The sequence below is a fragment of the Ustilaginoidea virens genome, chromosome 2, assembly GCF_000687475.1.
Source record: "Ustilaginoidea virens chromosome 2, complete sequence".
Lineage (NCBI taxonomy): Eukaryota > Fungi > Ascomycota > Sordariomycetes > Hypocreales > Clavicipitaceae > Ustilaginoidea > Ustilaginoidea virens.
The window spans coordinates 6,294,092-6,438,270 of NC_057317.1; the positions used below are offsets into that span (position 1 = coordinate 6,294,092).

At 44.2% G+C, this 144,179-nt stretch overlaps 13 protein-coding genes across 13 annotated transcripts; 8 read left to right on the forward strand and 5 right to left on the reverse strand.

The window, feature by feature from the left end:
- Positions 1 to 18,966: 18,966 nt before the first annotated feature.
- On the forward strand, positions 18,967 to 20,637 carry UV8b_03312 (uncharacterized protein; the record flags this gene model as incomplete). Its single annotated transcript, XM_043140810.1, has 2 exons — positions 18,967 to 19,384; positions 19,469 to 20,637. 2 exons carry the CDS (start codon positions 18,967 to 18,969, stop codon positions 20,635 to 20,637), a joined length of 1,587 nt encoding a protein of 528 aa, XP_042996744.1.
- Positions 20,638 to 20,744: 107 nt separating this feature from the next.
- On the reverse strand, positions 20,745 to 22,235 carry UV8b_03313 (uncharacterized protein; the record flags this gene model as incomplete). The annotated part of the gene is made up of 1 exon (XM_043140811.1): positions 20,745 to 22,235. One exon carries the CDS (start codon positions 22,233 to 22,235, stop codon positions 20,745 to 20,747), a length of 1,491 nt encoding a protein of 496 aa, XP_042996745.1.
- Positions 22,236 to 24,634: 2,399 nt separating this feature from the next.
- UV8b_03314 (uncharacterized protein) lies at positions 24,635 to 25,732 on the reverse strand (the record flags this gene model as incomplete). Its single annotated transcript, XM_043140812.1, has 2 exons — positions 24,635 to 24,952; positions 25,004 to 25,732. The coding sequence occupies 2 exons, from the start codon at positions 25,730 to 25,732 to the stop codon at positions 24,635 to 24,637; spliced, it is 1,047 nt and encodes a 348-aa protein (XP_042996746.1).
- A 2,817-nt stretch (positions 25,733 to 28,549) lies between these two features.
- Positions 28,550 to 29,928, forward strand: UV8b_03315 (uncharacterized protein; the record flags this gene model as incomplete). The annotated part of the gene is made up of 2 exons (XM_043140813.1): positions 28,550 to 29,057; positions 29,123 to 29,928. 2 exons carry the CDS (start codon positions 28,550 to 28,552, stop codon positions 29,926 to 29,928), a joined length of 1,314 nt encoding a protein of 437 aa, XP_042996747.1.
- Positions 29,929 to 30,938: 1,010 nt separating this feature from the next.
- UV8b_03316 (uncharacterized protein) lies at positions 30,939 to 31,977 on the forward strand (the record flags this gene model as incomplete). The annotated part of the gene is made up of 4 exons (XM_043140814.1): positions 30,939 to 30,963; positions 31,009 to 31,398; positions 31,454 to 31,735; positions 31,793 to 31,977. 4 exons carry the CDS (start codon positions 30,939 to 30,941, stop codon positions 31,975 to 31,977), a joined length of 882 nt encoding a protein of 293 aa, XP_042996748.1.
- Positions 31,978 to 32,507: 530 nt separating this feature from the next.
- UV8b_03317 (uncharacterized protein) lies at positions 32,508 to 33,247 on the reverse strand (the record flags this gene model as incomplete). Its single annotated transcript, XM_043140815.1, has 2 exons — positions 32,508 to 32,800; positions 33,136 to 33,247. The coding sequence occupies 2 exons, from the start codon at positions 33,245 to 33,247 to the stop codon at positions 32,508 to 32,510; spliced, it is 405 nt and encodes a 134-aa protein (XP_042996749.1).
- Positions 33,248 to 33,765: 518 nt separating this feature from the next.
- Positions 33,766 to 35,174, forward strand: UV8b_03318 (uncharacterized protein; the record flags this gene model as incomplete). Its single annotated transcript, XM_043140816.1, has 2 exons — positions 33,766 to 33,925; positions 33,988 to 35,174. The coding sequence occupies 2 exons, from the start codon at positions 33,766 to 33,768 to the stop codon at positions 35,172 to 35,174; spliced, it is 1,347 nt and encodes a 448-aa protein (XP_042996750.1).
- A 1,930-nt stretch (positions 35,175 to 37,104) lies between these two features.
- UV8b_03319 (uncharacterized protein) lies at positions 37,105 to 38,873 on the reverse strand (the record flags this gene model as incomplete). Its single annotated transcript, XM_043140817.1, has 4 exons — positions 37,105 to 38,006; positions 38,070 to 38,376; positions 38,439 to 38,474; positions 38,538 to 38,873. 4 exons carry the CDS (start codon positions 38,871 to 38,873, stop codon positions 37,105 to 37,107), a joined length of 1,581 nt encoding a protein of 526 aa, XP_042996751.1.
- Positions 38,874 to 39,587: 714 nt separating this feature from the next.
- Positions 39,588 to 41,943, forward strand: UV8b_03320 (uncharacterized protein; the record flags this gene model as incomplete). The annotated part of the gene is made up of 4 exons (XM_043140818.1): positions 39,588 to 39,641; positions 39,939 to 40,834; positions 40,892 to 41,263; positions 41,373 to 41,943. The coding sequence occupies 4 exons, from the start codon at positions 39,588 to 39,590 to the stop codon at positions 41,941 to 41,943; spliced, it is 1,893 nt and encodes a 630-aa protein (XP_042996752.1).
- A 1,523-nt stretch (positions 41,944 to 43,466) lies between these two features.
- UV8b_03321 (uncharacterized protein) lies at positions 43,467 to 51,057 on the reverse strand (the record flags this gene model as incomplete). The annotated part of the gene is made up of 6 exons (XM_043140819.1): positions 43,467 to 44,309; positions 44,426 to 50,135; positions 50,183 to 50,516; positions 50,588 to 50,645; positions 50,707 to 50,793; positions 50,848 to 51,057. 6 exons carry the CDS (start codon positions 51,055 to 51,057, stop codon positions 43,467 to 43,469), a joined length of 7,242 nt encoding a protein of 2,413 aa, XP_042996753.1.
- A 1,332-nt stretch (positions 51,058 to 52,389) lies between these two features.
- Positions 52,390 to 60,447, forward strand: UV8b_03322 (uncharacterized protein; the record flags this gene model as incomplete). Its single annotated transcript, XM_043140820.1, has 3 exons — positions 52,390 to 53,052; positions 53,127 to 57,331; positions 57,390 to 60,447. 3 exons carry the CDS (start codon positions 52,390 to 52,392, stop codon positions 60,445 to 60,447), a joined length of 7,926 nt encoding a protein of 2,641 aa, XP_042996754.1.
- Positions 60,448 to 62,368: 1,921 nt separating this feature from the next.
- On the forward strand, positions 62,369 to 64,733 carry UV8b_03323 (uncharacterized protein; the record flags this gene model as incomplete). Its single annotated transcript, XM_043140821.1, has 5 exons — positions 62,369 to 62,564; positions 62,694 to 63,084; positions 63,214 to 63,832; positions 63,923 to 64,450; positions 64,515 to 64,733. The coding sequence occupies 5 exons, from the start codon at positions 62,369 to 62,371 to the stop codon at positions 64,731 to 64,733; spliced, it is 1,953 nt and encodes a 650-aa protein (XP_042996755.1).
- Positions 64,734 to 129,658: 64,925 nt separating this feature from the next.
- Positions 129,659 to 131,937, forward strand: UV8b_03324 (uncharacterized protein; the record flags this gene model as incomplete). The annotated part of the gene is made up of 2 exons (XM_043140822.1): positions 129,659 to 129,785; positions 129,947 to 131,937. The coding sequence occupies 2 exons, from the start codon at positions 129,659 to 129,661 to the stop codon at positions 131,935 to 131,937; spliced, it is 2,118 nt and encodes a 705-aa protein (XP_042996756.1).
- Between the last annotated feature and the right edge of the window lie 12,242 nt (positions 131,938 to 144,179).

Sequence of the window (144,179 nt, forward strand, 5' to 3'; positions counted from 1 at the left end):
AAAGCCCCTACTTATTCTCCCGTAAGACTTTAATTAGCTATATAAGGAATATAAGGTTAAGGCGATACTAGCGGCAAAAAATACTTAGGGTTAAGGTAGGAACTATAATATACTAGTCAAATAGAAAGGGTATAACTTACCTATATAGGAACCCTTAGAAAACTTTAAAGATTTAGTAGTATAAGAGGTATTTAAAACTAAATAGGGTGATATTCATATATATAATAGGCCCTCTAGGCTATCGAAATAAGGTCTACTAGACCTATATACGATGCCTAAACGCCTACTTATAAAAAAAAAAAAAAAAAAAAACCCTTAAAATATTAAAAAAAAAAAAAACTATTAAGCTTATATGCCTCTCTTTTAGGCTAGTACTATCCTCCCCCCTCTCCTACGTTATAACCACTATACTTATCGTTATATAGGCCCTCTTCGGCACTATTAGGATTAATATACCCCTATGGTGGCTGCTGCTGTAGGGGCAGTAATGGCAGGGGTAGCTGTATATAACCCTTATAGTGGTATCTATAGGGGGTTAGGCATGCATACGGCGAGTAGGCCTAGCATAGATAGTTGCCCATATGACTTTAATATAACGGCATTCTAGGGGATATACTATACGGGGAATATAGGGGGGGCTATAATAGGGCTTAATAAAGATGCTATAGGGTCTATAGCGGTGGCGGCAGGGGATACAGTAGTGCTGGCTAAGGCTGCTACAATACTAGGGCATTCTGCAGCAGGTAGTACAGCTAGGCCTTTAGGGGAACTTATGCACCCTACTTATAGGTAGGCGGTTCCCTAGTATAATAGGTTAGTAAGGGGCGGGCTAAAGGGGGGGCTAGATAGGGCCAGGTAGGAGCCGCTAAATACTACTCTATCTAGGCATAGTGCTCCTAGGCCTCTCGCTATATATCCTATATTATATTTAATATAGGGGCCAGATTGATAACTAATCCAGCTTAGCGGCAGGAGGGAGTTATAGCCTAAGAGACATTAGTTAACGCCTTATTAGCAGCATTATAGGGACTAAAAGCAAGATATAGGATATAGGGAGTCATTTAGTTAGCGGCTATAGCATACTACTACTAGTTATTAAGGGCCCAAAAAGAAGGCAAAAGGATAATAGCCTAAGCCTTAATTGTCTTAATTGTAAGATGCATAGATTTAATAATAGTAGTGCCGTCCTTATAAGCCTAGATCTACGCCCAGTAGATCTACTAGAGTCTAGGATTGCCAGCAAGCTTAAAGTCAAGCTATACGCATAAGCTATATGCATTTTAGCAGTAAGAGCAGCCCTTATTCTTGCCTTTTTGTATGCAGATAGGGAGAATACTAATCGCCTGCATTTTTTAGTTATATCGCTTACATAAAAACTCTTTATTATGGGCGCATTTATGCTTCTTATTAGAGGAATCACCCTCTAATAAATAGTTGCCTATAGTATACTATGGCTTGCATTTACGCTTAGAAGGGCTAGGGCGCTTAGCAGATAGGGTAGTTAGACCGCTCGTAGGTTGTGGGATTTCTATGATATTAGGATCTATAGGGGCTATTGCGCTGCCTATAGCTTAGCCGCCACTAGGGTTCAATTCAGATATATTTAGGGTCCTACTATAGTCAATTAGGGGAATATAAAATCGCATTAGGCTTAAACTAATATATACGTTAAATACAGATAGAGATAGGGCATAGCCTAAGAGATATTAACTTTTAGAGGAGAAGGATAGGCTTATAGGGGGTTGCATATATAGGTTCGGGAATATATAAGTAACTAGTCTATTAATATTAGCATCTATTATAACCCTAGGCAGGGGGGATAATACTTACAGTAAGACGCTAATAATAATCAAATCGGCTATAGGAAGAAAAAAGGTAATAAAAAGGGCGCAAGAGAAAATATATCTTTACCTAAGGGGATTACCTATCGATAGCTAGCGAAAAAGTTTTTATAATACTAACGGCTGCTATAGATAGCTTCCAACTGGCGATATAATGCTAGCCTTCTATATGCTTCTACTATACCACTATCGAATTGGCTACTTTATAATACCCCCTACTTATATGAACTGGACCCGACGAATAGACTCAAGGTTATCGCGATAAAAACCTAGGCGACCTGATTAGGCCTACGCAAAAAAGGGGCGGGTTTTTAAATATAATTAATTCGATTGTAAGGCAGAAGAGGGGGATATATTATAGGCTTGGGCTACGCCTGCGCCATAATATAGCTAGGACTCAGGCTATGCCTATGCCTAGCCTAGGTAGGGTTATATAAGTTAGCGGTATAGGGTCACAGGACTACGCTAGGACCCCGACCTATGCTAACGTATGGGTAAATAGACTATTAAGAGGCCTCTATTCGGGTCCTCTCTCTTTTCTCTCTCTTTCCTCTTTAGTCTATTTAATATATTCATTCGACGCCTATTTGCAGTAGCCCTAGGGCCAGTCCTTTACACTTAGGCCTTTACCGTTTACCTTCCGGATTTTCAGTGGATTAGTACTGTATACTAAATAAAGTAGGCCTTTATCGGGCCTTATTTTTTGGTAAGGCTTAATATGACGTATCAGGCCTTATTTTTAAATATATGGTAAGGCGGCATATGACGTACCGGGCCTGATTTAAAAGATATCTGGTAAGGCCGGATATTATGCGGCACACCGGGCCTTATTTAAAAATATTTAATACGGCCGGAAATTATGTGGGCACACCGGGCCTTATTTAAAAAATATTTAATACGGCCGGATATTACGTGGGCACACTAGGCCTTATTTTAAAAATATTTAATACGGCCGGATATTACGTGGGCACACCGGGCCTTATTTTAAAAATATTTAATACGGCCGGATATTACGTGGACACACCGGGCCTTATTTAAAAGATATTTAATACGGCCGGATATTACGTGGCACACCGGGCATTATTTAAAAATATTTAATACGGCCGGATATTACGTGGCACACCGGGCATTATTTAAAAATATTTAATACGGCTGGATATTATGTGGCACACCGGGCATTATTTGGTAAGGCTTGATATGACGTATCAGACCTTATTTTTAAATATATGGTAAGGCTGGATATAACGTGGTATAATGGGTATTACGAGGAGCTCTCTTACTGGCTACCTTGGATGGCTGGGCCTACCCTCTCTCTTAGATATATTTAGGATAGCTTTTCCCCTTCTTTCTAGATAGTAGATGGGTAGCACAATCGAACTTGTTAATGCACTACATGCCTCTTGACTCTTTTCACCTTTCCTGCGTTTCTGGTTATTTATATCTGTCTTGCCTTATACCGGCTTCACTTTATATTTACCCTCAGAATTGTAACAGTATTAATATATAAAAGACGAAGAGTTTTTATATAATAGATATTCTAAGCGTATATAATTGACCGGAGAGTTACTTATATATAAGCATTATAGAAAAGCAAAAGGGTATACGAGCTGCGCTAATGCCTATACATCCTGCATATAGCTTAATTAATATCTTATAGGGAACCCCACACTACGATATATCTTATCCAACCAGATCAAGGCAGTAAAGGAGGGGAGGGCTATTATAGAGCCCGCTTATCCTAAAATGGATATATAGAAAGCGTATGCCGCTATCCTAACCTTTGAGTTTTAAGCTTTAAATAATTAATAGCATTATGCTTTTACTGTCGAGTAGGTGGCCCCCTGCGCCCTATATTTAGTATTCGGGCTAAGAGATGCCTTTAGTATAGTTTCTACTACATCTATAGTATTAACGCCCTCCCGGCGCTAGGTTAGATCTATTGTGGATTTCGCCCCTATCTTAAATATTATAAGAGAGTCGTAAGTAGAAGCTTAGGAGTATTATACCTAGATAGAGCATTACTAGGTTAGAGCTTAATATCCCTGGCTGCCCCCGCCCCTATCTCGTCCCACCCTCCCTGCGTATTACGCAGGGGGAGAACTATTATATAACTAGGGCGGCTAGTATTATATAGAGGCTCTGCCGCCGCTAATATAAGATTATCTAATATAGCCGCTATAGTAATAGGCGGACCCTATTCTATAGCCCCCTATACTTTTGCTGTCTTTATTGCAGCCGCCGCCGTAGATACCGCATTATCTACCCTTATCTCATTAAGGGGTCTTATCGTCCCCTTCTGCGCCCCTACTATATTCGCCTTATAGTGGCCTATAGACCCTATTATACTATAGACGCATAAGGAACTATCTCTACCTAATATATAGCCTGTATATACGCCCTACCCTGCCAGGACCCCCCCTTGCTACTAGCCTATATACTACTATAAGACTAGGAGGAGGCTTAGGGAGATAGAGAATAGCCCTAAGAGGGGGCATATTAGGGGTAAGCCTATATCGGCCCCGGTTTAGTTTATTATATATTTTTTTTAAAGTATTTTTATTATTTTATATTTTGCTTATAATAGTAGGCATTCGGCATCGTTTATTAGTCTAATAAACCTTATTTTAGGACCTAGCTAGGCCTATCGTAAGTCTTAATATCCCCCTATTTAGCCTTAAATATTTCTTATATAATAATATCTTTAAAGTTTTCTAAGGGTTCCTATATCGGTAAGTTATACCCTTTCTACTTTATAAGTATATTATATCTCTAGCCCTAACCTTATGCATTCTTTACTATAAGTATCTCTTTAACTTTATACTCTTTACATAGGTTTATAGAGTCTTAGGGGAGGATAAATAAAGGCCTAAGTCGTATATTAGTTATTACCTATTTAGGTAATAAATTAAAAGCAGCTCTTTCGATTAAATTAATATAGAAAACTAAATAAATACCTTATAAGATATTAAGCTAGATATTAAGCGGCAATAGGACGGTAATAATAGTATATTTAGTAGAGACCTAATTGAGCTTCTTATATAGGCGGTTTATTTTAATATTCTAGAGGTTTACTTATATTTAGTTGCCAACCTAAAAGCGCTCGGTCGGGTATTATAAACGGTTAATAGTATCTTACTATTATTATTATATAAAGGCAATAGTAGCTTAAGCTAATTCCTATCCCTCTTTAAGGTTGCTAAGAAAGAAAGCTATTTGCCCCTTTAAGGTAATTAAGCTTAAGGTTACCTTTAGAGGTAGGGTAATGATCGGAATATTATACCTATTAAGAAGCCGGTTTAGGCTAAACCTAATAATAGATAATATCTAGTTATTTAACGCAAGTTAATATACCGCTAGATAGTATAGCTAATCGTATTAATTAAAGGAAATTATAATATAGAAGACTACCTATACCTTTTGGTTTATTCGCTTTATACCGCTATTAGTTTAAAAGTAGTATGCTATTAAAAGAAGTTGCTTAGTCCTAGCTGATTTATATAGTATAGACTAAAATTAGCCTACTTAATCTGAATCTTAATTGCTAATAATCTCCTTAGGGAAACTATAAAAGTGCTATTAGCACTATTAGAACCGCTTTATATAGTCTTCTGCTTTTATTAAGTATATAGCCTCTAGCTAGATATACTTTAATAGGCGGTCTATAATTACTATAAGGAATCGCGGGTCGGAGGTATTATAGGCAGAAAGATCGGTTATAAAATCGACTGATATCTACAACTAAAAATATTCCGCAATTAGTAGTAGTTATAGCAAGCCTTAGCGTAATTAATAGCTCTTATATACCCTATAGTATTAGTAATTCCGAATGTATTTCGCTACCTTAGACAATATATTATTAAAATAATAATCCTATTGCAATAGTTAGAAGATAGTGTTTTTCCCTAGGTGGCCTATAATAGGCGAGTTATAGCAATATTAGATTACCGTAGTAATTAAAGGCTTAAACGATAGGAGCTATACCTATGCCTAGTAAAGGAGTATACCGTATGCATTTAGGGTATAATTAGTAATTTATTCTTATATTGCCGCCTCTACTAGAAATTATTATTCCCTATTTACGACTACTATCTATTAGGCCTAATATATACTATCTTTAGATATCGCTTAATCCTAGATAACTTATTGGTAAAAATCAGTAAAAATATATAGGCTATAAGGTAGGGTGGTCTTTAGGGCTAAGGTTAGTATCTTCTCGCTTTCTATTTTATCCATATTAAGTGCTAAAATAGATAGCGGTTTTAAGATCTAGCTAATTTATAGCTCTACCCTATCTGCCTTTTACTCCTATTAAGAAAGCGTATTAAAGTGTTAGGCTTATAACCCTAGCCTATACTAAAGATAAAAATCAAAAAGCGCTAGAGTCTTAGCCTATTAGGCTTATCGCTTAGATATTTCTTATAATTAAGTAAAATACTTTAGGTTCTTATAGTCGATAAAGATAGTAAAAGGGGAGGCTATTAAATAGAATTCTGCTAATTATATATTAAGGCAAAAGATAATAACGAGGAGTTCCTTATTATATATAGTATAGTTCTATTCCATATCTAATAAGCGGGCAGAATAGTATATAATAGGGTAAAGTATATTATCCTCCCTAACTTACGATAGATAGCTACTAAGGGCTATACTAGAACTATTTGCCTTAAAGACTGTTTCCTTATTAAGGTCCTATTAGGTAAAAACCAAAGACAATATAAAGTACTACTTAAGCGCTTTAAATGCTGCTTCTTTTTTATCTAACTATTAGAATAAGACCCCTTTCTTTATTAATCTAATTAAGGGGTCGATAAAGCAAAAAAAATCTAGGATAAAGTCGCGATAGAAATTAATAAAGCCGAGAAAACTATAAACGCCTCTTAATTTCGTAAGTGCTTTTTAGTTCTAAATGGCTTTAATCTTTTTAGGGTCTAGATAGATCTCCTTTCTAGCTATTATAATATATCCTAGATACTAGACCTTCTTTACTATAGAGTCGCACTTATTAAAATCTAAATTTAAGCCGGCCTTTTATAATCGTTAAAAAACTTCTTTAATACGCCCTATATAATCCTCCTTTAATCCCCTAGTATAAATTAAAATATTATTAAGATAAGCGGTTATAAAATCTCCTAGTATATTCCCTAAAGCCCTATTAATATATCTTTAAAAGGTCGTAAAGGCCCTAATTAGGCTAAATAGTATAATAAGTTATTTAAATAGTCCGAATTATATGCAGAATGCAGTTAAGTATTTATCGCCCTCTGCGATATATATTTTATAGAATGCTATGCGTATATTAACTTTAGTAAACTATTTCGCCTAAGATAGGGATGATAAGGTCTCTTTAATTAAAGGAAGGGGGTATTAATTTTAGGTTATAACCTTATTAAGGGCCCGATAGTTAATATAAAAACGCTACCTACTATTCCCCTTTCTAGCTAATAGTATAGGTACTATAGCCAATAAGGAGTTTATATAGATCTATCTTTTATCTATAAGGTTAGTTATTTATCTTCGAACCTTAAGTAACTAGTCCTATAGTATATTATATAATAGACCCTAAGGTAGGTCTAACTGGCTCCCATCTATAGTCTTTTTAAGCCAGATATAGTAGTCTAATATACCTAGTATAGGGGGAGGCCAGAGGCCTTCTCCTTATTAAAGAGGTTAGCGAATTCCTATAATTCCACTAGGAGTACCTATAGCTCTTACGATTATAAGATAAAGTCTTAATATAGTAGAAGCATAATGCAAAAAATATATATTATCTCCTATAAGCTTATTGCAATAAAGGAGGTTAATTAGTCCCTAGAGCGTTTCGCCTGCTTTAATATATTATAAAAGACTAAGCCGAGGATATTTACCACAGTTAGACCTTATTATTTTTTTATCGATTCTTTAATAATAAAGCTGCCTACTAATCCGATCTTTAATTAGTACTACTTTGCCTATAATATAATATTATAGTGCTCTATCTAAAGTATCCCTAGGATAATATCGTAAGTAAAGCCTAAGATAATATAAAGTATAACTATAGATAGCTATCTATTGATATCGATTGCTATATAGATAATATAGGTAATAGAAGAATATATTACCTTATATTCTCCTAAACGGCTTTAAATCTCTACTACCGTTCCGATTCCCTTATATTATAGTAGGCAGATAGGTTAGAGGCCTAAATATTATACTATCTTTTCGCTTATAGTGCTATAGTAGTTATATCCTAAATTGATTAAAGTATTAATAAAGGTATAAGATTTATATAAAATCGATACTAAAAAGGGGTATCTATCTATTTATTTTGCGATTTCCTCTAATTCCTTTTATAATCGGGCCGGGGTTTATATATATATTTTAAGCCTTCTAATAAGATTAGGTTTAAAGGCTATTCTTTTTCCTAATCTTTATCGCTACTTTCGACCTCTATAATTTATAAGTTAAGCAAGGCTACCTTAGCTATATTAGGCTAGATTGCCGGCAGTAGGTAATATATAAACGTCTAATACTTAGGAGAGTTATACTAAAGATAGAGACCTTTCTTTCTATAATCTTTATATCATTCTTTAGAGACCTATATTACCCTAGGTATATACTAATTACCCTTCGAATCTAGCTTATTAATACCTAATATTTATATATCGCTTTTAGAATCCCAGGTATATATCGGTTAGGGATAGGCCGAGCCCGGTTAGTAATTAATAGTTAAGCTAGTCTTAATATTAATAGCAATTTATTAGTAACGGTCTACCGCCGAGTAGTAATTATAGCAGGAGACCCTAAAGCTAATAATCTTATTAGCTATATGAGTATTAAGCGCTAATTAAAGGTATTTTAGCTTAACTTCCTTAGGCTAACCGAAATTACTAATAAGTATAGGTTTTTCTTTAAATCGAATAAAGAAGGCAGCAAAAGGTTCCTTAGGGCCCTAGCGTAAGGAGTGCTTAAGCTTAATAATAGTGCGATCCTACTAGTATAGGTCCTTAAAGAGACGTTAAAGGTATTTAAAGAACTTTATTATATTATAATTATAAGCTATATTATTCTTAAAAAAGGCCGCGACCTATAATTAGACTATAGATAAAAGGTTCTAGAAGATAAATATCTATTAGGTCTTCTCGTCCCTAATAAAGTCTTTATTGACCTTAAGCTTATATTATATAAAGGTCCGCTAGGCTATAAATATAGCCTTTTTGCCGTTAAAAAGGTCCCCTATTGGGATTAGCTTATATTTTAGCTAAGTAAAGGCTGGATCCTAAACGGTAGGGGGGGGGCATTCTATTATACAATCGGGGCCAATCGGGTGGCGGTTTAAAAGCTATTTAACTAGTTTATAAGAAGGGTTTATAGCGAGACGGCAATAGCCGTAAGGTGTTGCGCATTAGTCTATATCTATGCCTCTATATATTATAACCCTGCCGTAAGCTGCTCTATTTGGGTATATATATTACGTCGGGAATATTATAGTATCGGGGCGTTTAGCCCTATCTCTCCAGGTGTGCTTATCTCGATATCTTATTAAGCAAAGCTGTGCCGAAGGTGCAGCGTGCGCTACGTAAGTGCGTAAAGCGTGCCTTCCAGCTTTGCTTCTTTAATGAGAGGCTAGGGGTGCTAAGCCACCACAATCACTAGCCACATGTCATTCAAGCCAGCGATCTGATTAGTCTAGAGGGCACTAAAACGCCCCTATTGGCTGAAAAACCAGAGCCGGTACGTATCTTTGTGGATCCGGTACGTACTCTTAAGAGGCGTAAATAAGGCTGTTGCTACAGCATTTAGTATTGCAAGAGGTCGGGTCTATACTTAATTATGACAAGGTGGCGGAAAAGAGATGCAGAAAGCTAGCTCTAATAGACTACACAAAACACACACATCGTCGGCTTTATATAATGCTTTCTAAGCAGAGGCCCGCTGCAGGCGGAAGCTCGCCGCAGGCGGCCCCCGGCAGGGCCCCCGGAGGGCCCCCGGAGGGGAATAATAAAAAATGCACTATATTAAAATATTTAAGTAAAAAGAAGGTAGTATAAAGGCGGTAAAAAAAAGGCAGTAAAGGCGGTGAAGTGAGGCAGTAAAAAGGCGGTAAAAAGGGTAGTAAAAACAATAGTAGTAAAAAAGGCAGGATAAAGACGGTAAAATACGGCAGTAAAAGATAGTAAAATAAGGCAATAAACAGGTGGTAAAATAAGGCAGTAAAAAAGGCGGTAAAAAAACGGTAAAAAAGGCAGTAAAAGGCGGTGAAGTGAGGTAGTAAAAAGGCGGTAAAAAGGGTAGTAAAAACAATAGTAGTAAAAAAGGCAGGATAAAGGCGGTAAAATACGGCAGTAAAAGATAGTAAAATAAGGCAATAAACAGGCGGTAAAATAAGGCAGTAAAAAGGCGGTAAAAAGTATAGGTTTCACCAAGGGGTACCCAGTTGTACGTAGGGTTGCGCGCGTAGTATTATATACCGGGTGATCACTAAGTAAAGGATTTATTTACTTTACTAATAACTATCTAAGAAAGGTAGGAAAGGAAGCAAAAGAGGGGGAATTATACGATGTGGCCTTTTTGTGCGTGCCGTAGTCACGTGCATCGGCGCGGTCGGGCCGGGCTGCCCGCGTGCCCTACCGGGCTCAGGGGCACAAGGGCAAAAGTGGCCACATCGTATGCAACGGGTGTGCGCGGCACATCCGTCGCAGTTTGCCCAATTAGGCACCTTGCGACAGCGATTCCGACAAAAAGGGTAGTAAAAATGATAGTAAAATAAGATAGTAGAAAAGGCAGGGCAAAGGCGGTAAAATACGGCAGTAAAAGATGGTAAAATAAGGCAGTAAAAAGGCAGTAAAAAGGCGGTAAAGGTAAAATAAAGTAGTAAAAAAAGCAGTAAAAGTGTTGGTGTCACATCAAGGGGTACCCAGTTGTACATAGGGTTGCGCGCGTGGTATCAAGTACCGTGAGGTCACCGGTTAAAGGTATGATTACTTCTTTAATTATGACTGACTAACTAAAAGGAAAGAAAGGAAGCAAAAGAGTAATTACACGATATGGCCTTTTTGTGCGTGCTGTAGTCACGTGCTTCGGCGCGGTCGGGCCGGACTGCCCGCGTGCCCTACCGGGCTTAGGGGTATAGGGGCAAAAGTGGCCACATCGTGCGTAACGGGTGTGCGTGGCACACTCGTCGCAATGTGCCTAATTGGTGCCCAATTAGGCACCTTGCGATAGCGATTCCGATACTGGCAGCTTCTCTTTTTATAGAAGCAAATATCGGAATCGCTAGGATGTAAGGCGCACACATAGAAAGAAAAGTGCGGCACGGTCTCGGTAGGTTGTGCCGCCGATAACGCTATCGCGCCGCGCGGCCGGCATCATACCGTACAGCCGGTATATTGAATATCGCAGCCAAAATAAGGGGGCAAAAAAGGGGCAGTAGTAAACGCAGTAAAAGCAGTAAATGCAGCATTGAACACAAGGAAATCCACCCACTTGCCACACATAATATCACCAATACCTTCTAAATACAGTCAGACATTAACCGACCTTTTTACCCACCCTTCTATACGTATAATAGCCTTATTTTGGTCGACGAAGGTCTTAAGGGCTTTATTAGGCATTCCCTTAGTTATTATATTAGCGAGATTGTTATTCCTATTAATCTAACGGATCTCATAAATCTCCTAGTGCTCGTATAACTATCGTAGGGCTATAATATCTATTATAAGCCTCTTTTCCTTAGTAGTGCCTAGCTTAATTAGGCATTCGTATAGCAAAAATAAATCTATATATACAACTATAGGGATCTTCGGCAATCCTAGCCTACTAGTAATCATATTAAGGGTTGTGCCTATCGTATATACGATATCGACCCCTTATACCATACTATATAGCTCTAAAGCGAGTGCGCTGCGCATTACCCGCTTACTTTTTATAGAGCTGTAAGTAATAATATTACCGGTCAGCTAGAAGGCGTTATTCGCAGTATCTGCCTTATTCCCTAACACAATCACGTAACCAATCTGGGAGCTTAAATCTTTATTATTGGTAAAGGATCCGTCAATAAATATAAAGATCTTAGCTGTAGTAAGGGCTAAATTGATGTACCGTAAGCCACGATCTTAGTTATCGCGCTGCTATTAAAGGCGCTTATTTAACCTTGCGATATCCTTAGGGTCAGGCTGTTAATATTATGCCGCGATAGATAGGTCGAAAGATACCTTAGGCTAGCAGACCGTAGCTATATAAGTACCGCGAGCGCGTTATTCGATATAATTATACTAGGCTGTAGGCGTATTCTTATCGATGGTTGCGATCTTCTTACTTTAACCTTTTTGGCGCAATATTATACCGTTAGTATTGGCCGTTAGTATATACCTATTAAATATTAGGGGCACGGTTAGTGATAGCTTCGTTTTAGGCTTAGCGTTAAAGTCTGCCTTAGTAAGCTCTAATTCTTCCTATTAGAAGAAGGTATTATTACTCAGGCTAAGAGTATCGTCAGTCTATATACCTATGATACCGAAGCATATGCTAGTATCGCTAGTATAGTTAGGAGCATTAGTACGGTTAGTATGGTTATTACCGGCGGATATTAGTAAATAGGGGTCGTAGGTTAATATAGTTATACCTAATTTCTCGCGATAGTGCCGGAAGTATATCGCCTACCAGTAGGTGCCTGCCTTAGCTATTCCATATAGTGGCTTAACCATTTCTATGATAGTATTATCAGGATATTAGTGGGCTATCTGCTTAGGTAGCTTAGCAATAATCGACCGATTAAAGGTAGTTAATAACTGTATATAAGCCTATATAATGTCCCGTATCTAAAGAAATAGGCCGTAGGAGTGTTGTAATGAAGGGGCTATTAATATGAGTAACCGTTAATTAGCCTATTGGATTATAGGGGATTAAGTCAATATTAATCGCTTTTCATTATTATTATGCCTTTAAATAATAAGCCTAGACTTCTCGTATGGTATATCCGTGCCTTTGCCCTTAATTTCTCGTACTATATATAAGTTAAATAAGCATTGGGCTCTATATTGATCGATATTAAAGGTAATAAATCGGAATATATTACAGGCTTATAATGCTTTAATCTCTATATGGTCTAACTGCTTAAAAGGGTCTCTAGGGGTTATAATCTTGCCTTCCTAGCGTAATTAGCTAGTAAGCTGTAGGTTGGCTTACTCTTTAGCGGTTAAGAAAGAGGCATTAATAATGGTATTAGAAGCGATAGCATTAACGAGAGCCTCTTCTTGGTCCTTATTGATTATAATATTAGATACCACCCTTACTAGTAATACTGGCCTGACTTGATTAGGGCTAGTGGCTGGCGATAGATATATCGCGGCTATAAGTGTTATTGCGGCTGGAGGTGCGGCTATAGCCGGTATCCTGACCTTTAGCCTGCCGGGGCGGGCCGGTCTTTCGGTATAGATAATATCTTTAGGATCGTCTATATTAAGGTTATGGTTATATGGTTTAATAACCATTAACCGGAACTTAACCGGGCTATATAATATCTATACGATATAGGTCTCACTATCGAGGCTGATTAGCCGGTACGGCCTATACTATCTACCCTTTTCTCTCTATACCTATATATCTAACTATAGGGGTAGTCGGTGGATAGGCTGGGTATCCGGGCTATTCTATTAGGCAAAAATATTACGAACCTATCGCTTAGCGAGGCATTTCCTAGCTTTATTAGTAGCCTTTCGTAATATTAAGGCGCATTATAATACTAATAGGCTAGGCGGTAAGTTATCTATAAGTCGAGGATACACTCTAAAGACTAATAATGTAGGTATTAGACTATTAGGTCCAGCGGAATCGTTAATAGCTTTTATAGCGAGCTATAATTTCTATTCCTTTATCATTAGGTCGCCTATTTCGTTATTAATAATGGTATAGGCTTGGCGTAATAGGGCGTGATATCTTTCGACTTTGCTAATACTATTATAGGCTTCTATAGGAATTTCATCTATATTAATAGATAGAAGCCGGGCATTATGGCGGAATTCGGTAGAGGCGAAGTTAGGTCTGGTATTATAAACTATCCAATCCGGCGGGCTAAAGTAAGTATCGATCTAGCATTCCTTAAGGGTATTCTAGATATCTCGGGCCTTCTATCTTTATAGATTAAGGAACCTAGCTGCCTAAAAGCTTATTGCAGCATCTATAATATGTAATACTAGCCGATTGTTAATGTAAAGGATATTAATAATAATTTCGTAGTTAAATTAGTTAGTATCGTCATCCTTAAGGGTGAATTTAAACCGGTTAGGTGCCTTTGCGTTCATCTAGTATTAATAGCATATATAGGTAATACTCTCGATGATATTACGGTTAATATCATTATAATTAGCCCATTAAAGTAATTTAAAGAGCCTATTAATAGAGGGGTGCCTAAATCGACGATATAGCTAACGGATTTCCTATAATAATAGATGGAAGGCTATAGTATCTATGGCATTAAGAGTCTACTATAGATATCCCTATTTCCTGATAATTGGAACCTTAATATCCCCTTAGATTAATAAGTTATTAATATTATTAAGCTTTATACCTATCCGATCTATATCCGTAATAGAATAAAGAAAGGGGGTACTGCTATTAAAAATGTAAAAGGGGATATTGCCGAATATCGTTAGGATATTTAATATACTAGAAGATATAGTAGAGCTAGCGCTAAAGTTTATTATATGCTTCTTATTAGTCGCCTCGATAATTAAGGTCTTTATTAATCTCATTAGGGCCTTTACTTAACCTAGGCCTACTATAGATAGGCCGGAAGCGCTAGTATCCGGTAGGATTCTGCAAAAAGAGTGGTTATTATAGCGTTCTTCTTCTAGAAAAGCAGAATTACGGTCTAATAAGGGCATTCGGAAGGGGTTAATTTATAGGAAGGCATATCGGCATAATTTATCCTATAAGGCTTATAATATCTCGATAGATGAAGAAAATAGCGGTTCTATTTGTATAGGGGCTAAGAAATACTAAATAGCTATAAATTATAGTGCGATAGCATCCTTTATATCCTAATATATAACCCCTGCTATTATAACTTTAATATCTTTAATAATATTATTAAAATCGGCATCTTTAAGGGCTTAATCGGCGGTCCCTTTATATTCCTATAAGAAAACGCGGAATTTCTTATTATTAGGAGTAGTCCGGTTAGAGCGGTTCTTTAGCCATTATGCCTTTAATTCTTATTGCTTTTTATTAGTATGGTTGGATAATTAATATCCTGATTTATTGCAAATAAAGCATCTTCTTTAATGGGGCCTAACTAAAAAGGCGCGATTCTATTATTACCGTTAAGGGGGTCCGTATCGTTAGGGGCATTAATACCAATTATAGGATTAACTATATCTACGATCTATAAATAACGCTATATTATTATCAATATTAGCATCTTTAATATCCTAATATTGCTGAGGCTACTATTATTATTAAAGGAATTAATGCTATTAAGTCATATAGGTAGTCTCATAAATAAAAAGGGATCGCTATAGGTCAGCAGCAAGGCCTTTAAATATAGAGATATAATGATATATAGCCTGGCTACACTTAGGGGTATCCCTGATAGCATTAAGTACTTATCGATAAAGCTCTATATCTACTATAAAGGGGGGAAAAAGACCACGATATAAGCATTAAAGTTCCTCTAGTAGGATATTAAGGCATTTAAGCTTTAACTTATTAGGATATTTCGCGATAGTTAATTGAAGCATTATTCTATTCTAATAGTGCAAATAGAATTACTCTATACTCTTATTCTCGAAATGGCTCTTAACTTTATGCATTATATCGTCGAAAATAAGGATATCATAAATATATTCAATATTATTAAAGTAATACGTCTTAGTATTACCGATTAGTATAATTTAAAAGGCTCTTATAAGTGTATAATTAGGCAATCCTAGAAGGCGGTATTTACTCTTAAAGGATACTACCTTTAGTATAAAGAAGTCATCTATTTTACCGTTATATCTATCCTCTATACGATAGCTATATAAGAGGTTAAATATCTTCTTCGAAATATTATTAAACCCGGCCTCTATATAGGCTCTTTGGGTATAATCTTTTTAGTAGTATTCCGGAGGGTATTCTGGAATGGCTTATTAGTAGCCTTACGGTAGGCTAGCGGGATCTCTAGCTAGGTTATCCTATAACCTAGGTCGGTTTAAGTTTACCGGTCCTCCCGTTAAGATGGTCTATTTATCGGCCTAGGTAGGCCGATAGTGCCAGAAGGGGTCTAATACCGTGCCTATCTTTAGTATTATCGGGTGAGGCATTAGAGCTAGTAGTTAAGGCATCCAGGCCTATAGGTTGTGGCTGCGATACCATAATTCGTGATATCTAGCATTAGGGGCAGTTGTTTTATTAATATTAAGGGCTTGCCCGGTGCCGCTAGTAGTAGTATATCGGGGAATATTGATATTAGTGGCTTAGAGGGTATCGCTAGCAACTTTAAGGGTATTACCATCGGCGCTCTCTATTGATTAAAGTATATTATTAGGGCCTATAACCTGACCTCTGGTCCTTATAGGCATACTATAATTCCAAGGGGCATTAGGATAGCCGCTTCGGCTAGCTCGGCTAGGGGTATAATCCTTAGGATAAAATATTTAGTCGGTCGGGCTATAGTTATCGTCCGTTGAATATTACTATTATCGGGAGCTTTCCCCTATCTCAAATAGCGGCCTATTATAAATAGGCGCTTTCCCTTTCTATTATAGCGGCCGGCCCCTTTCTTCTTCGGTATTAGTAGGAATAAAGGCCTTCTTTAATATAGATAGAGGGATAAAGGGTTATTATGCCGTTAGTATTGCAAAGTCCCTAGGGGTCGAAGGGGCTTATAAAGGTCTTTGTAAGGGTAATCGCAAGGGTATTTATAATAGTAATCGCAAGGGTATCTATAAAGGCATCTATAAGGGTATTCAAATAATTATAGCAAGGAGTAAATTCCTCGAGCTTATAATAGAGGGGGCATTCTAGTTTATTTGCATCTCCCGTTCGGTATAAGCAGTAGGGACTAATTATTCCCTATCTGGATTTAACCGGGATATAAAGGTTTTACGTGTAAATTAAAGATCTATTTCCTCTTAAGGCCACTCAGGCATATGCTTTTATTAGAGATAGTAGGTAAGGGTCTTAACTGCTGATAATCCTATACTTCTAATATATACCCTACGTTCCTATAGGGTTGTTCGGAATTCCTATAAAAGCCGTTTATTAATACGGTTAAATAGCTCCTTAGTCTATTCCTTATAATCATTATAAAATTATTCCTATAGATTATCATCCATCTCATCGCTTATTATATAGTTATTGATGAGGTAGGCAATACGATTATGTAATTATTCGTCCGTAGTATTAGCAGGGTCAATCTGCCCTTTTGAATTAGCCTAGTCCTCTATGATGGTATTAGCGTAAGGCCTAAGCCTTTCGGGTAGTAATCCCTCCATCGTAATATTAATAGGGGTAGGCATATATATTAGAAGGAAGTAATTAATAAAAGAAAGAAGGAAGTAATTAATAAAAAGAAAAAAGGAAGGAAGTAAGGAAGAAGGTTAAGAAGGAAGTAAGGAAGGAAGCAATAGTCGGGCAGGATATTATAGGCGTTCTAGTTGCTTATTTAACTATTAAATATAACGGTAAATAGGCTCTTTACCGTAGATATTATTGCGATTCAGGGTCGCTTGCATAAGAACCCGCGTTTTAGCCTGCTAATTGTATTCACTAGCTGTTACACTATTAGTGTGATATTTAGCGATTATTCTTCGTAATAGACGAGTAGGAAAGGTTAGACACAATCAGTTTATCCCTTAGTTTGTAACATCTGTAGCCATTCCTCTAAATAGGCTAGATCACGTTCCTTATTAGTACGATTTGATTAAACCATCTCTTCTTGCTAGTCCTAGCTAATCTGTAAAGTGAACTTCAACTTCACTGATCAGTATTGGTGTTATATTAAGGGGTACCTAGTTATACGTAGGGTTGCGCGCGTGGTATTAAGTACCGTGAGGTTATTAGTTAAAGGTATGATTACTTCTTTGATTATGATTGACTAACTAAGAGGAAAGAAAGGAAGCAAAAGAGTAATTACACGATATGGCCTTTTTGTGCGTGCTGTAGTCACGTGCTTCGGCGCGGTCGGGCCGGACTGCCCGCGTGCCCTACCGGGCTCAGGGGCATAGGGGCAAAAGTGGCTATATTGTGCGTAACGGGTGTGCGCGGCACACTCGTCGCAATATGCCCAATTGGTGCCCAATTGGGCACCTTGCGACAGCGATTCCGACAAAAAGAGTAGTAAAAAAGGCAGTAAATAAAGCAGTAGCTAAGACGGACTAATATTTACCCGCCTGGCTATTCCGCCTTCCCTATGTCTTTGACACTAAAGAATTCAGCGGCACTTTAGGGCTACCGCAGCTTTGCGCCTCCTACGATGCCGATAAATTCGGCGCGTCGGCCTAGTATAGCCTGCATCATTAGCTCTATAATATAAGGTTATAATAGCAAGGCTGAGAGAGTCTATTTAAATATAAAAGATTAGCCCTAGGGCTATTGCGAATAGGCGTCGAATGAATATATTAAATAAACTAAGGAGGAAAAAGAGAGGACCTGAATAGGGGCCTCTAGATAGTCTATTTATATCTATGCGTAGCACGGGTCGAGGCCTTAGTATAGTCTTATGACCCTATGCCGCTGGCCTATATGGTCCTGCCGAGGCTAGTCGCGGGTGCAGCCCGAGTCCTAGCCACATTGTGGCGCGGGCGTAGCCCGAGCCCGTGACAAAGGATAAGAATAAGGAGGTTACTGTATTATTTACATAATTGCTACCATGTCAGGAAGTAGGGAGAGAAAGCGGTATATTAGAAAGGGTTGACCTGCATTGACTCAATAATACTCAGGTCACTAGCTATTTATAGTGGGCACGGGGGTAGCCCTAAGGGGCTACTGTTCCCTCGGTTACATGTGCCACATTCGTATCCGAATATTCCCGACACATACGAATCCACCGGTATCCCCGCCGACACAAAGGGATACAAAATAACAATCCACTTAGCGTTAACAAAGTACGAAGAGGCACGACGAAAACACCACTATTTACGAATAGCAAGTTACTGCGTCAAACCGAATGTCTAACGCTACGGTCACGCCGCAAGCGCGTGCTCATGGCTGGAATGTCCATTTTTTGGCTGGCACAGATGACTTTGCTGGCCTTTTCCTCCCTCCCGCCTCGGACACGTTGTCCTTTCGCGACATTATCGATGAGCTACGGCTGTGTTTCGAGCTTCCTCACGACCCTAGGACACAAGACTCGACTGATCCTTGGAGAAATATTGCATTTTACCACATCGGGTTTGTCAACGTCGGCCCCGAGCAGTCTTCGCAACCGCCTCCGATATTTGTTTGGGGACATCATCTCGACCTGCCGGTCTCTGCGCCGGCGGGACAACCCTTGTTTACAGTGCAGCCATGGTCCCGCTATCAAGTTGTTCGACATAAAGAGTGTGACCTTGCAAATTCAGAGCTTTTGGAGGCGCACATACAAGGTCCGTATAGATACGCCTCTGCTTCGTGCTTGAAGCTTCGAACGTCATGCGTCGTAGGACACCTAGCTAACCCTTTTATATTAGCTGGCTGCGCGACGCACATCCCTTATCCATCTCTCCGACAGGATAGTCGATACCTTCCCCCAAACAAAGGATCGAGAGATCCAAACTTTGCCCAACTACCATATCGCAAAACAATACGACCCCGAGGATCATCGTCGCCATCAAAGCGTTCCGCTTCGGGATCCGTATCTCCGACGAAAGATGATACGGCAAGCTCGCGAGCTTTCGCTAGTGATGATGACACTACCAGTCTCGCTATCCCCTATATATTGACGGGAATGTCGGCTGAAGTTGTACGCAAAACTATATTAAACTTTCGCACTTCATGTCTTGTCGAGAGCAATACGTGTGCTGTTAGCGGCAAAGGACGCGGATGGTGTGCCAATCCAGCAATCGGGCCAGGCGTGCAAGCATGCCATATCGTCCCTCAGCAACACTACCATATATATCCTCTGCCTGAACCGTTCAGCAGTGAGGGTAGATATAGTCATGGCCGCCTTAGTGAGGCTTGGCGCCGCACATGGTCAGCTAAAAATGGCATATTGCTCTCAAAGACTCTGCATGAGTTGTTCGACCTCCGGCTGTTCTCCATCCATCCGGATACATTGCGAGTCCGCATCTTCGTTCCATACGACATGCTGGAAGAGTATCACGGTCGCCCTGCCCAACTACCACCAAACGTGGATCGTAAAGCCTTGCGCCATCATTACGAAATGTGCTGTATCGAAAACATGGCCGCTGCAATGCCCCTGGAGGAACATTTGCCACCATCTTATACCGGAGCCAATTCAATTGCCTCGGGTTCAGCATCGGTCCTGGGATCTGACTCTCATATCACTAGCATGTCGCCCAAGAGTGCCAGAGGACTGATCGTTGATGCGCATACCGGAGACCCTGTAAAACGGCGGTCGCGGCAAAGGCGGAATAATACAGACAACCCGGGTCTAGTCAACCCTGACTCTGCATCATTTTCAGCAAACGACGCGGATGAACAAGCCATGTCGGAAAGTGGCAAACGACACACAATGGGAGGAAACAGCACCCGTCGCCGAAAACGGCGACGAAATTCAGATCGTGAAAATATGTACTGGGCCAATGCGGCAGACAATGAAATGGTGGATAATAATATAAATACGCACGTTTATACACCTATACCGTTCAGTATTCAAAAGTTTCTTTCTGAGGTATAACGGTGGTGATACATTAGGGGTTATATCATTAAGTAGGAGTTAAGGGTTAAAAAGCAGGTTTTGTATTAAAATTTTTATTTTAAAAAAAGGGATTGGCTACTACGTAGTTATTTACTTAAACTATGGATGCGGCCGAGAAGAAACTGTAGCTGGTGATATGAAGCGGCTGGCGCATCTCTAGACATTTCATGACCGGCTTCAAACACCGTTATAAACGTTAGTCCCCTTTCTGTGAGAGCTGTCCCTTTGACGCTCATACCGCCATGGATGGCCTTCTCAGTCGATTCTCGCTTCTTCCACGGGTTTGATTGCCACTCTTGGCTCGGAACAAGCAGTGGTTCAACAGGACGTGTTTGAAACCCCTTTTGGCCGTTCCAAGTCATGTTTTGTATGGTCGCCAAGGAGCCGTTAGCAAGCAGCAGGTAGTCCAGTAAACCATTTGAAATGAGAGTATTGTTGGTACGCTCGATGACGCTCGGTAATGGACCCTGGGCACTCGGACGAGGGCCCAAGGCGTCTTTGCCCGGAAAACCACTCCACATAAACCCGCCACCGACTTTGTAGTTTGTCGGTGGCACGTTGAGCAGCTTTTGTACATCTGATCGATTGAAGTAGCTGCCTGGGCCGTCGTCCATGACGTTTGAGAGCGTGGGGCAGCGATGCTTTAAATTATAGGGGGTGAAGCACGGATTGACTGCAAAGGAAGCTGTCAAGATGTCGCTCCAAATTCGGCAGTCATTCTGTTCAGGATCCGGAACTGCTGGGAACTGCTTTGGCGGCGGATACGTTAATGCTTTAGACAAAAATTTGGTGTAACCGCATTTCTCAGCCCTCGCGTTCGAACTGGCGATGAATGATTCATTGAGACGAAATTCTTTCCGATGGTAGTTGAGAGCGGCAACCGCTGGCGCCTGCTGAAGGATAGAATAGTCATTTATCACCGAATTAATAATGTTGATTCCCTTGACGTTGAAGTGAGTCCTATCGTTCGTGTCTAGCATCCGCGAAGCAATGTACGGGATCATGTGGCCGGCATAGCTCTCTCCGGTAATATAGACCTTGCGTCCTTGAAGACCAAAAGTCTGCACAAAGTTTTTGAACCAGCAGGTTATTTGCTCTGCGATGTCGGTTACATCTTTAACAGAACCCACGCTTGGTGAGAATCCAGTTCCCACGGGCTGGTCAATGTAGACCATGTTGGTCAACTTGTTCCAAGAATAGGGATTCCGGACGGGCGCGAGAGCTCCTTCCTTCCAGAGGAACGGACCATTGCCTTGCAACAGGCCCTTCATGGAGCTGTCCCCCGGCCCACCGTTGAGCCATATAGTGATCTCATCAGTAGCGCTGGGGTTCTTTGACGGGAAGAACCAGAAGAACAGGCTGGAGTTGGCTGAACAAGGTATTGGCAAAAGGCCTGCATACGACTCGCCAACGTTGAATTTGACTTCTGGGATCGCGCTGCCATCCACAAAAAACTTTTCCGACTTGCGACTCAAATATGGAAACTTGCTGGTCGAATGGGCAGCCTGTTTTGCATTGCCAACTGACCCTAGGCATACAATGGCAGACACCATGAGCAGCGTAAAAGTCGATCGCATTTTGACAAAAGTACTCCGTATGGAGTATTGAAAAATACTCGATTACTGTAGCCTGCAGGGCTTACACAAAGATGTGCAGTGTGCTGGGTGCAGGATCAACGATGTTACGACATCCCGCAGTGCAAGGAAAGTTGCAGACAGAAGGCTTAAGTTTTCGTAGCAGGTGCAATACCAAAAAAAAAAAAAAGAACGAGCTTTGCAAACGCATATGCTGCTAGATGCGCCCGAGGTTTCTTACCTCATCCGGTAGAACTAATCAGCAGCCACGTAGTAATATCACGGAGTGCATGACTCGTGATTACTTCTCTGTATGCGCACTAGACTCGGCGACCACGATAGCACGCAAGTTTCAGCCACCAAGACAAGACATAGTGTTATGTGATCGCTGCAGCACGTAGCATTGTGCTGGCATCGTAGCGCACCAGCTTGAATCATCAACGCAACACAAGAGCCCTGTCGTCGTCGGGACACTCGAGGGTGTGCTGGTCATGATGGCGCAAAGGATTGCGCTATAGTCCGTAACTACAGCACACAAGATTCCGATGGTCAAATATGGTAGCGCCCGGGGTATAGCATACGATAGCCTAGTACGGGCCAGCCATCGCTGTGTGTGTTGTAACCAAATCGGTGGTCCTCTTTCCATCGCGCTGTGTACCTCGAGAGCTTTGCGCTTCAGGCTCCCGGGTCTGGCGGCCGGCGAGCGGCGAGCACCTCAAGGATTGCTGCCATGCCAACTAGCCGGGTGATTCGCTGTTGCGTCGACACTCCATCAGTACCTTTCTGTAGTCCATTCAATGCCAGCGGACTGCATAGGAATCTATACATCCTCCACTCACCAAGCCTTGAGTACGACATGCTTGCCCAAACGCTTGCAGCTCCTGTATCGCGCCAGATGCCAAGGCAAGCATACGACTGCCGTTCGTCTGTGCCACTGTTACCCGTTCCTACGGCTCGCCCTCTGGATCTGTCTCGTTATCCAGACGCAAGTCGATCGGAAGAAAGTCCTCAGCTTATTGACAAGATGTGCAATGACTGATATCCTGTTGCCTATGTCGTTTTGCAGCAAGCATGCCGCGGCAAGCAATGGCGCAACGTCGTCCATTGAGCAGAAGGTGCCATGCCAGCATCCCAATATTATCTCGCGTAGCGGCAAATCGTTTACTTGGGGAAAGCGTCCCTGAGTATACAAGTGTCGCACGATGTTTTCCCGATCTGGTCGGGTTTCAAATCCGTGATTCGGAGGTTTGCTGGTCAAAATCTCAAATATGGCGCAAAGATGTCAGTCTCGACATTTGGGCATGAGCGGTTGTACCAGTTGTAGCCTGCGAGTGCTTCGCCGCCGTCCATGCTGCAACCGCCAAAGTCGATGATTTTCACACAATCTTCTACCAGTACCATGTTCGAACAGCTAAAGTCAGTGTGAACTATTCCATTGCGGTGCATGTGCTGTAGACCTTGGGCAGTATGACCCATTCATCGTAGTTTTTGATCGAGATCGGCCTCGGTTACATGGGTTAAGAGAGGTCGCCCGCGTTCAAGGTGGGCCGAGCCGAGCCAATGCATTACGTTCGACAGCAATTTCCCCAACCATTTCCTTGAGATATTCCTTGAGAACAGTTGCCTCGTTAATGCCATACACGATTGCTGAACCCCCATAGCCGATCAATGTCAGGCGGTTATGTTTAATAAGGTTAGAATGTAGCATTCGACACACGAGTTTTTCTGTCGTTTGTTGCGTTTTCTTTTGTCTTTGTGACTGGAGGTGGCAGGAACAAAAAAAAAAGATGCCGAGTGCCACTAAACCAGCTACGACAGAACGCTGACTAATAATTCAAGTAGTACAGTCGTACATACTCCGTACTCTTGCAGAACTCAAATCGAAAATCAGAAACTCAAAAAATCAAATCCACCCACACTACGTATATCGTAGGCTTTTGTAAAGTTGCGAGCTATAGAGATGTCATCTATATTAAGTTGTCTAGCATGCTGTTATGTGGCGTCTGCTTCGTAGATCTGATGCCAGATTGCACGAAGAAAGGCAGGGTTAGGAGGACGTACCTATACGCTTTTTTCTAAACCAAGGTGCCTATTGTGCTTCATTAAACCACACTTCGAATTACTCCGTACCTTTATAGGCAGTACTATTCTAAGACGTCACTTCACATGAATAGTTATATATAGAAATACTTCATCCTGAAGAGGCTCTATGAATCTCTATCCGCCCCGGTACGTACTCTCGTGATACGTTTGCTGTAGTACCTACCTACCCAAGATATGTGGTGCTGCAAGAGGCAGCTTACCTTTTACTATCACAACAGACATCTATCGCGGAAGGCATCATCCTATCTATCGCCACAGCAGCTTTCCATGGGCAGCTAAATATGCCGAGAGCCTCAACTCTATTCACTGCTTTCATCACTCGATGGCACAAAGTCCAAGTCTTTCACCTCGTCCGCATCCTCTTCTGCGGAACTCAATTCCTCAACGGGACTCGGTGTGCGCTCAATCCGCCTGCGTTTGGCCGGAGGTCGTGTTTCGGCGTACATCTCTCTACGGAACCTCATGCCTTCGGCTCGCACGAGCGCATTATAGAGGCTGCGAAACGGTATCGATAGAACAGACTGTTTAACGTCTTCACCCTCTATGCCAAATTCATCTAACTCGATAAACAAACGCTCGTCTGGGTTCACAAGTGAGCCGTCTTCTGCTCGGAACTTCTACTCGGAGTAAGGAAAAGTTCAGATAGAATTGCATGCTATAAACTATACCTTATAAAATGACTTCTCAACTCGCACATCTTCATCATAGTCTGGATCGTCAGATGGTGTGACTCTAGCACGCCATTCTATGACTGCAGACGGTTTTCCGAGGGGCTTAAGCAAGATGCCGTACACCCTCCCGATCTGACCATCGGACTTAAGTATGTAGTCATAAGCGAGATTTTCGAGACTTTTCTTGGTTTGAGTGAACGCCGCTTCGATGATAACGCGAGGGTATATCTCTGATTGGCGTCGAAACTGTATATCTGGGTCACGGCTTTCTCTACCAGAGTCTAAAAATAGTGTAGTCGATCCGCAAGATAAAATGTTCAGCCATTCGCCGCCTAGCTGAGATTGTTGCAGAGCATATTCGGACTCTAAGGCGCGAATCACTAGTTCGTGAATCGCTGAAGGCATGCGAACGCGAATATATCTCGGATAGCAATCAAAGCGACGGAAGATGCGCTCGAATTCTTCCAGGTGCTGGAGCGGGTCCAGGTGTTTGCTAATCGGAATTTGATAAACTTCCTTTGGGTCGTCTACCTTTGAGTTTTTCCAATCGCTCCAATAACGTTGGCGCAGTTCTTCAACCGAGGTAATCTCTTTTGGCTGTTTTCTCTCGTTGGTTCTTGGGGGGCTAGGCGGCAAGTATTCGTTTGGAGGCGTTCTGTTAAGCATGCTATTCGCGACGTTGAACTTGTTGCTCATCCTATCAGCGTCTGCATAGTCGCTATCCATGATTGGGAACAAGAAAGAAGTTTCAGAGCCTAAGTAATAAGTAGCTACTCTGCAGATTTATGAGAGAAAACTAGCCTGGTTGTTGCTTCGGCAACTCGCGCGGGGCATGAAAATATGAGAGGTCTTGGAGATACCACTGGGACTGGGATGTCAGGAGTGGAGGCTAATAATGCACATTTCTCCCGAAATTAATCCGAAGAAGTACGGCCCACATTGCCAGCAGTTGCCTCTATCGCACCATATCGGTGGCACTACCAACGCTCCACTAGAGCTAGTCCACTCATTTATCCAGGGAAAGCGGAGCTTTGCCTAGAGATTTGCGAAGAAATCGGAAGGCAAGGCAGGAAGGGCGTAGCTCTTTCCCGCTTTCCCTCTTTAAAATACAGTAAGGCCGTCCTATAGAGACATCTCCACTACCTGCTTAGTGATTCGATAAAAAACTTTTTAGAATTCTCAATTCGAGCGGATATTAGTCAATTAAGTCGGCAAAGTACTATAATGTACTGCTTCCCTTGAAAAAAGTGTAAAGAACGTAAAAGTACGGAAATTAGGCGGTGAGGTTCTGCTATGTAAAAGGCGGTGAAAAGCGTAATTCTGCCATGCTTTCTAAGCAGAGTCCCGCTGCAGGTGAAAAAGCCCGCCGCAGGCGGCCCCCGGCAGGGCCCCTGGAGGGCCCCCGGAGGGGAATAATAAAAAATGTATTATTTTAAAATATTTAAGTAAAAAGAAGGTAGCATTAAGGCGGTAAAAAAGGCAATAAAAAGGCGGTAAAAAAGGCAGTAAAAGGCGGTAAAATACGGCAGTAAAATAAGGTAGAATAAAGCAGTAAAAAAGGCAGTAAAAATGTAGTAAATTATGTAAGACTGTAAAAATGGCAGGGAAAAGACGGTTAAAAAGGCAGTAAAAGGCGGTGAAGTGAGGCAGTAAAAATGTTGATATAAACTCGGGGTACCCAGTTATACGTAGGGTTGCGCGCGTGGTATTATGTACCGTGAGGTCACCAAGTAAAGGATTTGATTGCTTTACTAATGACTGACTATCTAAGAGGAAAGAAAGGAAGCAAAAGAGGGTAATTACACGATGTGGCCTTTTGTGCGTGCCGTGGTCACGTGCATCGGCGCAGTCGGGCCGGGCTGCCCGCGTGCCCTACCGGGCTCAGGGGTAAAGGGGCAAAAGTGGCCAAAGTGGCCACATCGTGCGCAACGGGTGTGCGCGGCACATCCGTCGCAATGTGCCCAATTGGGCACCTTGCGACAGCGATTCCGACAAAAAAGGCGGTAAAAAGGGTAGTAAAAACGATAGTAAAATAAGATAGTAAAAAAGGCAGGGTAAAGTTGGTAAAATACGGCAGTAAAAGATGGTAAAATAAGGCAGTAAAAAGGCAGTAAAAAAGCGGTAAAAAGGGTAGTAAAAACGATAGTAAAATAAGATAGTAAAAAAGGCAGGGTAAAGTTGGTAAAATACGGCAGTAAAAGATGGTAAAATAAGGCAGTAAAAAGGCAGTAAAAAAGCGGTAAAATAAGGTAGTAAAAAAAGCAGTAAAAAGAGTAGTAAAAAAGGCAGTAAATAAAGCAGTAGCTAAGCCGGACTAATATTTGCCCGCCTGGCTACTCCGCTTTTCCTATGCCTTTAACACTGAGAAATTCAGCGGCACCCTAGTATCATATATGGCAAGTGGGTGGATTTCCTTACGTTTAATACTGCTTTTTACTGTGCTTACTGTGGCCCCTTTTGCCCCTTCTTTTGGCTGCAATATTCAATATACCGGCTATACGGTATAAGGCTGTACAAGCCGGCCGCGCGGCGCGATAGCGTTATCGGAAGCACAACCTTCCGAGACCGCGCCGCACTTTCTTTTCTATGTGTGCGCCTTACATCCTAGCGATTCCGATGTTTGCTTCTATAAAAAGAGAAGCTGCCAGTGTCAGAATCGCTGTCGCAAGGTGCCCAATTGGGTACACACTGCGACGGATGTGCCGCGTACCGCTGCGCACGATATGGCCACTTTTGCCCCTTTGCCCCTATGCCCGGTAGGGCACGCGGGCAGCCCGGCCCGACCGCGCCGATGCACGTGACTACGGCACGCGCATAAAAGAGGCCATATCGTGTAATTCCTTTCTATTGCCTCCTTTTTCCTCCTTTGATAGATAGTCATTAGCAAAGTAATAGAATACCTTTGCTTGGTGATCACCCGGTACATGATACCACGCGCGCGACCCTACGTACAACTGGGTATACCGAGTTCCTATTATTAGTGACGAATCTAGTATTTATACTAAGATTAAATCACAGGTTGCAGACAGTCTTGTGCCATCTAGCCAGCTAATAAGGCTTTGCTTTATATTAACCTTTCGAATTGCAATAGGAGTATCTTAGACTATATAGCTATATATTTGCAAGTCTGCTATGACTTGCAGCTAGTGCGTAAGGTCTGCGCCCCTGCGCCCTGATGATCTTATGGTCGCTGACCACATGCACCCTTGTGTCCTGTCCCAGGGTTGTGGGGCCTGCCCTGTGTCCCATCCTATGGCCGTAGGGCGGGGCCTTACATCCGCCATATCAGGTGCGAGTCAGCTGGTTATACGAGAGACTGGATAAGAAACTCCGTACTCCGAAGGCTTTCACGGCGCATTACGTTCGCTCAGAGCTAGAAACTCCGTGCGCAGTGCAGCTTCAACCGCATAAAGGACGTGGTGATAAATGAAGCATCGGGCAGCGCTGCTGCCTCCCGGAGATTTTGGATCAAATGAAGGTTCACGTCCACAACGTCCAGCGCCCTCTTCTCTAATCCCCCGCTCCCGGCCCTGCCCCCGCTAAATGACTCGCGACGGTGAAGACGACAGCCGTGCCCCGCTGCAAGTCGCCATCATTGGCGGCGGCATGACGGGCCTGGCGCTGGCTCTTGGCCTGCTCAACCGCGACGTCGACTTCACGGTCTATGAACGCGCAGCCACGTTTGGCGAGCTCGGCGTGGGCATCCACTTCACGCCTAACGCGGAGCGGGCCATGGCAGCGCTGGATCCGCGCGTACTCCAGAGCTACGTCGACGTGGCGACGCCCGCGCAGGGTGGCGTCCTGAATTTCGTCGACGGCTACCGCGAGCGGGGGGAGGATCCCAAGCTCTCGGAGGAGGAGCTGCTGTTCCAGCTGCACGTGGGCAAGGGATACAAGGCCTGTCGGAGGTGCGATTTTATCGAGCAGATTGTGAAGCATGTCCCCGCGGAACGGATCCAGTATGGCAAATGCTTGCTGTCCCTGGACGTCCGGGATACGGGTCGGGTGGCGCTCGCCTTTCGCGACGGAACCACTGCCGAGGCGGATGTCGGTGAGTTTGCACCCCCAGCAAAGTTGGGCAACACAGCCGCTAACTGGTTCGGTCTCGTGTGCAAGTCGTTGGCTGCGATGGCATTCGATCGCGAGTCCGGGAGGCCATCTTCCCCGCGGGACCCTCGAGCCCGCAGGCGCAGTACTCGCACCAGCTCTGTTTCCGCAGCCTGGTGTGCATGAACCAAGCCGTCAAGCTTCTTGGCCCCGACAAGGCGTGCAAGGCCACAGGCCACCTCGGCCCTGGCGCCTTCCTGCTTACCATCCCGCTTGCGGGGATCCACGCCATGCATGTCGAGGCCTTTGTCATGGATCCCCAGCAATGGCCCGGCGAAACCACCGACGCGGCGAGTTTCGTCCTGCCGGCCGACCGGGACGAGGCCAAGCGCGCCTTTGCCGCGTTTGGTCCCACAGTCCAGTCGTTCCTGTCTCTGCTGCCCGACAAGGTGGACAAGTGGGCTGTGTTCGACATGCTAGACACGCCGGCACCGTCGTACGCTCATGGCCCGCTGTGTCTGGCCGGCGATGCGGCGCACGCCTCGTCGCCCAACCAGGGGGGTGGGGCCGGCGCCGGCATGGAGGACGCCCTCGTCCTGGCAGAGGCGTTGGCTGTTTTGGCAGACCGTCCTCGGCGGAGCGTCGATGCGGTGGCGGACGCGCTGGGCGTGTACAGCGAGATGCGCTATGAGCGCACGCAGTGGCTCGTCCGGAGCAGCAGGAGGGTGGCGCAGATTTTCACCTGCAAGGACGTGGACAGAGACGGCATTTACTGCGAGGTGCAGGAGCGGAGTCACAAGCTGTGGAATTACGACACGGACCGCATGATTAGAGACACATTGTCGAGATTGGAGTCCAGGCTTGGCAAAGCATGAGGCTCCCTTCCCTAGTTGAGAAACCCTGGTGAATCTGATGGATGCTGCCATTGGAACGGTGACATGTCCATGTCTTTCATCCCGACAACAACCGCTCATGGCACCAGGTCAGCTAGGTAAAACATGTACACCTCAACATGCAAGGAAGGATTTTCGAGCATGCAATGGTAAATTATCCTGTAGAACACTACTCCAGGTGCCGGACAACGATGAGTGAAACATGTCCGGGATTTAAACCCGACAAAGGTCAGTTGCTGCGCACCTGTTGTTCGATGGTGATGCAGGCTGCTGGTGCCTTGGGGCGTCGACAATTGCCGCATCGTGGGCAAGTAATTTTTTGGCCCCGAATAGCATGTCAGCTTCCATAAATCGATGGACGGACACAGATACTCCTCTTTATATCCGACTCTTGAAGGCCGCTAAATCGGTCGCGGGCTGCAATGTCGGGTTGCAACCGGCTCTGAATGAGCAGACCCGATAAGGCACGCAGGTTGACACCAGCACGCTTTGAAGTTTGGGACCCAAATTCGTCTTGGTGGCTTAAAGCTTTTACCATCTGTCCATGGCTTGCGACTCGATGACTTTGAAGCCTAATGATTGCCGTCCAAAGTATGCAGTTTGGTGTGACCAGCACAACAACGACCGACCATTCCGCAGTTGAAGTATAAGATGGGTTTCATAGTGAATGCAAGAACGCGCTTACTTGCTAATCATCTGACGAGACTCGGTATTGCGTGCCGTTTCGACAAGGGATATCCATGGTCAAGTTTAATTCAACACACGTCATTGTGAGCACCGCAAGTGCCAGTTGCGGAAGTCCACTCACGACAGCAGAATGAAGTCTGGTAGGCATGACGCAGCTATTGTATCATCCGTTCGCCAAATGATTGAACCTCCGAGTCCCCCTTTCACAGCCTGCATCCACCATTAAAAACAGTCTGCTCGCTTCCGCACGACCGAGTGGCACGGGTTCACGAAAGTCAAACAGCTGCAAGTCTTGATCACTCGACATGGCGTCATCGCACTTCAACCGCGGTAAGTGACCGCGCCGACCAACCAAACCACCCGCTAACCGTCAAGGACCAAACATTCCCGTCTCCAAGCAGATATTCCCGGGCAAGGAGCATGAAATCCCAAGCCTGAGAGAAGGGCACCTACCCACAGCCACTGGAGAAAGGACTCCGTATCGCGCAGCAAACAAGCTGCTGGGCAAGCGGGCCATCATCACCGGAGAAGACAGCGGTATTGGCGCAGCCGCCGCACTCTTATTCGCCAAAGAAGGCGCAACCTCGACCATCGCATACCTCCCGGAAGAAGAGGAAGATGCGCAACAGACGAAGAGAGAGATTGAGGAGCTGGGGCAAGCGTGCCATCTAATCCCTATCGACCTTGTCAAGAGGGAAAATTGGGTGGTTGATTTCGCGGTCGAGAAGATGGGCGGTGTTGACATTCTCTTCAACAACGCGGCGTGTAGGTTGGGCGTAGAACTTGTATCGTGGGAAATCTTTCGCTGACGGCCGCTCAGATCAGATGATGGTCGAGGACATTGCCGACCTGGAAGAGGACCAGTGGGTGCACACCTTCAACATAAACATGCACTCGTACTTTTACATGGCCAAGTATTCTCTCCGTCACATGAAAGAGGGCGCTGTCATGATCAACAATGCGTCTATCAATGCGTACATTGGTCGACCCGAGCTCCTCGAATACACGTCCTCCAAGGGTGCGATAGTGTCTTTTACCAGAGGGCTAAGCAACCAGTGCATCTCGAAAGGGATTCGGGTAAACGCAGTGGCGCCAGGACCAGGTGTGTTGTTCCTTCTTCTCTTCCTTTTCGACTCAAGGCGGCTGACTCGAGCCGAAGTTTGGACTCCTCTGATCCCTGCCACCATGAGCGAAAAGGCCCAGAACGAATTTACGAGCCCAATGGGTCGGCCCGCGGAGCCGTCGGAGATTGCGACCTGTGTGGTTTTCCTGGCATCGTTGGACAGCTCCTGCGTCAGCGGGCAAACGATCCATTGCAATGGTGGCGAGGTGGTAAATGGGTAGTTGTCTTTGTAATCATGCTGCGGGCGCCTGGCATGTTTTGGATACAGGCCATTATTTCGAAGTTGAGAGGGTGGAAGCTGGGAAAAAGAATAACCTTTCTGCGATTGCAGGTCCAGCTCCGAGGTTTGCATCGTCATCTCATGATAGAATTTCAAGGACAAGCCCCGAAACCATTTCCACTCTTGTTGGGCTCTTTTCAGTTCCTGCAGGGAAACATGTATGCCAACCGACTTCTCAGCAAGAATTGACACAGCATGTCTCGCCGGAATTTGCTTGCCTAAAGGTACTCCGTGAGTTCCATTTGTTGCCAGACTGTTGCTCAGGATCATGGATAGCCGCAAAGACGATCGCAAGCGCATTCAGCTCATTAGCCTCTACCCCAAGAGTAATGCTTGAAATGCCAAGCGCACCACTTGGAGGTTTTGTCTGCTCCCGGAGCATCTCGTACGTAACTCGCAAGTCCACGCACCAGAATGGAAGGGCCCGGCTGCGTCGAAGGTACTCGAGCAACTGCCACGGCCCATTTCAGCTCATCCCCCGCCTTCCCTGATTCTCCCTCCAGCAAGTGCATCGCCGTACTCGTAGAAAGTGCCGCTCTGTTGCACTTGTCTCTTGACGGCGGCAAAGTCGCTTTCGTTCGACAGCGCGTAAGCCCAGTCGATGATTGTATTTTCGGGATGAAAACCCCAGCGATGCTTGTGCGGTAGCGCCGGGTCGATTTCGGGGTTCGAAGCGATCAGTTCGATGTAGAAGCCGTCTTGGAAGAGGATGAGCTTGTTGGATGTCAGGCCATCCACTAGAGTTCCTCCTGCGTGAACCAAAACTGAAATTTGGTCGCATGTCAAGCTGTGACAGCGTCGAGGCCGAGACGAGAATCACCAGGTGATCCGGAAAAGGGCTGGATCCGTCTCTAGTAGCCTTTCCGTCATGGAATTCGTTGAAAGTGGTGTGACAATGCAGGGAAAACGACGGATATTTTAACTCGGGTAGGACAACAGGAAAGAAAAGAGCCATCTAGATATGGGACTTCTGTCTGATATGTCAGGCTGCAGTTTATATCATATGGGAGTCGCGCTCGGGCAGTTAACAACAGATGACCTACGGAGTAAACATCAGAGCATCGTAGACTAACATATAGAAACTAGGTCGTATTCTCACCGCTCATGGGAATGGCGCTACTGAGTTGGGTTTCGATCTCGAAGGCTTGCCGTATCCGTCTCCGACCGGCGTATCGCGCGTCCCAGCTTCTTTTTCTAAAGACACTTCGCATTCATTGCCCATTGCCCAATCCCGCATCTCTTACCGTTAAATCGACACCACACCGCGAATTTACACGCATTATAACCTGCAGGAAATCCGAAGTCCTCGGAAAGAGCCTAGTCCGACGTTTGAAATCAATGACTGGTCCTTTCGCATTTGCTACTACTGTAGCCGATTCACCTTCCTTTGTGGCGTCCACATAGTCTCCCGCCTAGGCCTGGCATGACGCGGTGGCCGCGCTTGTGGCTTCTAGCCTTCGATCATCAAGCCAAATTAGATGACGATATGATTATGTTTTTCGTGGCATTAGCTTCCCATGCGCATTTGTCCGATCTTCGAGCAAGTGCTCAATTTGGTAACGGTAGTTTGTTGTAGCGGTTGGCTCGTCAGACTTCGAGGCCAAGTAGTAGGCATGTCCCGTTGCAACAGATGGCCTTTCCCGTTTATCTGTCTCCCGTCGAAAAGCAAAATCGGTGGTCACAGAGAAACTTGGCAGGTGGTTAGAGTCATTGCCGCAAGCCCGCCAAGATGGTGCGACTGTCTCTGTTGCTAACTGCTTCTGCTGCGCAATTGTCCCGTCAACTTTCGGTACCTCGCGCCGTCAACAACACCAGTCTGCCCTTATTAAAATTCAGCAGCAAGGGTACCTTACAAATATGCGTCTTCTCAGACATGCACTTCGGGCAGTGTACATTCGTCACCTCCCTAATTGCACCGGTTGAATCAGGTGAACTGACTGCAGCTGCCTAGATGAATCAGGCAAAGGGCCCGAACAGGATCGCAGCACTATCCGCGTTATAAGTGACGTTCTGGATTATGAAAAGCCCGATCTCGTAGTCCTTAACGGGGATCTGACAAATGGCGACACCATAAGCGGTTTTAACGGCACGCACTACATTGATCAGATCGTGGCTCCCCTTATTGAGCGAAACTTGACATGGGCATCCACCTACGGCAACCACGACCACAGCCTCTACGCGTCGGGCGATTCCATTCTGGAAAGGGAGCAAATGTTTGCGGGTTCGCGAACCCGAAAAATGGTCGAGACAGACGGGTCAGGAACCACGAATTATTATCTTCCCGTCTACTCCGCTAAATGCGAAAGCACAAGCTCTTGCGCTCCCCAACTCCTGCTATGGTTCTTCGACAGCCGCGGCGGCTCTCGCTACCAGGGTGAAGCGCAGCCTAACTGGGTGGATCGCAGCGTAGCAGATTGGTTTCGAGAGACCAACGAGGCGCTTGTGAATAAGTATAACAAGACGATGCCATCACTCGCCTTCGTCCACATCCCCATAAACGCCACGTGGTCATTCCAGACGCAAGTCGGGCTCAGCAGTCACCATCAGCCAGGCATTGATGAGGAGCCTGCCTGCGCACAGCAGGGAGCAGGGTGGTGCAGCAACGGCAGCTTGACCGAGACTTGCGTGTACTGCGGGCAAGACGTCCCGTTTATGCAGGCCCTGGTGAGTGTACCGGGGCTCATTGGACTGTTTTACGGCCACGATCACGGACAGACCTGGTGTGTTAAATGGGATCGATTGCTGCCCGGCATGACAGTTCCGGGTAACGGGATCAATCTCTGCTACGGCCAGCACTCAGGCTACGGCGGCTACGGGGACTGGATCCGAGGCGCGAGGGAAATCATCGTGACTGAGGAGCAGCTCAAGAACTTTGCGGTTGATACACACATCCGACTTGAGAATGGGGGGGTCGTGGGCGCCGTGGGATTGAACGCGACATTAAATAAGGATCGTTATCCTGCCACGCCGAACCAGTTGACATTTCTGAGTAGAACGGAAGAGAACGGAGATATTGCGGTGAGTCTGGCCCCGTCATCCGAGGCACGTAGGATTCGTTGGGGGGGATTTCTCGTTGCGGTGCAGACTGCGATTCTGCAACAGGTACTGGGTGCATGTCTTGGCGTCAGGCTGTTTTAGCACCCTTCATGAGGGCATTAGGGGGGCGTTTTGATCATTTGAAACAAAGCTTGTTAATTAATGAAGAAGAAAAAGGTGGCTCATCAGTACCACTGGAGATACGCATTCAGCTTCGTAAATTGTGACGGTTCCTGGAGGTGTTTCTGTTGATCTTACTCGGTGGCAACCATGGTTGAAAGCCAGCATTCAGTGGTCATGGTTCTGTGTAGCTTCTTGTAAGTTTAAGCTAAGTTGGTGGAGAGTGCTGTTCAAGATAGCCTGGATACCACCGTAGCATTTATAGTCGCAAGTAGAAGGCCCAACATGAGCGGTTACTTCTTAAGCAGGACAATTTCTTAAGGTATCTCCTCTACTTAAAACATAACTTTCGATCAGAAGCCACTGTGAATAGGATCTGGTTAGTGACTTTGATGATTCGGGCCGACTCAGACTTTGCACCAAGTCCTTACAAGCACAGGTCTCCTCATGTGGATGAAAATACGAAGAGGAAAAACACACTTCTTACTATGAATCCTGAAGTGTATCAGAATCTGTAAAACAATTCTTCCATGCTTATCCTTTATATGTCCCAAGCCTCGCGAATGAACCCCAGGCCATTCATCACCATAGCCCACCAGCTATGTTTGTTTCCGCGACCCTGTTCGGATCTAGAACGGAACTTTTACGTAATCTTATGCGGAATTGAGTGGGTTTGAACGACGTGGACGTTCACATTTCATCCCCTCCTTGAGATTTTCAGTCGTTGCTGCATAAAGCCCTCCGGTCCTGTATCGGAGTATCGCAGCAACTCAACACAGACGTGGCACAGGCAAATATCGTAGCAACTTAACCCCTCATTTCAGTTTAAGAACTTCCGCAACCTATACATGTAATTATCTGTATTACATGTGGTGTTGTCTCAAGTCATATGCGCTCTTCGGGGATCTGTATCTGACGCGGCAGTAGCGAAATCACACTGGAATGCCACGACATAAGATCAGCAGCGGGTTGATGAAGGCATAGTCAATGGATAGGCAAACCCGGGTTCTGCACGAGGCTATGTGGGAAGAACCAAATATTTGTGCAGACCAGATATATAGCTAGGGACTTGGTTGGGAATTTGAAGAATTAAAAGTGTGGAGGTACTATAGTACTTTACGTATATATCATAAGAAGAACTCGTTGACACTTGGGAAACAGGGAGCTGCAAATATTAGTTCAAATAGTCAATGACGCTAGATTCTGACGACTTACCAGCCCAGCTAGTCTTGGGTATATGCCCAAGGATTGCAAATAATCCGCTTTCATGTTTATTGAAGAGGTCAAGGTCCTTTAAAAGGCTACTAAAGGAGGTTGTAAATACTCGCTCATCTGCGTGGGAGGGATTACGCAACGAGTTTCATACAGAGTGCTGCATATGATGAGTCGTAAGATAAGGTAGGCAGTAAGTCATTAAAGAGACGATCGTCTTCGTCTATAATCTCGCATGACAGTCCGGCACTTCCCGGTTGGGACGAATTGGCCGGATGTGGCGGCATCTTTGTTGCTTCCTAAGCAAGGGTTTCAATGAGACTGAGCGACGAATTGGTACGTCACGCCGTATTGAAATATCCTTCACTGAAAAGCACCGGTAGAAAGAGCGTAAGTCTTCCAGTAGGATGAATGTCGCCAGTGCTTTACGATGTCGCCATGCCAATGAGATGGTGAAATGGAGGAGGCAGCCCGTTACATGGGTTAGCCCAATGCAACAGCCAAGTAGAGCATAATCATTATCAGTCTATTTTAGTTAGTTTCATATCCCACCATATTTCCATGGTATCCCTCATCCGCGACTTCGTAATTCTAAACGCTCCTTTCCTTGCCGTTACCATTCCGCCACTATGCTCATGCCCGACTAAGGGCTGGGAAAATTAAGTTCACCTAGAGTCAACGCTTAGAACACTTACTCAACTTAGTCTGAAGTTGAGTCCTCCTCCTTCTTTTGCGGGCCAGCTTGTGCTTGCTGCTGCTGCTGCTGCTGCATCTTCTTCATCATTTCCGCAGCTTCAAACGCATATTTACACTTCATTCTCACCGCTGAGCCATATTTGTACATGATAAAAGGAAAAGGCATGCAAACCAAGGTCAAAAAGGCCGGAATAGACGTAGCCCAGTGAATCCCCAGGTTCTCATACATTTGAGTTGTGAATAGCGGAAAGACAGCGCCGACAATGGAACGGAAAATGGCGGCGGCTGCTAGCACAGAAGCTGCGTATATAGTATATGAGTCGATGAGGTAGTTGACAATGGGTAGGATGACCAGGACACAGCCGAATCCGAAGGGTGCCGACAGGACGATTGCGACAGACCAGTGAATGCTAGGATAGTTGGTCCACGCAAAAGCGAACATGCCAATAGGCAGAGCGACAGCGCCAACAATAGCGGGTGGTAGACGCGACTCTGGGGTGGCCTTTTTGGCGAGGAATAGCTTCATGTAACGGCTGTTGTCGAGGATGGCATAGACCAAGCCAATGATAATGCCCACCGCGATTCCCATGAATGCGAGCCCTCCAATTCCCTCATTCCAGCCACGGTCACGGTTGTATACGATAGGCATGGCGCCCATGAACATGTAAACAGTACCGTAGATGATGGCCATGTATAGCGAGGCCACTAATACAATGGGCTCCAGAAAGAGCAAGACCCAAGGACGGATCAGTGCTCGCGCGAAGACTTCAGACGGCTTCTTCTTGCCTTGACTCTTCTCAAGGACACTGATGTAGTGTTTGCCATCAGCCTTGGTTAGTTTATTTGCCCGTCGAATGAGAAGAACCGGTCCGTATGTCTCGGGAATGAAGATAACGCCGAGAATCGCTGCCATCAAGTTCGTGAGCAAGTAAAAATGTGAATGCCAAAGCAGACGAAAGCCTGACATACCTATGGTTCCAATGAGAATGGTGCACACTCCCTGCACCCATCTCCATCCAGCGCCCTGAGAAATGAAGCCGCCAATGACGGGACCGAGGATGGGACCGAGGAACGGCGCTACACAATAGACCGTCATGGCAAGACCCCTCCTGGCCGGGGGGAATAGGTCCGCAATAGCCCCCCCAGAGTTGACGAGAGGTGAGCCACCAAACGTGCCAGCAAAAAAGCGCAAAACGACCAGAGTAGCAATGTTCTGACTGCCCGCTGAACCAGCCATGAAAGCTACCATAGCAATGTGGGACACGATCCAAAGGATCTGTCTACCATAAAGTTCAGACCTATGCAAAATATGTAGTAGTCAGCGAAAATATTCTTCACTCTCAGCCCATGGATTTCATTCGACTTTGACACGCACTGTAGAGAAAGCTTCACGTTAGCAACCCTATTCTACGGCTGGACAAGCCGATTGGTACTCACCAAGGGACCCCAAAGAGCTGGGCCAATTGCAAATCCGAGGACAAAGAGCGAAACGCCGACAATGAAGAGCTCGGTGCTGATATTGAATTCTTGGGTAATCTCCATGACCGATACAGAGTATGCTGACGACGCAAATGTCACGGCAAAGACAGAAAGTGTCGCAATGGTGGTGATGAACCATTTTCTAAAGTCGCCCCAGTTCATGGGATTCCCAGGATCGTTTTTTTGAAACTCTACCACATAAGGGTCGTCTGGCGTGCCTGATCCATCGTACGTGTTTGAGTTTTCGATGTCGCTCGCCTCGGACGAACGCTCGGTTTCCTGTGGTTGACTCATTTTCGCCTTTGACTCGAAGGCCAGGAGCTGTCAAAGGAAAAGCCAGCAGGATTTCTACCAGGTACGCAAAGGGAAAAGAAGACTACGGAGTACGGCATTTTGAATTCCTGCGGCGCACCTACCTTGTTTATAAGAATGGAAACTAGAAGGGTTGTGTGTGAGTAAGACCAGCTGCATCGCAGCTGTATGGAATCGGCTTACCGGACGGAAAGCAGTTTGATTGGCTATTATGAACGTTTGCGCGTGGCTTTGCTGACATATAAGTAGTGCGCTGAACGGTAAGTGACATGGCCAGTGCCTGCATCCAGTTATTGTCTCTACTCCACAAACTCCGTACTAGTCCGTATCTAGTCCAGTCTTATGGCTAGTTCGGGTGTGGCAGCCAACAGGACGCCTTTCCGCTGCGGGGCAGGCAAAGTCGGACGGAGCAGCGAATGATTGGCAAAAAGTTATAAGGGACATCAGGTTCCCGAGTCTTAACCCCCCATCTACTAGTCTGACTCGTCTGACTCGTCTGACTCTTACTGCTGTGCATCTTTGCTTTGTTCGTCTCTCATTTATATGCCGTATTACGACGGTGGAACCTCGCGGGCAACACTATCCGAGAAGGTGACATGAGCCCGACTCGTCAAGCTCAAGGCCATCAACAAGGTGGTCTTGGTCTTGGTCTTAGTTTATCGCAGTCAGTCCGCAGGCCGCGATTGAGGATCTCAAATGCATGCCACGCGTGCCGCCTCAGAAAAGTTAAATGCGATGGAAGTCGTACTGGTAACTTTTCCAAGTTCCTTGCCTTCCCCGTCGGCTACCACAACAATCCTTGCTTTTCCGTCGGCTAACACAACCCTCCTTGCCTTCCCGTCGGCTACTGCGATTTGCCGTTCCGCCCCCCCCTGCTTTCTCCTTGCTTGCTTTATCCTCGACACTAATTTGGTCCCGACTGACTCCTGGCTTTGTTGTGGAGACTAATGTTTCGGCATCTCTTCTACTTTGGTAGCATGTGCTAGGTATCAAGGAGGAGAAAAGGCAGTCCCTGTCAAGGTGTCGGAGTCTTCTTCATTTGCCCAGTTGGCAGGGCTGGCATCCAAACGCAGACGCCTCGAACTAGCGCCCTTGCCCCGCGCCTCGGCCACACCACCATCACAGCCACGAATAGCCTCGATTGAGACGCCATTGACGCCAAGCACCGAAAAAACCGTGCCAATCAGTGTGCCAAACTCGGGATCGGAGCCTGAGGTGGAACGAGACCAAGACCAAGATCAAGACCCTGAACAGAATCGTGCCTTTTACACAGCGCATGGTCGGTTTGCCGGTCAAGTAGCCGCCGCAATAGATATCAGGGCAGGGTTTGCCCCAGCTGCCACTTGCAACCTCGTCCCGTTTGTAAACGCACCGCTATTTGGAGATGTAGACCTTCATACTCCTTATCGCGTCCTCAACTTTGCTACCGAACTACCTCCTCGTTTGTACGCTGACAAACTGGTGGGCATTTACTGGCAATATGTTGATCCTATGGAGCCTATATTGGATCGTGTCCGTTTCTTCCGCGACTATGACGCATACTACGCTAAACCTGGCGCACCTCTCGGTACGGATCGCGATATCTGTCTCAGTATATTCAATATTGTCTTCGCGCTAGCCGTTCAGAGACAGGAGTTCTTAGCCATGGAGAAGCGTGACGACGAGGCGAACCGATACTTCCAGCATGCCTGGGCACTTTTACGACCGGAAGTGGTCCTTTGGCAACCCGGATCTCTCGAACTCGTTCAGTGTCTGATGCTGATGAATCGTTATCTTCACTGTACAAATAATCAACAACAGACGTGGATGACAGCTGGCCTGGCGATTCGCATCGCTCAGAGCATATGCTGCCACCTTCCAGAGTCCACTTCTTCAAACACAGAAACCTTGCAAGATCAACAGCTAAGACACAAAGTATGGAGGAGCTGTGTCGCACTCGATAGGTAGGTGAAAGTTAAAGCAAGAAACAATAATATTTTGGTCTGACAAACCGATCTCAGATGCGTATCCTGGTCGTTGGGCAGGACATCAGCGCCCCCTTTAAATCCCATCCCAGGCCGGGCCGGGCTCACGTCCGCGACCGAATATAACGACCAGAAAAGTAGGCACTCTCAGGAGGTGTCGCGCGAGCTGGAACTCTTCGAAATTGGAAGCCAAATACAAATCGCGCAGACGCAAACGCGCAACGCGGTGGCCGCCAAGCTGGGTCTGCCGCGTCTGTATCAGCAGGACGAGTACCACGCTGTGGCAGTGCAATTAGATACAAGTCTCAACACATGGGAGAGCAACCTTCCCACCGACTGGCAGTTGCAGAATCTACACATGGTCGGCGATAGGGCGATTCGAGCAGAGCGATATCTCCTTCATCTTCGGTAAGTCCAATGAGGACAGTCAAGCAAACATGGATGGAAACCTTCGCGAACCCTCTGAATAGTCTCTGTTCTTTTTTTTCTCTCCCCACTTATCCAACCACTCACACAGTTTGCTACACAACCGAATCTTCCTGTGTCGACCGCTCCTCGCACGCTACTACTCGATGAGAACCCAATCACCCACTTCGCCCACAAGACAGACACCATGTGGTCTAAGTGACCGCCTACTCAAAGAATGCGCCGTACTGTGCGTAGAGGCCTCGCAGAAAGTAGCATCGTTGGTCCAAGAGACCCTTGAACCGAACGAGCCGTTTGGCCTTCTTCCCTGGTGGTGCCGCGTCTATTACCTCCACATTGCGGGCGTCAATTTCTTGGCCGCCATGTTTTCACCAGACTTGTACACCGAGTCAGTATCACAATCATGGCAAAGTGTCCTGGCGTCACTCCGATCGCACCAGCACCTGAGCATATATGTGCAACATTGCATGCGAACGTTTGAAACGCTTTCCGCGAGAATCTTGCAGACGCGCAATCCGAAAGCAGATGAGGGCGGCAATGTTTCCACGGAAGAGGATGCTTGCAATTTCTTCATGGAAGAGTTGGTGCCGCCTGACGTGACTTTTGATTTTGACAATTTCTTGTTCGGTACGGAAGATTTCATTGACCTACAGCGGTATTGAACTCGTTACTTGTAAATAGCTGCCTAAGTGCTTGTGTAAATACGCCCCCGTCTGAACTGAATGTAATGGAGTTACGCCCAGGAGTTAGACTTACTTTATGCTTGATTGAAATAGATATCTATATTCTCGCAGGAAAGAAAATCCGGAAACATGATATTTTTCGCCACAAGCCTTCAGGTCTAATGACCCTGAAAAGTGAATTGTCACATGGTAGACGCAATGGATGTCTTTCACGCGATAGCTAATGACGAAATAGCCTCAGCAAGAAATGCTCCTCTAAGTGCTCCTGTAAGCTCCTTTATAACGGCCTCGAACCTTCATTTTCCAAAAGTCATCAACCAGCGGACCAGATTTTGGGCGTCTGCTTTCCGTTGGCAGAATTGTCGGCTTTAATTCGTTCTAATGAATAGAAACCTCGGAACACCTATTGATACCCAACATCACTACTGCACAACCTTCTGGCTTGTGTCGAACCCGCTAAATGCTTGCCATTTAGGCCCCCTGAGGGTTTCTCGTCTCGCGTCTCTTTGTCATCCCAATAGGACCAGCGGACACCCCAAACGATCGATAGCATCCCATCTCCAAACCATCAGTCGCAACAGATGGAGAATTTCAGGCTAAGACCTCGTTTCAAATAAGTGCTCGAGTCGGACGACTAGTGGCGCTGAGAATTCTTTGGAAGTACTGCAGCCACTTTGCGATATGATCATTGATGACCTCGATCTCTTGATTCTAAGCCAAGTCATTACTGGTCCATTACACGGGTTGCGACCACCCAAGCCGATATTTTAACGCCATGAGCAGATACATCAACTTGCCGTCGCGAGTCAATTTCAGTGTGCATCTGGATAAAAGGACATCATGTCTGCCACATGTGGCTGAGACCCAACGTGCCAACCTAGCTTCACACCGGTGTCAAGGATGTCATGAACACCAGAACTAGACATGATCCTTGGCTTCAACATCAGAGCATTTTCCGAACAGCAGCTGGAAGATAGCAGCGTTTCCGCTGGTGCCAGACCATCGAAGCAGTCTAGCAATGGATACTGCAAACGCTATCCCTCGCCTCAATGTTGGCACATAACATCGCACTTTGGCGTTTCCGCCACAGGACTTTCTATCGAATTTTCAAGAGCGTTCAGCACAGCAAAAAAAAAAAAAAAGGAGCAATTACAGTTAATCATAACTATGGAAGGGTGCCTAACACTACGTGCGGAAATATGTTACGTCACTGGTTGCAAAAAAACAATCCGAGTGGTTTCGGTATTTACCTCAGCAAGCTTGGAAATTCGCAGAGCAGGGTGAGAGCATTCTTGCAAGGTGGTGCGTCAGGCTTTTGGTTTTGATGATCAGAATACCGATAGATCTCTACTAAGGTCCAGCCCAGGTTCAGTAGCACCTGCGCAGTGCCTGAGAGAGCGAGATTGCCCCTTAAAACAGCTTTCCTCACACAAATTTTCGGTAACGACTTTAACACATTCTAAGCTCAAGTATGTACATATTATTGACATAATAATAGGACTCTATGCCGCCACAAACTCAACATGAACACTCTTGTCAACAACATCAGCCGCCAACTTTGTGAGACTCGGGCTCTGCATGATATTGAAAATGGACAGCTCAGCACCAGCCTGACTGAATAGCATGTTGCGCACTTCAACCGCCACAAGCGAGTCAATTCCCTGTTGCGAGGGCGATTCACTCAAATCAATGTCCTCGGCAGGCACCAAGAACATGTCTGCCAACATGTCAGCCAGAGCGGCTCCGACGACGTGGATGGCTTCGTCGCGTTTGGCGCAGGAGCCCATCCTGGTCGCGAGTGAATCAGAGCCTGGCTCTTCCAACCCCTGGGATGACTCGGCTGGTTGTCGGTACTTGAGCGGCATGAGGCGCATGTCGCGGCCCAGGTCCCCGTCTACATCCCAGTGAGAGCCGGGACCAGAGTTTATGCCACCTACGACGAACTGAGCATCATGCGGATGAAGGATGGCCCACTCGAGGGAGGCGAGGACGTGATGCTCGTCAATGACTCGTCTGCCTGCTTTGACGAGGGCTTTGCGGAGTGTTTCGGCTGCGTCCGCCTGGGCCACGTAGCCCACCCCGTTTACTACGGAGAGGTCGATGGAGACAGCAGGGAGTCGGCAGTGCTTTACGCGCCAATGGGCCAGGGCGTCTTCGTATGCACCGGCTGCTGAGTAGGCTGCTTGGCTCGCGTAGCCGAGGATTCCGTTGATGGACGAGAACAAGACGAAGAAGTCCAGGTCGCCCGGCAGGTTGAATTGGTTGTGGAGGTTCCAGGCGCCTGCGACCTTGCTTCGCGTTGTGTAGTGGTAGTCGTCGAGCGTCATCTTTTCCACGAACGAGTCCTACATTCGCTGTCAGCTGACAAGTACAAGTACATGATGACATGGGGTGGAGTCATGAGCATAAGTCAGCACCCCCAACACCCTTCCCCCCTCCTACACCTGTCTGCTTCACTTACCTGCAGCACAAAAGCAGCGTGAATGACTCCGCGAATAGGCGGCAAACCTTCTTCTCCACACGTATCAATCGCTGACGCCAAGTCATCTTCGTTGGCCACATCGCAGCTGATTGGCAAGACGTGGTCGCACCCAGCTTCGAGAAGCTCCTTGGCCAATGCGCCTGTCTTATCGCTCTTTGCCGCGCTGCGTGACAGGAGAACAATGTTCCTCGCTCCTCGCGAGACCAGCCAATGAGCGACCGATTGGCCTAATCCGCCGTTGCCGCCTACAATGAGGTACGACGCGTCTGGAGAAAGACTGGCAGACGCGACGCGCGGCATCACCGGCACCTTTGACTCTGCATCGACAGTCAAAACCACCTTGCCGACCTTGAGTTGACTTTGCGGCAAACGAGCTACGTCGGTCATGGCACTTATCGCATAGGTTTTGATGGGATGAGCAGGCTTCACGGATCTTGCCTGCACAAGGCTCATTGACTCTTCAAGACAGTAGTGGACATGAGCTTTTCTGTGCTCCAGCAGGACGGCGAGATCAACAGCCGAAAAGGAGATGGAGCGGGCAAACGGCTTCATCTCAAGACTGCTGTTCCTTTCCAAGTCCTGCCCGCCAATATCGATAAAGTGGCCTAGTGGCGCGACCAGGTTGAAGGTGGCCTGCAGCAGAGAACCGGTCAACGAGTTGAGCGCAACATCGACTCCTCTGCTCTGGGTAGCCGCTAGAGTAGCGGATACGAATGAGGCGTCTTGACTGCTGAAGATGGCATCGGAAGGAATTCCATATCTTTCCTCGACAATATGGCGCTCTTCCGCGCTTGCAACCGTGGCGTATACTTTCGCCCCGAGGCTCTGTGCAATGCTGACGGCGGCTTGACCAACATGACCGGCTGCGGAATGGACCAAGATTGATTGGCTCTGGCGCAATCGAGCAGTCTCAACAAGTGCGTGATACGCAGTCAGGAAGGCTATAGGAAGTGACGCAGCTTCTTCGAAGCTGAATCCGTCTGGCATGTGAGCTGTCGAGCTCCATTCCGCGACTGCGCGGCTAGGGAATGATGACTGCATCGAAATGGAAATAACACGGTCGCCGATGGAGAAACCTTTGGCGGCTGCTTCGCTACCGATGCGAGTCACGATGCCTGCGGTTTCAAATCCCAATCCAGATGCGTGGTCATCAGCTGAGCGCAGGCTGACACCGTGCGCCTTGGGTTCAATCTCAATGAAGTTGGGGGGGAGAATGTCAAGGAAGCCTTCGGCGTGGAGATCGTCCCCAAAGGCGTTTAAATCCGAGTGCCAGCGCAGGGGTCGATCCGGCTGATTCAGTAACTGGTTCAGTGGTTGTTCAGGCTCCCTGAGCTTGGAAAACGGCTGAGAAATCCTCTGGTTCTTGGTAAAATCGTGACGCAGCCGCGGCACAAGGATCATGCCGTCTCTCTCTGCAAACTCAAACTCTGTCCCGGTTCTCTCAGTAGGAGATGCACCCTCGGACGGCACGCCGAACGCATTACGAAGCACTTCAGCGATAGCAGAAACACCAGCTTCGGACCACAACTGGCCCTTGGGATCCAGATCAAGCGTCAGAAACTTTCTACCAAAATACTCGTTGCGGAGAGCACGAACGAACCCGGGAGCTAGACCGAGGTCTGGTCGCTCGCAGTCGACGGCTCCGCCTCGAGTCACCCAGAGGAGTCCTTTGGAGCCGGTTGCCATGGCTCGAATGCCGTCCAAGGACGCCGAGTCAAGTTCGTACAAGATTGGTTCGTCAACTTCCCCTATAAAAATGCTGATCTTGTCGGCATACCATTGAGCTGTGGCGGATGAGCATTCCAGCTCCTGCACAATTGGCAGTTTATCCCCAGCGTTGCGTACACACGCTGCGATGCTCTCCCTCAAATTCTTCAGCCACTCCGGCGAAGGCGGACTGGCTTTGCGAGATGTGACGATGACGAACTTTTCCGGTTCGACTCGCACTTGCAATGCCAGGGGCTGTGTCGCTGTTGATAAAATGGTGACTGAGGTAGAAGCGGCATGTTGGAGCTCTAGGTCGATACCCGTAAAGCCGTTTTCACGCAGATGTTGGTCCAGCTGATCAGGCTTGTCTTCTGTCAGCAACACGGCCCCGTCTGGCTTGAGTAGGCCACGAATGTTGTGCAACACGGCGGAAATATTTGTTGCACCGTGAAGAAGGTGGGAAGCAATCACGACATCGTAGGAGGCAGTAAAACCCTGCGAGACAGGGTCATGCTCAATGTCGAGAGAATCGAAAGAAAGGATATCATTCCACGGTGAGAGATCTTCTCGCAAAGCCTCTGAAAAGTTTGACATTTTGCCTGTCACCTGGTACAGGGAAGCGTTTGGACCTCCGAACTGAGCCGTTCCCAAGGCTTCAAGAGCCCGACGAGTTGTAGCACCACTACCAGCACCGACTTGAAGAATGCGAGCACGCGGGTTCTTGTGCACCAAATGACGGAGGAGCCCTGCGAGCTGCCATTCTGTACCAGGGTCATCCTTGAAGCTCAATTCCGCCTTGATGGTGGACAACGTTGCCGGCACTTTGATGGAAAGATCCAGGGACCAGTCGACCTTGTTGCACAGCTCTGTTTCCCACGTTTGGGCACGCTGAGACGACAAGCTGCGACCGAGGGACTGGTACAAGAACTCCCTCATGTGAAGCACAACTTCTCCGTCGTCCTCATTCGAAACCAAAACATCGGCCGCCATGCCATTGACATTGTCCCATAGAAGTGAAGAATGGGTATTGAACCTATGCCCTGCCTTGTTGCTGATGTTGGCTGATATCCAAAACTCGCCCACAGACCTAGGGACCTTGGCGGCCACTTCTCGAGCTGCGGCTCCCGGGACTGCAGAATATGGAGCTGTAATAACAGAGTCTAAAGTGACAGGATGGATAACGTGGTCGCGAGCAAGGTCATTTGGTACAGCAGTATCGGCGATGCTCATGATGACCTGGCTGCGACTCTCGGACCCCGATTGGATAATACTCTTCATATTCTGGAACATGGGACCATGGGCGATTCCAAGAGCGCTCAGGTTGGAAAATAAATCTGTGGGAAATATGTGACGCGTGTAGCCCTTGATATCGCCATGTTGTGTTTTCGGTATTATCGCAGCCCCGATAGAGGAGCCCTTGATCTCGATGGAAATCAGTCCCTTGGCATGCTGCGTCCACCGATTATCTTTCGTGACTGTCCAAACCTCAAAGTGTTTCCACCCTTGGGAACCAATGTCTTTGATGTTGACGGGGCGGAGACAAGTCTGCATTTCAATACCATCCGCACTCTCTTCAATCATAAGAGCTTGCAAAAAATCAACGTTTCTCAAGCGATAACCAGCGATCTTTTCAGCATCGGCAGTCAAATTCAACTTGGACATTTGTCTGACGGCTTCAATGGCCAATGAAATGTAACCAGCGGCAGGGTAGACAATATTCGACTGAATGGCATGATCCCTGGCCCACGGTGACTCGGAAATACGGAGGGTATGTCGCCAAGCTGGTGCCTCTGGGTTGCACCCATCCAGAAGCGAGCCAAGAAGGTCATGCGGCGGCTGAGATCTCTCACGAAGTGCTCTGTTGAATCGAGGTTCAACCCAGTGCTTGACCTGGTGGTTCCAAGGATAAGGAGGCAGGTCAGTAACAATTTCCACGTGCCGGTCTCTGCCGTAAGGGAAATTCACGGCGCTCAAGTCGACGGGGTAACCTTGTTGCAGTAGGTTAGCCGCGAGCGCTCTCATGCTCTCCCTAGCATTAGTGTTGCGGACAAGGCTTCCAAAGTATGGGAGTTTGACATGCGCGAATTCGGGGAGACACAGAATCTGCTGGATAGGGCCTCCCAGCGCCGTGTGAGGGCCAATTTCGACGATCACATCGACGTTGCTGGCCCCAGACGCTGCTTCGCCGAGGACCATATCGGTAAAAGCGGAAACAAACTGCACGGGTTGCATCAAGCTCTTAACCCAATGTTTCGGGTGCCCGATTTGCGAGAAACTAGTCACGCGCCCTCCTGTAACCGGAGACGAGAACGCAATGGCCTTCTTTTGCGAAACATCATCATTTCCCTTGGCTTGGTGGATGCGGTCGAGTGCTTCGACATAGACCTCGGCAATGGGAGACATGTGGTGCGAGTGCCATGCCGTTTCGACCTTTAGCCTGCGCGCAAAAACCCCGTCTGCGGTGGCGAGCTGTTCTAGCTCCATGACGGCGTCAAGATCTCCAGCAACTGTGATGCTGGATGGACTATTTATACAAGCGACCACTGCCTTGCCCCCTGATGTAAGTCTCTCCAGGTATGCTTCGGTTTCTTGCAGCCCAAGGCCAACGGCAATCATGCCGCCTGGCACTGGGCCCTTTAGATTGTCATCTGAAGCAAGGACCGCGCGGTAGTATGAGTAAGCCATGGCTGCTCGGTAGCTAAGTGCCCCGACAGTATAGGCTGCAGCAATCTCGCCGCTCGAATGGCTTGTAACGGCCACGGGAGCAATGCCCCAGTCCCGAAGTAAATGAACCAAGGATATCTGCACAGCGACGCAAATAGGCGTGCTCAGACCTACTTGGTTGATGCGACTGTCATGGGCCTCCCGCAGCAGCTCTGCTAGCAACGACCACTTTGCGCCAAACTCTCTGAGGTAGCCCTCAGCAACTTGCAAGGACTCTCTGTAAACGGGGTACGAGTTGATGAGCTCCCTGCCCATGGCGTGCCACTGCGCACCCTGGCCTGTGAAGACCATGCCGATTCTTGGCTGTCGTGAGCTACGTACTGGTTTAAACTTTGGGGATTCAAGACTCTCCATGACGGAACCGAGGCCCTGCGTAATAGAGACTGGTTGTGCTGCTACCCAGGGGAACTGAGTTCGACGCTGACCCAGTGTGTAAGCCAGACTTTGTAGAAACCGTCGCTCATCCGCTACTCGCTGCGTCTTGAGCTTCAGATACTCGCCTAGGTTGGCAACTAGCCTTTGACAAGCCTGCTCATCCTTGCCGCTCAAGACTAGAACGACAGATTCGTCGGACTCTTCGCCCTTGTTTTCTTGGTAAGCCGGAGACCCGTTGACAACGCTCGGCATCCACGACGAGACATTCTCAATGATGATGTGGGCGTTGGCTCCTCCGTATCCAAAGTTGTTGATTGATGCGCGGCGCACCGGAGCGGACGGCCATTTTTCCAAGGTCCTGACGATCCTGAGGTTCCATTCGTCCAAGGCAAACTTCGGGTTGGGCTTCTCAAAATTGATGGACGGTGGTATTACGCCCCGCTCCAGTGCCAAGACGGTTTTGATAATGCTGGCCAGTCCACTCGCCGCTTCGGTGTGTCCGAGGTTTGTCTTGACGGAGCCGACGAGCAGCGGATCACGACGGGCTGCAAAGACTGTCGCGATAGCTCGAGCCTCGACGGTATCCCCAGCTTGTGTGCCGGTGCCGTGGGCCTCGAAATATTGCGTGTCGCGGGGGTCAAGGCCGGCTTTGCGGTAGCAGGCTCGGACCAGCTCCTGTTGTGCCTCCAGGCTGGGCGTTGTGATTGTTTCCGTTTTGCCGTCCTGGTTCAGCATGGATTCCCGTATAACGGCGCGAACGGGGTCGCCCGCTTCCAGCGCGTCCTTTAAGCGCTTAATGACAATCGTGGCAACGCCTTCGCCGCGCCCGTACCCACTGGCTCTTGCATCAAAGGCATAAGACTTTCCGTCTCCGGACAAGAACCTGCGCGCTGTTAGCGTTTTCACTGTTACCCGAGATGAGAAACTCACCCTGAAGATGCCAGCGCCTTGAACATGTCTGGGTTTAGCGTCAGGTTTGCGCCGCCGACGATGGACATGTCTGCCTCGCCCGTCCTCAAGCTCTGTATCGCTTGATGCATTGCCACCATGCCCGAGGAGCAGGCAGTTTCTATGGTCATGCTAGCTCCGCGCAAGTCAAAAAAATGCGATATGCGATTCGACATCATTGGCACGCCGGTGCCGGTGGCCATTAGTCGGGGAAGGTTGTCAGCATCGCGTAGCAGCCCGTCTCTATAGTCATGCACAAAGACGCCAGTGAAGACGGATGTGTTTGAACCAGCAATTTGGGCCATTGGCAAACCGGCTGTCACGTTGCGGACAAACAAGGCGTTAGTTTGCATGTGCTTTGTTTACGGGAATCACGTTTACGCTCACCGTTTTCCAACGCCTCGTACACTGATTCGAGCTGTAATCGGTATTGGGGATCCAGAGACTACGGAACGCGCCTGTCAGAGGGAAAAAGAAGCGCGCAGTCTCACTGGCCGGCGACTCACCGATGCTGTTTCACCAGAATAGCTGAAGAATGCCGCGTCGAAAAGGCCAACATCCTCGGCGATGAAGTGTGCGCCTTTAACGTGTGTCTAGAGTGGAAAGAGTTAGGTTTGCCAATGCTTTCTTTAGCCCGATGCACTCACGGTGTTGAGTCGCTCATTGTTTGGGTGGTAAACCCCTTCTGAACTGAATCTGGACGATGGGAAGGGCGTCCAGCCACTTCGCCCCTCTGCAATCATGCGCCATAGACTTTCAACGTTTGTTGCCTCGGCTGCAAATTTGGAGCTCATGCCAATAATGGCGATTGGCTCTGTAGTCCATCCATCCTTGACGCCGGTGCCAAGGCTGCCCATGTTGTCTTTGTTGAGATGGCAACACAAACAAGACAAAACAGGTTGAAGGCTAAGGGCGGTTTGCTTCCACAAAGTCGTCGTAAATGCCACGCGACAGCATTTTGGGGGGCGGGAATGGGCGAAAAACGGGGGACAGGCGTAGATAAGTGCGGTGCAAATGTCTGGCGTGTCCAGCGTCGTGCGCTCATGTAGCAATGCCTCGCTGAAGGACGATTATGCCGTCGAGCAACACCATTGGCGGAGTGATTGGCAGTCCCGATACTCGGTACGCCGTCCGAGCATGGCGTAGCGGCCTCGCGGCCGGCGGAGTAAGCATAGCGCTTACTCCGTAGTGGCACGTGTAATTCGCGGCTAGCGGACACGGATAAGCGTGCCTCCATTACGCCCGCATCCCGACGCTAACGGGCGATAGGAGCTGGCCTGGCCTGACCTGGGTAGTCTGGCACGACTCGGGAGCGAACTAGGTCGCAAGGGCGGCTGCAATGACACACTCCTGCTCGCCTGCTCTTCTCTCTCTTCATCTTCATCTTCATTTCCGGATTTGTGTCTTATTCATTCGTCTATTTTTAGAAGAGAGGTTGCTGAGGCCACTCTTCCGCTGGTGTTTTGGTGACGAGACACTCGCATCACCTCCGGCTCGGATCGAAACAGGGGCCAACCATACCCAGCAAAAAACCTGCCGCAACATGCCGTATGTAGCAAACAAATGGAGCGCTAGGGTACTGTCTAGGGCGCTGCGTGATGTGGGTTCTCTCACCATGTAAGTGGATCGTGGCCAGCCAGACCGCCCGGACTACCAGGATGCATTCCGTCCGTGGCTTGCACCCTAAAGACGGCTGGGCTCCAAAGACGGCCCGTCTTGTCTTATGCTGACAGCCCGAGAAGGAAAAAATAGTCCCGCTGACATGACTAACTCCGGAAATCAGACTGCTGCTGGGGTATGATATAACTCCGGATAAGCGGATTCGCCATCCGGGCGAAAGCAAGACCTGCCTCATTGAGACCTACCCCTAGAATAGTATCGCGCGCTGTTCTAGTCATCGGCGACAACGCAACATGTCGGGCCGCCACGTGGAACGGGAAGGATTGTTACTCCGTGCAGTTACGCACCTGTTGTTGGAATGGCCCGATGTAAAATAGAGAGGCTTTCCCCAAGCCCAGCAGTCGGTTGCTGCAACAAATTTCCGCATCTTACCGTGAAGCCACTTTGTATCTTGCCCCTTTGCTACGGGCGTGCTCACGAGCTATTTCTTTTTCCACTTGACCATTGCTGCTGGCTGTTCGCCGCTGTGCTTCCACCCCAAGTCGCCCTGAGAAGGCGCACCGTCCACGATGGCGCGCACGGCGACGCAGACATCAGCATCGCCGGTTGCCCGGACGTTGCTCTTGTTCGGTCCGGGCGCCATGACGTTTGACGAGGCCTACTTTGGTCGCATCGCCGAGTTCGTGCAGAGCGACCCGGCCAGCCAATGGGCCCCCCAGACCCTGCAAGATGTGGCGAGCAACTGGGCCTTGCTGTGCGAGGAGATTCCGAATTTGCAGAAAAGTCAAGGATTGATCCATGCAGAGAAACTGATTCAGTGGCTTCGAACCGGGGCTGTCACACCGGCGTCAACTGTGGCGAGTCTCCCAAATGCCATTCTGGGACCGCTCGTAGTCATCGCCCAGCTCGTCGAGTATCTTCAGCACTTGGACTCATCGACGCCAGACGGGCTCGACCGGGGTAAGTCCTTCCACGTGCCTCCGCCAGACAAGACGGAAACCGTGGGTTGCTGTCTCGGCGTCTTTAGCGCCTTGGTTGTATCGTCGAGTTCTTCCTGGTCGCAATTCTGTCACAACGCGGCCGCAGTTGTTCGAATCGTCTTCATCCTCGGGGCTCTCTCCGACGCGCAAGATGCTGCAGACGAGTCTGGACCGTCCATGTCTTTGGTGGCCTTTTGGAGAGGGGGCCAATCGTTGAACGACTTGGACAGGATATTGGCCAAATTTCCAGAGGTTCGCTTCGCTACTTGTCCCATTATTTCTGCGTTGCGCGTGTACAGGGTACTGATCATGTTCAAAATATGTAGGCCTACGCTTCCGTCTTATACGACGACAACCGCGCCACGGTAACAACGTCCACCCGCACCGTTGCCGCCTTGAGAAGCCATCTGCAGAGCTCGGGGGTCACAACTAACGACACCGAGTTCCACGGCCGCTTCCATGCAGGCAGCCTGTACGGAAGCGACCTGGAGCAACTACTCAGCTTCTGCAAGACACGGCCCGCCTTTCAGCTCGCCCATGCTTCCCGTCTTGTCCTGCCCACCCGCATCAACTCGGAAACCGTCCTCAGCGGACGGGAAAACCCTGTCGAGGCGGCGTCGCGCGCATTCGTCGTCCAGCAGTTTGACTGGATAAGGACATTTCGAGCGGCAGTTTCCGGATCCCTGCAAAACAGAGCCTCTCGCGTGATTGAGTTCGGGCCTGAGCGCTGCGTGCCTCCGACTCTGCTTCGCAGGCTGAACAACCAGGTCACGCACTTTGATTTTGAAAGTGGGGTCTCGAGCTCTCGCAGAAAGCAAAGCGCGCGGACTGCGCCGGCCATAGCGGACAATGATGTGGCAGTCATCGGCATGGCCTGCAGCGTGGCCGGCGCGCAGGATGTGGATCAATACTGGGACTTACTGCTCGAAGGCCGGTCGCAGCATCGGGAGCTGGTCCCCAACGACCGCTTCGTCATGGAAAGCGCGTTTCGGCCCCACGAGAGCGGAAACGACAAGAAGAAGTGGTTCGGCAACTTCCTCGACGACCACGATGCCTTTGACTGCAGGTTTTTTAAAAAGTCGCCTCGCGAGGCTCTTCACATGGATCCGCAGCAGAGGCTGATTTTGCAGACTGCGTACCAGGCCGTTGCTCAGTCGGGATACTACCACAGACGCCGTGTGAACCGCCGGATCGGCTGCTACATTGGCTGCGTCGCCAATGACTACGAGAACAATATTTCCCACACGACCCCCACGGCCTTCTCGGCCACGGGCGCTCTGCGCAGCTACATTGCCGGCAAGGTCAGCCACTACTTTGGCTGGACCGGGCCGGGCATGACCCTCGACACGGCGTGCTCGGCATCCACTGTTGCCATTGATCTTGCCTGCAAGTCCATCTTGAGCGGCGACTGTGTGGCCGCCTTGGCTGGCGGCACAAACTTTTACAGCACGCCCATGTTCTTCCAGAACCTCGCTGCGGGCTCTTTCCTGAGCGCTACGGGACAGTGCAAGCCCTTTGATGCCAGGGCAGACGGATACTGCAGAGGAGAAGCGGTCGGCGCCGTCTTCCTGAAGAAGCTATCGGCCGCGGTCGCTGATGGTGACCAGATCTTGGGCGTCATCTCCGCCACCGCCGTCAACCAGAATCTCAACACGACGCCCATCTTTGTCCCCAACCCGGTCTCCTTGACCGACGTCTTCAGAACCGTCATGCGGAAAGCCGGCCTGCATGTCAAGGATGTCTCTGTTGTTGAGGCGCATGGAACAGGCACTCCGGTGGGCGACCCCGCTGAGTACGATAGCATTCGACAAGTGTTTGGCGGTCCTGAACGCGCAGGACTGAAGCCCTTACAGATTGGGTCTGTAAAGGGTCTAATTGGTCATACCGAAGGCGCTTCCGGTGTTGTTGCCCTCATCAAGATCCTGCTCATGATGCAAGGTGGACGTATTCCTCCCCAAGCCAGCTTCAGCACGATAAATCCTGCCATCAAGGCCTCTTCCTCGGACAAAATGGAAATTACAAAGGTTTCTCTGCCTTGGGAAGGCAGCTCCAAGGTTGCTCTCATCAACAACTACGGAGCAGCCGGATCCAACGCTTCCATGGTCATCAAGCAAGCACCCCAGCTCGGGCCAAGGACGGAACTGGGCTCGCAACCCAGCGCATCAATCAAGTACCCAATCTATATCTCTGGGCTTGACGAGAAAAGAATACAATCGTACGCGTCCAGGCTTCTGCAATACCTAAAGTCAAAAGCCGATTCCGGTGTTCAGCTTCGAATCGAGCACCTTGCCTTTAATTTGTATCGGCAGTCGAACCCATCGCTGTCCCAAGCTTTGATCTTCAGCTCCGATTCCTTGAAAGATGTGGAGCAGAAGCTGGCTACCTTGAAGACCGTTTCCGTGCCAAGTCCGAGGCCCGTGATTCTTTGCTTCGGAGGCCAAGTGTCCAAGTTTGTGGGGCTTGATCAAGCGGTGTTTGACTCGTCGGCAAGTCTGAGAAGGTATCTGGACGACTGCGATGGCGTTTGTAAGGCCGTTGGTGCTGGGAGCATCTACCCTGGGATTTTCAGTCGGCAACCCATCAGCGACCCGTCGGTTCTTCAGCCGCTTCTTTTCTCGATCCAGTATGCCACCGCAATGGCTTGGATTGAATCCGGTGCCGAGCCAGCAGCTGTCGTTGGCCACTCCTTTGGCGAGCTTACTGCTCTATGCGTTTCAGGAGCCCTGACTTTGGAGAGCGCACTGAAGTTGGTGCATGGCCGGTCGAAAATCATCAGAGATGCTTGGGGTCCCGAGAAGGGGTCGATGATGGCGATCGAGGCTGACCAGGATATTGTTGACAAGCTGCTGCAGGCATCCAATGCCCTCATCCCGGAAAGCGAAAGAAATGGCGAGGCAGCGATTGCGTGTTTCAACGGACCGAGAAGCTTCACCGTAGCTGGGTCGGTTGCCGCGATTGATGCCCTTCAGCAGGCCATTTCGGCCCGGGAATCTACTGATGCTTCATTGAAGCACAAGCGGCTGGACGTAACCAACGCATTCCACTCTGCTCTCGTGGAAGGGTTGAGACCCCAGCTCGAGGCGCTCGGCCGCACCATCGTCTTTGGTGAACCAAAGATTCCCCTGGTCAGAGCAACACGACAGGAGGCCATCGAAGCTCTTACCGCAGACTATGTTGCCCAGCACATGAGAGAAGCCGTTTATTTCAATGACGCTATTCAGAGACTCTCCAGGAAGCACCCCGAGGCTATCTGGCTGGAAGCTGGCTCCAATTCCACCATTACAGCCATGGCAAGCAAGGCACTTGGCCTACCCAAATCATCTAGTTTCCAGGCCATCAATATCACAAACACCAGCCAGGGTCTCCAGCAACTCGCTGATGCCACCATGAACCTTTGGAAATGCGGACTACGCGTCGCTTTCTGGCCGCATGCTCCAAGCCAGACGTACGAGTACCCAGCCCTGATTCTTCCGCCATATCAGTTTGAGAAGCAACGGCACTGGCTCGAGTTCAAGCCACCAACCCAGCTGATGAATCGCCGAGAATCCATGACTGACTCGGCTGGAAGCCAGGCTGACATGCCAGTAGCGGGCTTATTTTCCTTCGTGGGGTTTTTGAACAGCGACCGAGATGAGTTCCAGTTCCGCATCAACAAGGCCGCGCGACAGTATGCCCAAGTCGAATCGCAGTACTTGCTGGCCAATTCAAGTCGATCCATCCCTGTGGCCTTTGCCGTTGATTTGGCCATCCAGGCCATTACCGACATTCGGCCAGAGCTAGCCAAGCCCGGGAATCTGCATCCTCAGATTTTCAACGTCGTAAACAACCAGGAAATAACCGACGCTGCCCGAGTACTTTTTCTCAACTTCGAAAAAATCCACGCTGAAGCCCAGGGCTGGTCGTTCAAGTTCATCAGCAAGTTCGACAACGCACCGATCACTCATCTGACAGGTCAACTGTACTTCAAGGCTATCGATGACGCTCATTCTTCCCTCGAGTTCAGCAGGTATGAGCGTCTCGTCAGCCATGATCGTACTCTCAACGCTCTACGAAACACCGAAGACGCCGAGCATGTCATTCAGGGACAGAGCATCTACAAGGTCTTCTCGAATATCGTCGAATACGGGGACATGTTCACCCTGCTGCAGAAGCTAGTTGGTAGACGCAGCGAGTCGGTTGCCAAGGTGATCAGCAGACGCTCTCCAGAGACATGGTTCGACTTTGCACTCGGTGAGAGCTTCACGCAAGTGGCTAGCATTTGGGCGAATTGCATGTCTCCGGATCGCAATGCGGCAAGTGGTACCGTCTACATTGCCAGTAGCATGGAACAGTGGATGCGATCGCCCGAGACGCTGCAAGAAATCAGCGCCGGCCGTTATGACTACAAGAGCCCCCGGGAGTGGCACGTGTTGGCCCAGCACAAGCTCGTCAAGTCTGATGCGTCCTTTATCACCGACATCTTTGTCTTTGACGCCAAGACGGGCTCTCTGGAGGAAATCGTGCTTGGGGTTCGATATACCGCAGTGTCAAGGTACGTAATTGCCGGCTCTCGCACAAGGCATGGAGATTTCGCTAATCACGCGCTGTAGGTCCGTTCTTTTGACTAGCGCATCCATCCCGACCCAGCCGTCGGTTGAGGTGCGCGCTGGTTCGAGTTTCGTGCAACCTGTTCCTGAAGCCAAGGAAGTACTCTTCCAGCCGCAGGCTGCTGCAAAGGATCCATCACCCATCAGAGCTTTGCGAGGTCCCCGGAAGAATGCCAAGACAGAAATTTGGCTGAAGCTTCTGCCCGTCTTGGCAGACATCTCTGGCCTGGACCCCGAAGAGATCAAGCAATCAGACACTCTTGCGGATATTGGAATCGACTCACTCATGGGGATGGAAATGGCCCGCGAGGTGGAAACGACCTTCCACTGCACATTTGAGCAGTCCGAGCTTGTCAGCCTCATTGACGTGCCTGGAATTCTTGAGTTTCTCCAAAAAACTCTTGGCTCAGACGATGATGATTCTTCTGACACCTCGCTTGACGAGAGTAACGACAGCTTCAGCAACGGCGGCACGCCCTCGACTCCCAGCACCGTGGCGGACAACATAGAATACTCAGCCAAGTACAGCTGCGACCAGTCGTCTTTTGACCTGCCTCCCACTGTAGTCCTCGATGCCTTTCGCGAGTCCAAATCTCACACTGATTTCTTCCTTGAAAGCCACGGATGTGCCGGTTACCTTAGCGGCGTATCCCAGAAGCAAACCAGGCTGTGTTTAGTTCTCACCAGCGCGGCGTTCAAGAAGCTGGGCTGTGACCTCGAGGCGGCTCAGCCCGGCCAGGTGCTGCAGGCCGTTCCGTGTGTCGAGCGGCATCGCAGGTTCCACCAGTATCTCTACAAGATGCTGGAAGAAACTCGAATCGTCAACATCGACGACGGCGTCATTACCCGCACACCCATTCCGCTACCGTCGCAGACCGCGGAGGCCATTCTCGCGGATTTGATGAAGCACCACGCAGACAATGGCTCGTCTCACCAGCTGACGTACAACGTCGGCTCCCGGATGGCTGACGTCCTGTCGGGCAAAGCCGACGGCCCTGCATTGATCTTCGGAGACGCCAAAAACCGCGAGCTGGTGGCCAGCTTCTACGGCGAGCTTCCCTTTAACAAGTTGTGCTTTGAGCAAATGGCCGACTTTTTGACGCGCCTGGCCGGCAAACTGGGTCTTGCTTCGCAGAGCCGTACAACGCTCAGGATTTTGGAAATGGGAGCTGGAACGGGGGGCACGACCAAGGTGCTCGTGCCGGTGCTGGCCAAGCTCGGGATCCCCGTCGAATACACATTCACGGACCTGTCGCCGTCCCTAGTTGCCCAGGCCAAGAGAAAGTTCAAGCAGTACCCGTTCATGAAGTTTGCCGTCCACGACATCGAGCAACCGCCGGGCGATGCCGACTTGATAGGTTCTCAGCACGTGGTCATTGCCAGCAACGCCGTTCACGCCACGCACTCTCTCAACGTGTCTGCACAAAACATCCGCAAGTTCCTGCGTCCCGACGGATTTCTCATGATGCTGGAGATGATGGGAACCTTGCATTGGGTCGATGTGGTTTGGGGCACCCTCGAAGGTTGGTGGCTCTTTGACGATGGTCGAACGCACGCCATTGTGGACGAAGCGCGCTGGGAAAAGGAACTCCTTGGAGCAGGCTACAAGCACGTTGAATGGACGGACGGCAAGCTGCCCGAGGTGCGCGTGCAGAGAGTCCTGATTGCCCTGGCTTCTGAATCGGGCGACGAGATTGACCGCCTGCCATCGTTGGCGAGCAGCATTTCGGCTGAAGAGGACGGCGACAGCCACCATGGTTTGCCCCCTGGAGAAGCCACGGTTCTGAAACAGGTAGCAGCCAGCTACGTGGAGAGTTCGACACGAGGGTTTTCGATTCCTGAGTCCTCGGGAGAAGCCCCCGACAACGCGAAGGAGGTGCTCAAGGTCGTGTTGATTACCGGCGCCACCGGCAGCCTTGGCAGCCACATCACCACTCATCTTGCCAGTTTGGAGTCGGTCGACAAGGTATACTGCCTGAATCGCCACGGTCAAATTCCCGGTGCCGCCAAGGCTCGTCAGAAGGAAGCTGTACGGGATCGCGACCCCCGACGACGCCAAATTCAATCCCTGGAATCGAAACACATCTACTTGGACAACGCGGCAATGTCAAAGATTACAGTGATGGAGACGGATTCCTGGAAGCCCAGGCTAGGCTTGAGCGACGACCGTTACCAAGAACTTGTCGACAACGTGACGCACATCATCCACAACGCCTTCCCTGTCAACGGTTTGATTCCCCTCAAGCAAAACGAGCCTCAATTCGCCACGATGCGCAACCTCGTCGATCTTGCAGCCGCGGCGACGGCCCGACGCCACGTCAACTTCAAGTTCACGTTCCAGTTCATATCGTCCCTTTCGGCCGTCGGCCGTTACCCCTTTGTCCACGCTGGCAAGCGTCAAGTCCCAGAGGAACATTTGGATATTGATAGCGCTCTTCCCAACGGATATGGAGGCGCAAAGCAGATTTGCGAAAGAATCCTGCGCGACACGCTGGGCCGTCGACCCGATCGGTTCCGCGCCATGACGGTGCGACTTGGGCAGCTCTCCGGGTCGACCGAGACCGGCTACTGGAACCACATGGAGGTCCTGGGCTTTCTCTTCAAGTCGGCTCAAACTCTGCGCTTGTTGCCGACTATTGACGGTGTTCTTTCCTGGCTGCCCCTGGAGGAGGCTGCAGGCGCACTTGCCGATCTGCTGCTCCGCGATGGCCCAGACTGCTATCCAGTCTACCATTTGGACAATCCCGTGCGGACGGCTTGGAACACCATGATTCCCGTGCTCGCAGAAGCGCTCGGGGTGCCGCAAAAGGGCCTCGTCCCTCTGGGCGAGTGGCTCAGACGAGTCCAGGCATACCCCGGCGAGAATCCGTGGGACAACCCGGCAGCCAAGGCTCTCGACTTTTTTCAGCACAAGTTTGAGCACATGTCTTGCGGGGGGGTTTTGATGGCGACGGAAAGGGCTCAGGAACACTCGGCCACGCTACGAGCTGCGCGGCCGATTGATGATGAGGCGGTGAAGAAGCACATTGAGGTTTGGAAACGGGCTGGATTTTTGCGGTAGCTGCTTGTAGTATTTCTCAGGTCTATTTATGGATTGTTTTAGTTAGTTTTTAAAAGTCATGACCGGCTTTCTTCTCCCCGCCCTTTTTTTTATTGCAAGTTTGCCGTTCTAGTCTCTGTGCGCTGTCCTCGTGTTCACGACTCTTATGAGCTCGATTATTGTCAAGTCCATGAATACTTTTCTTTCCGGGTCTGACCCAGGAGACATATTTCCGGGTTTCCTTTGATAATCTCGTATCAAGCTATAAGATATTCAGGATTAAATAAGATATTTATTTTTCTTCTATATTCACCTTTTCTTTCCTTGACCGCTTATATTACCGAAAAAACATTACTGAAAACATGGTGTAGGAAGGGCTGTCTGTTGGTATCCAACTCAGATAACGTGATGGTGCTATTTCATGTTTTTCAAGAGCATAGAAAGGGTATGTGCTCCAGACCAACGGGTGTAGTTGTAGAGTTAGTACACCAGCACTTGCAATGAGTTGGTTGCGTCTCACCATGTCAAAACAGTTGTCTGGCAAAAACCAGCATGTTCTGTCGTCCGGTGCCTCTGCACGCCAAAAAAAAAAAAAAAAAGGACAGCTACGTTGGCGACGCAGGCCCCTTGCCTAGAGCTGCAATTTATGTAATCGTCGTGGCAATATGAAACGAGGTCACTATCGTAGGGGATGTCCAACCAGGCTGCCGCCTAATTCCGGCTCTGTGCTCACCGTTGTCTATGATGCCTCTATGCTAGTGCGGGTAATAGTAGGCCCTGAGGGCTAGCCCTATCCCGCTAAATAGCTTTGTCAGGCGATGCCAGCTTGGTCATCTACGGACCTCGTCATCTTCATACAGTATCGTGTCTGGCTTTTTTTGCCCCTGCCCATTCTGACAGTTACAGCCCTACGAGGCAGGTTGCTGCACGTGCTCCGTAAGAGTCAAATGGCCTGGGTGTTGTTGATGGGCCGGGGTCAATTTCTGCAGTTGACGTGTCCTGCCACCTTGTGCCAGCAACTGCAGTGTAAGCACTGCGCGCACTGCTCCACTGAGAGGGTAACGCTAGAGGCCTGGCCACCAGGGCTCCAGGTGGGGCAGTGTACATGTAACCAGACCAAACGTGAGACTGTTTGTGGGGCCCCTGTAGATTAGAGCGTCAACTGCTAAAGTCACTCTTCACTCTTATCGTTTGCATAGGGCGAGAGATTTCAAGACCGACTCACAATGGCAACACAATGCACTCTCGAGTCTTGCTACCCAATGTTTTTGTGATGTCATTTGACTCGCCGAATATCTTGCACACCAACTGCCTTGGCTGACATGGGCATGCGGGAAAGGCTCAACTCTACAAGGGTGACTACAAGATCTCGCTCACGCAATCAACGGGTCCAGGGGCTGTCACGCACCAGACGAGTTGACATAAGCCTCGCTTACTGGACCCTCATAAGGCTCGGGCGTAACAAAACGCTGGCATGCCGCATCAGGAAACAAGCCAACATGAATGGATCTCTCATCTCACCATCCACCCTAAGCCCTAGGTACAGCACGTACAGTACCTGTAGACGCTGTTTCGCTATTTCCGAGGGGCAAACCGGCAAACCTATTTCCGGAGGAGCGAACAAGACGTCAACGGTTGCCCACAGACCCGGAGATGCTGACGACTTGCTCGCATGGTAAGCAAACGCAATCAGCAACACCAGCCCTTGTTAAACGACTACGCTGGGCCAGGGAAAGCCCGTCCCGTCAGACATGCATGCAGGGTCCTTTTCTCATGGAGCAGCGCACCATGGCCACGCCACGCTCAGCAGCCGTCACGCATGGCTCATTTTTGGTTCCCTGAATGTCTCGCTCTTAAATGGGGAACCCCCCCCTCATGCATGCCCTTCCCCTGAAGCAGTTGAGATATTCGAGTCCTATTGATTTTGGACAGCCGTTTAGTCATGGCGTATGCCGCGACAACGAGGCAGCAACCCGGTTTGGCGTGCGAGGAATGCCGCAGGAGAAAGGCTCGATGCGACCGCGTACGTCCACAGTGCGGCATTTGCGCCGAGGCGGGACACAAGTGCGTCGTCGTCGAGAAAAGATCGCAGCGAGGTCCCAAAAAGGGGCAGCTAAAGGATTTGCGATCACGAGTGGGTAAGTAAAGTGTTCGCTTCCCTGTTGCGAGTGTGTATCCGCAGGTCTCTGATGGCTACGCTTGGCATCCTTGCTCCCTAGCCAAAGAATCATGGGCATTTCCACTGACCATATTTTCGTACTGCGCAGCCGTCTTGGAGCGGCGTCTTGTCAGCCAAGCCCAGGCCGCATCTGAGGCTGATGTTCCCCCTCTAGGCCGCAACGATGTGACGCCCGAAAGAGACATTTTGGACGAGCCAGTATGCTTTTCCAGCGCCGGAACGGACATTGGCGTCGACGCCCTGCGCATGCTTGAATTCTCCTGCAACGAGCAATTATCAGGAACGCCGGAAATCCCGTTGATACATGACACGTGTGGAATCTACAAGGACCCTTGGAACGGCTGCAACGGCGGCCTAGCATCACCTTATCCGCTTCTGTTCACCACGAACAGCATGCAGCCGTCGCCTTTAAATACACACTCACCACAGGCAATTGGAGACGGAGAGTTGGACATGTCGGATTTGGTGCAAGCCGAACTGTACGTATCTTCCCACCCCTGCGGAACAAGAAGTGGAAACTAGAACAGGACGTCTTCTTTCCTTGTCCCATCTCTGGAAAGAAGAAAAGATAAAAACGTAAGAAGGAGAGATCTGACCGTGGGTTACAGCGATTTGCTGTACTTTGAGAGGGTGCACCACTTCGCCCCCATGATCCACAAGCGGCGGTATCTTGCATGGGCAGGGGACGAGAAGCCCTCGCCCGCAAAGGCCTGCTTGCGCCTGGCGATGCGGACTGTTTCCGCATCCATGTCTGCCCAGCTTGGCAGCTTGAGCGACGTGCTGTACGCCACGACACGCCGGCTCTTGGAGACGCTGGATGCTCGCGGCGAGAGCGGCAGCTTGCCCTGGATCACCATCCTCGACAGCCAGCAGGAGCAGGTGGAGCTTGAGCGCATCCAGGCCTGGCTCTTGCTGGCGTATTATGAGATCCTCCGCAAGACGGAGCACCAGGCCCTGCTGACGGCCGAACGGGCCTTTCGGCTCCTGCAGCTTTCCGGCCTCTTCAACGTGGATGCCCGCGGTATCGACAGCAGCACAGCCAGCACCTGCTCGCCTTCATCGTCTCCGTCAAGGGCATTCTCATCCGCACCATCTCCGGCAGCCGCATCACCCGAAGACAGCTGGATAGAGGTGGAGGAAAAGAGGCGTACCCTGTGGACCGCCTTCGTGCTGGATCGCCTGTCTACCATGCTGAACAATCAGCCGTTGAGGCTTCACGAGGAAATAGTGAGTCTGTCTCCTTGACGGTTGCCACACAGTGAGCACATGCAGCTCCCCCCCTTAGCCTTGCGCGCGAATCTGACCCTCCCAAACTAGATCCGGACTCGCCTTCCAATGCCAGAGGCAGAGTTCCAAGACGGCCACCAGCCTGCCTGCATGAATTTTTTGCATCAAGTCATGGGAAACGGCGACGCGTGCGCCACGTTGCCGCCATTCGCAGAATGTGTCGTCCTGACCAATCTCTTTAGCAGATGTGTTGCCCATCGCCGTCTGACGCAATCCGTTCCTCTGTGCGCATCCGACTCGGAGTCTCGTGATTTTTGGGCTCGGCATGGATGGCTTGCGACCACGGCGGCTTCTGCAACCACACGGCAACTCCGCGCGCGGGGTGCCCCTGCCTCTGACTGCTGGGGCTCCTTCTCCCCGAAATGCGACCTGACGATTTGGTTTAACCTTTTGCTGGGCTATAGCGCGTCGGTGTCGCTTAGCGAAACGGCCGAGACTAATCCGTGGCTGACGCTGGAGGACCACCTCACGGTCGTGTCGTATAGACAGATCGCTTACGAGGCTGCATGTGAGGTGGCTGTTCTCGTCAAGACGGCGCCTCGAATGGCTTTTCTCAAGGTACCTAGATTCTGGATTTTTCCTTGCCTCGGTCTCGGGTTGCTAATACGCCGCGTTGCCACAGGTGCATCCGTTTCTTCCCAACGTCATTTCGATGGTGGCCAACTTTGCAATCACGGCGATGCCGAGTCTTCTCGCTTCAGAGGAAGAACAACACGACCATGTGCAGAATTTGGTGGAGGCCCTGCGGCATCTCGGCGCCATGAACAATTTGGCTCGAGAATCCCTGTTCAAACTAGAAGCAGAAATAACTAGTGGCAACTTGACGGCAGATGGCTCTTGAATCAAACAAGCCCGGCTACTACTGCTATTTCAGTTTGGGTCGTGAAGGCCCCATCATGACACGAGTGAAACCTTTACATCGAGCATCTAGATGAGGCCATGGAAGCGGCAGAATAAGAGCCACATGTTGAACATGATGAACGTTGGTTGTCAATGGGGATTACAAAAGTATGCACATCACCCCAGGCGCAAGATCAAGACACCCCACCCCCTACCCAACAGAGATGAGGACCGGTAGATTTCCAAACATGAATAAAGCCGCAGCACTCAAGGGACGGGTTTGTTCGGCGGAGAGATTCTCACCGCCAGCAAGTGTACATGATGGAGTCTGGTTCGACGCGCCATGTGCCCAGTAGCATTTGATGTCAGCTTCTCGGACTCATAACCATCCCAACACTGAGAGTCTCCGCCGCACCAACCTGCCACCCCCGCCTGATCGCCGTGCAAAGTGCGGCAGGGCTGATCGCAGGGCCGTGCTCTGCTTCACTGAGTCATCACCCGCTCGCTGTCAGAATGCCACGATAGTGTATGAAGATGACAGGATTAGTAGAAGACCGAGCATCGCATGACGAAGCTATCTCCAAGGATAGGAGTAGCCGCCTGGTGGATGGGTGGGTGCGGCTGCCGCCCATCGATCCTTTGGCGTCACCGTCAGATTCTGTGAGATGGCGCCGCGCCGCGCCGCGCCGCGCCTCGCTGGGCCGCATTGCCGGGCAGCTGAATGGTGGCATACAAGACCAACACGCCGAGTTTGCCCGGCGGATACTGAAAATGCCCGAGTGACAGGCCTTGCCCGTCCGCCAAATGCATCCTGACTACGGAGTACTGTCTGTCATCTTGCCGTATAGCCGAACATGTCCCACCTTGTACCAGACGAAGCTCCCCTCCCTTTCCGGAAGGGTTAATACAACAATATCAAAACCTTGTCGCAGGCTGTGCCACGAAGCTTCGTTGCATATGTGGTGCATGCCATGCATGCATGCAACTAGTTTACTGCGCCATCCGTTGTCCTGGGCATTGGACCAGGGCACCTTCCACAACGATCCTGGACCCAGGTACTATGGCGCTGGCTTTCGTGCCGTCGGGTCATCTTACGCAGAGCGGGATGACAGGGGCCGAAATCCCACTGGCACCGCTCTACAATGAAATCAGCAAGTGTGAGTGGGCGGTGGCTGTAGGTTTACCCAGGGGGCTGGGTCTAATACGTACAAGACTTGCATGGCGGGGAGTATATCGAGAGCTGGTTATCTACTTTTTGATAGTTTGGTCAAATGAAGCATGCGAAAAGGTCTATTGATTTGCACCGGTAGATGTCTGCCGAGAAAGAGTTATGTGCTTGGTTAACCCTAACTGCGGAATAGTTTGTTTCGGAGCGGAGAGGTTCCTACAAAGGCACGGGAATTTCTCCCCGGAATTGCCAGTGAGTCAGGCAGGATGGGCTATTGTGGAGACTTGCCTGAATTCTTTTAAACATAAGTTGCTATTTATGTTGATACAAACTCGGGGTACCCAGTTGTACGTAGGGTCGCACGCATGGTATCATGTACCATGAGGTCACCAAGTAAAGGATTTATTGACTTTACTAATGACTACTATCTAAAAGGAAAGAAAGGAAGCAAAAAAGGGTAATTACACGATATGGCCTTTTTGTGCGTGCCGTAGTCACATGCATCGGCGCAGTCGGGCCGGGCTGCCCGCATGCCCTACCGGGCTTAAGGGTAAAGGGGCAAAAGGGGCCACATCGTGTGTGCGGCAGTGTGCGCGGCACATCCGTCGCAATATGCCCAATTGGTGCCCAATTGGGCACCTTGCGATAGCGATTCCGATACTGGCAGCTTCTCTTTTTATAGAAGCAAATATCGGAATCGCTAGGATATAAGGCGCACATATAGAAAGAAAAGTGCGGCGCGGTCTCGGCAGGTTATGCCGCCGATAACGCTATCGCGCCGCGCGGCCGGCTTGTACAGGCTTATACCATATAGCCGGTATATTGAATATCGCAGCCAAAACAAAGGGGCAAAAAGGGGCAGCAGTAAACGCAGTAAAATAACACAATATTGAACATAGGAAAATCACAACGTTAAACATAGGAAAATCCACACACTTGCCACCTATAATATTACCAATATCTTCCAAATATAGTTAGATATTCACCGGCCTCTTTACCTACCCTTCAACGCATATAATAGCCCTATTATGGTCAATAAAGGTCTTAAGGGCTTTATTAGGCGTTCCCTTAGTTATTGCATTAGCGAGGTTATCATTCCTATTAATCTAGCGAATCTTATAGATTTCCCGGCGCTTATATAACTATCGTAAGGCCATAATATTTATTATAAGCCTCTTCTCTTTCGTGGTGCCTAGCTTAATAAGGCATTCATATAACGAAAAAGAATCTATATATATAATAGTAGGGATCTTCGGCAATCCTAGCCTATTGGTAATCATATTAAGGGTCGTGCCTATCGCGTATATAATATCGACCCCTTGCACTATACTATATAGCTCCGAAGCGAATGTACTGCGCGTTATACGCTTACTTTTTATAGAGCTGTAAGTGATGATATTACCGGTTAGTAGGAAGGCGTTATCCGTTAGGAAGGCGTTATCTATAGGGTTATCCTCTTCATTCCCTAGCATAATTATATAGCCAATCTAGGAGCTTAAATCTTTGTTATTAGCAAAGGATCCATCAACAAATATAAAGAGTTTGGCTATAGTAAGGGCTAGATTGATGTATTATAAGCTATAATCCTAGTTATCGCGCTGCTATTAAAGGCGTTTATTCAACCTTGCGATATCGTTAGGGTCAGGTTATTAGTATTGTGCTGTAACAGATAGATTAAAAGAGGCCTTAGGCTGGCAGACTGTAGCTATGTAAGCGCTATAAGCGCATTATTCGATATAATTATGCTAGGCTATAGGCGTATTTTTGTCGATGGTCGTGATCTTCTTACTTTGCCTTTTCTAGTATAAAGTTATACCGTTATTGTTAGCCGTTAGTATGCAGCCGTTGAATATTAGGGGTATGGTTGGCGATAGCCTCGTCTTAGGCTTAGCATTAAAGCCTGCTTTAGTAAACTCTAATTCCTCCCGTTAGAAGAAGGCATTATTACTAAGTCCGAGGGTATTATTAGTCTGTATACCCACGATACCGAAGCATATAGTATCGCCAGCACAGTTAGGAATATTAGTATGGTCAGTATCGCTAGTACGGTTAGTATCGCTAGTGCGGTCAGTATCGCTAGTGCGGTCGTTACCAGCAGATATTAGCAAATAGGGGTCATAGGTTGATATAGCTATGCCTAACTTCTCGCGATAGTGCCGGAAGTATATTGCCCACCAGTAAGTGTCTGCCTTAGCTATTCCGTACAGTGGCTTTACTACTTCTATAATCGTATTATCGGGGTATTAATATGCTATCTGCTTAGGTAGTTTAGCGATAATCGATCTGTTAAGGGTGGTAGATAACTGCATATAAGCCTATATAATATCACGTATCCAGAGGAATAAGCCGTAAGAGCGTTATAGTGATAGGGCTAATAATATAAATAACCTTTGATTAGCCCGTTGGATTATAGGGGACTGAGTTAATATTAATTGCTTCTCGTTATTATTATAGCCTTATATTATAAGCCTCGACTTCTTATACGGCGTATCCGTGCCTTTGCCCTTAATTTCCTATACTATATGTGAGTTAAAGAGGCATTAGGCTCTATATTTACTAATATCAAAGGTAATAAATCGGAATATATCGCAGGCCTATAACGCTTCTACCTCTGTACGGTCAGACTATTTAAAGGGGTCTCCTAGGGTTATAATCTTCCCTTCCCGATATAATTAGCTAGTAAGCTATAGGTCGGCTTGCTCTTTAGCGGTTAGGAAAAAGGCATTAATAACAGTATTAGAAGCTATAGCGTTAATAAGAGCTTCTTCTTAGTCCTTATTAATTATAACGTCGGATATTACATATACTGGCGATAGGGATAATGATACTGGCCTAACTTGATCAGAGCTAGTGGCTAGCGACGGATATATCGCGGCTATAGGTATCATCGATAATATCTCAGCTATAGGTATTATCGATAATGCTGCGGCTATAGGTATCGTCGATAATATCTCGGCTATAGGTATTATTGCGGCTAAAGGTGCGGGTATAGCTAGTATCCTAACTTCTAGCCTACCGGGGTAGGCCGGGCCTTTAGTATAGACGATATCTTCGGTATCGTTAGGGTTATAGTTATATAGCTTAACGACCATTAATCGGAACTTAACCGGGCTATATAGCATCTATACGATGCAGGTCTTATTATTAAGGCTAATTAGCCGGTATAGCCTATACTATCTACCCTTTTCTTTCTATACCTATATATCTAACTATAAGGATAGTCGGTAGATAGGCTATATATTTGGGCCGTTCTATTAGGCGAGGGCATCGTAAACTTATCGCTTAGCGAGGTATTTCCTAGCTTCATCAGTGGCCTTTCGTAATATTATAGCATATTATGATACTAATAAGCTAGGGGGTAAATCATCCATAAGTCGAGGATATACTCTAAAGACTAATAACGTAGGCACTAGACCGTTAGGTCTAGCGGAATCGTTAATAGCCTTTATAGTAAGCTATAATTTCTATTCCTTTATTATTAGGTTGCCTACTTCGTTATTGACGATAGTATAGGCTTGGCGTAAGGGGGCGTAATATCTCTCGACCTTGCTAATACTATTATAGGCTTCTATAGGAATTTCATCTATATTAATAGATAAAAGCCGGGCATTATAATGGAATTTAGCGGAGGCGAAGTTTAGACCGGCATTATAAACTATCTAATCCGGCGGGCTAAGGTATATATCGATCTAATATTCCTTAAGGGCATTCTAAATATCGTAAGCCTTCTGCCTTTATAGATCAAGGAATCTGGCTGCCTAGAAGCTTATTGCGGCATCTATAATATATAATACCGGCTGATTATTAATATAAAGGATATTAATAATAATTTTATAATTAAATTAGCTGGTATCGTTATCCTTAAGTATGAATTTAAATCGACTAAATGCCTTTGCGTTTATCTAGCATTAATAGCATATATAGGTAATCTTCTCGATAATATTACAGTCAATATTATCATTATATCCGGCCCGTTAAAGCAATTTAGTAAGCCTATTGATAGAGGGGTGTCCGAATTGATGATAAAGCTAACGGATTTCCTATAACGATAGATGGAAGGCTATAGTATCTATAGTATTGAGAGTCTACTATAGATATCCCTATTTCCTAATAATTGGAACCTTAGTATCCCCTTAGATTAATAGGTTATTAATATTATTAAGCTTTATACCTATCCTATCTATATCCGTAATAGAATAAAGCAATAGGGTGCCGCTATTAAAGACGTGAAAGGGGATATTGCCGAATATCATCGGGATATTTAGTATACCAGAAGATATAGCAGAGCCTGCGCTAAAGTTTACTATATGCTTTTTATCAGTCGCCTCAATAGTTAGGGTCTTTATTAATCTCATTAGGGCCTTTACTTAACTTAGGCCTACTATTAATAGGCCGGAAGCGCCGGTATCTAGTAGGATTCTGCGGAAGGTATGGTCACTATAGCGTTCTTCTTCTAGAAAGGCAGAGTTGCCAGGCTCGGGTAATAATAATAAAGGCATTCGGAAGGGGTTAATCTATAAGAAAGCATATCGGCATAATTCATCTTATAGGGCTTATAATATCTCGATAGATAACATTAGTAATGGTTCTGCTTGCCTAGGGGCTAGGAAATACTGTATAGCTGTAATTTGTAGTATAGCAGCATTCTCTGTATCCTAGTTTATATCTCTTACTATTATTACCTCGATATTACTAATAATATCGTTAAGGTCAGCTTTTATATCTTCTTTTTTAAGGCCTTAAGGGCCGGGCTCCTTATATTCCTATAAAAAAATATAGAATTTCTTATTATTAAAGACAGTACGGTAGGATCGATTCTTCGTCTATTAGTCTTTTAATTCTTATTACTCTTTAGTAGAATAATTAGATAACTAACACCCTATTTTATTATAAACGAAGCATCTTCTTTAATAAGGCCTAGATAGAAAGGCGCGATTCTATTATTACTATTAATACTACTACTAAGGGCCGAATTAGCGTTAGGGGCGGGATTGACTATATCTACAGTCCGTGAATAATGCCATATTATTATCAACATCATCAGTATTATGATATTATTAAAGGAAATAATACTATTGATTTATATAGATCGATTCGTAGATAGAAAGGGATCGCTATAGGTTAGCGGTAAGACCCTCGAATATAGAAGCATAACGATATATAGCTTAACTATACTTAGGGGTATCCCTTATAGCATTAAGGACTTATCGATAAAGCTCTATATTAGCTATAAAGGGGGGAAAAAGACTATAATATAGGCATTAAAGTTCTTCTAATAGGATATTAAGGCATTTTAGCTTTAATTTGCCGGGATATTTCGCAATAGTTGATTAGAGCGTTATTCTATTCTAACGGTATAAATAGAATTGCTTTATGCTCTTATTTTTGAAATAGCCTTTAACTTTACGGACTATATCGTCAAAAGTGAGGGTATTATAAATACATTTGATATTATTAAAGTAATATATCTTAGTATCGCCGATAAGTATAATTTAGAAGGCTTTAGCGAATGCATTATCAGGTAATCCTAGTAGGCGGTACTTACTCTTAAAAGATATAACCTTTAGTATAAAAAAATCATCTATTTTGCCGCTATATCTATCCTCTATATAGTAGCTATATAAAAGGTCAGATATCTTTTTCGATATATTATTAAACCCGGTTTGGGAATAATCTTCTTAGCTGAACCCTTTTCGGGTATAATCTTCTTAGGGGTATTCCAGAGGGTATTCTAGAACGGCTTATTGGTAGCCTTACGGTAGGCTAGCGGGAGCTCTAGCTAGGTCATCCTATAACCCGGGTCGGTCTAGGTTTACTAATCCTCCCATTAAGACGGTCCATTTATTAGCCTAAATAGGCCGATATTAGCGGGAAGGGCCAAGTACCGTGCCTATTTTTAGTATTATCGGGTGAGGATAAGGTATTAGGGCCTATAGGCCGCGATACTGTGATTTGTGATATCTAGTATTAGGGGCGGTATTAGCTTAGAGGGTATCATTATTAGGGTCTTCTATTGAAGAAAGCATATTATTGGGGCCTATAACTCGACCTCTATTAGGCATACTATAACCTCGAGGGGCATTAAGATAGCCGCCTCGGCTAACCTAGCTAAGGGTATAATCCCTATAGCGATATATTTGATCGGGTCGGTCTTATAGGCTATAATTATCAGCCATTATATATTATTATTGATGGCGGGAGTTTTCCCCTATTTCGAATAGTAGCCTATTATAAATAGGCGTCTTCCCTTTAGGTTATTAGGACTAGCCCCTATCTTCTTCTTCTTTAATAGAGGCAGGGGTAAGGGCATAAGGCTTTTTCGATATAGATAGGGGGACGATAGGTTGCTATAATTGTGATCGTGCCATTAATGTTGCGAAGTCCTTTAGCGTTGACAGGGCTTGTAAGTACCATAGCGAGAGCCTTAGCGAGGGTATTCGCACAACTATTGTGGGTGCTTGTATTGATGATGATTATTATAATAGGGGCCTTATGCGTATATATAAGGGCGTATTTTAGAGCCTCTATATCTCTTGCTCGGTATTACTAATAGATAATAAGGCTTCCCTAATAGGGTTGAGCCGGGATAGGAATATACTACAAGCAAATTACCAGGTTATTTCCTCTTAAGGCCATTATAGGTTTTATTATTATTGAAGGCATTTAAGGAGGGTTGGTATTATTAGTGAACCCAATGCTCTAATATATATACCGCGTTCCCGTAATATTAAACGGAAATGCTATAGGATCTGAACGTTAATACGGCTGAATAGGGCTTCATTTTACTCGCTGTAATCCTCGCGGAATTATTCCTAAAGGTTATCATCTAGGTAGGTGTTTTCCTTATAGGTATCTATAAAGAAGGCGATACGGTTGTAAAGCTATATATCTATAGCATTATTAGGGTCGATAGGCTCTATAGCGTTAAGCTAATTATCGTTAAAAAGTAAGGCAAATTATTATATCCTCTTAGGTAGCTCTCGTAGTTATTATAATATTAATAATGATAAGGCTATGGTATTAAGAATGGGGTTTGAAGAGAAAAGGGGGGGGGGCGGGAATATATTATAAGGAGTGTAAGATTCCCTCTTGCAAGGAGTATAAGATTCGAAAAGGCTTTTACTGTAGTAGTAAAAAAAAGAAAGAATAGGAAGAGGTTATAAATCGTTCTTCCTAGATACTAAAGGTATCTTTAAATATCGTGATATTTAGCGTATCTTATTCTTCCTTATAATAGACAAAGGGAAGGAGAGGTTATAAATTGTTCTCCCTCTAGTTAGTATAGCTAAGATTGCTTAACTGCCTCTTCGAAATTGATATCTTACTGATCTATAATGCACCATTCTTTACAGGATGTAATTATCCTATAAGTGGTGGTTATTACCACTGATTAGTATTAATACAAACTCGGGGTACCCAGTTGTACGTAGGGTCGCGCGCGTGGTATTATATACCGTAAGGTCACTAAGTAAAGGATTTATTGACTTTACTAATAACTACTATTTAAAAGGAAAGAAAGGAAGCAAAAGAGGGTAATTACACGATATAGCCTTTTTGTGCGTGCCGTAGTCACGTGCATCGGCGCAGTCGGGCCGGGCTGCCCGCGTGCCCTACCGGGCTCAGGGGTAAAGGGGCAAAAGGGGCCACATCGTGTATGCGGCAGTATGCGCGGCACATCCGTCGCAATGTGCCCAATTGGTGCCCAATTGGGCACCTTACGACAGCGATTCCGACAATTTACGTCAAGTGCCATGACGTTGCAAATCTTCCTTTTCCTAAGCAAAAAAACCCCAGCAAAATCTACATATCCTACCATACAACTTCGTGTTTCATGGTATATACGGAGATGTAGCAAGTGAAGCCATCTTGAGGTTCCTAGAGCCGCATGTGCACGGCAAAACCCTTACAATGACCCTGAACGTACCAAAAACAAATATGGACTTTACTGGTAAATGTCTTTACATGCCAAATCCATCCAAGGGCTTATTAGCAATATATCGAGCTGCTATGCACAGCGCCCGGTCACTATTCAGCTATTATATTTACTACGCAATCATTTTTCAATAATACGTAACCGCTCCTAGGCTCACATACTACTTGCTACTAGCATGCGTGCGAAGAACGGTTGGTTATCCGAATCAACCTGATCATAGACTATCCCAAAATCGCTGCAATAGCGGAATTTAATCGGCGTCCACCAGTAGGTATGACTATTGACATCGGAAATCTGGGTTGACCCGATGTTTCGGACTAATATTATTCCGACCCGATGATACTCTTCTCTCCATCTTCCGTAGACTCTATATATTAGTTCTTCATCATATCATATAATACAACATAATTGCATTACTACGTTTAACAGGTTATGAGCCCGGTTAGCGGTGAACATATAAGAGGAGAATTAACATATAGACCTAACTAGCTATACTTCCACCTATACCCTAAAGACACCTTAACCGAATATCTACCGATAATAATAAATAAGCTAAATCTAGAGAATAATTCTCCTAACCACTATATATAAGCCCGACAAACTGGTAACCACAACTATAAGTAACTATAGGTATAACCTTAAACCGAAAGAAATAGTTCGAAAGGCTATTATAATCCAGTTCCTTTATAAGGAATATTTCCCGCTTTTAACTTAGGCTATTAGCGCGGTATATGACTATAACGCTTTTGATATCTCTCCTCTACCTAGCGATATATATAGCCCGACAACGCCGAGCTCTTATATCGTTATAAGCAGATATTCTAATAAAGAAGAACCACTCTTAGCTCTAAGTTTAGATAAAATCTAGGGAATAAAAGCCTATACACTCTCGGACCTATCCGCACGTAATATAAACGCATTAGGATTAAAGTTTTTATATACTCCTACATCCGAAAACCCTGACCAAAGGCTCAGCCCCTAAATAGAAATAGGGGGAGATTACTAAAAACCACTGCCAACTTTTTCTTATTTATAAGATTGCTAGGAACTATTACCAACTCCTTCTTAACTATAAGATTACTAAGAACTACCGCTAACTTCTTCTTCTAATCTATAATCTATATCTAATCTATTAGACGCTCTCTATTATTCCCGCCTACCTATTAAGCGCTCTTTTCTGAAAACCCTTAACGACTATAATAAAAGAAATATCTAGTAGACTAAGAGGTCTCTTATCTATACCAAAATTAGAAATGCTATCTTACTAGCCGACCTAGAAGCTTAAGATAGAAGACTAAATAGTATTAAGCAGGCCCAGGTCCCAGTGCGTAGGGTGCGCGCGTGATACTACTGTATCGGTGACTATCACAGTATCACCTATTAGAGGTATTGATCGTCCCTAAAGTGAATATATTATGAAGTGTCTATTTAAAAAAGAAGAAAGCAAGAAAAGACTAAGGGCGGCGATGTGCCCTATATGCTATGTATGCCGGGCACGCAATGACTACGTATGCCTGTATGCTATGGCCATATATGCCGCGTCACTATTAGGTGTACTGACTAAGTGACTGACTGACTGACTACGTATGCATATATGCTATAGCCACATCTGCCGCGTTACTGTCAGGTGCACTGACTAAGTGACTGACTGACTAACTTACTAACTAACGATTCCGATACTAGCAGTCTCTCTTTTTATAATAATAAAACAATAGAATCGTTCGGTTATAAGGCAGATATATAGAAAGGCAAGTGTGGCTAGGTCTAGGAAGGTTGTGCTTCCGATCGGTATTATACCCCTATTGGGTTTAGCTAAAACGTTGAATATCGTAGCCATTATGCCAAAAGAAATAATAGGAATTGCGTAGCGTAATAGAATATAAGAAATAGCGTAATAAAGTATAAGAAAACAAACTCACTTACCTGCTGTAAATAACGGCGCTAATAATACTAGATATTATTTAGCTATACTTATCCACTTATTGACCTTTTGACCTATCCTTCTACATAAATAGTAGCCTTATTGTAGTCGATAAAAGTCTTAAGGGCCTTATTTAGTGTTTCTTTAGTTATAGTATCGGCAAGGTTATCATTTCCGTTAATCTAACGGATCTTATAAATCTCTCGACGCTTATATGACTATCTTAAGGCCATAATATCTATTATTAGTCTCTTTTCTTTTATGGTGCCTAGCTTAATAAGGCATTCGTATAGTGAAAAAGAATTTATGCACACAACCGTAGGAATTCTTAGTAATCCTAGCTTTATGGTAATTATATTTAAAGTCGTGCCTATTGCATATGCAATATCGACTCCTTATACCATACTATATAACTTAGAGGCAAGTGCACTGTGTGTTACACGTTTCCTTTTAGTAGAGCTATATGTTATGATATTACCAGTTAGTATAAAGGTATTTTCTTCCTTCGAGTTATCTTTTTCGTTGCCAATAATAACAATATATCCTATCTAGGAGCTTAAATCTTTATTATTGGCAAATGATCCATCCACAAATACAAAGATTTTAGCTGTAGTAAGGTTGAGGTTGATATATTGTAAGCTGCGGTCCTGATTATCTAGCTGCCATTTAAAGCGTTTATTTAATCTAGCGATATCATTAAAATCAGGCTGTTGTTATTGTGCTGCAATAAATAGGTTATAAGATGCTTCGGGTTGGGAAACAGTTGCAATATAGGCGCCACGGGCACATTGTTCGACATAGGTTTATTATGCTATAGGCGTATTCTTGTCGATAAGGGCGATATTTTTACTCTGGCCTTTTTGGGATAGTATTATACTATTATCGGCATTAATAGTTAATTTGCAACCGTTAACTAATAGGGGCGTTATAGGTGATAATTTTGTCTTAGGCTTTACTTTAAATCCTGCCTTAGTGAGCTCTATATCTTAGCGGTCGAAAAAGGATATATTACTAAGGCTAAGTGTATCATCTGTTTGCATTCCTATTATACTAAAAGGTGTGGTATTATTAGTGGTATTATTCGTAGTATTATTTGCGGTATTATTTACGGTATTATTCGTAGTATTATTTGCGGTATTATTTGCGGTATTATTTGCGGTATTATTTGTGGTATTATTATTATCGTTACTATCGTTAGATATTAATAAATAAGGGTCGTATGTTAATATGGTTATGTCTAGTTTATCGCGATGGTGCCGGAAGTAAGTTGCCTACTAATATATGCCTGCTTCAGCTATACCATATAGTGGCTTTACCACTTCCATAATGGTATTATCGGGATATTAGTAAGCAATTTGCTTAGGTAACTTTACAATAATTGACCGGTTAAAAGTGGTTAATAACTGCACATAGGCCTGTATGATATCTCTTATCTATAAGAATAAGCCGTAGGACCGGTATAATAATAGAGCTATAGATATTAATAAACGTTAACTTGCCCGTTAAATTGTAGGCGATTAGGTTAATATTAATTGCTTTTTATTATCACTGTGGCCTTGTATTATAAGCCGTGATTTTTCGTATAGCGTTATAGTGCCCTTACCTTTAATTTCTCTTACTATTCTAGAATTAAATAAGCGTTAGTTACCGTGCTTAATATTATTATAGGTGGTAAATCGGAATATATCGCGAGCCTGTAATACTGCTATTTCGGCTTGGTTAGACTGTTCGAATGGGTTTGTCGGAATCGCTGTCGCAAGGTGCCCAATTGGGCACCAATTGGGCACATTGCGACGGATGTGCCGCGCACACCCGTTGCGCACGATGTGGCCACTTTTGCCCCTTTTGCCCCTGTGCCCCTGAGCCCGGTAGGGCACGCGGGCAGCCCGGCCCGACCGCGCCGATGCACGTGACTACGGCACGCACAAAAAGGCCATATCGTGTAATTACCCTCTTTTGCTTCCTTTCTTTCCTTTTAGATATTCAGTCATTAGTAAAGTCAATAAATCCTTTACTTGGTGACCTCACGGTATATGATACCACGCGCGCGACCCTACGTACAACTGGGTACCCCGAGTTTATATCAATACTAATTAGTGGTGATAACCACCACTCACAGGATAATTACATCCCGCAAAGAACGGTGTATTATAGATCAGCAAGATTACTCTCGAAGAGACGATTTCCGTTGTAAATCGTGCTAATTAGGAAGGTAGATAACCTATTCCATTAAACGGTTATACTACTAACTAATTGGAAGAACGATATGGACCTCTTCCACCTCTATCTATTACGAAGGAAGAAAATATACTGACTATTACGATCTTTAAAGATACCCTTAGTATCTAGGAGGCGGCTAACCCATTCCGTTAAACGGTTACCTGCTTACTATAGGAGGCAAATAACCTATTCCGTTGAACGGTTATCTTGCTAATTAACCCCTTCTTTTCTTTCCTTTACCCCTACTGGTAAAGGCCGATCTTGCACTCCTTGTAAGAGTATCGAATCTTGCACTCCTTGCAAGAGTGAATATTGCACTCCTTACAATATATCCCCCCCCCCCCCCCCTCTCTTAAACCCTCCTCTCAATACTATAGCACGATCACGATCATTAATATCACAACCGGTACTACCCGAAAGGCTATAGCGATTTGCCCCCTTACTCGATGACAATTAGGCCACTGCGATAGAGCCAATTACCCCTGATGCTACCACTATGGCATTATACAACCGCCTGGCCTTCCTAATCTATACCTATGAGAAGGATTGTATTATTGACGATAACCTATAGGAACTATTCTACGAAGACTATAGTGAATGGGATGAATAGCTATTTAACCGCGTTAATCCTCTATTCCTACGCGAATTCCGTATATACCTACGAGATTACGGTGTGTATATTGGAGCATCAGGTTCTATCATAATACTAACTTTAATGGAATGCCTTTAATAATAATAGAACCCTAAATGGCCTTAAGAAGAGATCGATCGTCAATTAGGCCGTAAGATGTTCCGGTTACGACTTAACCCTTATAGGGAAGTATTAATCCTAATCGGCAACTTCGACTAGGAAGTCACAGGCTCATAGAATTCATTATAAGCATCCATAATGGTCATACGAATGCCCTCACTAAGGCTCTTAAGACGACCCTCATAAGCTTCAATAATAAGGGACTTTATAATACTAAGGGTGGCATGATTATAATTATAATAACCTATTATCCCCCCCTTAATATCGAAAAAGCCTTATGCCCCTGCCCCTATTGAAGAAGAAGAAGATAGGGGCCGGTCCTAATAATAAAAAGGGAAGACACCTATTTACAATAGGTCGCTATTCGAAATAGGGGAAAGCTCCCGCTAATAATAATATACAACGGCCGAAGATTATAGCCCGACCGATTAAATACTATACCCTAGGGGTTATACCCCTAGCCGGGCTAGCCGAGGCGGCTATCTTAATGCTCCTCGAGGTTATAGTATACCTAATAGAGCTCGGGTCATAGGCCCCGATGATATGCTTCCTTCCATAGAGGACCCTAATGATGATACCTTCTAAGCTAATGCCGCTACCGCCCGTGATACTAGATATTGGGCCTAAATGCCTTATCCGATAATGCTAAAAATAGGCACGGCACCTAGCCCTTCCCGTTAATATCGGCCTACCTAGGCCGATAAACGGACCGTTTTGACGGGAAGACCGGTAAACCTAGACCGACCCGGGTTATAGGATGACCTAGCTAGAGCTCCCGCCAGCCTACCGTAAGGCTACCGATAAGCTGTTCCGGAATACCCTCTAGAATACCCCTAAGAAGATCATACCCGAAAAGGGTTTAGCTAAGAAGATTATTCCCGAACTGGGTTTGATGATATATCGAAGAAGATATCTGACCTTTTACGCAGCTATCGTATAAAGGATAGATATAGCGGTAAAATGGATGATTTCCTTATACTAAAGGTTATATCTTTTAAGAGCAAGTGCCGCCTACTAGGATTACCCAATAATACATTCGCCAGAGCCTTCTAAATTATATTTATCGGCGATGCTAAGACCTATTACTTTAATAATATTGAATGTATTCGCGATACCCTTACCTTTAACAATATAGTCCGCAAAGTTAAAAGCCATTTCGAAAATAAGAGTATAAAGTAATTCTATTTATATCATTAGAATAGAATAACGCTCCAATTAACTATCGCGAAATATCCCGATAAGTCAAAATTAGAATGCCTTAATATCCTATTAGAAGAACTTTAACGCCTATACTATGGTCTTTTTCCCCCCTTTATAGCTAATATAGAGCTTCATCGGCAAGTGCTTAACGCTATAAGGGATACCCCTAAGTGTAGCTAGGCGCTATATCGATATGCCCCTATATTCGAAAGCCTCGCCGCTAACCTATAGCGACCCCTTTCTATCTATAAGACTACCTATATAACTCAATAGCATCATTTCCTTCAATAATAGCCTTAGTAATATTAGGATGTTGAAGATATTAATATCGCTGATAATATAGCATTATTTATAGATCGTAGATACGGTCAATCCCATAACCGGTATTAATGCCCCTAACGATACGGACCCCCTTAATGGCAATAATAGAATCGCGCCTTTTTAGCTAGGCCTCGTTAAAAAAGATGCTTCGTTTATAATAAATTAGGATATGAGTCATCTAATTATACTAATAAAGAGCAATAAGAATTAAAGGCATGATGGCTGAAGAACCGCTCCAATTAGACCGCCCCTAATAATAAGAAATTCCGTATTTTCCTATAGGAATACGAAGGGACTGCCGATCGAGACCTTAAAGATACCGATTTTGATAATATTATTGAAGATGTTGAAGCCATAATGGTAGGGGTTACACATTAGGATATAGAGGACACTATCGCACCACAAATTATAGCCACTTAGTATTTCTTAGCCCTTACGCAAATAGAACCGTCACTTTCTTTATCTATCGCAATATTATAAGCCCTATAGGATGAATTATGCCGATACGCCTTCCTATAAATTAACCCCTTCCGAATGCCTTCACTACTACTACCGGACTGTAATTCTGCCTTTCTAGAAGAAGAACGCTATAGTGACCATACCTTCCGCGGAATCCTACTGGATACCAGCGCCTCCGGCCTATCTACAGTAGGCATAGGTTAAGTAAGAGCCCTAATGAGATTAATAAAATCTTTAACGATTAAGTCAATAGATAAGCAGTATACTATAAATTTTGGAGCAGGTTCTGCCATATCTTCTAGTATACTAAATATCCTAACGATATTCGGTAATATCCCCTTTTATATTCTTAATAGCGGCACCCCCTTTCTCTATTCTATTACGGATATAGATAGGATAGGCATGAAGCTAGATAATATTAATAACTTACTTATCAAAGGGGATATAAAGGTTCTAATTATTAGGAAATGGGGACATCTATAGTAGACTCTTAATGCTATAAATACTACTGCCTTCCACCTCTTATTATAGGAAATCTATTAACTTTATTGTCGATTTGGGCACCCCTCTATCAATAGGCTCTCTAAATTGCTTCAACGGGCTGGTTATAATAATATTAACCGTAATATTATCGAGAAGATTACCTATATATGCCATTAATGCCAGATGAACGCAAAAGCACCTAGCCGATTTAAATTCACGCTTAAGGATGATGATATTAGCTAATTTAACTACGAAATTATTGTTGATATCCTTTATATTAATAATCGGCCGGTATTATACATTATGGATGCCGCGATAAGCTTCTAGGCGGCCAGATTCCTTGATCTATAAAAACAGAAGGCCTATAATATTTAGAATACCCTTAAGGAATATTAAATCGATATATACCTCGGCCCGCCGGATTGGATAGTTCACGATACTAGTCTAAACTTCGCCTCCGCTGAATTCTATTATAATGCCCGGCTTTTATCTATTAATATGGATAAAATTCCTATAGAAGCCTATAATAGTATTGGCAAAGTCGAGAGATATTATATCCCCTTACGCTAAGCCTATACTATCGTTAATAACGAAGTAGGCGACCTAATAATAAAGGAATAGAAATTATAGCTTGCTGTAAAAGCTATTAATGATTCCGCTAGACCTAACGGTCTAGTGCCTATATTATTAGTCTTTAGAGTATATCCTCAACTTACGGATGATTCACCCCCTAGCTTATTAGTATCACAATGTGCTATAATGCTACGAAAGGCTACTAATAAAGCTAAGAAATGCCTCGCCAAGCGATAAGTTTATAATGCCCTCGCCTAATGGAACGGCCTAAATACGCAGCCTATCCACCGACTACCCTTATAGTTAGATATATAGGTATAGAGAGAAAAGGGTGGATAGTATAGGCTGTACTAGCTAATCAGCCTCGATGGTGAGATCTGCATCGTATAGATGCCATATGGCCCGGTTAAGTTCCGGTTAATAGTTGTTAAGCCATATAATTATAACCCTAATACGGACGATCCTAAAGATATCGTCTATGCCGAAGGCCTGGCCCGCCCCAGCAGGATAAAAGTTAGGATACCGGCTGCACCCGCACCTCTAGCCGCGATAATACCTGCAATCGCGATATTACCATCGCCTACAGCCGAGATATTATCGACGATACCTATAGCCGAGATATTATCGATTACACCTATAGCCGCGATATATCTATCGCCAGCCACTAGGTCTAATCAAGCCAGGCCACTATTACTATCACCAGTAAGGGTGGTATCCGATATTATAATCAATAAGGACTAAAAAGAAGCTCTCGTTAACGCTATAGCTTCTAACACCATTATTAATATCTCTTTCCTTACCGTAAAAGAGTAAGCCGACCTATAGCTTGCTAGCTAATTACGCCGGGAAGGAAAGATTATAACCCCTAGAGACCCTTTCGAGCAGTCTAACCGTATAGAGATTAAAGCATTATAAGCCTGTAATATATTCAGCTTCATCACTGTTGAAATCAGCGCCTTTTTAGCTGTATTTTGGTACTGGCCTCGCTACCGTACGACGTCTCTACGTTGAGATATCGCGGTGGCTATACCAGGCGCTACGGTGGGGCACAGCGCCCCACAACGCCGATTACAGTGGGCCACAGCGCCGGTCACGGCACCGGCACAGCGCCCCACAGCCGGCCACAGCGGCCGGTCACAGCGGGCCACAGGGCCCACAACAGGCGGCGCATTTCTACGGGATTACCAAATGGGCAAACCTTGCTAATACCAGCACTTTCGGCCTTCTATATACAGTCACCCGCTACACCGGTCATTTACGGCAGACCGATATAGGGCTTCCGGCCTGTACGGCAGGCTGTTATAGGGCATCCGGCACACCGCTATAAGCCACTGGGCTTGGTTGGGTATGCACTGGGTAGGATATTGGGCACAGACTGGGCACGGTTGGGCAGACCGACTTTTCGTCGGATTTTTCGCTATTTTTGCGGTTTTTCATTATTTTCAACCACTTTTCCAAGATGGTAGAAATATGCCCAAAATTCCCTCTTTCTAGCTAGAATAGTCACCAACAATTAGAATTAGATTTCCCTAATATCTTTACTCTGGTCAACCTTTTGTACGCTTTAAATCTTTAACCAGCGCTTTGTTTTATTCTGCAACGCCTTGTACGCCACTGTCGGTATCTAGTACATTTCCAATAGTGTTCTGAATCACCATTTTGCAATAGGTTATGAGCCCGGTGTCTTAAGGCTTCTAGCTTAAGACTTTTTTATGCTAACTTAGGATTTTAACGCATTTGGCAGCTAACCTTCTAGAAATCTAACTAATAAAGGATTGATCATCCCAGATTTAGGAACCCAGCTACCACACCAAGCTGCAATACATCCTTTTTGCAATAGGATTTTCTAAGGTTATTCTTTAACGCAGCTTTCTTCTAGATTTTTTTATCTAGATTTTCAGTCTTAATTTTCTTCGCATTTTTAAGATATTCCGGCACCTTTTCTTTTCCTATAATAGCTAGTTAGAACGTTCCTACTAATAACCTAGGCTATTAAGTCCCTAATACGGTAGAGGTAGAAGAATCTGATAATGACTAGGAAATTGCCTAGCTTAGGGAAGACCAATAGGAAATGAGAAAAGAATTTAGTTATAAATTTAATCGAATAAACTTAAAAATCGATTTTTTGGCTAATAAGGTAGGCACCTTAGTAGATAGACTAATCAAGCCTGCTACTAGCCCACCATCTTAGGATATGATGGATGTGGATACCTTCTAAACCCCTGTGGGTAAAGGAAATAACCTACTATTACTACCTAAAGCCTAGCAGCAACCCCTGCCGGTTCTATCTAGTATTAGCAGCCAAGTCAGCGCTATAGCTATCAAGGAACTAGCTAAGACAGCCAATAGATTCTAGGAATCCTAAAAGCTAAGGGGGGTATCTAACTTCGACTAATGGAAACAGGCCCTTATAATTCAACTTAGGGCACTTAATATCGCTAAATTTATCGAAGAACCTTCTATTGCTAGCAAGTTTAACGATTTAGAGTAAGCACTTTTACTATTACTTATTAAGAATAGTTGCATAGAAGGACCAGCTGCCGCTATTAACTGGTGCACTAACCTAGAGTTAGCCTTTACGTTACTCACCAAATAGTATTCTCACTTATCAGATGTACAGCGGACCTACCTATACCCTGCCTTCCATCAACTAAATTTTATAGGCTATAAGGGTACCTTGGAATCTTTTAACGCCTCCTTTAATAGCTACCTATCCAGGCTGTAAATTTTAGGCTCCTATATATAACCTTTCGACTAAATCAGCCAGTATTTACATGCTGTAGAAGGGGTCTTTTTTTAGTGGGCAGAATGGCACCGCATAATGATGAGAATCGCCTATACTCAGGGAAATATATCAAATATTAACCTGCAATTTTATATGGTTGATTTACTGGAAGAATAATGTATTAAAGGATTATTAGTAGTAAGGGCTACCACCCACCTCGCAAAGGTTAAGGGTGCCGCTACTAATAATAGTAGCAAGCCAGTTAGTAATAACACTAGCAAGGGTGGTAAAAATACTACTACCAATGCTAATAAAAAGAAACAGGGGTCTTCTTCTACCTAATAATAAGGGTCTTCTTTAGCCATATAAGGCAAGCCGGAAAATAAGAAGAAGAAAGAAAAGAAAGATTTAGCTAATAAAGTAGATACCCTATAAAAGACCGATGAAAAGGAAAAGACTATTAATTCCTTCGTACTAGGGAATTATAATACTCTAAGTCTTATACCTAATGAGATAGCCTATTCTTCCTTCTAGGACTGCGAATATGTGTAATTCCTAGCTACTAGCTATAGTGTATAATCTGGTGGGAAAACGCCAATAGATTCTTTGCTCTACGATATTAGTTCTACGGTGTATATTATTAACGATAAAAAGCACTTTACCTACTTCTAATACTATACTGGAAATAGACTAGTCATTAGTATAGGTGGTGGCCTAATCAAGCCTAGTAGGTGGGGCATAGCGCGTTTTATTATACTATAGGCCACTAACCCACCTCAGTAGGGCACCTTAGAGCTTACTAACGCCCTCTTCATACCAGCTTTTGATATTAATATCTTTAGCGGCGTTAAATACTATCTAAATCGTGGTAGTATTTAGGGCCAAAGCCTAATTAACAGCAACAATAAGTGCATTAGGCTTCTTAATTTTAAGAAGTATGGCTTCTTTTTATAACAAAAAGGGGTAGATTCGCCGTTTTTACACTATACCAGCTAACCGGCTTCATATAATATCTCGGTCGAATTACCTGCCTTAGCTAACCTAGAAGAATACGAGGAATATCCCCTACTAGAGGATTTACCTACCCTACTAGCTAACCCACTAGCTAACTCGTAAGCTGACCGACTAGCTAGTCCTGGTTTTTCGGTGGTACTAATAGAGGCTGCTATTCCTAATATAGCTTAACTACTATAGAGGGCCCCGGTCGCCCTCAACCCTGCCCTAATACCAGCTGCTAATACAGAATATTAAAAGCTGCTATTACTAGCCGGACTTTAGTATATCTGGCTTAGGCATATCGGAATCTAACTTTTAAAGAAAACCTATGCATTAACTATAGGGTTACCTAATCTTAGTAAGGTAAAGGATTCTGACTTTAACTGTATCGCCTGTAAAAGGGTAAAGTTAGTTCGGCGTTTTATATTAGGGGCTATACTAGACCCGATGCACTATTTGGATATTATAGAGGGCGATATCTTCTAAATTAACCCTCTACCATACAATAAATGCCCTATCTGCCTTATCTTAGTTGACTGGAAATCACGCTTCCGTTAGGTATATTTACTACCTAATAAGGAGGGACCTACGGTATTCCCAGTATTATAGGGGTTCTTTTAAGGTCTTCGGAATCGCTATGGTAAATTAGCTGTTGAATTCCACTATAATAGTAGCAAGGAAATTAATGATATTATTATAGCCTAGCTAGCTTTTAAGGGCATAGATTTCTTAACCTCTTTCCCTTATATTTATAAGCAAAATAGGTTAGCAGAACGCTTTATATGGGTTATTATTAACCGACTTAGAGCTACTATGCTTTGGTCTCGGTTACCTTCTTACCTTTAGTCTGCAGTAATTCTTAGTATTACTACCTTGGTAAATCTAATAGTAGTCTTAAACTATTCCTCGTTACCTTTTGAGGAATTAAAGAAGGACTTTCCGGAAATTATGTACTACCACCTACCCGACCTTACTAGCTTTAGGGCTATTAGTGCGGCTATAGAGGTGCTAATCCCTTTAGAAAAACGGGTTATTAGCTATAAGCTAGCCCCCCGGACCGAGTCAGGTAGGTTACTAGCTACGCTAGGTAATGGCACCTACCTTGTCTATATCCTATATCGCCGGGTCGTTATTAAGACCTCTTTTATTACTTTTACCTACCAAAATGAAGGTATAGGCCTTATTTTAAGTGGCCTAAAGGGCACCTTTAATTTCTAACCGCCTTTTAATTTAGAGGGGGTAAATATCGACTAAATTGCTCTGGAAGAGCCTATCTGGAAGTCGCCTCGCCTAGATATGCCTATTTCGTCTAAGACCGACGGTATAGGCCTAGTCGAAGGCATAGGCCTACTATAGGCCACGGATCTAACACAGCCTATAGGCCCACTACAAATAGGCCTAATATAGCATACGGATCCACCATAACTAGCGGGCCTACCACAACTAATAGGCCTGCCACAACCAGTGGGCCTACCAATTGGCCCGCTATAGCACTCTGCAATATTTCCTAGCAATTTGCTGTCTTTCGATTCTAAATCGCTTTAGCCTAACTTAGCTTTTTAGCTTAGGTAAGACGGTCTTTTTTTACCAGCTAAGGAAAATGCGCCTTTTTCCTATATAAAAAGGCTGTAAATGCTAGGAAATATAGAAAGCTCTCGTCACTAGGAATCTCAACTACTAAGATTTTCCGAATCTATTATAAAAGTAGGCTTACCCCGCATATATGAAAATTCTAACTCGCCCTATATAGCAAATTTTTAATGGTCTAAATCTTAAAGCCCTATATATACTGATTTTCTGCGACTTTCCGATACAATAGATTCTGCCTTTTCGCCCGGCTTCCTAGTAAATGCAGCATTTCGCTATAGTAAAATGCTGCCTATATTAGAATATCTGAAATTCGAGAGTCTAGATATCGCCTCAAATGAGAGACCGTAGGAGAAAATGTTTCGAGTATTAGAAAAGGTGCCTATTCAGCCATACTAGGTTAGGGCTACTAGGGGTAGAATTCGAGAAAGAATACAGCTATAGATATAAGACATATAAGGTATCTTAGGTTATAGATACTATAGGTCACTTTTGGACCTATAGGCTGACTAATAGCCTAACCTACAGATTGACTAATAGTCTGACCAACAGTCTGACCTATAGACTGACCAATAGGGTGCTTTCCTACCCACCTAGCCGAAAAACGACTAGATTTTCAGATACTTAGGCAGCCCCCTAGAGGCTCCCATATAGGATTTCCCCCCTTCCTATGCTTTTTACCAGCAAATGTACGATATTTGCTATGCAGTAAAGATTAAGGCTGCAAAACGGGCCCCAGAAGGTATGCCTAATAGCTGGAAGGAAGTCTTATATAGCCCACATAAGGATAGCTAGGTAAAAGCCTTATTTTTGGAATTTGAGCAATTAATCGATTTAAATGTCTTCTAATTTATACTAAAGGCTAGTGTTCCTACTAGTAGGAAGATATTGCGCAACCGGCCTATTTTTCGTATAAAGAAAAATGCAAATAATAACCCGGTTAAATATAAGGCACGATTAGTTATCAAAGGCTTTATATAGGTATTTAGGCAAGACTTTATGGAGACCTATGCTTTTACTTCGATCTTACTAATATGGAGGATTATTTTTGCTCTTACTGCTGTAAATAATTAGGAAATAGAGCAAATCGACTTTATTAGTGCCTTTCTAAATAGTGAACTGCTAGAGATAATTTATATAGAGATTCTAGCTGGTTTTCTAGAATTTGTAGAAAGCCTACTCTTACCTAACCCAGCCTTATGGTCTGACTAGCAGCATTATCGACTTTTAGCCCTACTTATTAAGGTTGGATATGACCCCTTTGCATTATAAGTCATACTATTGAAGAAAGCCTTGTATAGGCTAAAATAAGGCCCTCGCGAGTGGCAGTTACGGTTAAAAGACCTTTTAGTGCAAGAAGGCTTTAAGCTGTTACTTTCTGATGCTGCCGTCTTCTATAATAAAGGAACGCATACCTTTATTGTGACCTATGTGGATGACTGCTTAATTGTTGGTCCGGACCTTAGCTATATTGATTAGCTTAAGGCTAAATTCTATAAGGTTTATGCTATAGAAGACCGAGGACCTGCCTCCTTCTTTCTTAGAGTGTAGATTATTAGGGATAGAGAAAAGGGCCTGTTATGGCTGTACTAATCGCAATTTATTGCGGAAGTCCTTGAGAAATTTAACCTTAAAGACGTACGACCGCATTTAATCCCGCTATAGCCCGGTATACTTGCTAAGGCTAACGATACGCCGCTGGATGCTAGTAATTAATACTTATTCTAGCAGCTAGTAGGGACATCGATGTGGTTGATGATGATGTTAAGACCTGACCTTGCCTTTCTAACGCAATACCTGTCACGATATATGCAATAGGCTTCCACTATACAGCTTAATGCTGCTAAGGGCGCTTTTCGCTACTTAGCTGGTACGGCAAATATAGCCATTTGTTACCGAGCCGCTAAAGCTATTGTAATATTAGCTGCATTTTCTGACAGCGATTTTACTAGATGCCGGCTGACTTCTAAGTCTACTAGTGGTTATCTTACTACCTTGAATGGTGGGCCTATTAGCTAGAGGTCAAAACGGTCTTTAACTGTAGTTTTATCAATGCTTGAAGCCGAGTCTGATATAATGCTTAAGGCAATTCGCAAAGTAGAGTGGATATCTAATTTATTTAAAGAAATCTAGGTCGATATTCAACGCCCGATACCACTATACTGCGATAACTAAGGGTCTATTTCTAATGCAAATGACCCAAATCAGCATACCCGCACTAAGCATACCTTGCTTAAATTCCGGTATATATATAAGAAGGCCCACGGTGGCCTGGTAAAAATATCTTATTTACCCACGACAGATATGCCTGCGGATAGACTCACCAAACCACTTCTAAGCCCGAAATTCCCCATATTTCGGCAGCTATTAGGGCTGCAATCCCTATAGCATTATCATCTTTTTTTTTTTTTCTGATTTTTTTACAGGGTTTCTTTCTTTTATTCTAACGCTAGGATTAGCCATATTGCTAATCAGAGGGGGTGTTGAAATCAGCGCCTTTTTAGCTGTATTTTGGTACTGGCCTCGCTACCGTACGACGTCTCTACGTTGAGATATCGCGGTGGCTATACCAGGCGCTACGGTGGGGCACAGCGCCCCATAACGCCGATTACAGTAGGCCACAGCGCCGGTCACGGCACCGGCACAGCGCCCCACAGCCGGCCACAGCGGCCGGTCACAGCGGGCCACAGGGCCCACAACAGGCGGCGCATTTCTACGGGATTACCAAATGGGCAAACCTTGCTAATACCAGCACTTTCGGCCTTCTACATACAGTCACCCGCTACACCGGTCATTTACGGCAGACCGATATAGGGCTTCCGGCCCGTACGGCAGGCTGTTATAGGGCATCCGGCACACCGCTATAAGCCACTGGGCTTGGTTGGGTATGCACTGGGTAGGATATTGGGCACAGACTGGGCACGGTTGGGCAGACCGACTTTTCGTCGGATTTTTCGCTATTTTTGCGGTTTTTCATTATTTTCAACCACTTTTCCAAGATGGTAGAAATATGCCCAAAATTCCCTCTTTCTAGCTAGAATAGTCACTAACAATTAGAATCAGATTTCCCTAACATCTTTGCTCTGGTCAACCTCTTGTGCGCTTTAAATCTTTAACCAGCTCTTTGTTTTATTCTGCAACGCCTTGTACGCCACTGTCGGTATCCAGTACATTTCCAACAGTGTTCTGAATCACCATTTTGCAACAATCACCTTTAATATTAGTCAATATAAAGCCCAGCATCTATTCAACTTATGCATAGTACGAGAAATTAAGGGTAAAGGCATAGACACCCCATACGAGAAGTCTAGGCTTATAATATAAGGTTATAGTGATAACGAGAAGCGATTAATATTAACTCAATCCCCTACAATTCAATAGGCGAGTTAAAGGCTACTAATATTAATAGCTTTATTACTATAATATTCTTACGGCCTATTCCTTTAGATATGTGATATTACGCAGGCTTATATGCAATCTTCTATAACCCTCAATCGTTTAATTATCGCCAAACTACCTAAGCAAATAGCGTATTAATACCCCGATAATACGATCATAAAAGTAGTAAAGCTACTGTACGGAATAGCTAAGGTAGGCACCCACTGGTGGGCAATATACTTCCGGCACGATCGCGAGAAGTTGGGCATAACCATATCGACTTACGACCCCTATTTGCTAATATCTGCTGGTAACGATCGTACTAACGATACTAACTGCACTAGCGATACTGATCGCAATGGCGTTATTAACCGTACTGATATTCCTGACTATACTGGCGATACTAGTATATGCTTCGGTATTGTAGGTATGTAGACTGATGATACCCTCGGCCTAAGTGATAATACCTTCTTCTAATGGGAGGAATTAGAGCTTACCAAGGCAGGCTTTAACGCTAAGCCTAAGACGAGGCTATTACCAATTATGCCCCTAATATTTAATGGATGTATGCTGACGGTCACTACCGATGGCATAATGACGTTATGCTAAAAAGGTTAAAGTATGAAGATTACGACCATCGATAAGAATGCGCCTACGGCCTAGCGTAATTATATCGAGCAATACGCTTGCGGTGCTTATATAGCTATAGTCTGCCAGCCCGAGGCGTCTTTTAACCTATCTATCGCAGCACAACACTAGTAACCTGACCCTGACGATATCGCGAGGTTGAACAAGCGCCTTTAATGGCAACGCGATAACCAGGGCCGTGGCTTGCGGTACATCAATCTAGCCCTTGCTATAGCCAAACTCTTTATATTTGTTGACGGATCCTTTGCCAATAATAAAGATTTAAGCTCCTAGATTGGTTACGTGATTGTGCTAGGGAATGAGGCAGATACTACGGATAATGCCTTCCTACTGACCGGTAATATCGTCACTTACAGCTCTATAAAAAGTAAGCGTGTAACGCGTAGCGCACTCGCTTCAGAGCTGTATAGTATAGTATAAGGGGTCGATATCGCATATGCGATAGGCACGACCCTCAATATAATTACCAGTAGGTTGGGATTACCGAAGGTTCCTATGGTGGTATGCATAGATTCTTTTTCGTTATACGAATGCCTTATTAAGCTAGGCACTATAAAAGAGAAAAGGCTTATAATAGATATTATAGCCTTGCGATAGTTATATAAGCGCCAGGAAATCTATAAGATTCGCTAGATTAACGGGAATAATAACCTCGCTGATATAATAACCAAGAGAACGCTAAATAAAGCCCTTGAGACCTTCGTTAACTAAAATAGGGCTGTTATACGTATAGAAGGGTGGGTAAAGAGGCCGGTCCATATCTGACTACGTTTGGAAGGTATTAGTGATACCATAGGTGGCAAATGTATAGATTTTCCTATGTTCAATATTATATTATTTTACTGCGTTTACTGCTGCCCCTTTTTGCCCCTTTGTTTTGGCTGCGATATTCATTATACCGGCTATACGGTATTATGCCGGCCGCGCGGCGCGATAACGTTATCGGCGGCACAACCTGCCGAGACCGCGCCGCACTTTTCTTTCTATGTATGCGCCTTATATCCTAGCGATTCCGATGTTTGCTTCTATAAAAAGAGAAGCTGCCAGTGTCGGAATCGCTATCGCAAGGTGCCTAATTGGGCACCAATTGGGCATATTGCGATGGATGTGCCGCGCACACCCGTTGCGCACAATGTGGCCACTTTTGCCCCTTTTGCCCCTATGCCCCTGAGCCCGGTAGGGCACGCGGGCAGCCCGGCCCGACCGCGCCGATGCACGTGACTACGGCATGCACAAAAAGGCCATATCGTGTAATTACCCTCTTTTGCTTCCTTTCTTTCCTTTTAGATATTCAGTTATTAGTAAAGTCAATAAATCCTTTACTTAGTGACCTCACGGTACATGATACCACGCGCGCGACCCTACGTACAACTGGGTACCCCGAGTTTATATCAACAGGGTTTCTAGGCATTATAATTTTTTCTTATTGATGTAATTCACTTGCAAGTTGTAAGTCGGCTTTTTCTTTTATAGTTAAAAAGGCAGTATTAATTATACCATTAGAATTAACGATATTAATAAAAGCCTCATCTTAGTCCTTATTAATTATAATATTAAATAGGGCAGCTGCAGCGGGTATTCTGACTTCTAGCCTGCTAGAATAGGCCGGGGTATTTATCCTATTGGGACGGGCCGGGGTATTTATTATATCGGGACGGGCTAGGGTATTTATTATATCGGGACGGGCTGTAACGATGTGGCCCAATTGGGCCCTAAGCGGGTGCCGCGCACATCGCCAGGTAAAAACCTACTCTTCTGTCTAACCGTTAGACCAGACAAAAGAGTACGTATTGTACCAAGTTACTTTGACTTGGTACAATTGACACCTATATCACACTAGCTGCGCGCACTTACTGTAAGCTTGTCCTTAGTATGAGACGGGCGTAGCCCGAATCCTTGACACAGCTTCCCTCTCCGCAGGCCCTTTAAGCCTGCGGCTGGCGCCAACCACATAATACCACACACCCCCCAGAGGCTAATAGCACATCCTCTGTAAGCCCAGATGAAGAGCCCGCTATGCGCATATACCGCATGCGGGATTCGAACCTGTGACCTTGGGCAACTTGGTACAAATGTAACGATGTGGCCCAATTGGGCCCTAAGCGGGTGCCGCGCACATCGCTAGGTAAAAACCTACTCTTCTGTCTGACCGTTAGACCAGACAAAAGAGTACGTATTGTACCAAGTTACTTTGACTTGGTACAATTGACACCTATATCACACTAGCCGCGCGCACTTACTGTGAGCTTTGCCCTTAGTATGGAGACGGGCGTAGCCCGAATCCTTGACACGGGCTAGGGTATTTATACTATTATGATGGGCCGGGGCCTCGGTCGGTACGATTTCTATACTATTAAGACGGGCCGGGGTATTTATACTATTGTGATGGGCCGGGGTCTCGGTCGGTATGATTTCTATAGGGTCTTTATCTAAGTTATAAATATAAGGCTTAACTACTATTGATCGAAATTTAGTTGGTCTGTAAGGCATTTGCATAATATAAATCTCATCGTTAAAGCTTATTAGCTTATATAGGCCGTGCCAGCCACCTTTCTCTCGCCATACTCATACATCTAATTATAGTGGTAATTAGTGAATAGGCCAGGTATTAGGTCTATTATAGGTAGCGAGGGCATCATTAACTTGCCGCTTTGTAAGGCATTTTCTAGCTGCATTAGTAGCTTTCCGTAATATCTCGGCACGTTATGATACTGATAAGCTTGGTGGTGAGTCATCTGTAAGCCTAGGATATATTCTAAAAACTAATAATATAGGTATTAGACCGTCTGGTCCAGCAGAATCATTAACGGCTTTAATAGCGAGCTGTAATTTTTATTCCTTTGTTATTATATCGCCTATTTCGCTATTAATAATAATATAGGCGCGTCGTAATAGAGTATGATATCTTTCCACTTTGCTAATGCTATAGTGGGCCTCGATGGGAACTTCGTCAATATTTATAGCTAATAACCATGCATTATAACGGAATTTAGCGGATGCGAAATTCTTTCCAGCATTATGCACTATCCAGTTAGGCGGTCTAAGATAAGTATCTATCTAGCATTCTTTAAAGGTATTCTAGATATTTCGGGCCTTCTATCTTTATAGGTCGAGAAATCTAGCTGCTTAGAAGCTGGTTGCGGTATCTACTATATATAATACAGGCCGGTTATCTATTTGCATAATATCGACTATAACTTCGTAATTAAATTAGCAATCGTCTCGAAGTATAAATTTAAATCGGCTAGGTGCCTTTATATTTAGCTGGCATTAGTGGCACATTTATATGATTCGTTCGATTATATCGCGGTCTATATCATTATGGTCAGCCCTATATAGCACTTTTGCAAGCCTATTTATAGAAGGGTGCCTAAAACGTTAGTATAATTATTGGATTTCATTAGCGGAAAGATAGAAGGCTGTTATTTCTATTGTATATAGGCCACCAAGGATATCCCTATTTCCTTATTATAGGGACTTTAATATTCCCTTATATTAGTACATTTGCTAGATTATCTAGCTTAACACCCATTCTATCTATATCCGTAATAGAATATAAAAATAGGGTTACGCTATTAATAACGTGAAAAGTGATAGTCCTAAATATTATAGGGATATGCAGTATACTAAAAGATATTGCCGAACCTTCGCTAAATTTAACGGTATAGTGCCGCTAGCTTTTCTCAATTTTTAGTAATAGTATTATTTTTATAAGAGCCTTTGCTTAGCCTATACCAGCCGTTAAAACGCCAAAAGCGCCAGTATCTAGTAATATACTATAGAAGACTTAGTCGGTATAGCGCTCTTTTTTTAAAAAGGTATAATTACGATCTAGTAATATTTAAAAAGGGTCATTATATAATAGGGCATGCCTATATATTTCATCTTATAAAGCCTATAATATATTAGGCGATAATAGTGGTTGCATCGGCGTATATAATAGGAAATATTAGGTGGCTATAATTTGCGGTAAGATATCTTCCTTAATATCCTCATTTATATCTACTGCTATTATAACCTTAAAATCTTCGACTATATTATTAATATCGGTATTATTGGGCTCTTATTGCTATAGGTTATCTTGTATATTCTCTTTGTATTCCTATAAAAAGATACTTAACTTCTTATTATTAGGTATTATACGGTATAACCGGCTTTTCATCTAGCGAGCCTTAGAGTCTTATTATTCTTTAATAGGGTGGTTTAATAACCAGCAACCTATTTTATTACAAATAAAATATTTCTTTTGGTAAGGCCTTATGTGATATCGTTGATTTAAGCCAAATTGCCGTTATGATGGTCTAAAACGTTAGGGGCGTTGAAATCGGCTGTTAGATTAGTTATATCTGCGGTCTGTAAATAACGCTGTATTATCGTTGGTATTTATATCTTTTATATCTTATTATTGTATTTAAAGGAAGTGATTTTATTAATCCTAGTGTGATTATGCTGTTTCATATATAGATATAGAATACCGTAGGTCCGATACAAGCCCTTCAAATATTAGTGCATGACGGTATATAGCCTGGCTGCACTCTAGGGTATCCCTTACGGCATTTAGCACTTGCCGATATAGCTTAGTATTAGCTATAAATAGGGGAAAAAGGCCACGATATAAGCGTTATAGTTCTTCTAATAAAATATTAAGGTATTTAAGCTTAGATTTATTGGGGTGTTTTGCAATAATTAATTATAGTATTGTTTTATTTCACCGATATAAATAAAATTGCTCTATGCTTTTGGTCTTAAAGTGGCTTTTAACCTTATTAACTATTTCGTCAAATGTAAGGGTGTTATAGATAGGTTCTATATTATCGAAGTAAAAGGTCTCTATATCGCCGATTAATATGATCTGAAATGCCCTATTAAATGCGTAATTAGGCAAGCCTAATAGTCAACATTTGCTTTTAAAAGATATAACCTTTAGAATAATAAAGTCATCTATTTTACCGCTATATCTATCCTCTATACGGTAGCTACGTAATAGGTCAGATATCTTTTTAGATATATCGTGACGCTTCTTAGATATATTGTTATGTTGGTATTCTAGAATATCTAGCTCTGGAGGGTATTCTGGAATATCTTGTTAGCTGCGATGTGGTATAGTCGGATTATCTATTATAGCCGGGTTATCTATTATAATTAGCGGCTTTTGTGGGTGGCTATGATACTATAATTCGTTAAATCGAGCATTTGTTATGCTTGGACCAATATTGGTAGCCTGCCTAGTGCCGCTGGAAACGGTAATACGGGGGTTATTAGTATTATAATTATTTATATCGGATTGGTGCCTATACGCTTCTTGACGTGCCTTATTAGGGCTCTCTATGGATAGCAGTATATCATCCGGGTTAGGTATTCGGCCTCTTATTGGTATAGGCCGGCCTCGTGAGCCTCGAAAAAATCTGCCTCTACTAGGGGTATATGCCCTAGGATAATATAAATAGTCGGGTCGGGCCGGTTGATAGGCCGGTTAATGGGCCGGTTATTGCAGACTATATTCCTCGCTATTATCTTCGTCATATGAATAGTCCTCGCTTATTAAATACTATTAATTACGGGAGCTTTCCCCCTCAACTTATGGCCTATTGTAAATAGGCTCTTTTCCTTTATATTATATAGGAGGCTATTTTAATATTAATAGGGGAATAATTTCCGTTTGGTGTAATTAAGCGCTAGGTGTATTAAAGTCCCTATTAGAAGAAGGGGCTTATGACGGTCTTTCTAGTAAAGGTATGACTATTGCTTATGATATAGCTCTCCCAGGTGTGTTTTGCAGTATTTATAATTCTCATGCAGTATTACCAATTGGTATAAATACTTCCCTATAGGGATTTAATCGCAATACGAATGTTTTGCGTCGTAATTATCGGCTTATTTCCTCTTGTGGCCATATAGGGTTTTCCGGTTATTATAGGCAGTTGATTAAAGCTGGTATAACTGCTGATCCTAATGGTCCTGCATATACGCTATACTCACGTAGAACTATACGGAATTCCCGTAATAGCTCCTTATTAATACGTTTAAATAATACTTCATCCTACTCGCTAAAGTCATCGCAAAATATATCCCATAAATCGTCATCTATATCTTCGCCTATATCATAAGCGTTAAAGCGGTATATTAGCCGATTATATAAGTCGATATTGGTTGCATTTTCTGGATTAATATATTCATTCGCATCTATCCAATTCTTATCAACAAGCTTAGTATATTTTTGTAGTGGCTCAGGTAGTAATAAAAATAGTAGTGTAGGTGATAATGGTCGTGATGAATCCATAATGCTTAAAGGTGAAAAAGAGAGAGAAAATGTAATTATATTACTAAATGGTATCGTCAAATAACGTAATATATAGCGTTTGCAAAGTGTATAATTTAGTGGCGAAATGGTATCGTCAAAAATCGTGATATATAGCCTTTTTGCAGAGTGTGTAATTTGGTCGCTAAATGGTATTACCAAAGGTCGTAATATATAGCGTTTTTGCAGGGTGTAATTTGGTGGCTAATTGGTAGCGTCAAAGCGTGATATATAACCTATTTGCAAAGTATGTAATTTAGTTGCTAATTGGTATCGTCAAAACGTGATATATAGCAGTATAAGTAAGCCTCGTAATGGACGAGAGGAGAGAAGGTTAATATGCGTAATTTATCTCCCAGATTAGCACGATCTCGCCGAGATCGTCTCTTCTAGACAAATCTCTAGCTGATTTATATTACTACTGTAACACTGATCAGTATTGAGCAGGCCCAGGTCCCAGTGCATAGAGTGCGCATATGATACTACTGTATCGGTGATTATTATAGTATCACCTATCAGAGGTATTAATCGTCCCTAAAGTAAATATATTGTGAAGTGTCTATCTAAGAAAGAAGAAAGCAAGAAAAGACTAAGGGCGGCAATATGCCCTATATGCTATATGTGCTGGGCACGCAATGACTACGTATGCCTGTGTGCCATGGCCGCATATGCCGCGTCACTATCAGGTGCACTGACTAAGTGACTGACTGACTGACTACGTATGCATATGTGCTATAGCCACATCTGCCGCGTCACTATCAGGTGCACTGACTAAGTGACTGACTGACTGACTTACTAACCGACGATTCCGACAAATAGGTATAGTAGGCTATAGGGATCTGCTTAATCGGAATGCCTTACCGCTAGAATAATTAGCAGAAGAAACAGACGAAGCCTACGCTAATAAGGTCGAACTCTAGCAAATCTAATAAGATAAGGTTATATTAGGAATATAAAATAGGCTAGGTCTCCTCCCTAGAATAATTATAAACCATAAAACGATTGCAAAAAAACTATTTAACCTTTTCAAACTTAAATATCAGCTATAAGGAGATACCGTCTTTTAAAAGCTTAATGTAAAATATTAAGCCTTATCCTTTGCGATTACTGAAGGTATTATAGACTTCGCGAGAAAACTTAGAGAAACCTATAATAAATTTAAATAACTCTATAGTACTTACGATATTAGAGAACCTTACTTTATTAATAAATTTCTAATTAGGCTTAGTCCTAGCTTTTACTCTTTCTAAATAGTATTTTACTAGAATAATCTACTTCTCTCTAAGAAAAATAAAAATAGAACTAAGACTCTAGCTATAATATTTAATACTGCCCTCTTCGCCGCCTAATAGAAAGAACTAGCCATAAAGCAGTATGACTTAGAAATGGCAATAATCGCTAAATATAATCTATCGCGCTATAACTAATTGAAATACTTCTGCATATACTGCAAAATGAATGGACATATAAATAAATAATGCTTTATCCTACATTCCGAGCTTAAGCGGAAGCGAGTATAAAAAAATAACTATAGAAGAAAATATAGATTTACCCTATAATAAGAATAGCTAGAAGAATCTATAGATATAGATATAGTCGCTGCTCTAGCCTTCCTAAACTCGGCTTTTATAAGTATAAATATAACTATACTTAAAGTATTACTATTTAAAGCAGTATAGACGCTCGTAAAAATATATATCCTCAATGGTAGCACATCCTTATATACATTCTGCAGAAGTAATAATTTTATTAACCTTACTAGCTACTCTAGAAGCCTAGTTAACGGTATTGCCGATACCATAATTATACTATAAGGTCAAAAAATATATAAAATAATACTCTAGAACGCCTAGCTAATTATCTTTAAGAACGCCTTATATATACTAAATATATATATCAACCTAATATCTATCGTAGCGCTAGATAAGGATAGAATAACTATAATCTTTAAGAACGGTAAAGCAGTAGTAACTCTAAATAGTGCTATCATCCTTATAGCCATAAAGCGATATGGCATATATATCGTAGACGAAGATATAGAGAATTTTGATATAGCTTTAGCTAGCTTTAATATTATAGATCTAAACCTACGAATCTAGCATAATAGGCTAGGTTACCTAAGCGAGGCTAATATTAAACAGTTGCAAAATATATTAATAGGCATTTAGCCTATCTAATCTAGCTATATTTACGATAGATACTATAAGGGTAAGATACATAAAGTTCTATATACTTATTCAATCAAAAGGGGAACTAGACCTTTTAAAAGCCTATATGTAGATATTATTAGTCTATTCTCTGAACCAGGGTTAAATAGCAAAAAATATTAGGCGGTATTTATAGACGATTTTACTAATATAACCTAGGTCTTTCTAATTAAATTTAAATCTGAATTTAAGTCGTTATTCCGTAAATTAGTCGAGCAATATAAGATATATACGCAATGCCTATAGTATCTCCGCCTTAACCGAGGGGGAGAGAATTTAATACACTTACTCTAACTTTTCTATAATAATTATAGAATCGAAGTACTTTATACCGCAATAAACTAATACTAGTAAAACGGTTTAGCCGAGAGAACTAACTATATACTAATAGAAAAGCTTAACCTAACTCTCATTAATATAGGACTTGAAAGGAAATAGTAGCTATACATCCCCAAGATAATTAATTACCTATATAATATCAGCCTTATATTAAGTATAGATAAAATACCTTATAAAGCCTAGTATAAGAAAAAACCAGACTTCCGATATATACGGGTAATAGGCTTTTATATATTTACACTCCTGCCTTTTAAAAAAAGGCAGAAGATAGAGGAATAAAGTATCTACTATTGCCTCCTCGGCTACTAAGGGAGCCGCAACTATATACTACTTAATGATAATAGAAAGGTTTTTATAATAAATAACGTCTAATTTCCTAAGACCTAAAATAGGAAACGTAAGGACTATAACCTTATAAGTAGAGATAACGAATAATCTAGCTATTCCTAAATAATATAACTCTACTTGTTGGTTTCACATCAAGGGGTACCCAGTTGTACGTAGGGTTGCGCGCGTGGTATTATGTACCGTGAGGTCACCGGTCAAAGGTATGATTAGTTCTTTGATTATGACTGACTAACTAAGAGGGAAGAAAGGAAGCAAAAGAGGAATTACACGATGTGGCCTTTTTGTGCGTGCCGTAGTCATGTGTATCGGCGCAGTCGGGCCGGGCTGCCCGCGTGCCCTACCGGGCTCAGGGGCACAGGGGCAAAAGGGGCAAAGGGGCAAAAGTGGCTATATCGTGCGCATCGGCTGCGCGGCACATCCGTCGCAATGTGCCCAATTGGGCACCTTGCAATAGCGATTCCGATACTAGCAGCTTCTCTTTTTATAGAAGTAAACATCGGAATCGCCAGGATATAAGGCGCACATATAGAAAGAAAAGTGCGGCGCGGTCTCGGCAGGTTGTGCCGCCGATAACGCTATCGCGCCGCACGGCCGGCATTATACCGTATAGCCGGTATATTGAATATCGCAGCCAAAACAAAGGGGCAAAAAGGGGCAGTAGTAAACGCAGTAAAAGCAGCAAATGCAGCATTAAATATAAGGAAATCTACCCACTTACTACGCATAATATCGCCAATCGTACCTAAATGCAGTCAGACGTTAACCGGCCTCTTTACCCACCCTTCAATATATATAACAGCCTTATTATAGTCGATGAAGGTTTTAAGGGCTTTATTAGGCGTTCCTTTAGTCATTATATCGGCGAGATTATTATTCCTATTAATCTAATAGATTTTATATATCTCCTGGCGCTCGTATGACTATCGTAGGGCTATAATATCTATTATAAGCCTCTTCTCCTTAGTAGTACCTAGCTTAATAAGGCATTTATATAACGAAAATGAATCTATATATACGATTATAGGGATCTTCGGCAATCCCAGCCTACTGGTAATTATATTAAGGGTCGTGCCTATCGTATATGCGATATCGACCCCTTGCACTATACTATACAGCTCCGAAGCGAGTGCACTGCGTATTACCCGCTTACTCTTTATAGAGCTGTAAGTTATAATATTACCGGTTAATTAGAAGGCGTTATTCGTAGTATCTACCTCATTCCCTAGCACAATAATATAGCTAATCTGGGAGCTTAAATCTTTATTATTGGCAAAGGATCTGTTAATAAATATAAAGATCTTGGCTGTAGTGAGGGCTAGATTGATGTACCGTAAGCCACGATCTTAGTTATCGCGCTGCTATTAAAGGCGCTTATTTAACCTTGCGATATCATTAGGGTTAGGCTGTTAGTATTATGCTGCGAAAGATAGGTTAAAAGATGCCTCGGGCTGGCAGACTATAGCTATATAAGCACCGCGAGCGCGTTATTCGATATAATTATGCTGGGCTATAGGCGTATTCTTATCGATAGTCGTGATCTTCTTACTTTAACCTTTCTGGCATGATATTATTATGCCGTTGGTAGTGGCTGTTAATATATATCCATTGAATATTAGGGGCATAATTGGTGATAATCTCGTCTTAGGCTTAGCGTTAAAGCCTGCCTTAGTAAGCTCTAATTCTTCCTATTAGAAGAAGGTATTATTACTAAGGCCGAGGGTATCATCAGTTTGCATCCCTATAATGCCGATGTTGGTTTCACCAAGGGGTACCCAGTTGTACGTAGGGTTGCGCGCGTGGTAATATATACCGGGTGATCACCAAGCCAATGATTTGATTACTTTGCTAATGACTATCTAAGAAAGAGGAAAAGAAGCAAAAGAGGGTAATTACACGATGTGGCCTTTTTGTGCGTGTGCTGTTGTCACGTGCATCGGCGCAGTCGGGCCGGGCTGCCCGCGTGCCCTACCGGGCTCAGGGGTAAAGGGGCAAAAGTGGCCACATCGTGCGCAGCAGTATGCGCGGCACATCCGTCGCAATATGCCCAATTGGGCACCTTATAATAGCGATTCCGATACTGGTAGCTTCTCTTTTTATAGAGGCAAACATCGGAATTGCTAGGATGTAAGGCGCATATATAGAAAAGAAAGGGCGGCGCGGTCTCGGCAGGTTGTGCCGCCGATAACGCTATCGCGCCGCGCGACCGGCATCATACCGTACAGCCGGTATATTGAATATCGTAGCCAAAGGAAAAGGGGCAGTAATAAACGAGCCAAAATATAGAGGCAAAAAGGGGCAGCAGTAAACGCAGTAAAAGCAGTAAATGCATCATTAAACATAAGGAAATCCATACACTTGCCACCTATAATATCACCAATTATATCCAAATGCAGTTAGATATTAACTGGCCTTTTTACCCATCCTTCCACACGTATAATAGCCTGATTGCAGTCGACGAAGGTCTTAAGGGCTTTATTAGGCATTCCCTTAGTTATTGCGTCGGCGAGATTATTATTCTTATTGATCTAATGGATCTTATATATCTCCCGGCGCTCGTATGACTGTCGTAGGGCTATAATATCTATTATAAGCCTTTTCTCCTTAGTGGTCCCTAGCTTGATAAGGCATTCGTATAATGAAAACAAATCCGTATATATAACCGTAGGGATCTTCGGCAATTTTAGCCTGCTGGTAATTATGTTAAGGGTTATACCTATCGCGTATGCGCTATCGACCCCTTGCACTATATTATATAGCTCCGAAGCGAGTGCGCTGCGTATTATACGCTTACTCTTTGTAGAGCTATAAGTGACGATATTACCGGTCAGCAGGAAGGCGTTATCCGTAGGGTTATCCTCTTCTTTATTCCCTAGCACAATGATATATCCAATCTGGGAGCTTAAATCTTTGTTATTGGCAAAGGATCCGTTAATAAATATAAAGAGTTTGGCTGTAGTAAGGGCTAGATTAATATACCGTAAGCCACGGCCCTGGTTATCACGTTACTATTAAAGGCGCTTATTCAACCTCGCGATATCGTCAGGGTCAGGTTGCTGGTATTATACTGCGATAGATAGGTCAAAAGACGCCTCGGGCTAGCAGACTATAGCTACGTAAGTACTGCGAGCGTGTTATTCGATATAATTACGCTAGGCCGTAGGCGCATTCTTATCGATAGTCGTAATCTTCATACTTTAACCTTTCTGGCATAACGTCATTATGCCATCGGTAGTGACCGTTAGTATACATCCGTTGAATATTAGGGGTATAGTTGGTGATAGCCTCGTCTTAGGCTTGGCGTTAAAGCCTACTTTAGTAAGCTCTAATTCCTCCCGTTAAAAGAAGGTATCGTTATTAAGTCCGAGGGTATTATTAGTCTGCATACCTATAATACCGAAGCATACGGTATCGCTAGTATCGCTAGTACGGTTAGTATCCGCAGATATCAGCAAATAGGGGTCGTAGGTTGAAGTGGTCATACCTAACTTCTCGCGATAGTGCCAGAAGTATATTGCCTACTAGTGGGTGCCTGCCTCAGCTATTCCATATAGTAGCTTCACTACTTTTATAATAGTGTTATTAGGGTATTAGTGAGCTATCTGCTTAGGTAGCTTGGCAATGATCGACCGATTGAGGGTAGTTAATAACTGCATATAAGCCTGCGTAATATCCCGTATCTAAAGGAAGAGGCCGTAAGACCGCTATAGTGATAAAGCTATTGATATTAGTAGCCGTTAACTCGCCTATTGAATTATAGGGGATTAAGTTAATATTAATCGCTTCTCGTCATCATTATAACTTTGTACCACAAGCCTAGATTTCTCGTACGGTATATCCATGCCTTTGCCTTTGATTTCCCGTACTATATATAAGTTGAATAGGCGTTAGGCTCTATATTGACTAATATCAAAAGTGATAAATCTGAATACATTATGGGCTTATAATACTTTAATCTCTATACGGTCGGACTACTCGAAAGGGTCTCTAGGGGTTATAATCTTTTCTTCCCGGCGTAATTGGCTAGTAAACTATAGGTCGGCTTACTCTTTCGCGGTAAAGAAAAAGATATCGATGACGGTATTAGAAGCTATAGTATTAACGAGAGCTTCTTTTTGGTCCTTATTAATTATAATATTGGATACCACCCTTGCTAGTAATAGTGATTGTTGCAAAATGGTGACTCAGAACACTATTGGAAAGTATACTAAGTACCGACAGTGGCGTACAAGGCGTTGCAGAATAAAACAAAGAGCTGTTTAAGGATTTAAAGCGCACGAGAGGTTGACCAGAGCAAAGATGTCAGGGAAATCTGATTCTAATTGTTGGTGACTATTCTAGCTAGAAAGAGGGAATTTTGGGCATATTTCTACCATCTTGAAAAAGTGGTTGAAAATAATGAAAAACCGCAAAAATAGCGAAAAACCCGACGAAAAGTCGGTCTGCCCAACCGTGCCCAATATCCTACCCAATGCCTACCCAACCAAGCCCAGTGGCTTATAGCGGTGTGCCGGATGCCCTATAACAGCCTGCCGTACGGGCCGGAAGCCCTATATCGGTCTGCCGTAAATGACCGGTGTAGCGGGTGACTGTATGTAGAAGGCCGAAAGTGCTGGTTTGCCCATTTGGTAATCCCGTAGAAATGCGCCGCCTGTTGTGGGCCCTGTGGCCCGCTGTGACCGGCCGCTGTGGCCGGCTGTGGGGCGCTGTGCCGGTGCCGTGACCGGCGCTGTGGCCCACTGTAATCGGCGTTGTGGGGCGCTGTGCCCCACTAAGGCGCCTGGTATAGCCACCGCGATATCTCAACGTAGAGACGTCGTACGGTAGCGAGACTAGTACCAAAATATAGCTAAAAAGGCGCTGATTTCAACACCCCCTCTGATTAGTAATATGGCTAATCCTAGCGTTAGAATAAAAGAAAGAAACCCTGTAAAAAATCAGAAAAAAAAGATGATGATGCTATAGGGATTGCAGCCCTAATAGCTGCCGAAATATGGGGAATTTCGGGCTTGGAAGTGGTTTGGTGAGTCCATCTGTAGGCATATCTGTCGTGGGTAAATAAGATATTTTTACTAGGCCGGCTTGGGCCTTCTCACGTATATACCGGAATTTAAGTAAGGTATGCTTAGTGCGGGCATGCTGATTTGGGTTATTTGCGTTTGAAATAGACCTTTGGTTATCGCAATATAGTGGTATCGGGCGTTAAATATCGACCTGGATTTCTTTAAATAAATTAGATATCCATTCCACTTCGCGAAGCGCCTTAAGTATTGCATCAGACTCGGCTTCAAGCGTTGATAAAACCATAGTCGAAGACCGTTTTAACCTCTAGCTAATAGGTCTACTATTTAAGGTAGTAAGATAACCACTAGTGGACTTCGAAGTCAGCCGGCACCTAGTAAAATCGCTATTAGAAAATACAGCTAATACTATAGTAGCTTTAGCGGCTCGGTAACAAATGGCTATATTTGCCGTACCAGCTAAGTAGCGGAAAGTGCCCTTAGCAGTATTAAGCTGTATAGTGAAAGCCTGTTGTATATATCGTGATAGGTATTGCGTTGGAAAGGCAAGGTCAGGTCTTGATATTATTATTAACCACATCGATATCCCTACCAGCTGCTGGAATAAGTGTTGATTACTAGTATCTAGCGGCGTATCGTCAGCCTCAGTAAGTATACCGGGCTGTAGCGGGATTAGATGCGGTTGTGCATCCTTAAGGTTGAATTTCTTAAGGACTTCTGTAATAAATTGCGATTGGTGTAGCTATAATAGGCCCTTTTCTCTATCCCTAATAATCTGCACTCTTAGAAAGAAGGAGGCAGGTCCTCGGTCTTCTATGGCATATACCTTATGGAATTTAGCCTTAAGCTAATCAATATAGCTAAGGTCCGGACTAATAATCAAGCAGTCATCTATATAGGTCATAATAAAGGTATACGTTCCTTTATTATAGAAGACGGCAGTATTAGAAAGTAGTGGCGTAAAACCCTCTTGTACTAGAAGGTCTTTTAACCGTAACTGCCACTCGCGAGGGCCTTATTTTAGCCCATATAAGGCTTTCTTCAATAGTATAACCTATAATGCAGAGGGGTCATATCCAACCTTAGTAAGTAAGGCTAGAAGTCGTTAACGCTGCAGGTTAGACTATAAGGCTGGATTAGGTAAGAGTAGGCTTTCTGCAAATTCTAGAAAACTAGCTAGAATCTCTATATAAATCGTCTCTAGTAGTTCACTATTTAGAAAGGCACTAATAAAGTCGATCTGCTCTATTTCCTAGTTATTTGCAGCAGTAAGAGTAAGGATAATCCTCTATGTTGGTGGGATCGAAGTCGAGGCATAGGTCTCCGTAAAGTCTTGCCTAGATACCTGCATAAAGCCTTTGATAACTAATCATGCCTTATATTTAACCGGGTTATTATTCGCATCTTTCTTAACGCGAAAAATAGGCCGGTTACGTAATATTTTCCTACTAGTAGGAATACTAGTCTTAGGAATAAATTGGAAGATATTTAAATCGATTAATTGCTCGAATTCCGAAAATAAGGCTTTTACCTAGTTATCCTTATGTGGGCTGTGTAAGACTTCCTTCCAGCTATTAGGCACACCTTCTGGGGCCCGTTTTGTAGCCTTAATCTTTACTGTATAGCAAATATCGTAAAAAGCATAGGAAGGGGGGAAATCCTGTATAGAAGCCTCTGGGGGGCTGCCTGGGTATCTGAAAATCTAGTTGTTTTTCGGCTAGGTGGGTGGGAAAGCACCCTATTAGTTAGTCTGTGGGTCAGACTATTGGTCAGACTATTGGTCAGTCTGTGGGTTAGGCTATTAGTCAGCCTATAGGTCCAAAAGTGACCTATAGTATCCATAACCTAGGATACCTTGTACGTCTTGTATTTGTGGTATTCTTCCTCGAATTCTACCCTTAGTAGCCTTAACCTAGTATGGCTGAATAGGCACCTTTTCTGATACTCGAAATATTTTCTCCTATGGTCTCTTATTTGAGGCGATATTTGGACTCTTGAATTTTAGATATTCTAGTATAGGTAGCGTTTTACTATGGCGAAATGCTGTATTTACTAGGAAGCCGGGCGAAAAGGCAGAATCTGTTGTGTCGGAAAGTCGCAGAAAATCAGTGTGTGTAGGGCTTTGAGATTCGGACTATTGAAAATTTTCTATGTGGGGCGAGTTAGAATTTTCATATGTGCGGGGTATGCCCACTTTTGTGACAGATTCGGAAAATCTCTGTAGTTGAGATTCCTGGTGACGAGAGCTTTCTGTATTTCCTAGTATTTGCAGCCTTTTTGTATGGGAAAAAGGCGTATTTTCCTTAGCTGGTGAAAGCGGACCGTCTTGCCTAAGCTAAAAAGCTAAGTTAAGCTGAAGCGATTTGGAATCGAAAGACGGCGAATTGCTAAGAAATATTGTAGAGTGCTATAGCGGGCCAATTGGTGGTAGGCCCACTGGTTATAGTAGGCCCGCTGATTATAGTGGATCCGTATGCTGTATTAGGCCTATTGGTTGTGGTGGGCCCGTGGGCTGTGTTAGATCTGTGGCTTGTGGTAGGCCTGTGCCTTCGACTAAGCCTATACTATCGGTCTTAGACGAAATAGGTATATTTAGGCGAGGCGACTTCTAGATAGGCTCTTCTAGAGTAATTTAGTCGATATTTACCCCCTCTAAATTAGAAGGCGGTTGGAAATTAAAAGTGCCCTCTAGGCCACTTGAAATAGGGCCTATACCTTCATTTTAGTAGGTAAAAGTAATAAAAAAGGTCTTAGTGACGACCCGGCGATATGGGATATAGACGAGGTAGGTGCTATTACCTAGCGTAGCTAGTAACCTACCTGACTCGGTCTGGGGGGCTAGCTTGTGGCTAATGACCCGTTTTTCTAGAGGGATTAGCACCTCTATAGCCGCACTAATAGCCCTAAAGCTAGTAAGGTCGGGTAGGTAGTAGTGCGTAATTTCTGGAAAGTCCTTCTTTAATTCCTCGAAAGGTGACGAGGAACGGTTTGTAACTACTATTAGATTTACTAAGGTAGTAATACTAAGAATTACTGTAGACTAAAGGTAAGAAGGTAATTGAGACTAAAGTATAATAGCTTTAAGTCGGTTAACGATAACCCGTATAGAGCGTTCTGCTAACCTATTTTGCTTGTGAATGTAAGGGGAAGAGGTTAAAAAATCTATACCCTTGAGAGCTAGCTAGGCTGTAATAATGTCGTTGATTTCCTTGCCACTATTATAGTGGAATTTAATAGCTGATTTGCCGTAGCGATTCCTAAGACCTTGGAAGAACCCCTATAATATTGGGAATACCGTGGGTCTTTTTTTATTGGGTAGTAAATGCACCTAATAGAAGCGTGATTTCCGGTCAACTAAGATGAGGCAAATGGGGCGTTTGCTGTATAGTAGAGGGTTAATTTGGAAGATATCGCCCTCTATGATGTCTAAATAATGCATAGGGTCTGGTATAGCCCCTAATGTAAAACGCCGAACTGACTTTGCCCTTTTACAGGCGATATAGTTAAAGTCAGAATCCTTTACCTTACTAAGATTAGGTAACCCTATAGTTGATGCATAGGTTTTCTTTAAAAGTTGGATTCCGATGTGCCTAAGCTGGATATGCTAAAGTCCGGCTAATAATAGCAGCTTTTGATATTCTGTATTAGCAGCTGGTATTATGACTGGGGCTGGGTTAAGGGTGACCGGGGCCCTTTGTGGTGGTTGGGCTGTATTAGGAATAGTAGCCTCTGTTGGTACCACCGAAAAACTAGGACTAGCTGGTGGGTTAGCTTGCGAATTAGCTGGTGGATTAGCTTGCGAATTAGCTAGTAGAAGGTCTGAGTCAGCTAGTAGGGTAGGTAAATCCTCTGGCAGGGGATATTCCTTGTATTCTTTTGGGTTGGCTAGGGCAGGTAATTCGACTGAGATACTGTATGAAGCCGGGTGATTTTAGCTAGAATGGTGTAAAAACGGCGAATCTACCCCTTTTTGTTGTAAAAAGAAGCTATACTTCTTAAAATTAAGAAGCCTAATGCACTTGTTATTGCTATTAACTAGGCTTTGGCCCTAAATACTGCTACGATTTAGATAGTGTTTAATGCTGCTAAAGATGTTAATATTAAAAGCTGGTATGAAAAGGGCGTTGGTTAGCTTTAAGGTGCCCCACTGAGGTAGGTTGGTGCCCTATAGTACGGTAAAACGCGCTGTGCCTTACCCACTGGGCTTGATTGGGCTACCACCTGTGCTAATAACTGGTCTATTTCCGGTATAGTGTTAGAAGTAGGTGAAATGCTTTTTATCGTTGATGATATACACTATAGAATTAGTATTATAAAGCAAAGAATCTGTTGGCGTTTTCCCACCGGATTATGCACTATAGCTAGTAGCTAGAAATTGCATATATTCGCGGTCCTGGAAGGAAGAATAGGCTGTCTGATTGGGTATAAGACTTAGAGTGTTATAATTCCCTAATATAAAGGAATCAATAGTCTTTTTGTCGGTCTTTTATAGGGTATCTACTTTATTAGCTGAATCTTTCTTTTCTTTATTCTTCTTTTTATTTTCCGGCTTGTCTTATATGGCAGAAGAAGACCCTTATTGGGTAGAAGACCCCTATTTCTTTTTGTTGGCGTTAGTAGTAGTATTTTTACCACCCTTGCTAGTATTATTATTAGCCGGCTTGCTACTATTGTTAGCGTTAGTAGCGGCACCTTTAACCTTTGCGAGGTAGGTGGTAGCCCTTGCTACTAATGATCCTTTAATGCGTTATTCTTCCAGTAAGTCAACTATATAAAATTGCAGGTTAATATTTGATGTATTTCCTTAAGTATAGGCGATTCTCATTATTGTGCGGTGTCATTCTACCCACTGAAAAAAGACCCCTTCTATAGTATGTAAATACTGGCTGATTTGGTCGAAAGGTTGTATGTGGGAGCCTAAAATTTGCAGCCTAGATAGGTAGCTATTAAAGGAGGCGTTGAAAGATTCTAAAGTACCCTTATAGCCTATAAAATTTAGTTGATAGAAGGCAGGGTATAGGTGGGTCCGCTGTACGTCTAATGAGTGAGAATACTGTTTGGTAAGTAATGTAAAGGCTAACTCTAGGTTAGTGCACTAATTAATAGCGGCAGCTGGTCTTTCTATGCAACTATTCTTAATAAGTAATAGTAAAAGTGCTTGCTCTGAATCGTTGAAACTGCTGGCAATAGAAGGATTTTCGATGAATTTGGCGATATTAAGTGCCCTAAGTTGAATCATAAGGGCCTGTTTCTATTGGTCGAAGTTAGATGCCCCCTTTAGCTTTTGGGATTCCTGGAATCCGTTGGCTGTTTTGGCTAGTTTTTTAATAGCTATAGCGCTGACTTGGCTGCTAATGCTGGATGGAACCGGCAGGGGTTGCTGCTGGGCTTTGGGTAGTGATGGTAGGTTATTTCTTTTACCTATAGGGGTTTGGAAGGTATCCATATCTATTATATCCTAGGATGGTAGGCTAGTAGCAGGCTTGATTAGTCTGTCTACTAAGGTGCCTACCTTATCAGCCAAAAAATCGATTTTAGAATTAATTTGATTAAATTTATAGTTGAATTCTTTTCTCATTTCCTATTAGTCTTCCTTAAGCTGGGCAATTTCCTGGTTATTATTAGATTCTTCTACCTCTGCCGTATTAGGGACTTGGTAGCCTGGGTTATTGTGGCCTAGGTTATTATGGCCTGGGTTATTAGCAGGAATATTCTGACTGGCTATTATAGGAAGAGAAAAGGTGCTAGAATATCTTAAAAATGCGAAGAAAATCAAGATAGAAAATCTAGATAAAACTAGAAGAAAGCTGTGTTAAGGAATAACCTTAGAAAATCCTATTGTAAGGATGTGTTGCAGCTTGGTGTGGTAGCTGGGTTCCTAAATCTGGGATGATCAGTCCCTTACTGCAGATTAGTAATATCGTTAGTTAGATTTCTGGGAGGTTAGCTGCCAAATGCATTAAAATCCTAAGTTAGCATAAAAAAGTCTTAAGCTGGAAGCCTTAAGACACCGGGCTCATAACCTATTGCAAAATGGTGACTCAGAACACTATTGGAAAGTATACTAAGTACCGATAGTGGCATACAAGGCGTTGCAGAATAAAACAAAGAGCTGTTTAAGGATTTAAAGCGCACGAGAGGTTGACCAGAGCAAAGATGTTAGGGAAATCTAATTCTAATTGTTGGTGACTATTCTAGCTAGAAAGAGGGAATTTTGGGCATATTTCTACCATCTTGAAAAAGTGGTTGAAAATAATGAAAAACCGCAAAAATAGCGAAAAACCCGACGAAAAGTCGGTCTGCCTAACCGTGCCCAATATCCTACCCAATGCCTACCCAACCAAGCCCAGTGGCTTATAGCGGTGTGCCGGATGCCCTATAACAGCCTGCCGTACGGGCCGGAAGCCCTATATCGGTCTGCCGTAAATGACCGGTGTAGCGGGTGACTGTATGTAGAAGGCTGAAAGTGCTGGTTTGCCCATTTGGTAATCCCGTAGAAATGCGCCGCCTGTTGTGGGCCCTGTGGCCCGCTGTGACCGGCCGCTGTGGCCGGCTGTGGGGCGCTGTGCCGGTGCCGTGACCGGCGCTGTGGCCCACTGTAATCGGCGTTGTGGGGCGCTGTGCCCCACCAAGGCGCCTGGTATAGCCACCGCGATATCTCAACGTAGAGACGTCGTACGGTAGCGAGACCAGTACCAAAATACAGCTAAAAAGGCGCTGATTTCAACAGTGATAGTAATACTAGCCGTAGCGCTGGTATCCTAGCTAGGTTAGGGGTTAGCGACGATAATATTGCGGCTATAGGTAGTCTATTAGGGGCCGGCGATGATATCTCGGCTATAGGTATTATCGCGGTTGGAGGTGCGGGTATAGCCGGTATCCTGACTTCTAGCCTGCCGGGGCGGGCCAGGCCTTCGGCATAGATAATATCTTCGGGATTATCGGCAGCAGGATTATTATTAAGGTTATAGTTATAGGGCTTAACGACTGTTAATCGGAACTTAATGGGGCTATAAGGCATTTGTATAATGCAGGTCTTACTATCGAGGCTGATTAGCCGGTATGGCCTGTGCTATCTACCCTTTTCTCTTTATACCTATATATCGGATTATAGGGGTAATCGGTGGATAGGCTATATGTTTAGGCCATTCTATTAGGTAAAGGCATTACGAACCTAGCGTCTAGCGAGGCATTTTCTAGCTTTATTAGTAGCCTTTCGTAACGTTAAGGCGCGTTATGATACTAATAGGCTAGGCGGTAAGTTATCTATAAGTCGAGGATACGCTCTAAAGACTAATAATATAGGCACTAGACTATTAGGTCCTACTGAGTCATTAATAGCCTTTATAGCAAGCTATAATTTCTGTTCCTTTATTATTAGGTCGCCTATTTCGTTACTAACGATGGTATAGGCTTTATATAATGGGGCGTAGTATCTTTCGACTTTACCAATACTATTGTAGGCTTCCATAGGGATTTCATCTACATTAATAGAGAGAAGCCGGGCATTATAGCAGAATTCGGCAGAAGCAAAATTTAGTCCGGCATCGTAGACTATCCAATCCGGTAGGCTAAGGTAAGTATCAATCCAGCATTCTTTAAAGGCATTCCAAACGTCTCGGGCTTTCTATCTTTATAGATCAAGGAACCTAGCCGCCTGGAAGCTTATTGCGGTATCTATAATATATAATACCGGCCGATTGTCAATATAAAGGATATCTACGATTATCTCGTAGTTAAATTGGCGGTTATCCTTTAGTGTGAATTTGAATCGGCTAGGTGCCTTTGCATTTATTTGGTATTGGTAGCATATATAGGTGATACTCTCGATGATATTGCGGTCAATATCATTATAACCAGCCCGTTGAAGCAATTTGGTAAGCCTATTAATGGAGGGGTGCCCGAATCGACGATAAAGCTAACGGATTTCCTATAATGAGAGGTGGAAGGCAGTAGTATCTGTGGTATTAAGAGTCTACTATAGATGTCCCCATTTCCTAATAATTGGAACCTTGATATCCCCTTAGATTAATAAGTTATCAATATTATCCAGCTTTACGCCTATCCTATCTATATCCGTAATAGAATAAAGGAAGGGGGTACTGCTATTAAGGATGTGGAAGGGGATATTGCCGAATATCATCGGAATATTCAATATACCGGAAGATATAGCGGAGCTAGCGCCGAAGTTCACTATATGCTTTTTATCAGTCGCCTCGATAGTTAGGGTCTTTATTAATCTCATTAATACCTTTACTTAACCTAGGCCTGCTATTAATAGGCCGGAGGCGCCGGTATCTAGTAGGATTCCGCGGAAGGTATGGTCACCGTAACGTTCTTCTTCTAGAAAGGCAGAATTACAGTCGGGTGGTAGTAAGGGCATTCGGAAGGGGTTAATTTGCAGGAAGGCGTATCGGCATAATTCATCCTATAAGGCTTACAATATTGCGATAGATGAAGAAAGTGATGGTTTTGTTTGCATAGGGGCTAAGAAATACTGAGTGGCTATAATTTGTGGTGTAATAGCGTCCTCTATATCCCATTATGCAACGTTTGCCATTATGACTTCGATATCTTCAACGATATTATTAAAATCGGCATCTTTAAGGCTTTAGTCGGCAGTCCCTTTATATTCCTGTAGGAAAATGCGGAATTTTTTGTCATTAGGGGCGGTATGGTTGGAACGGTTCTTTAGCTATTATGCCTTAGATTCTTATTGCTCTTAGGCAGTATGGTTAGATAACCAATATCCTAATTTATTATAAACGAAGCATCTTCTTTAATGGGGCCTAGCTGGAAAGGCGCGATTCTATTGTTACTATTAATACTACTGCTGTGGGCCGAATCGGCGTTAAGGGCGGGATTGACCATATCTACGGTCCGTAAACAACGCCATATTATCATCAATATCCTCAATATCCTGATGTTATTGAGGCTGCTGTTATTGAAGGAATTGATACTGTTGAGTCATATAGGTAGTTTTATAAATAGAAAGGGATTGCCGTAGGTCAGCGGCGAGGCCTTCGAATATAGAGGCATAACGATACATAGCCTGGCTACACTTAGGGGTATCCCTTATAGTATTGAGTATTTGTCGATGAAGCTTTATATCAGCTGTAAAGGGGGGAAAAAGACCATAATATAGGCGCTAAAGTTCCTCTAGTAGGATATTAAGGCATTCTAGCTTTGACTTATTAGGATATTTCGCGATAGTTGATTGGAGCGTTATTTTATTCCAATAGTGCAAATAGAATTGCTTTATGCTTTTATTTTCGAAATAGCTCTTAACTTTGCGGACTATATCATCAAAAGTGAGGGTATCGCGAATGCGTTCGATATTATTAAAGTAATACGTCTTAGTATTGCAGATTAGTATAATTTGAAAAGCTCTAGCGAATGTATAATCGGGCAGTCCTAGAAGGCGGTATTTGCTCTTAAAGGATACTACCTTTAGTATAAGGAAGTCATCTATTTTGCCGCTATATCTATCCTCTACGCGATAGCTGCGTAAGAGGTCAGATATCTTCTTCGAAATATCGTTAAACCCGGCCTCTGTATAGGCTCTTTGGGTATGATCTTCTTGGTGGTATTATTGTTCCGGAGGATATTCCGGAATGGCTTATTGGTTATTACCTTACGGTAGGAAGTTAGCGGGGGCTTTATTTCCTCCCCTATTGATAGGAGCTTTGTTTCCTCCTATATTTGCAGGGGCTTTATTTCCTCCTGTTAAAACCGTCTGTTTATCGGCCTAAGTAGGCCGATAGTACCAGGAGGGGTCTGGTGCTGTGCCTATCCTTAATATTGTCGGGTGAGGCATTTGAGCCGGTGGTTGAGGCATTTGTGCCTGTGGGTTATAGCTGCGATACCATGATTTGTGATATCTAGTATTAGGGGCAGCTGTTTTATCAATATTAGGGGCTTGCCCTATGCCGCTGGTAACGGCATATCGGGGAATATTGATATTGGTGATTTCTAGTGTGTTACCGTTGGGTCCTTCTATTAAGGGAAGCATATTATCGGGGCGTATGACTTAACCTTTGGTCCTTATGGGCATACTATAATTCTGAGGGGCATTAGGATAGCCGCCTCGGCTAGCCCGGCTAGGGGTATAACCCCTAGGGTGAAGTATTTAATCGGTCGGGCTATAGTTATCGTCCGTTGAATGTTACTATTATCGGGAGCTTTCCCCTGTCTTAAATAGCGGCCTGTAAATAGGCGCTTTCCCTTTCTATTATAGCGGCCGGCCCTTTTCTTCTTCGGTAGGAATAGGGGCCTTCTTTGACGTAAATAGAGGGATAAGGGGTTATTATGCCGTTGGTATTGCAAAGTCCCTAGGGGTCGAAGGGGCTTATAAAGGTCTTCGCGAGGGTAATCGCGAGGATGTTCGTAAGGGCAATCGCAAGGGTATCCGTAAGGGTATTCGAATAATTATAGCAGGGAGTAAATTCCTCGAGCTTATAATAGAGGGGGCATTCTGGTTTATTTGCATCTCCCGTTCGGTGTAGGCAGTAAGGACTGATTATTCCCTATCTGGATTTAATCGGGATATAAAGATCTTACGTGCAAATTGGAGGTCTATTTCTTCTTGAGGCCATTTAGGTATGTGTTTTTGTTGGATGTAATTGATGAGGGTCTTGACTGTTGATGATCCTGTGCTTTTAATGTATACCCTATGTTCCTGTAGGGTTATTCGGAATTCCCGTAGAAGCCGTTTATTGATACAGCTAAATAACTCCTTAATCCACTCATTATAATCTTTACGGAATTATTCCTATAGATCATCATCTATCTCATCGCCTATTGAGTAGTTATTAATGAGGTAGGCGATACGATTGTGTAACTAATCGTCTGTGGCATTAGTAGGGTTAATCTATTCTGTTGAACCGGCTTAATCCTCTATGATAACCTTAGCGTGAGGCCTAAGCTTCTCGGGTAGTAATGCCTCCATCGTGATATTGATAGGGGTAAGGATTAGGCGTGAAAGGCAGAGAGATAGGGAGCGTTTGGCGTAGGTATTGAAAGGAAGTAATTGATGAAGGAAGGATATTAATGAGATTAATAAAGGAAGGTAGTAAATTGATAAAGGAAGGAAGGAAGTAATAGTCGGGCAGGATATTATAGGCGTTCCGTTTGCTTGTTTGACTATATATCGGTAAATAGGTTCTTTACCGTTGTGAGGCTCTGAGTCGCTTGCGTAAGAACCCGCGTTTTGGCCTGCTAATTGTATCACGATAGATTTGGCGCTACGTATATCCTAGCACAACCAAAAGATATCGTGATATTTAGCGATCGTTACTGACTGATATAATCAATTAGTATGATGTTGGCGATTGTTCCTCGTGATAGACGAGTAGGGAAGGTTAGATATAATTAATTTATCCCTTGGTTCGTGATATCCGTAGCCGTTCTTCGGAATAGGCTAGATCACGTTCCTTATTAGTACGACCTGTTTAAATCGTCTCTTCTTGCTGTTCCTAGCTAATCTATGAAGTGAACTTTAACTTCACTGATTAGTGTTGGTTTCACTAAGGGGTACCCAGTTGTACGTAGGGTTGCGCGCGTGGTAATATGTACCGGGTGATCACTAAGCAAATGATTTGATTACTTTGCTAATGACTATCTAAGAAAGAGGAAAAGAAGCAAAAGAGGGTAATTATACGATGTGGCCTTTTTGTGCGTGTGCTGTTGTCACGTGCATCGGCGCAGTCGGGCCGGGCTGCCCGCGTGCCCTACCGGGCTCAGGGGTAAAGGGGCAAAAGTGGCCACATCGTGCGCAGCAGTGTGCGCGGCATATCCGTCGCAATGTGCCCAATTGGGCACCTTGCGACAGCGATTCCGACAGCCGAAGCATATGGCATCGCTAGTATTGTCGGATATTAATAGATAAGGGTCGTATATTGATATAGTTATGCCTAGTCTTTCGCGGTGGTGCCGGAAGTAGGTCGCCTACTAGTAGGTACCTGCCTTAGCTATTCCGTATAATAGCTTGACCACCTCTATAATAGTATTATTAGGATATTAGTGAGCTATCTTCTTGGGTAGCTTAGTAATGATCGACTGATTAAGGGTAATTAATAACTACACGTAAGCCTGTATAATATCCCGTATCTAAAGAAATAGGCCGTATGAGCGTTATAATAAAGGGGCTATTGATATAAGTAACCGTTAACTAGCCCGTTAGATTATAGGGGACTAAGTCAATATCAATCGCTTTTTATTATTACTATGCCCTTAAATAATAAGCCTAGATTTCTCGTACGGCATATATATGCCTTTGCCTTTAATTTCCCGTACTATGCGTAAGTTAAATAGGCATTAGGTTCTATATTGATTGATATTAAAGGTGACGAATCTGAATATATTATGGGCTTATAATGCTTTAATCTTTGTATGGTTGGACTGCTCGAAAGGGTCTCTAGGGGTTATAATCTTTCCTTCCCAGCGTAATTAGCTAGTAAGCTATAGGTCGGCTTACTCTTTTGCGGTAAGGAAAGAGACGTTAATAACGGTATTAGAAGCGATAGTATTAACAAAAGCTTCTTTTTGGTCCTTATTGATTATAACGTCGGATACTACCCTTACTGGTAATACTGGCCTGACTTAATCAGGGCCAGTGGCTAGCGACGGATATATCGCGGCTGCAGGTGTTATCGCGGCTGGAGGTGCGGGTGCAGCTGGTATCCTGACCTTTAGCCTGCCAGGGCGGGCCGGGCCTTCGGTAAAAATAATATCTTTAGGACCGTCTATATCGGGGTCGTGGTTATACGGTTTAATAACTATTAACCGGAACTTAATGGGGCCATAAGGCATTTATATAATATAGGTCTTACTATCGAGGCTGACTAGCCGGTATAGCCTATACTAGCCACCTTTCTTTCGCTATACTTATATATCGGATTATAGGGGTAGTCGGTAGATAGGCTATATATCCAGGCCGTTCTATTAAGCGAGGGCATTACGAACCTAGCGTCTAGTGAGGCACTTCCTAGCTTCATTAGTAGCCTTTCGTAATATTAAGGCGCATTATAATACTAATAAGCTAGGGGGTAAGTTATCTATAAGTCGGGGATACGCTCTAAAGACTAGTAACATAGGTACTAGGCCGTTAGGCCTAGCAGAATTATTGACGGCTTTAATAGCTAGCTGTAATTTCTATTCCCTTATTAATAGGTCGCCTACTTCTTTATTGATAATAGTATAGGTTCTGCGTAACGGGGCATAGTATCTCTCGACTTTACTAATACTATAGTAGGCTTCGATAGGGATTTCATCCATATTGATAGATAAAAGCCAGGCATTATAATAGAATTCGGTAGAAGCAAAGTTTAGTCTAGCATTATAAACTATCTAATTTAGCGGGCCGAAGTATATATCGATTTAGTATTCCTTAAGGGCATTCTAAATATTTTGGGCCTTCTATCTTTATGGATTAAGGAATCTGGCTGCCTAGAAGCTTATCGCGGTATCTACAATATGTAATACCGGCCGATTATTAATATGAAGGATATCGATGATAATTTCGTAATTAAATTAGCTAGTATCGTTATCCTTAAGGGTGAATTTAAATCGACTAGGTGACTTTACGTTTATCTAGTATTGATAGCATATATAGGTGATACTCTCAATAATATTACGGTTAATATTATTATAATTAGCCCGTTAAAGCAATTTAGCAAGCCTATTGATAGAGGGGTGCCCGAATCGATAATATAGCTAATGGATTTCCTATAACGATAGGTGGAAGGCTATAGTATCTATGGCATTAAGAGTCTACTATAGATGTCCCTATTTCCTGATAATCGGGACCTTAGTATCCCCTTAAATTAATAGGTTATTAATATTATTAAGCTTTATGCCCATCCTATCTATATCTATAATAGAATAAAAGAAGGGGGTGCTGCTATTAAGGATATAAAAGGGGATATTTCTAAATATCGTAGGGACATTTAATATACCGGAAGATATGGCAGAGCCTGCGCTAAAGTTCACCGTATGCTTCTTATCAGTCGTCTTAATAGTTAGGGACTTTATTAATCTTATTAGGGCCTTTGCTTAACCTAGGCCTACTATTAATAGGCCGGAGGCGCCGGTATCCGGTAGGATTCCGCGGAAGGTATAGTCACTATAGCATTCTTCTTTTAGAAAGGTAGAATTATAGTCTAGTAAGGGCATTCGGAAGGGGTCAATCTATAGAAAGGCATATCGGCATAATTTATCCTATAGGGCTTGCAATATCTTAGTTGGTAATGCCTCTATTTGCAGAGGGGCTTAGAAATACTAAGTGGCTATAATTTGCGGTGCAATAGTATCCTCTGCATCCTATTATGCAACATTTGCTATTATAACTTCGATATCTTTAACGATATTATTAAAATCGGCATCTTTAAGGCCTTAATCGGCAGTCCCTTTGTATTCCTATAGGAAAATATAGAATTTCTTATCATTAGGGGCGGTATAGTTGGAACGGTTCTTTAGCTATTATGCTTTAGATTCTTATTGCTCTTGGGCAGTATAGTTAGATAACTAATATCCTGATTTATTGCAAATGAAGCATCTTCTTTGATAGGGCCTTACTAGAAAGGCGCGATTCTATTATTATTGCCGTTGATATTACTGCTATAGTCTAAATCGTTATTGAGGGCGGGATTAACTGTATCTACGATATATAAATAACGCCATATTATCATTAATATCTTTAACATCCTATTGTTGTTAATGCTATTATTAAAGGAATTAATGCTATTGAGTTATATAGGTAGTCTCGTAAATAGAAAGGGATCGCCGTAGGTTAGCGGCAAGGCCTTCGAATGTAGAGACATAATAATATATAGCTTGGCTATACTTAGGGGTATCCTTTATAGCGTTAAGCACTTGCCGATGAAGCTTTATATCAGCTATAAAGGGGGGAAAAAGACCACGATATAGGCGCTAAAGTTCCTCTAGTAGGATATTAAGGCATTTTAGCTTTGACTTATTAGGATATTTTGCGATAATTAATTGGAGCGTTATTCTATTCTAATAGTGCAAATAGAATTGCTTTATGCTCTTATTCTCGAAATAGCTTTTAACTTTACAGACTATATCGTCAAAAGTAAGGGTATTACGAATGCGTTCGATATTATCAAAGTAATACGTTTTAATATCGCCGATTAGTATAATTTAAAAAGCTTTAGCGAATATATAATCGGGCAGTCCTAAAAGGCGGCATTTACTCTTAAAGAATACTACCTTTAGTATAAAAAAGTCATCTATTTTGCTGTTATATCTATCTTCTATACGATAGCTATATAAAAGGTTAGATATCTTCTTCAAAATATCGTTAAACCTGGCCTCTACGTAGGCTCTTTAGGTAGAATCTTCTTAGTGGTATTATTATTCCAGAGGGTATTTTAGAACGGCTTATCGGTTATTACCTTATAGTAGGAAGTTAGCTAGGGCTTTAATTCTTCCCCTATTAATAGAAGCTTCGTTTCCTCCCCTATTGGCGGGGGCTTCATTTCCTCCCGTTAAAACCGTCTATTTATCGGCATAAGTAGGCCAATAATACTAAGAGGGGTCTAATGCCATGCCTATCCTTAGCATTATCGGGTAAGGCATTTAAGCCGGTAGTTGAGGCATTTATGCCTATAGGTTGTGGCTGCGATACTATGATTCGTGATATCTAGTATCTAGGGCAGCTGTTTTATCAATATTAGGGGCTTGCCTAGTGCCGCTAGTAACGGTATATTGGGGAATATTAATATTAGCGGCCTCTAAAGTATCGCCGTCAGGTCCTTCTATTAAGGGAAGCACATTATCGGGGCCTATAGCCTGACCTTTGGCCCTTATGGGTATACTATGATTCCGAGGGGCATTAGGATAGCCGCCTCGGCTAGCCCAGCTAAGGGTATAACCCCTAGGATAAAGTATTTAGTCGGTCGGGCTATAGTTTTCGGCCGTTGAATATTACTGTTATTATTATCGGGAGCTTTCCCCTATCTTAAATAGCGGCCTATTGTAAATAGGCGCTTTCCCTTTCTATTATAGTTGCCAGCCCCTTTCTTCTTCGGTAGGAATAGGGGCCTTTTTTGATATAGATAGAGGGATAAGGGGTTATTATGCCGTTAGTATTATAAAGTCCCTAGGGGTCGAAGGGGCTTATAAAGGTCTTCATAAGGGTAATCGCGAGGGTGTTCATAAGGGTATTCGTAATGGTATTTATAAGGGTATCTATAAGGGTATTCGAACAATTATAGCAGGGAGTGAATTCCTTAAGCTTATAATAGAGGGGGCATTCTAATTTATTTATATCTCCCGTTCGGTATAAGCAGTAGGGACTGATTATTCCCTATCTAGATTTAACCGGGATATAAAGGTTTTGCGTGCAAATTAGAGATCTATTTCCTCTTAAGGCCACTTAGATATATTCTCTTATTAGAGACAGTAGGTAAAGGTCTTAACTGCTGATAATCCTATGCTTCTAACGTATACCCTATATTCCCTCAGGGTCATTCGGAATTCCTATAGGAGCCGTTTATTAATACAGTTAAATAGCTCTTCGGTCTATTCCTCACAATCATTACGGAATTATTCCTATAGATCATTATCTATTTCATCGCCTATTATATAGTTATTAATAAGGTAAGCGATACGATTATATAACTATTCGTCTATAGCATTAGTAGGGTCAATCTGCCCTTTTGAATTAGCCTAGTCCTCTATAATAGTATCGGCGTAAAGCCTAAGCTTTTCGGGTAGTAATCCCTCCATCGTAATATTAATAGGGGTAGGCATATATATCGGAGAGAGAGAGGGAGCATTTAGCATAGGTATTAAAAGGAAGTAATTAGTAAAAGAAAGAAGGAAGTAATTAATGAAAAGAAGGAAGGAAGGAAGTAAAAAAGGAAGCAATAGTCAGGCAGGATATTATAGGCGTTCCGGTTGCCTATTTGACTATTAAATATAACGGTAAATAGGTTTTTTACCGTAGATATTATTGCGGTTCAGGATCGCTTGCGTAAGAACCCGCGTTTTGGCCTACTAATTATATCACGATAGATTTAGCACTACATCTAGCATAACTAAAGATATCGTAATATTCAGCTATCGTCACTAGCTGGTACACTCAGTATGATATTTAGCGATTGTTCCTCGTAATAGACGAGTAGGGAAGGTTAGATACAATCAGTTTATCTCTTAGTTCGTAATATCTATAGCCGTTCCTCTGAATAGGCTAGATCACGTTCCTTATTAGCACGACTTTATTAAATCGTCTCTTCTTGCTGGTCCTAGCTAATCTATAAAGTGAACTTCAACTTCACTAATCAGTATTGGTTTCATATTAAGGGGTACCCAGTTGTACGTAGGGTTGCGCGCATAGTATCATATACCGTAAGGTCACCGGTCAAAGGTATAATTACTTCTTTGATTATGACTGACTAACTAAGAGGGAAGAAAGGAAGCAAAAGAGGAATTACACGATATGGCCTTTTTGTGCGTGCCGTAGTCACATGCATCGGCGCAGTCGGGCCGGGCTGCCCGCGTGCCCTACCGGGCTCAGGGGCATAGGGGCAAAAGGGGCAAAGGGGCAAAAGTGGCCACATCGTGCGCATCGGCTGCGCGGCACATCCGTCGCAATATGCCCAATTGGGCACCTTGCGACAGGGGTTCCGACACTACTAGGAGTAACCCTAGTGCATATAGATAATAATCGTATAACTAAGCTATCTGACACTAATATATCAGGCAGTCTTTACACACTAAAAAGCGAAAGCTAAAATAAACACAATCTTAATATATAAGTTTAGAACCCCTGAGACAAACGGGATAGAATATATAGTACTATTATTATCGCCATACTAAATAATCCTTAATATATAGTTACTAATAGAGTAGCTACTCGGTTAAATCTATAACTCCCTAAAGATAGCCAGATAAGACTAAACTATAAGCTTTACGCCTAATAGTGCCTAACTAATAAAGATGATATCCTAATCGGGCTAATCTCGATAAATATATTACTAGCCGCTTAAAGGATTAACCCTAGCGAACCTAAGATATATAAGTAGGTAATATCTAGAATATATTAGGATAACTAATTAAAAGTAATATATAACGAACTAAAATCAATTAAGGATAATAAGACCTAGTATAAGGCCTACCTCCCAAAGGGGCGATAAGCGCTATAAGGAAAATAGGAGTATAAACTTAAGCGGGGTTTAAGCGGTAATATACTTAGGTATAAGGCTAGATTCATAGTTAGAGGCTTTAAATAGGAAGAGGGTATTAACTACTATAAGGCCTTCGCCTTAATTATTAAACTTATAAGCTATAAACTGATTTTCGTAATTACTACTATCTTAGATCTTAAAGTTAAATAGATAGATATAAAAACAGCCTTCCTCTATAGAAATATTAACGAAGAAATATAGCTCGAGCAACTAGAAGGCTTTAATAATAAGTTAGGCAAATACTACCGCCTATAAAAGGCCCTTTATAGACTAAAATAATTACCGCGTATTTAGTATAATACCCTTAGTAAATTTCTCCTTATGCTAGGATTCTAACCGCTTCACTCTAACATCGGTATCTTCGTATATAATAATACCTTTATTACGGTTTATATTAATAACCTCCTTATCGTCGGACCTAATAAGCAGAGAGTAACCTATATTAAAGGAAAATTATCTAAATAATTCTAAATAAGCGACCTTAGACCCTATAGCTACTACCTAGGTATAGTACTTTCCTGGGACCGCCGCAAACGTATACTATCACTATTACAATAAGTGTATATTATAAAGATCCTATAAGACCTAGGGATATCAGAATATACTATGGTAAAGAACCTAGTTAACCTAAAAGTTAGACTCATCCCCGCCACCGATATAGATATACTAGATCTAAAACTAAGAAGCTAGTATACAATAGTAATAGGATGCCTTATATATACGATGCTTAGTACTTAGCTAGATATTATATTTAGCGTATCCCTCTGCAGCTGATTCATATAAAACCTAATGCCTACCTATACTATAGCTATCAAACGAATTCTATACTACGTAAAAGGCATATTATACCTTGTACTCTAATATAAGGGTGACCTAGGCGATATATAAGGATATAAATCAGACTAGGGAGGTGATATTGAAATAAAGCGCTCTACCTCTAAGTATATCTTTAATATTAGCAGCAAAGCAATTAGCTAAAGCTTGCGATATTAAGCAACTATCGTACTCTCGACTACAGAAGTAGAATATATAGGCTAGACTTAAGTAGTAAAAGAAGCTATTTAGCTGCGCAAGCTCCTTACCGAACTAGTAGGATAGGTAAAATAATAGTCTAATATTAAAGCGACTATTATTTACGGTGATAACTAAAGAGCTATCTTAATAATAAAAAACCCTAAGTTCTATGCTCGAATAAAGCATATTACTATCTAATAATACTTTATTAGGGAAAGAGTTGCAGACGGATAGATCGACCTAGAATATATACTAATAGACCATCAAATTGCAGATAGCCTAATAAAGCCGCTATCTGGTTAATCTTTCGAAAAATTTCGTAATGCCCTCGGCCTTATAGATATAAAAGATATGAGGCTATAATCTAAATAAAGGGGAGTCCAATCAGTACTTATCTCTTAAGGGGGAGATAAATAAGCTTATCGTAAGAAAATCACTCCTTATTTCCATATAGGTTAGATACGAGGTGGCATAGTCGCCCTTATTTCCGCATAGGTTAGGTATGAGGTGGCATAATCGCCCTTATTTCTGTATAGGTTAAATACGCGATAATACAATCGTCTTCTTTATATCAGATATACGACGATACAGTCGTCCTCTTCATATGCGTCAGATACGCAACAACATAGTCGTCCTTTTTCATATATATCAGATATGCGACGGCATATCTGTCCTCTTTATATGCGTCAGACACACGACGACACAATCGTCCTCTTTATATGCATCAGACACGCGACGATACAGTCGTCCTCTTCACATACATCAGATACGCGACGACACAATCGTCCTTTTTTACATACATCAGATACGCGACGGCATAGTCGTCCTCCTTATATGCGTCAGATACGCGACGGCATAGTCATCCTCCTTATATGCGTCAGACACGCGACGGCACAATTACCCTCTCTCTATATGCGTCAGAATAACGCTAAAAGCGAGGGAAGAACGGGTACTGTAGGTATTACTGTCTAAGAAGAACCACTATCGGTTCGAGGGGGAGTATTAATATCGGAAATCTGGGTTGACCCGATGTCTCGGACTAATATTATTCCGACCCGATGATACTCTTCTCTCCATCTTCCGTAGACTCTGTATGTTAGTTCTTCATCGTATCATATAATACAACATAATTGCGTTACTACGTTTAACAATGACAGCTGCCCATCTCTGCGACAAACTGCGGCAAACCTTGAGAACAGAGAAATCCGTTTTCATGTTTTCAGCCTCTATACTCGACGATTTACATAGTTGTCGGAATCGCTGTCGCAAGGTGCCCAATTGGGCACATTGCGACGGATATGCCGCGCACCGCTGCACACGATGTGGCCACTTTCCCTGTGCCCGGTAGGGCACGCGGGCAGCCCGGCCCGACCGCGCCGATGCACGTGACTACGGCACGCGCACAAAAGAGGCCACATCGTGTAATTCCCCCTCTTTTGCTTCCTTTCCTACCTTGCTTAGATAGTCATAATCAAAGAAGAATCATACCTTTGACCGGTGACCCTATGGTACACGATACCACGCGCGCGACCCTACGTACAACTGGGTACCCCTTGATGTGAAACCAATATTGATCAGTGAAGTTGAAGTTCACTTCACAGATTAGCTAGGACCAGCAAGAAGAGACGACTTTGGTGAGGTCGTGCTAATAAGGAACGTGATCTAGCCCATTCAGAGGAATGGCTACGGATGTCACGAACCAAGGGATAAACTGATTGTGTCTAACCTTCCCTACTCGTCTATCACGAGGAACAATCGCCAAATATCACACTGAGTGTACCAGCTAGTGACGATAGCTGAATATCACGATATCTTTTGGTTGTGCTAGGATATACGTAGCGCCAAATCTATTATGGTACAATTAGCAGGTCAATCGCAGGTTCTTACGCAAGCGACTCAGAACCGCAACATCTACGGTAAAGGACCTATTTACTGTTACATTTAACAGTCAAAATAAGCAACCGGAACGCCTATAATATCCTGCCCGACTATTGCTTCCTTCCTTCTTTCCTTCCTTTACTAATTATAACCTTCTTTTTATCAATTACTTCCTTCCTTCCTTTATTAATTACTACCTTCCTTTATCAGCTACTTCCTTCTATCACCGACGCCTATCTCTCTCTCTACTACACACGCCTATCCCTACCAACATCACAATGGAGGCATTACTACCGGAAAAGCTCAAGCCTCACGCCAAGGTCATCACAGAGGACTGGGCCGATTCAACGGAACAAATTGACCCTATAAATGCTACGGACGAATAGTTACATAATCGTATCGCCTACCTCATCCATAACTACTTAATAGGCGATGAGATTGATGATGATCTATGGGAACAATTCCGTGATGATTGTGATGAATGGACCGATGACCTATTCAACCGTATTAACAAACGGCTTCTACGGGAATTACGAATAACCCTACGGGAACGTGGTATTTACGTCGGCTACCCAGCAGTCAAGACCCTCATCAATTGCATCCAACAACAGGATCTGCCTAAATGGCCTCAAAAAGAAATAGACCGCCAATTAGCTCGCAAGACCTTTATGTCTCGGTTAAACCCTCGAAGGAAACCCTTAATCCCTATCGCCTATACCGAACAAGAAATGCAAACGATACGAATACCCTCACAAAGACCCTTACAAGCATCTCTAACCCCTAGGGACTTTGCAATACAAAGGGCTCAATCCTACCAAAAGATAGAGGCTTCCGACAAGATAGGTGCCCCGGCGGCCTGTCCCGATAGGATAGAGGCCCCGGCCCGTCACGACAAGATAGGTGCCCCGGCGGCCTGTCCCAATAAGATAGGTGCCCCGGCGGCCTATCCCGACAGAATAGATGGCCCGGCCCGTTATAACCGTCCTGACAAGATAGATGCCCCGGCCTGTCCCGACAGAACAGATAGCCCGGCCCGATATAACCATCCTAACAGGATAGATATCCCGGCCTATCCCAGCCGGATAGAGGTCCCGGCCCGTCCCGACAAGATAGAGGCCCCAGCCCGTCCTAATAGGCATATATCTTTCGACCTATCCATTGCACTACAACAACAAAAGCCTGATTTTAAAGATATCGCCAGATGGAATAAGCGCCTTCAATGGCAGGTCGATAACCAGCTTTTTATAGAGCAAGCATGTCATATGCAGCGCAATCGCTTTCAAGCTGTAAAGCATGGCTGTTATACGTATGGAAGGGTGGGTGAAGAGGCCGGCCAATATCTGACCGAAGTTGGGTAATATTGGTGATGTCATGTGTGGCAAGTGGGTGGATTTCCTTGTGTTTAATGCTGCATTTGCTGCTTTTACTGCGTTTACTGCTGCCCCTTTTTGCCCCTTTATTTGGCTACGATATTCAACATACCGGCTGTACGGTATGAGCCAGTACAAGCCGGCCGCGCGGCGCGACAGTATTATCGGCAGCATAACCTGCCGAGACCGCGCCGCACTTTCTTTTCTATGTGTGCGCCTTACATCCTAGCGATTCCGATGTTTGCTTCTATAAAAAGAGAAGCTGCCAGTGTCGGAATTGGGCACCTTGCGACAGCGATTCCGACAGTTTTAGACATTTGCGGACACGGACATCGGGATCGTAATATGTATGCTATGGCCAGGGCAGTTTAGCGTCAAGTTCGTTGAAGCTGCCATTGAGGACCTCGATTTTACAGCTGCTAGAGTAGATGATCTTCCTGAAGTTTTACGTCGGTATATCAACGCGTTGTTGGAAAACGCCACCTGGATCGCGAGGTTTATATGGTTTGTATCATAGCGCAACAGGCTGAGCTTTTGCACCAAGAGTTTTGGGTCCTTTTTCTGTGCTTTGCATGCGACATGGATAGCAGAGCCAAATTCGCAATACTCTTAACTTTACCTGTGGAGGTTGCATAGTTATAAAGTAACTCCGCTTATAACAATATATATGTAGACGCATTTCGTTCCCTTTTCATATCTCTTCGCGCGTCGCAGGGTTTGATAGTACTGTAGACTGCAGCAGCATTGCCAAAAGGATGTAAACTTGGCACGGCGAGGCTCGAGCCATCCCGACCCAAGACCGTGGTCGGGTCCGGTGGACCGCCCCGCCGTCCGCGGATACCGAACCCCGAAACTAGTGGGACGTAGTATGCAACCCTGGCCCTAGGGAGCCAGATAAGCCTAAATTATCTCTAATCCAGGAGGTACGCCCCTGCCTACTTTCACATCCGGTATAACATGATAGAGGGTTTCGTGGGGCTGGTTGTTTCCTGGATGAAAATTACAGGGAGAGCTGGCAGCGGCAAGCCTCAAGCTAGTTGCGAAGCGCTACAAAGGGTGCTGCTCTTGACGCTCCCTAATACCCGGCGGTGTCCACATAGCTTACTGTTGCAGGGGATACCGGTGGATTCGTCAGGAATGTCGGCGATGTCCGGGTTAGAATGTGCCACTGTAGCCTAGGGAACCGTAGCCCCTTAGGGCACCCCTATTCCCACTATAAATAGCTGGTCTAGCGAGTATCGGTCAGCCGGTGCTCGTTATCGTCTTTAATACTTTCGCGTTTTCTTCGGTACATTCTGACACTTACACAGTGAAACGACGAGTGCGCAGAGGGATAAGCTTGACGCGAGCTCCCCAGCCCTTTAATTGCGTCACACTTATCTAGGCAGAAATTAAACCGATGGGCTTGTAATCGGCAAAAATACAGGGGCATGACGCGTTCAGAAAATGAGAACACTTACCGCAACTTGCAATGCCAGAGGAATACGGAGTGTGGTGTAAGGCAATACTAAGCCAAAGTTTTGACAGGCCGGAATATGGGCTTCCACTCATTTCATCTCATGTTCTGCATGTGCCAGCAGTCAGACCGTCACTTGCAAGCTGTGGTCTATCAACATCCGGAACGAGCAAGCTTATTGGCATGCAACTATGAACTCCTCAATGATATATGTAGCATACCAGACTCTATCAGAGCCCACACCGCGTGCAAGGCCCACAGTGGGCTGCTGATTGCGGCGGGGACCCGCGGCGAGCGATGCCAGAGTTATCCGTCCGGATACGATGTGTATATATTCTTGTGGCCGGAATCTAGGTTACCACAATACGGCATACCATTTTGGTGTCGTACCACAGTCCAAAACACACGCGTGAGACAAGCCGCAAAATGGCCGCCCCTGCGCAACGGCAAGAGCTGGATACTTGGTCGATACCAGGCTATGTTATTTTCCCCGAGCAAAACGACATAGCACCCCAGTCTAGGGCTGTTCCTCACCCGCAAGTTCATCCACTAGGTACGGAGTACTTTTCTCCTTGTCCCCCTTTCTCTTTTTTCTTCTTCCTCTTCTTCCTCTTCTTTCTCTTTTTCTTTTTTTTTCTTTTTTCTTTATTGTCCTTCCCAAAAACCAATGTTGTTTGGCTTCATGAGGTGTTGTTAATCTCGCCTGCTGTGCAGATCAACTCTCCGTGTGGGAAATTTCCAGAAGCGCCAAGCTCATCCGCGACTTTGCCAACACCAAGCAGCTCAAGTTTAACTGCATCACTCTGCGCGAGCCCAAGAAGAATGAATATGCCGCCTTCCGATTGAGGAGGGGTCCTCGTCCTGAGCGGCGTGCGTTCGCCATTGTGCTGGAACAGGGCATGCCAAACGTCGCCGAGGTGATTGTCAACTTGACCAGGTCCCAGGTCGAGGACTGGAAGCCCGTCACCAATGTAGCCCCGACGCTTACCCTCGAAGACCTCGACGTCATGGAGCGTGTTGCCCGCACTGACCCGCGCGTCATCGAGGTTTGTGCCGAGATTGGCATCACAGACATGTCCCAGGTCTACCTTGATGCCTGGGCCATTGGCGTCGACGACCGATGGGGGTTCGAGCGACGTCTGCAACAGGGCTTGCCTTACTACCGCGCCTCGGGACTGGACAACCAGTATGCTCACCCGCTCGATTTTACTGTTGTGGTGGATACAGAAACAGAGGAGGTTCTCAGCGTTGACGTCCGCCTCGTCAATGGTGAGCGAACCAAGATTCCTACCGAGCCGCACAATTACTTGCCGCAATTCATCAGTGAGGGCTATGAGCCGCATAAGCTCAAGCCCATTGACATTACACAACCAGAAGGCGTGTCTTTCCAGATGAAGGGCAACGAGATTCAGTGGGCCAACTACAAAATGCACATTGGTTTTAACTACCGCGAAGGCATCGTCCTCTCCGACGTGCGCATTCACGATCCCTACGAAAACTGTGAACGCACCCTTTTCAATCGCATCAGCGTCGTGGAGATGGTTGTTCCCTATGGAAATCCGGACCCGCCTCATCACAAGAAGCATGCATTTGATGTGGGCGAGTATGGTTCTGGCCTAATGACCAACTCTCTCAAGCTCGGATGCGATTGCAAGGGAGCGATTCACTATCTCGACGGCATCGTGTCCACATCCACTGGCCAGGCGGCAGTTATTCCCAATGCCATCTGCATCCACGAGGAAGACAACGGCCTGCTCTACAAGCACACCGACTTCCGGGATGCCCACGTCGTTTCCGCCCGCGACCGCAAGCTTATCATATCGCAGATAATCACCGCCGCCAACTACGAGTATGGCTTCTACCACATTTTTACCCTTGACGGCACCTACAAGCTTGAAATAAAGCTGACCGGCATGCTCAACACCTACTGCATGCATTCCACCGAGTCGGCCGCTCCCTACGGTACAGAGGTTGCCCCTGGTGTCAGCGCCCACAACCACCAGCACATCTTTTCTCTTCGCGTCGACCCCGAAATCGACGGCCCCAACAATTCTATCCTCCAGAGTGATGCTGTCTCTTCCGACGCCCCTGTCGGTTCGCCCGAAAACTTGTACGGCAACGGTTTCTATTGCAAGAAGGCGTTGCTAAAGACCGCCAAGCAAGCTGCCGCGAACTATTGTCACGAGACGCAGCGGACATGGGACATTATTAACCCAAGCAAGCTGAACAAATCCTGTAAGAAACCCGTGGGCTACAAAATCGTCAATAACAACTGCCCGCCTCTGCTTGCCAAGCCCGGTAGTGTCGTGTACAAGAGAGCTGCCTTTGCGCGCAAATCTCTCTGGGTTGTCCCCTACAAGGACTACGAACTCTTCCCCGCCGGCGACTACGTGTGTCAATCCAACGGTGAAGAGAACCATCCACATAATGGGACTGTCCTTGACTGGTCGAATCGAGACGAGAGCATCGAAAATACAGATATCGTATGCTACATGCAGTTTGGGCTAACCCATTTCCCCCGCTGTGAGGACTTTCCCATCATGCCTGCCGAGCCGGTGGGTGTCATGATGCGTGCTAGTAATTTCTTTACCAAGAACCCTGCCTTGTGGGTTCCGCCGTCGCAGATCAAGAAGGACACGACCTCGAGGAATGCTTTCCCAAACGCTGTATGCTGTAGGGGGCAGAAAACGAATCCCAGGTTGTAACCCGCCAAGTGCCCCGGGGGGGGGGGGGGGGGGGGGGGCGAATAGCGTTTAGGTGGCATACAGCATGGGTTGCATATATTGGCGTTCGACAATACTAGATACACCATATTTCACGTAAATTTAGAGAAATTCTCCTATGACAAGTCATACCGGAAAGTCTCGTTTTTCACCTGACTGAAATTATCCAAAACAGCGTTAACGTAGTCGCGGAGTTAATCGGCGGCTGATCGGGGCGCGTTAAATGGTGGGGAATAACGGTCAGCAGCCCCTAACAATGCGACGAATCAGACAAATAGTGAGCGGCGCTTCTTATGATATAATGAAAGCTAGATTAGCATGCATCGTTATATAGAAATTGAGGATCGAAAACTTTTGCGATTTCGCCCGCTTAGGCAGCGGCACAGAACCGCCTCTAAAATCAAATCAGATCATAGATATCACTAGCGGGAATAGGGGCAATATAGCATACAGCTATTATAATCCTAATAATATAATCGCAATTAATATATAGTGCAACCCGATTAAGACTAAATCTGCTTAATGGCGAAAGCGACCTATAGCTGTCGGCGGGGATACCGGTGGATTCGTATGTGTCGGGAATGTTCGGCTACGAATGTGGCACATGTAACCGAGGGAACAGTAGCCCCTTAGGGTTACCCCCATGCCCACTATAATAGCTGGTGACCTGAGTATTGTTGAGTCAATGCAGGTCAACCCTTTACAATATACCGCTTTCTCTTCCTGCTTCCTGATATAGTAGCAATTGTATAAATAACACAGCAACCTCGATATTCTTATCCTTTTGTTAGGTGCCATAGCACTATATCGCTTGATATCTAAGATTGTGCTACGGCTACCGCTCTTCTCGGATAACCTTTAAGGTGTGATAGTAGATTCCGGCTGAATCTATTGAAACCTCGTGTTGTTATTATACTCGTATGGCCTTATATAACGAAAAAGGAAGCTATTCGGAAGATCGCGATATCCTTTATGGTTTAATTTTATAGTGATTGACCTATTCAGTCAGATTATCAGCCTTTCGTGCCTAGAATGTTTTAGATAGCGAAGATAGGTGCCGATACGGTTGACTATACTAAACCTATATACATCCTAATATCCCGATACGAATGGGATATCTAGTATAATTATATTCGGAGCGAGGCTTAGGTAAGGAAGGTATAGGTGTTGATATAAACTCGGTATACCCAGTTGTCCGTAGGGTCGCGCGCGTGGTATCATGTACCGGGTGATCACCAAGCAAAGGTATTCTATTACTTTGCTAATGACTATCTAAGAAAGTAGGAAAAGGAAGCAAAAGAGGAATTACACGATGTGGCCTTTTTGTGCGTGTGCCGTGGTCACGTGCACCGGCGCGGTCGGGTCGGGCTGCCCGCGTGCCCTACCGGGCACAGGAAAAGGGGCCACATCGTGTGCAGCGGTGCGCGGCACATCCGTCGCAATGTGCCCAATTAGGCACCTTGCGACAGCGATTCCGACACTGGCAGCTTCTCTTTTTATAGAAGCAAACATCGGAATCGCTAGGATGTAAGGCGCACACATAGAAAAGAAAGTGCGGCGCGGTCTCGGAAGGTTGTGCTGCCAATAACGCTGTCGCGCCGCGCGGCCGGCCTGTACAGCCTCATACCGTACAGCCGGTATGTTGAATATCGCAGCCAAAATAAAGGGGCAGAAAGGGGCGGCAGTAAGCGCAGTAAAAACGGCAGCATTGAACACAACATTGAACATAGGAAAATCCACCCACTTGCCACGCATGACATCCCCAATACTTCCCAAAATCGGTCAGACGTTAACCGGCCTCTTCACCCACCCTTCCACACGTATAACAGCCTGATTCCGTATAGTGGCTTGACCACTTCCATGATAGTATTATCAGGATACTGGTATGCTATCTGCTTAGGTAGCTTGGCGATGATTAACCTATTGAGGGTTGTTGATAACTGCACGTAAGCCTGCGTAATATCCCGTATCCAAACAAATAGGCCGTAAGAGCGTTGTAATAAGGGCGCTATTAATATTAGTAACCGTTAACTAGCCCATTAGATTGTAGGGGACTAAGTCAATATTAATCGCTTCTCATCATCGCTATAACCTTAAATGACAAGCCTAGATTTCTCGTACAGTATATCTATACTTTTGCCTTTGATTTCCCATACTATATGTGAGTTGAATAGGCGTTAGGCTCCATATTGACCGATATTAAAAGTAACGAATCTAAATACATCACGGGCTTATAATGCCTCTATCTCCGTACGGTCAGACTGCTTAAAAGAGTCTTTAGGGGTTGTGATCTTTCCTTCTCGGCGTAATTGGCTAGCAAGCTGCAGGTCGGCTTACTCTTTCGCGGTTAAGAAAGAGGCATTAATAACGGTATTAGAAGCTATAGCGTTAATAATAGCTTCTTCTTGGTCCTTATTGATTATGATATCAGATATCACCCGTGCTGGTGATGGTGATACTAGCCTGACTTGATCAGAGCCAGTGGCTGGCGATAATAATGTCGCGGCTGCAGGTAGGTTATCAGGGGCAAGTGACGATGATGTCGCGGCTGCAAGTGCCCTATTATGGGCAGGCGACGATAATATCGCGGCTGCAAGTGCTGGGGCAGGCGACGATGATGTCGCGGCTGCAGGTATCATCGCGGCTGGAGGTGCGGCTGCAGCCGGTATCCTGACTTCTAGCCTGCCGGGGCGGGCCGGGCCTTCGGCATAGACGATATCTTTAGGATCGTCGGCCGTAGGATTAATATCACGGTCGGGGTCGTAGGTATATAGTATTGATATCGGAAATCTAGGTTGACCTGATGTCTCGGACTAACATTATTCCGACCCAATTATACTCTTCTCTCTATCTTCCGTAGACTCTATATATTAGTTTTTTATCGTAATATCATCATATAATATAATCACATTATGACGTTTAATAGGTTATAAGCCCGGATAGCGGTAAATACATAAGAAGATAATTAATATATAGACCTAACTAGCCATACTTCTATGTAACCTAAAGATATCTTAGCCGAATATTTACCGATAATAATAAATAAGCTAAGTCTAAAATATCTCTTCTAATCACCATATAAAAGACCGATAAACTAGTGACTGTAACTATAAGTAACTATAGGTATAACTTTAGATTAAGGGAAACGATCCGAAAGGCTATTATAATCCGGTTCCTCTATAAGGAATATTTCCCGCTCCTAACTTAGGCTATCGGCGCGGCATATGATTATAACGCCTTTAATATTTCTCCTCTACCTAGCGATACCTATAGCCTAGCAACGCTAAGCTTTTATATTATTATGAGCGGATGCTCTAATAAAGAAGAAATGCTTTTAGCTTTAAGCTTAGATGAAATTTAGGGAATAGAAGCCTATATACTCTCTGATATATCCGCATGCTGTTGATATAAACTCGGTATACCCAGTTATACGTAGGGTCGCGCGCGTGGTATCATATACCGTGAGGTCACCAAGTAAAGGATTTATTGGCTTTACTAATAACTACTATCTAAAAGGAAAGAGAGGAAGCAAAAGAGGGTAATTACACGATGTGGCCTTTTTGTGCATGCTGTAGTCACGTGCATCGGCGCAGTCGGGCCGGGCTGCCCGCGTGCCCTACCGGGCTTAGGGGTAAAGGGGCAAAAGGGGCCAAAGTGGCCATATCGTGCGCATCGGGTGTGCGCGGCACATCCGTCGCAATATGCCCAATTGGGCACCTTACGATAGCGATTCCGATACTAGCAGCTTCTCTTTTTATAGAAGCAAACATCGGAATCGCTAGGATATAAAGCGCATATATAGAAAGAAAAGTGCGGCGCGGTCTCGGCAGGTTATGCCGCCGATAACGCTATCGTGCCGCGCGGCCGGCTCGTATAAGCTTATACCGTACGGCCGGTATAATATTGAATATCGCAGCCAAAACAAAGGGGCAAAAAGGGGCAGTAGTAAACACAGTAAAACAATATAATATTGAACATAGGAAAAATCTACACATTTGCCACCCATGATATCACTAATTATGTTGGTGTCACATCAAGGGGTACCCAGTTGTACGTAGGGTTGCGCGCGTGGTATCAAGTACCGTGAGGTCACCGGTCAAAGGTATGATTACTTCTTTGATTATGACTGACTAACTAAGAGGAAAGAAAGGAAGCAAAAGAGTAATTACACGATGTGGCCTTTTTGTGCGTGCCGTAGTCACGTGCTTCGGCGCGGTCGGGCCGGACTGCCCGCGTGCCCTACCGGGCTTAGGGGCATAGGGGCAAAAGTGGCCACATCGTGCGTAACGGGTGTGCGCGGCATATTTATCGCAATATGCCCAATTAGTGCCCAATTGGGCATTTTGCGATAGCGATTCCGATACTAGCAGCTTCTCTTTTTATAGAAGCAAATATCGGAATCGCTAGGATGTAAAGCGCATATATAGAAAGAAAAGTGCGGCGCGGTCTCGGTAGGTTGTGCCGCCGATAACGCTATCGCGCCGCGCGGCCGGCATTATACCGTACAGCCGGTATATTGAATATCGCAGCCAAAACAAAGGGGCAAAAAGGGGCGGCAGTAAATATAGGAAAAACGGCCGCATTAAATACAATATTAAACATAGGAAAATCCACATATTTGCCACCCATTATATCACTAATACCTTCTAAATGCAGTCAGATATTGACCGGCCTCTTTACCCACCCTTCTATATGTATAACAGCCTGATTTCAGTCGATAAAGGTCTCAAGGGCTTTATTAGGCGTTCCTTTAGTTATTATATTGGCGAGATTATTATTCCTATTAATCTAATAGATCTTATAAATCTCCCGGCGCTTGTATGACTATCGCAGGGCTATAATATCTATTATAAGCCTCTTTTCCTTAGTAGTACCCAGCTTAATAAGGCATTTGTATAGCGAAAATAAATCCGTATATACAACTATAGGGATCTTCAGCAATCCCAGCCTGCTAGTAACTATATTAAGGGTCGTGCTTATCGCATATGCGATATCGACCCTTTGCACTATACTATATAGCTCTAAAGCGAGTGCGCTGCGTATTACCCACTTACTCTTTATAGAGCTATAAGTAATAATATTACCGGTCAGCTAGAAGGCGTTATTTGCAGTATCTGCCTTATTCCCTAGCATAATTACGTAACTAATCTAGGAGCTTAAATCTTTATTATTGGCAAAGGATCCGTTAATAAATATAAAGATCTTAGCTATAGTAAGGGCTAAATTGATGTACCGTAAGCTATAATCCTGGTTATCGCGCTGCTATTAAAGGCGCTTATTTAACCTTATAATATCCTTAGGGTCAGGCTATTAATATTATACTGCGATGGATAGGTCGAAAGATGCCTTAGGCTGGCAGACCGTAGCTATATAAGCACCGCGAGCGCATTATTCGATATAATTACGCTAGGCTATAGGCGCATTCTTATTGATAGTCGCGATCTTTTTATTTTAACCTTTCTGGCGTAATATTATACCGTTAGTATTAGCCGTTAGTATACACCTATTAAATATTAGGGGCACGATTAGTAATAGCTTCATTTTAGGCTTAGCGTTAAAGCCTGCCTTAGTAAGCTCTAATTCTTCCTATTAGAAGAAGGTATTATTACTTAGGCCAAGGGTATCGTTAGTCTATATACCTACGATACTAAAGTATATGCTAGTATCGCCAGCATAGTTAGGAGCGTCAGTATAGTTAGTATCGTTATTACCGGCGGATATTAGCAAATAGGGGTCGTAGGTTAATATAGTTATGCCCAATTTCTCGCGATAATACCGGAAGTATGTCGCCTACTAGTAAGTGCCTGCCTTAGCTATTCTATACAATAGCTTAACCACTTCCATAATAGTATTATTAGGATATTGGTAGGCTATCTACTTAGGTAGTTTAGTAATAATCGACCGATTAAGGGTAGTTAATGACTGCATATAAGCCTATATAATATCCTGTATCTAAAGAAATAGGCCGTGGGAGTATTATAATAAAGGGGCTATTAATATAAGTAACTATTAACTAGCCCGTTGGATTATAGGGGACTAAGTTAATATCAATCGCTTTTCATTATCACTATGCCCTTAAATAATAAGCCTAGACTTCTTATACGGTATATCTATGCCTTTGCCCTTAATTTCTCGTACTATATGTGAGTTAAATAGGCGTTAGGCTCTGTATTAATCGATATTAAAGGTAATAAATCGGAATATATTACGGGCTTATAATGCTTTAATTTCTATACAGTCTAACTACTCAAAAGGGTCTCTAGGGGTCGTAATCTTGCCTTCCTAGCGTAATTAGCTAGTAAGCTATAGGTCGGCTTACTCTTTAGCGGTTAGGAAAGAGGCGTTAATAACGGTATTAGAAGCGATAGCATTAATAAGAGCCTCTTCTTAGTCCTTATTAATTATAATATCGGATACTACCCTTACTGGTAATACTGGCCTGGCTTAATTAGGGCTAGTAGCTAGCGACGGATATATCGCGGCTATAGGTATTATCGCGGCTAGAGGTGCGGCTGCAGCCGGTATCCTAACCTCTAGCCTGCCGGGGCGGGCCGGTCCTTTAGTATAGACGATATCTTCAGGATTATCTATATTAGGGTCGTAATTATATGGTTTAATAACTATTAACCGGAACTTAACCGGGCTATATAATATCTATATAATATAGGTTTCATCCTTAAGGCTGATTAGCCGGTATAGCCTATACTATCCACCCTTTTCTCTCTATACCCGTATATCTAACTATAGGGGTAATTAGTGGATAGGCTAGGTATCTAGGCCGTTCTATTAGGCAAGGGTATCGCGAACCTATCGCTTAGCGAGGCATTTCTTAGCTTTATTAGTAGCCTTTCGTAATATTAAGGCGCATTATAATACTAATAAGCTAGGCAGTAAGTCATCTATAAGTCGAGGATACACTCTAAAGACTAATAACGTAAGTATTAGACCGTTAGGTCTAGCGGAATCATTAATAGCTTTTATAGCGAGCTATAATTTCTATTCCTTTATTATTAGGTCGCCTACTTCGTTATCAACAATAGTATAGGCTCGGCGTAATAGGGCATAATATCTTTCGACTTTACTAATACTATTATAGGCTTCTATAGGAATTTTATCTATATTAATAGATAGAAGCCGGGCATTATAGCGGAATTTAATAGAGGCGAAGTTGGGTCTGGTATTATAAACTATCTAATCCGGCGGGCTAAAGTAAGTATCGATCTAGTATTCCTTAAGGGTATTCTAAATATTTTAGGCCTTTTATCTTTATGGATCGAAGAACCTAGCTGCCTAGAAGCTTATTACAGCATCCACGATATATAATACCGGCCGATTGTCAATATAAAGGATATCAATAATAATTTCGTAGTTAAATTAGCTAGTATTATCATTCTTAAGGGTGAATTTAAACTAATTAGGTGCCTTTACGTTTATCTAGCATTAATAGCATATATAGGTGATGCTCTCGATAATATTGCGGTTAATATTATTATAACTAGCCTATTAAAGCAATTTAGAGAGCCTATTAATAGAGGGGTGCCCGAATCAACAATATAGCTAATAGATTTCCTATAATGATAGATAGAAGGCTGCAGTATCTATAGCCTTAAGAGTCCACTATAGATATCCCTATTTCCTAATAATTGGAACCTTAATATCCCCTTAGATTAATAGGTTATTAATATTATTAAGCTTTATACCTATCCGATCTATATCTATAATAGAATAAAGGAAGGGGGTGCCGCTATTAAGGACGTGAAAGGGGATATTACTAAATATCGTTAGGACATTTAGTATACCGGAAGATATAGCAGAGCTAGTGCTAAAGTTCACTATATACTTCTTATCAATTGCCTCGATAGTTAGGGTCTTTATTAATCTCATTAGGGCCTTTACTTGACCTAGGCCTACTGTAAATAAGCCAGAAGCGCTAGTATCCGGTAGGATTCCGCGGAAGGTATGGTTATTATAGCGTTCTTCTTCTAGAAAGGCAGAATTACAGTCTAGTAAAGGCATTCAGAAGGGGTTAATTTATAGGAAGGTATATCGGTATGATTCATCCTATAAGGCTTATAATATCTCGATAGATAAAGAAGGTGGCGATTCTATTTGCATAGGGGCTAAGAAATACTAAGTGGCTATAAATTATAGTGCGATAGCGTCCTTTGTATCCTAATGTATAACCCCTGCTATTATGACTTTAATATCTTTAATAATATTATTAAAATTGGCATCTTTAAGGGCTTGGTCGGCGGTCCCTTCGTATTCCTATAGGAAAATGCGGAATTTCTTATTATTAGGAGCGGTCCGGTTGGAGCGGTTCTTTAGCCATTATGCCTTTAATTCTTATTGCTCTTTATTAGTATGGTTGGATAATTAATATCCTAATTTATTGCAAATAAAGTATCTTCTTTAATAGGGCCTAGCTAGAAAGGCGCGATTCTATTATTGCCGTTAAGGGGGTCCGTATCATTAGGGGCATTAATACCGATTGTGGGATTAACTATATCTACGATCTGTGAATAACGCTATATTATTATTAATGTTAGCATCTTTAATATCCTAATATTGCTGAGGCTGCTATTGTTATTAAAGGAATTAATGCTATTAAATTATATAGGTAGTCTCGTAGATAGAAAGGGATCGCTATAGGTTAGCAGCGAGGCCTTCGAATGTAGAGGTATAACGATATATAGCCTGGCTATATTTAGGGGTATCCCTAATAGCGTTAAGTACTTATCGATAAAGCTCTATATTTACTATAAAGGGGGGAAAAAGACTACGATATAGGCGTTAAAGTTCCTCTAGTAGGATATTAAGGCATTTAAGCTTTAACTTATTAGGATATTTCGCGATAGTTAATTAAAGCGTTATTCTATTCTAATAGTGCAAATAGAATTGCTTTATGCTCTCATTCTCGAAATGGCTCTTAACTTTACGCACTATATCGTCGAAAGTAAGGGTATTATAAATACATTCGATATTATCAAAGTAATATATCTTAGTATCGCCGATTAGCATAATTTAAAAGGCTTTTATAAGTGCATAATCGGGCAATCCTAAAAGGCGGCACTTACTCTTAAAGGATACTACCTTTAGTATAAAAAAGTCATCTATTTTGCCGCTATATCTATCTTTTATACGATAGCTATATAAAAGGTTAAATATCTTCTTCGAAATATCGTTAAACCCGGCCTCTATATAGGCTCTTCGGGTATAATCTTTTTAGTGGTGTTCTAGAGGGTATTCCAGAACGGCTTATCGATAGCCTTACGGTAGGCTAGTGGGATCTTTAGCTAGGTTATCCTATAACCCGGGTCGGTTTAGGTTTACCGGTCCTCCCGTTAAGATAGTCCGTTTATCGGCCTAGGTAGGCCGATAGTGCCGGGAGGGGTCCGGTGCTATGCCTATTTTTGGCATTATTGGGTAAGGCATTAGAGCCGGTAGTTGAGGCATCCGGGCCTATAGGTTGTAGCTGCGATACTATGATTCGTAATATCTAGCATTAGGGGCAGCTATTTTATTAATATTAGGGGCTTGCCTAGTGCCGCTGGTAGCGGTATATCGGGGAATATTGATATTAGTGGCTTAGAGGGTATCGCCAGCAACTTCGAGGGTATTACTATCGGCGCTCTCTATTGATTAAAGCATATTATTAGGGCCTATAACCTGACCTCTGGTCCTTATAGGCATACTATAATTCCGAGGGGTATTAGGATAGCCGCTTTGGCTAGCTCGGCTAGGGGTATAACCCCTAGGATGAAGTATTTGGTCGGTCGGGCTATAGTTATCGTCCGTTAAATATTGCTATTATTGGAAGCTTTTCCCTATCTCAAATAGCGGCCTATAAATAGACGCTTTCCCTTTCTATTATAGCGGCCGGCCCCTTTCTTCTTCGGTAGGAATAGGGGCCTTCTTTAATATAGATAGAGGGATAAGGGGTTGTTATACCGTTAGTGTTGCAAAGTCCCTAGGGGTCGAAAGGGCTTATAAAGGTCTTCGCGAGGGTAATCGTAAGGGTATTCGTAATAGCAATCGCGAGGGTATCTGTAAAGACATCCGTAAGGGTATCCGTAAGGGTATTCAAATAATTATAATAGGGAGTGAATTCCTCGAGCTTATAATAGAAGGGGCATTCTGGTTCATTTATATCTCCCGTTCGGTATAAGCAGTAGGGACTGATTATTCCCTATCTGGATTTAACCGGGATATAAAGGTTTTATATATAAATTAGAGATCTATTTCCTCTTAAGGCTACTTAGGTATATGCTTTTATTAGAGATAGTGGGTAAGGGTCTTAACTACTGACGATCTTGTGCTTCTAATGTATACCCTATATTCCTATAGGGTTATTTGGAATTCCCGTAGAAGCCGTTTATTGATACAGTTAAATAGCTCCTCGGTCCATTCCTCATAATTATTACGGAATTGTTCCTATAGATCATTATCTATCTTATCGCCTATTGTATAGTTATTAATGAGGTAGGTAATATAATTGTGTAACTATTCGTCTGTGGCATTAGTAGGGTTAATCTGCCCTTTTGAATTAGCCTAGTCCTCTGTGATAGTATCGGCGTGAGGCCTAAGCCTTTCGGGTAGTAATCCCTCTATCGTAATATTGATAGGGGTAGGCGTATATATTAGAAGGAAGTAATTAATAAAAGAAAGAAGGAAGTAATTAATAAAAAGAAGGAAGGAAGGAAGTAAAAAAGAAGGTCAGGAAGGAAATAAGGAAGAAGGTTAGGAAGGAAATAAGGAAAGAAGCAATAGTCGGGCAGGATATTATAGGCGTTCCGGTTGCTTATTTAACTATTAAATATAACGGTAAATAGGCTCTTTACCGTAGATATTGTTGCGGTTTAGGGTCGCTTACGTAAGAACCCGTGTTTTGGCCTGCTAATTATATTCACTGGCTATTATACTATCAGTATGATATTTAGCGATTGTTCCTCGTGATAGACAAGTAGGGAAGGTTAGATACAATCAGTTTATCCCTTGGTTTGTAATATCTATAGCTGTTCCTCTGAATAGGCTAGATTACGTTCCTTATTAATACGATTTAATCAAACTATCTCTTCTTGCTGGTCCTAGCTAATCTATAAAGTGAACTTCAACTTCACTGATCAGTATTGGTGTCACATTAAGGGGTACCCAGTTGTACGTAGGGTTGCGCGCGTGGTATTAAGTACCGTGAGGTCACCGGTTAAAGGTATGATTATTTCTTTAATTATGATTGACTAACTAAGAGGAAAGAAAGGAAGTAAAAGAGTAATTATACGATGTGGCCTTTTTGTGCGTGCCGTAGTCACGTGCTTCGGCGCGGTCGGGCCGGACTGCCCGCGTGCCCTACCGGGCTCAGGGGCATAGGGGCAAAAGTGGCCACATCGTGCGTAACGGGTGTGCGCGGCACATTCGTCGCAATGTGCCCAATTGGTGCCCAATTGGGCACCTTGCGACAGCGATTCCGACAAATTATACCTAAATGCAGTCAGATATTAACTAGCCTCTTTACCCATCCTTCTACACGTATAACAGCCTGATTGCAGTCGACGAAGGTCTTAAGGGCTTTATTAGGCGTTCCTTTAGTTATTGCATCGGCGAGATTATCATTCCTATTGATCTAACGGATCTTATATATCTCCCGGCGCTCGTATGACTATCGCAGGGCTATAATATTAATTATAAGCCTTTTCTCCTTAGTAGTGCCTAGCTTGATAAGGCATTCGTATAACGAAAACGAATCTGTATATACAACTATAGGGATCTTCGGCAATCCTAGCCTACTGGTAATCATATTAAGGGTTATACCTATCGCGTATGCGATATCGACCCCTTATATTATACTATATAGCTCCGAAGCGAGTGCGCTGCGCATTATATGCTTACTCTTTATAGAGCTATAAGTAATGATATTACCGGTCAGTAGGAAGGCGTTATCTGTAAGGTTATCCTCTTCTTCATTCCCTAGCATAATAACGCATCTAATCTAGGAGCTTAAATCTTTATTATTGGCAAAGGATCCATTAATAAATACAAAGAGTTTGGCTATAGTAAGTGCTAGATTAATATACCGTAAGCTACGATCCTAGTTATTGCGCTGCCATTGAAGGCGCTTATTCAACCTCGCGATATTGTTAGGGTTAGGCTATTAGTATTATACCGCGATAGATAGGTCAAAAGAGGCCTCGGGCTGGCAGACCGTAGCTATATAAGCGCTATAAGCG